We start from the raw sequence: 144,179 nt of genomic DNA on the forward strand, positions 1-144,179 counted from the left end.
TTTTGTACTATTTTCAAACCATGTGTGGGCTCTGAATCATCGTCCCGATAATTTTTGCACCATGACAGTTGTTGTTTAGTGGATTGGAAAGGTTATAAAATTTTGGTCGGCTAATGATAAAATCTGTGCATGTATTGTGTATCTGAGGATAATATTGGGTGACCTAAAATGCATTTCTGGGACATCAATGTCGTACAATTGTTGTCTGCCAATTAAATTATTTTCAGAACATCCTACAATTTCAATCTGAATGTTAGTTTTAGATCGTTGCATTTAAACGTTTGATTGTTATCTAAACGTTCATTGGCAGAAGACTTTATTCTGAATGTGTATGGTCACCTTATGTATTATATCATCAAATTATTTGACACATATATTATCAGTAAGAGCGCAAATTTAATCAGGGATGCAGGAAATCCAGTCTTAATTTTGGAATTTGGCGGTTCACCAGCAAATTTTGGATGAATCTTTAGTTTTACCTAAACTGAGCAGGTATAAAATCTTAAATCAAACAGCTGAATTTCATAAAGGATTCCAAGAGGCCTATTAAAATTTTTGAGTTGTTCATTTTTTTTTTTCAAATTTGAATCAACTCTTAAACTTACCAAACTGGAATCTGTCCTTATACATTAAAAAACTAAGCTAAATCAAAATAAACCATGAAGAAAAACTTGAATGCAGCAAATTCATTTTCAATGACTTTGCAAACTCTCAAAAAACTCGAACTAAAAAAAAAAAAAAATCACTTAAACTTTGGAGTTTTAGAAACCTTAATTTGAATTTGTGAGTTTTACTGCAAAAAAAATAAAACTCAATCATGGCAAAAAGAAACAAAAGGAGCACTCCCAACAAACAATCAACTGCCCCAGGTGCTGGCCAGAAGTTTATGTAAATGAAGAACACAAGAACAGTTATATTTAAAGATGTATAAATATATATATTTAATAGCCAAAAATAATATATATATATATATATATATACAGTGGAGGAAATAATTATTTGACCCCTCACTGATTTTGTAAGTTTGTCCAATGACAAAGAAATGAAAAGTCTCAGAACAGTATCATTTCAATGGTAGGTTTATTTTAACAGTGGCAGATAGCACATCAAAAGGAAAATCGAAAAAATAACTTTAAATAAAAGATAGCAACTGATTTGCATTTCATTGAGTGAAATAAGTTTTTGAACCCTCTAACAAAAAAAGACTTAATACTTAGTGGAAAAACCCTTGTTTGCAAGCACAGAGGTCAAACGTTTCTTGTAATTGATGACCAAGTTTGCGCACATTTTAGGAGGAATGTTGGTCCACTCCTCTTTGCAGATCATCTCTAAATCCCTAAGGTTTCGAGGCTGTCTCTGTGCAACTTTGAGCTTGAGCTCCCTCCATAGGTTTTCTATTGGATTAAGGTCCGGAGACTGACTAGGCCACTCCATGACCTTAATGTGCTTCTTCTTGAGCCACTCCTTTGTTGCCTTTGCTGTATGTTTTGGGTCATTGTCGTGCTGGAACACCCATCCACGACCCATTTTCAGTTTCCTGGCAGAGGGAAGGAGGTTGTCGTTCAGGATTTCACGATACATGGCTCCGTCCATTTTCCCGTTAATGCGAATAAGTTGTCCTGTGCCCTTAGCAGAAAAACACCCCCAAAGCAAAATGTTTCCACCCCCATGCTTGATGGTGGGGACGGTGTTTTGGGGGTCATAGGCAGCATTTTTCTTCCTCCAAACACAGCGAGTTGAGTTAATGCCAAAAAACTCTATTTTAGTCTCATCAGACCACAGCACCTTCTCCCAGTCACTCACAGAATCATTCAGGTGTTCATTGGCAAACTTCAGACGGGCCTGCACATGTGCCTTCTTGAGCAGGGGGACCTTGCGAGCCCTGCAGGATTTTAATCCATTGCGGTGTAATGTGTTTCCAATGGTTTTCTTGGTGACTGTGGTCCCTGCTAATTTGAGGTCATTAACTAACTCCTCCCGTGTAGTTCTAGGATGCTTTTTCACCTTTCTCAGAATCATTGACACCCCACGAGGTGAGATCTTGCGTGGAGCCCCAGAGCGAGGTCGATTGATGGTCATTTTGTGCTCCTTCCATTTTCGAACAATCGCACCAACAGTTGTCACCTTCTCTCCCAGCTTCTTGCTAATGGTTTTGTAGCCCATTCCAGCCTTGTGCAGGTCTACAATTTTGTCTCTGACATCCTTGGACAGCTCTTTGGTCTTTCCCATGTTGGAGAGTTTGGAGTCTGCTTGATTGATTGATTCTGTGGACAGGTGTCTTTTATACAGGTGACTAGTTAAGACAGGTGTCCTTAATGAGGTTGACTAATTGAGTAGAAGTGTCTAACCACTCTGTGGGAGCCAGAACTCTTAATGGTTGGTAGGGGTTCAAAAACTTATTTCACTCAATGAAATGCAAATCAGTTGCTATCTTTTATTTAAAGTTATTTTTTCGATTTTCCTTTTGATGTGCTATCTGCCACTGTTAAAATAAACCTACCATTGAAATGATACTGTTCTGAGACTTTTCATTTCTTTGTCATTGGACAAACTTACAAAATCAGTGAGGGGTCAAATAATTATTTCCTCCACTATATATATATATATATATATATATATATATATATATATATATATATATATATATATATATATATATATATATATATATATACAGGTCCTTTTCAAAAAATTAGCATATTGTGATAAAGTTCATTATTTTCTGTAATGTACTGATAAACATTAGACTTTCATATATTTTAGATTCATTACACACAACTGAAGTAGTTCAAGCCTTTTCTTGTTTTAATATTGATGATTGTGGCATACAGCTCATGAAAACCCAAAATTCCTATCTCAAAAAATTAGCATATTTTATCCGACCAATAAAAGAAAAGTGTTTTTAATACAAAAAAAGTCAACCTTCAAATAATTATGTTCAGTTATGCACTCAATACTTGGTCGGGAATCCTTTTGCAGAAATGGCTGCTTCAATGTGGCGTGGCATGGAGGCAATCAGCCTGTGGCACTGCTCAGGTGTTATGGAGGCCCAGGATGCTTCAATAGCGGCCTTAAGCTCATCCAGAGTGTTGGGTCTTGTGTCTCTCAACTTCCTCTTCACAATATCCCACAGATTCTCTATGGGGTTTAGGTCAGGAGAGTTGGCAGGCCAATTGAGCACAGTAATACCATGGTCAGTAAACCATTTACCAGTGGTTTTGGCACTGTGAGCAGGTGCCAGGTTGTGCTGAAAAATGAAATCTTCATCTCCATAAAGCTTTTCAGCAGATGGAAGCATGAAGTGCTCCAAAATCTCCTGATAGCTAGCTGCATTGACCCTGCCCTTGATAAAACACAGTGGACCAACACCAGCAGCTGACATGGCACCCCAGACCATCACTGACTGTGGGTACTTGACACTGGACTTCAGGCATTTTGGTATTTCCCTCTCCCCAGTCTTCCTCCAGACTCTGGCACCTTGATTTCCGAATGACATACTTTGGACCACTGAGCAACAGTCCAGTGCTGCTTCTCTGTAGCCCAGGTCAGGCGCTTCTGCTGCTGTTTCTGGTTCAAAAGTGGCTTGACCTGGGGAATGCGGCACCTGTAGCCCATTTCCTGCACACGCCTGTACACGGTGGCTCTGGATGTTTCTACTCCAGACTCAGTCCACTGCTTCCGCAGGTCCCCCAAGGTCAGGAATCGGTCCTTCTCCACAATCTTCCTCAGGGCCCGGTCACCTCTTCTTGTTGTGCAGCATTTTCTGCCACACTTTTTCCTTCCCACAGACTTCCCACTGAGGTGCCTTGATACAGCACTCTGGGAACAGCCTATTCGTTCAGAAATTTCTTTCTGTGTCTTACCCTCTTGCTTGAGGGTGTCAATGATGGCCTTCTGGACAGCAGTCAGGTCGGCAGTCTTACCCATGATTGCAGTTTTGAGTAATGAACCAGGCTGGGAGTTTCTAAAAGCCTCAGGAATCTTTTTAAGGTTTTTAGAGTTAATTAGTTGATTCAGATGATTAGGTTAATAGCTCGTTTAGAGAACCTTTTCATGATATGCTAATTTTTTGAGATAGGAATTTTGGGTTTTCATGAGCTGTATGCCACAATCATCAATATTAAAACAAGAAAAGGCTTGAACTACTTCAGTTGTGTGTAATGAATCTAAAATATATGAAAGTCTAAGGTTTATCAGTACATTACAGAAAATAATGAACTTTATCACAATATGCTAATTTTTTGAAAAGGACCTGTATATATATATGTATATGAAGAACAGAGTGCTGCACACTCAGGGACTGAAAAAAAGACAAAAAATCTTTATTAATCCAACGTTTCGAACACTAAGGGGGAGATTTATTGAGCCACGAATGCTCCTAGCGTATTTTCGGCGATTTTTTCGTACACCCACACGACTTTTTCGTACCCTTACGCAAAAAATTTGGAAAGTTTTTGCCACTATTCACAATCGTTCGGTGCGAAAATTTTGTGACTTTCGGATCACCAATACGATATTGTCGTGACTGATACAATTTTTTCGTAAGCATTTTCGTGATTTGCGATCTTCTTATCGTATCCAATCTGGATTTTTCCCATTCGGGATTCGAACTTTTAATGAATTGGCCCCTAAATGTGTTCTTCTTCAGGGATAAACCATGTTTGTCCCTGAAGAAGAACACATTTAGTTTTTGAGATATATATATATATATATATATATATATACACATATATTTATACATCTTTAAATATAACTGTTCTTCTGAAAGTGTTATTTCCTTTTTAACCAATGATCAATACATATTATTTCCTGTTAATATACTTTACACTATTAGTTTCTGTTTTTGAATCAAAAATATCCATTGTAATCTGAGTTGATATAAGATGAAAAAGTAAAGAACCAGCTGTGCAGAGAATTTATACAGAAAGACAAAATAATGCTTTTTCTTGTTCCTTTGCAAAAAACTTTAAAACTACATAAATATAATTAATGAGTATTGAAAAGTTGCTTAGAATTATATTTTCTCAATTGCGCAAAGATCATTTTTAGACTGGAGATCCCCTTTATTTATAAATGTTCTATGAATGCCTTATGTATTTTTAAGTATAACTCACTCAATTATTAAATAATGATTAGCCATATGCTGAATCCATGTACAACCTTAGTTATAAACTTGTACAAAATGTTTCAAAAAGTTTAAATCACTAAAATATTTTTTTTTTCCTGAGCAGTATGTAATACTTATTTCATTATTAGAGCAAAGTAAAATGATAAAATGTATAATTTTAGTTACAGGTATGGGATCCATTATCTAGAAACCAGTTACCCAGAAAGTTCTGAATTACGGGAAGGTCATCTTCCATTGACTCCATTATAAGCAAATAATCCCAATTTTTTTTTCTCTGTAATAATAAAACAGTACCTGTACTTGATCCCAACTAACATATAATTACCCCTTATTGGGGACAGAACAGCCCTATTGGGTTTATTTAATGGTTAAATGATTTCCTTTTCTCTGTAATAATAAAACAGTACCTGTACTTGATCCCAACTAAGATATAATTACCCCTTATTGGGGGCAGAACAGCCCTATTGGGTTTATTTAATGGTTAAATGATTCCCTTTTCTCTGTAATAATAAAACAGTACCTGTACTTGATCCCAACTAAGATATAATTACCCCTTATTGGGGGCAGAACAGTCCTATTGGGTTTATTTAATAAATGATTCCCTTTTCTCTGTAATAATAAAACAGTACCTGTACTTGATCCCAACTAAGATATAATTAATCCTTATTGGGGGCAGAACAGCCCTATTGGGTTTATTTAATAAATGATTCCCTTTTCTCTGTAATAATAAAACAGTACCTGTACTTGATCCCAACTAAGATATAATTACCCCTTATTGGGGCAGAACAGCCCTATTGGGTTTATTTCATGGTTAAATGATTCCCTTTTCTCTGTAATAATAAAACAGTACCTGTACTTGATCCCAACTAAGATATAATTACCCCTTATTGGGGCAGAACAGCCCTATTGGGTTTATTAAATGGTTAAATGATTCCCTTTTCTCTGTAATAATAAAACAGTACCTGTACTTGATCCCAACTAAGATTAATTAATCCTTATTGGAAGCAAACCAAGCATTCTGGATAATGGGTTCCATACCTGTATAAATATCAAGACCTAAGGACCATGGCCTATGGTGGTTGTGGTAAGATTGATTTTAATGGATATGATGAAAAGTCAAATTTATATTAAAATGTTATTATTAATTAATAATGGATATTAACATGTAATGCTCTGCTCTACAAATAGAAATAGAAATAAAGAATTTCATATATATATATATATATATATATATATATATAAAATCTTCAGAACACAAATTGAAATGATAGCTTCTGCAAATATTGGTGGATGTTCAAAAGACAATGATGTGTAAATTTTTGCAAGTGAATACGTTCAAAGTATTAACTAGCTATAAAATGTATCAAAAACAATTCCAATCAATGTAAATGGCAAGAGCCGAAATCTTCCTTCATCAATTTACAACAACTATCGTACAGTTTAAATGATCATCATTTAATTATATAGAGATAGCATGTAAATATAAATACTAAATGGAATTTAAAACCATGGGCTAGGTTGTCCAATATGTCCTTAACGTTGGTAAAATTACCTTATTTGCTGATTTGTGTATAAGAATTAAAGTTTTTATAGATATGCATTTTCGTTATTAAAATATTGTAGCAAATTATATTTCTTATCCCTTATCCAGTCTGGTTTACTATCTTGAAACCCCCAAAAATATGTTAATATTCCCAAGAAAAGTAACAGTATTGAAGAACATTCAAAGTCATCAACCTTATGAATTTAAATTAAAATTCTGTATTGAAAAAAAAAAACATTTTCAACCCATAACATATAATATATCAATATTTTGGGGGTTGACGGCCTTATTTTATCACTACAATGTAGAATCATGACATAAATAGAGTTTGGGTTCAGTAAAATTAACCTTCAACTTAATAATTTGTTAAAATCATCGCTATTCGGTGGTTCATGTTAATTAATGTTGCAGCTGAGGAAGACAAGAAGGGCAATAGAACATAAAGTAAAAGCTTTGAACGATGGTCAAAGATCAGCAGCCCAAGACCCTCAGCACAAAGAGGCAATGGCTTGATGTTGTGTGTCAACATTATCAATTTAGATTAAAATCTAACAAAATACACTTGTAGTTCATAAAAATATTTCCATTACTTTAGACAAAATGGATAAATTCCAGAAAACATGGGAACCACAGATGAAATAAACACAAATAGGGTGGAACCAGCCCTCTTCTCAATATAACATGCTGTATAGAAGATCTAAAATTTAGCTGACCCACATTGAGCTAAATAAAAAGACAAATTAAGCAGGAACTAAATTAAGTATGATATAATTAAAATTTTTAATGTTTCCTTATTACATTCACTGTATAGTTAATAGCTTAGTCACCATTAATACGCAAGATTGTTTAACTCATAATGGCATGTTCTGTTACAAAACTGAGCTTTTCATATTCGATAACCTATTATTATGATGTAGAGTAAGGGGCTGATTCATCAAGTTTTTGAATCCCGAAATGGGTAAAATTCTGATTAGATACGATAATTTCTGATGACCGGAAAGATCACTAAAATGCTTACAAATAAATTGCAATGCGATCGTATTGGCGATCCAAAAATCATGAAATTTTTGTATCCGAACGATTGTAAACGGCATTAAAACCTTTCTGACTTTGATCCTTCAGTGCATGATTTTGGAAGCCTCCCATAGGACTCAATGGCACTCTGCAGCTCTAACCTGGCCCAAGGAAAGTCTCCCATAGGGCTCAATGGCACTCTGCAGCTTCAACCTGGCCCAAGGAAAGCCTCCCATAGGGCTCAATGGCACTCTGCAGCTCCAACCCGGCCGAAGGAAAGTCTCCCATAGGGCTCAATGGCACTCTGCAGCTCCAACCCGGCCCAAGGAAAGTCTCCCATAGGGCTCAATGGCACTCTGCAGCTCCAACCCTGCCCAAGGAAAGTTTCCCATAGGGCTCAATGGCGCTCTGCAGCTCCAACCCGGCCCAAGGAAAGTCTCCCATAGGGCTCAATAGCACTCTGCAGCTCCAACCCGGCCCAAGGAAAGTCTCCCATAGGGCTCAATGGCACTCTGCAGCTCCAACCCGGCCCAAGGAAAGTCACGGTACCGAAGCTTGAATGAATCCAAACTTTCGTACTCGGCGTGACAAATACGATTTTGTCACACAAATTATCGTGCTTTTTGTCAAAGTACGAAAAAGTTTCGCAAATTAACAAAAATATGCACAGTATGAAAACTTAGAAAAAATGCTGATTTTTTTGTATTCGGAAGCGATCGTACTTTGATAAATGGGCCCCATAGTATCTAAAAAAAATAATTAGATATTTATCCATGAAAATTGTTATAGTTGAGAATTCACCGACATGATTCAAACCGAGAATATATCTTCTAGTAACAATAATCATATATTAATATCCTATCTCAACATTTTCTACTATAAAAATATTATTACTTTGACTTATTTTATTGAATTGATAATCGATTTCATTGGTTTGATAAAAATGCAATACTTGATGACCAACTTTAAAGGTCAAAATTAGTAGGTTGGATTAAAACCTATAAAATATTATCAATATATAAAATAATATCATTTCCACTCATCAGGTATGAGCTTACACCCATTTTTCACCATCGGAACCTGAAAGAATGGAAAATTCTCCATACAAATATCAACGTCAGTCAACATTGTTTCTAAAACTCAACTTATTTCTTTAAAAATTAGCTCAAAATCTGTTGAAAAAAAAATCCAGTGCATAAAAACATAATTTTCCCAGTTTATATCCAACATTCTTCATTAGAAACTAAAAAGAAAGCTCAAATCAATCAAGGTTCTATCTCAGTATTATTCATGATGCAATTTATGCCAACAGTATCAAGTTGGACTAGAAAATATATTAAAAACAAATTCCAGTCCATAAAAGCAACATATCTCCAGTTAGAATAGTGTTGGCATCCTCCTTGCATGAAAAGAGCCAAGACATATGGATCAATTCCATTGGAAGAAACAATATCCAATGAGATTCAAGAGAGCCCTAGGCTTGGCCAAGTGTATCCTCCATTACAGGGCAACAGGAGAAGCGCACACAAAATGGCCGCCAAGCCCTTGCCTGTCCCTACTTCCTGTTGGGGGAAGCCCTCACTACTACTAACGGCACGGTACGCGGTTGCCGGCAATACCCAAGCGTCTCTGCTCAAGGACGCCCAATAGTTTCCCCTTCACATAATAGTCATGCTCAACCAAGCCATTTGCCTTTGTTCCACCCTTCGCTAAACCATGAAACAAGATGGCAGCAGAAGAGAAATCGGAAGCCTCGTTCTGGTACGGACAAATAGGAGCGCACGATAAGCCCAGCCCATCGCCAGCTGCCTCCCTGCCCAACCCCCAACTGTAGAATCTTCCCCCCGCTGCGGACGCTTAGAGCTGCACGTATACCACAAATCCCATCACGGCTACAGATTCTTCCGCGTCCCTGGGACTATTTCCTAATCGCCCCAAAATCTGACGCGGTGACCGACTGGAGACTCTATTACAAACTCGGTTGCGGTTAGGAAAAGCAGAGCCGTCCCTTACATACACATATGCGTAATAGATATAACACGGGTTGGGACTATATTTTCTATGAAGCATGTCGACCAATGGTAGTTTAATGAAGGCGCGGAGGAATACTAATCGCCTGTCTTTCTAATGTGAGGATGCGTCACTGGATTCCCCAGCGCAGGAGGAGCGGAAGCGGTTTGGTAGGAGGCGCCTAGGGGCGCTTGGCAACTAGCTTCTGATTGACAACCCTATGGGCCGGCCAATTGCAAAGAGGACCGTGCCTGTGCTCCCCGCCCACCGTGCCGCGGCCAACCAATAACGAGTGGAGGGGCGGGACTGGGGCTGTGAGCGTGTAGTGTTTGTCCGCTGGGTCAGGGAATAGTAGTGGCTGGCGGAGAGGGAGATTGCCCGTGTGAGTGACAATAGAAGGATAGTCTTCATTTCTTGCGCTATTTCCCGGAGTGTACAAACTCGCCAAGGGCCTGGTAGATGGTTTCGTCGACGATATAGCAGGTAAGAGTCGCTGACAGGGATCGACATGCACAGTATCTGTTGGAGGGGTTGTATGTGTGTGGGGAAATCGGAGTTTAAATAGAGCTAGCAATGGCTGTAGAGTTGTATGTAGAAGGCGTGGGGGAGGGTAATAAGAACATGGAGGGGAACAAACTGTGTCAGGTGGCTGGAGGGAAGAGCCCATATAAGCTTGCAATCTACTTACACCCCATTCGGGCAGTGCCTTGTTTCCCATAAGCCCCTTTCGTCTGATACATTGCATGCTGTCTCAGCATCGAATAAATGACTGATAAAGGGCTACTCCGCCATAAATCTCACAGTCATTCTCCTCAACTTCCCAATACACACAAGTTCAGCATTTTCCCTTAGTGAAAAGTTATTTAGAAATGTCATTTCTGTTGAGGGTAATGCTTGTTTATATCTTTCTCTTATTCTGACTCTTGAGACAGGGTAGCAGCCAGCCATTTCTTCTGTTTATTAGCAGGCTTCTTGCTACGTTGGTTAGGCAGGGAGAACCGGCAGTGCAGGGAATACAGCCAGGCAAATTACGCTTTTAGTAGTAATAGCATTCAATAAAAAAAACTTCAAAACCATTGAGTCTTATTAAATATAGTATGTTGGAAAGTTGCTTAGAGTTACATTTTCTTTCAGGTTTGGGTGGAGATCCCCTTTAGTTTAATGGCAGGAGTGGTGCTGGTTTGGTTGGGGTTACTGGTCATTGAGGAGGAGGAAAAGTCATAAGCTGGTTGCCATGTTTATTAGAGGGATATCACTTCAGTAGTTCTAAACACTGGCCAACTTACGCCCAGTTGTTGAAGTTCAAGTGCCATCATGATGATTGCACTAATGATTGGGAGCTGAAGAGGCCACATGATCAACATCATTGGTTACAAATTAAGAATGTCCCTTTTGGTCAAGGGTCCCAGTGGCTCAACACTGCATATGCTTTGGTAGTGGGAGAAAGCGCTTTTATTTCTATTTGGCAGTCATGGTATGATGGGAGTTGGCAGTTTAGCAGTCTCTCATTGCCGTGGAGCCATAGTTGGTAGCACACATGTGCGCCTCCGACAGCTGGGTACTTAGTTATCAGAGTCATGTTAGAAAGTGCTACTTTGAGTGGCATTCATCTGTGGCTTGTAGAGTTATCGTTCTCCTAGTCCCTCAGCATCTCTTTGGATATGGAATAAGCCCTCCCGCTATTCTCCTATTTGGGCAAGTAATTAAGAAGTGCGTTAGCCAAAGTTGGAAGCAAATCCGCACTTAACGGTTTTAATTTGACTCTTGTGTCTGCTCTTTCCAAGTGTAGGTGCCAGCAAAGATGGTGCTCACGCAGCAGGAGAACTTGAGCATCCTCGTGGGGCAGCGCTTCGTCTGTCTCCTAGGAAAGGATTTGCAGCTGGACGTGGATACTGTTTCTCAATGGCCTTGGAAAAGCGGGATTGTCAGAGCCGCTTCCCATAAAGATCTCAACTGCCCTGAGATTAAGGTAAGTTTGTGCTCTCTCTCTGTGCTCTTTGCACTGAAATACCAGTAGCGTTAGCAGTTGGAGTCGGTTAGTGCTTCACGTAGGAATCTACTTTGTGACTGTGAGAATGTGGTTTATATTATGGTCTGTTATGTTAGGAGCTTGGTTGTTGGTGCATGTATGTAATCTTAGTCTGGTCAAACCGTTGTGCATTAACAGCACTACTCTGATGCTTTTAGATGTAATTATGTAGCATGAGCGAGTGGACAGTTTGCCTAGTGTAGACTTGGACCTGACCTGCCATTGTTACATTGCAGCCTATGAAATCTGTGAAAATTAATCTTTACTAGAGCCCCATCTCCACGTTCCGTGTTTACATCTGCCGTTCCACCCACTCTCTCTCCACATGTACCTGAGGGGAGGGGAAACTCTCATAGTCCCGCCCCTAAGTCATAGTGGAGGCAAATGCACGGCCTGGCTGTAGCTGAGGATCCATGTGCATGAAATGGTTTTGGCCTTTCACAGATCATCTTGGTCTCCTTCCTTGACCACTGCACTATGGACTCCTTTCCATACTGTGCTGCACGCAGCTGCCAATGCTTCTATCGCTCGCAGTCTGCCACCCCCACATTTGCTACTTGCAGCACTTATAGATTGCTGTGTGGGAACATCAGTGCAAGAACTGGAAATATTTATCTGTCTATGACAAATGAGACCTCCTTATTGGTTTTACACCCCCCCTTTTTCCAAAAAAGATGAAGTAACTTGACTTAAGCCATTAACCGTTATACCTCCTCTGAACATTGCTGATACCAGCAGTTTGCTTTTTGATGTTCTTCTCCAGTTTTATGTCATAAACATATCTACCAGACAGTTTCAATGTTAAATGTTTAAAAAAATCTCCATTCTTTAAATCCCCCCCCCCCCCCGTTTTTTTTTTTTTGGATTTGTTCTTAAACCTACCCTTTCTACACTCACATTTATGGAAGCGTAAGCCCAGCAATTTAACATTTTAACTCGGAGCTGCATGAGTAAGCCTGATCAATGAAAGAAAAGTGAAATAAATACCTTTTTTGAAATTTTATGTTTCATTTGGCACCAATCTTGGTTGGTTTCTCATCCATCCGGCCAACTAACTATATACTTAGGGGAAAGGCCTGGGTTGACCTTAGGCAATAGAGGGATGACACACATGAATGCAGTGCTAAGGACGAACATAGCCCTTTATATTTTATAACAGCAGATAGTGCCGCATCTGTTCAAACTCAAGTAAACGAGGTCTTGGGATGTATGAGATGATGTGTAGGTTTGTTGTCCTGCTATTGGAGTACAGGACGCAGTTGTATGAGGTTGTAGTGAAAAGCATCTGGCACGAGGGAAAGGAATGACCTGATCTTCAAAGGAATTTATTGTTTTTCATATATAGCTCAGTATTCCACATAGCACTTTGAACCACAACAGTGTTTCACATGACTAATTCGGTCGAGTGTACTCTACAGTAGCATTCCTAGTGGCTTACAAAAAGGATACACAGTAATAGTTGTTTTTGGGGGTTTTATTGCAAGTGGTCAATGATTTATGAATTAAGATAAGACATTTTGAAGTCATCAGTGTATACCAGACTTAAATATTAGACATGTGTTTAGTAAGCCACTTTCCAAATATTAAGCACTTTGGAAAACCTTATTCTGGGGCCCAGATCGCTTCTGAGGGTTAAATGGTGTCATATGATCTTACAGAGTTTTATGAAATTAATCATGCAAGATTTTCCAGTCTACTGCACCAATTGGCAATTATGTTTGAAAGGTTTGGCGGTGTTTGTTCATTTATGTACAAATGATAGTAGTTTGGTTGCTTGGGAGACGTTGAATGTGTAGAATTGAGCGTGCAGGTTGTGCCTTTAACAGCTGAGCTTGAGTTGGTTTCCCAGTCCTGGCTATCTGATACCGTTTAACATGCTTGAATAGAGATGCAGGAATGCCAGTGACTTTGCATTTTTAATTGATATTTGATGTGTGATTTTTACATTGTGATTCAGTGTCAACTACTGGCAAAATCCTGGGTTTCCTAGAGTAGGAAGAAGTGCTTGTGACATACTCTTGGTTTTCCCCTTGTTGCGCAAGTATTTCTTGGCATGAATGTGACATCAATACGTATAATATACTATTATACTTATAACTACTATTTTTGTCCTCCATGTGCCCCCTCAAAGTTTGAATAATTATTACTAAAGAAGCATATAGATCAGAGATCCCCAACCTTTACTCATGAGGCACATTGTTGGGGAGCCACACAAACATGAAATAAGTTCTTTGAAGATGCCAAATAAGGGCTGTGATAGGCTATTTGATAGCCCCATGTGACTGCTAGCCTCCAGGAGGCTCTGATTGGAGTAAAACTGTGTCTCTGGGTTTACAAAACTTGCTCCAAGGCAGAGATTTTAAAATGGGCATCTAGTTTGAGGTCCACTGGGAGCAACATCACTGTTGGGGGTCACTGGGGTAGCTCGTCTTTCCAGGCATTGAGGGAGATCATTTTTCAGCCTTGCAGTTGACTCCAACCTATGGAAATAACCTGGTAAAGTGTAAAGCCATGGTCATGGGCGCTTATAGTTTTATATATTTGGGTCCTTGAAAAGGCAATTGTATGTTGCAATGGCAGCGTTCACTGGTTCCAAGTAATATTCATTTAAATGTAAACTTTGAAAAATGTTATGTGTTTGTTTTATTTTTTTTTACCCTGGTGCAGTTTGTATATTTTCATCGTGTGCTTGTGCCTGGGTTGTCAAGGCAAGCAAATTACCAACCAGTAAGTCTGCTCTTGAATTTGCCTTATGTGCTCTGGGTGAGACAGGTTTCATTTTGGAATGTATCCTTTTTTTATTTAATTTGATTTTTGGAACTTAAACGTTTTTTGTACCACTGTACTTCATAGCTGATCCAGTGCTGACTTGTATCCTTTTGCATTGCCTTTATATAGGCTGGGGGCCATAGAGACTCTTTGTGCGGGGTGGTTTCCCTGGGCACATCCTTAGCTAGCAGTGTGCGGCTCCTTTATTTCCCATCCCCCAGCCCAGTTCCATTTGGAAGGCTCTGTTTATCTCCCTGCGCTGCTGCTGCCACTGCTGTGTACGTGCAGTCGGCCCTGACAAAGGGAGGGGAGGGCGTTGCTGTATCATGTGCTATTGTAAGGCTGCTGCTTGCATTCTGCTGGGTGTGTAACATACAAATAAACGTCAACTTTACTGTTCTCTGGCCGATCATTTACATTTCCACACGCCCGTCGTGTTTGTTAGCTTTGGTTTTCCAAGGCGGTGATTTGTCAAAGTCCAGCCTTAGAGATTGTTTTCTTTTGGCTCGCTGACACTTTCCCGATGTGTGCAAAGGACACAATGTTGTTGCAGCAAATTGTGTATATAATGCTTGAGCAAATGTAGCACACGGGGGGGGGGGTTATAAGGAGGTACTAGAGCATTATTGAACTTTCTCCAGAACACAAGTCTTGGTCTTAAGTTTCTGCTACAGAGGCCTTCCTGCATTCTTGCCCCAAGTTAGACTGGAGGGGTTTAGTTGGGGTATCAGGGTTAAGCCTTCTTCTGAATACTTTATTAAGGGAGAGATGCAGTAACAGGATCATTGGGCGGTTTGGCCTCCCATTTGGACAGTGTAGCCCAATGATGAATGTTGACATGCATTGATAGCCATTGGGTTTACTTTTTAGAGGTTAAGTAGAGACATGTTTGGGCTCCCCTAGATCCTAAAGTTCAGGAACCAATGCCATCGTGGCAAAGGAAACACAACACACACCCTGGTCTCCATGTTGGCACATCTTTATAACAACATTGAGATGTTTGGGGAACATGAGGGAGACTCCTTAATAGATAGATAGAGATAAATACAAGTGAGTAGAGGACACGTGCTTGGAAACAACCTTGGTGCTATGGTTCTGTGTATAAGCACCTTGAGTCTCTGTCTTTTATCTCCGATAATGTGGTTATTGCTTATTAATATGAACTTAACAACTCAAAGTCTTAGGCTCGGAACTCGCAGTGTTTGGCTGCATGTAAATGTGTGCTGGCTCCTCCCCTCTGTAAGTGCTGCAGCCACTCAGTGCTTTGCTTTCACTTCTGCTCTGTGCTGGTTGGCTGAGAGGCTGAAGAGGAGATGATGCCAGCTACATACACATAAATAACTTCATTCACACACTCCTGCTTACTCTTGTTGAACTATAGGTTAGATGCACTCCTCCACTATAAGTTGGATGCTTATCATTTTTGTTTATGTATTACAGAAAGGCCATCTCTCATAGACTCCATTTTAGTCTAATTACAATTTTTAAAAATGATTTAATTTTTCATGTACTAAAACTGTACCCTGTATTTGATCCTAACTTATTAGAGGCAGAAGGATCTTATTGAGTTTAATTCATGTTTAAATTATTTTGGTAGATTTAAGGATTGGGGATCCAGATTACAAAAGGTCCCAAGCATTCTGGATAACAGGTCCCATTCCTGTAGTATATTGACCTTCTTTGGGTTGCTTGGCTTTCTGCTGTCCATTGCTCAGGGGCCATAATACCATTTTTCATTCCAAATTGTGTTTTGTACAGTTGTGCTATATAAGTAAATATCTACATGCCGGTTACGCTGGTGTGGCCCTGGCTCAGCCTGTCTCTTGGTGCAACTGCTGGAATGAGCAAGGAGTGCAGGAGAAGCCCGCATTATTGCAAATGGCATGCTATAAAAGCAATGGGAGGCAAGGCATTGTGCCGATGGCAGAAAGGAGGCCAGCTTCGGTGCCTGAGAGGATTAGACGGGCGGCTGAGCACTTCAATAGGGCTGAGTGTGGAGGAGGGATTATGGAAATTGCACTGTACATCTGCAAGTTAATAGAAACACTAGGGGGGCTAGTAACATGCCAAGCATATTGAAGGCTGCTATTTGTAGGTATGCATAATGGGCTGCATGAATCCGCAGCGCTGTGCAATTACAGTGTAGAACAGTACCCATGGGTGCACCGTAGCTCCCCGCCCCCTAGAACTTACATAGAGTGTATAATCAGCAGCAGGATTTGTTTACGTCAACTGTTGTGTGTGTCTTTCCTGTAATTACACTCCGGGAAACTTAGACCCTATTATATCACCATTCATCACCATTCATTCCTCTAGTAGATTTAAAACATGATGTCCGTTCTTGGTTCGATTTCAGGCCTCCGTGCTTTGTTAGTGCCCCAGTACAAGTCAGGCTTTGGCGCTGCTCTGTTTCTGCCCTTTGGGAACAACTGGCTGAACAGGTGGCTCTGCAACTAGGATTTATAACCAGTAACTGAAAGGGGTTGTTTAACCTTTTAGTTATTTTTTGCTTTATAAAGTGCTATTTTGAGACAATTGCTGTTGGTCTTTATTTTTTACTATTTGTGTGTTTTTGTTTTTATTTTCACTTCTTGTTCAGCAACTCTCCATTTTGGAATTTCAGCAGCTATCTGGTTGCCAGAGTTCAAATTACCTTAGCAACCAGAGAGTGGTTTGAGCGAGAGACTAATATATTTATAGGAGAGGACCTGAATTAATACAATTAAAAATAACAATAAATAACACACTAAAAGTTCACTTAATAGTGAAACCGCACCTTTAACAGCTTTGCATTCCATGCATACCTTATTGCAGCAGGAGAACATAGTGTAATATAATAAAAAGGACTACTTGTCCTCCTAGGTGAATATGACGTGATGCCACTCAGGTATCGGCAACTGCCAGCCGCCCCAGTCACTGCATTTAGTTTTCATCTACTGTTTTGACTAAATTTTAACAAGGTAAATTTCTTATTTGTGATTTTCCCTTTTTTTATTTTAGATATATGTGGAATTTGACAATGAACCCTGGCAAAACAGAACATGGATAGAACTGTACGGTTCTACAGTGAAGATGTTTCTAGTGGAGCACAACTTGGTGTTGGCAGAGCGTTTGTGCCCAAGTAACCCTACTGTCTCTGTTCAGTGCCCTGCGATGGTGAGTACAATATGGTGTGACTTTGCCTGGAAGGGAGCTGATTCTTTTACTAATGGAGCTCCAAAAGTTTGTTCTGGCTGTCTACTTAAAGGAAAAAGAAAGGTAAAGTCACTTGGGGGTGCCAAAATGTTAGGCACCCCCAAGTGACTTTAACCGCCTACCTTTTACCCCGGGCTGGTGCCGCTGTCAGGAGAAAATAGCACCAGCCCGGGGTAGCTGCCGGCGCTTCCTCCTTCCGGCTTCGCTGCGCGCGCATGCGCAGTAGAGTGAAAAGCCGAACTTAAACATTTAAGTCGGCTTTTTCGCTCTACTGTGCATGCCCGGCCACCGGCAGTTTAGGAAGTGGAAGGCGGAAGGAGGAAGCGCTGCGCTCCAGGTGCCCCGGGCTGGTGCTATTTTCTCCTAACAGGGGCACCAGCCCGGGGTACAAGGTAAGCGGTTAAAGTCACTTGGGGGTGCTTAAAATTTTGGCACCCCCAAGTGACTTTGCCTTTCCTTCCCCTTTAATAGAAATTTTTTAATAGAACTGACCGTTCTTTTGGTCAGTAGGTTGACTAGTGTTGATATTTTTTGAAAATGGAGGTCTGTTATGCATCCCCTAGTTGTCCCTTAAAGAAAAAACTATACCACCAAAACTTAACCAACAGATAACTTGTCATATTATGTGACCTATTAAAGAAACTGGAATATATATATCAGTAAATATTGCCCTTTTACATCCTTTCCCTTGAGCCGCCATTTAGTGATGGGCTGTGTGTTCCCTCAGAGATCAGCTGACAGGAAATAATGCAGCTCTAACTGTAACAGGAAGTAGTGTGGGAGCAAAAGGCTGAACTCTGTCCATTCATTGGCTGATGGGGCCTAGCATGTATGTGTGCCTTGTACTTAAAATGGCAATTTCCTATTTAGGATTACCCAATGGCACATACTACTAAAAAGTATATTTATGAAAATGGTTTATTTAGATGAAGCAGGGTTTTACTGTTTTTTTATGCAATATATATATTTTTTTTATTATATATTTTTTGTTTGTTTTTTTACTTGAAACTTTCATTGCCCAGAAGGGCTGGGAACCTTTATTAACTGTTTCCCCTCCTTCCTATAAACAGGTTTATAAAGTCCTGGTGGGAAAATTCTCTCTGCCACTGACAATCTGCTTACAATTTCTTGGAGACAAAGAAAAAGTGTTCATTTCCAAAGAGCTAGTGCAACCTGTTCGGGTAAATATCATTGTATTATTTCATCATCTTGTCTGTTTACCCACAGTTTATGTATAGATTAAATAGTACTGGGTACCCTTTCCCTTTTATGCTGTCTTCATGTTGTATCCTGTAGTCACCGATCCTTTAAATACTTCTGTAATTCTAAAGTTATGAAAAGTAGGTATTTTGTATAAATGACAAAAAATTGACCGCTCTGACACTTAAGGTCCCCATACACGGGCCGATAGTAGCTGCCGATATGGGCCCTTGGGCCGATTCAGTAGCTAATTGGCCTGTGTATGGGTTCTACCGACTGGCCTGCCCGACTGATATCTGGCCTGAAATCGTCCACATCTCGATCGGGCAGGTTAGAAAATCTAGTCGTATCGAGTCGATGCGGTCCCTGGACCGACTTTGCCTATGCCCATCATTATGGGGCCAAACGATCGAATTACCCTGTATTCTCCCAATTTTGCCCACCCATAGGGTGCCCGTGTATGGGGACCTTTAGGGTGAAGACACACAGAGCAACTAGAAGCAGCTACTTGTCACGGCTACAGAAATAGACAATGCTGATCATTTACTGATATTGTCTCTACGTGTGTTTTAGCAGAGGCAATTCTCAGTATTGTCTATGGCAGAATATTTTCTGGTGTTTAGTAGCTGTGACAAGTAGCTGGTACTATGTAGCTCCCTTGACCCTTAAAAAAAAAAAAAAAAAAAAAAAAAAAAAAATAATTTAAAAAAAATTTGAATGAGTGTTACGCCTTTGTGATGATTGTCAACCCCACCCCCCAAAATATAAAGAAGTGATTACACACAAGAGATGACTGTTCTGTTCTCAGCTTTATACTATACAATAAGCACTTCTGTTATCTTAGGATCGCGAGACCTTGAAGCAGTTTATGCAAGAGAACAAGACTTTTAACAAAGCTTTTCAAGAACTGATAAGAAAAAATGTGGATGAAAGCCGCTTGCTCCAAGGTGCGTAATTGTTTATTTTGGATGTAGTGTTTCTGAGAGCCTTACCACTGGTAAGGCTAATGGAATACGGAGAGATCTGTTGTCTGCAAATAAACCTGGGCTACCATTTTGTAAAAAATAAATTGAAATTAAAAAAATGTCTTTGTAGGGGTTATACAAAGTTAAGGAAGATGTGGGAAGTCTCTCTCAAATGAGACTGGCATTATTGCATTTGATGATAGCCATGTAAGATACGAGGTATGGATGCAATATGGAGGCATGCCTGCCATAATCATGTTTGTTCTATTTCAGCTGCGAGAAATACTATTGGGATGCCTATAAATGTCTATAGCATGGATCCCTCGATGCAGTGGTTCAGTGGAACCATCACTAATGTACGAACTGCTTCCCGGGCACTGGAAATAAACTGTGAACAGGTAATGTTTCTCTCCTTTACCCCATATTATATGATAGAAGGAACACTGTCGCAAACTGTTTTATTTTGCCTTACTGCTGCAAGTTGTATCTTTTTGTATTCAAGAAAAATTCTGCTTTTATTTTCATGTAGACGTTAAAGCCTATTCTATTTCTTTTTTCAGTTACCATCGTTAAAGATTATTGACCCTGCCCTGTTACATGTTGTCCTTGTGCATAATTACGGAGATATAAACGGTAAGGTTCTTTTTATTGAAACATAAAATAAATCTATATTATATTTGTAGCTTTACTAATACTTGCACTGCAAATCTGTTCAGAAAAATCAAAGAAACCTCGGGCCCCTAAAAGAAAAACTCAGGATGCAGAGGCTGAGGATCAGACTGAAGTAAAACAAACTCGCAATGAAGAGGTAAGTAGTATGGAGTATGTATTTCTGGAAGTCTTGATTATATCCTCATCTACATTGCAAAACATAGGATATAGGAGATGTTGCTGCTTTATAAATGAAGTATATTAAGTGTCTCTGAAAACTAAAGATAAATGAGCCTCTAGATTTAGTTCCTGATGTCTGCATGCTAAAAAATACCCCTTTACATACACCCTGGCGTGCTGGGTGCTTCTGTTCCATTTAAGCATAAAAATGCTGAAGTTCTCTGTTTACTTGAGAAAAGCAATGCCATTTAGCCGATATATACCCACTGCAATGTACCTTTGTTTTAAATAGTTTATACAGTGCTATCCAACTTATTACATATAGTGGGCCAAATATATTGTATATAGCATGCTGGGGGGGCGGGGTTAAATTAAAATTATGTCTTATAGTAAAGTCTGTGGAGCCTATGAGTAGACTGATTGATTGTCATTAAAAATCCTATGGAGGGCCACAGAAAGAATGTGACCCGTCTAAGAAAGAACTTAAAATTAAGGCTTCAATTATCAGACAAAATTTGCAGGAATTTTGCAGACCATATGTCTGCAAGACCCTTGCCTGGTATTTATGCCCAGGGATCATTTGATATTGTAAGGCTGTATCTCAGTGGCAAATGAATATTAAATGTTAGGATTATAGAAATAAAAAGTTATTCAAGTTCTACTGTTTTTGTTTGATGTGTAGGTTCCCGGTAAGGATGTTACACAGAAAACAAGCTTTCTTACATACCGTAGAGATGATGGAAAAACATTAGTTGTGGTTGACAACCCAAAAGCTACAGCAACCAATTTGTTCAACTACCTAAATCCAACAACTGAAGAACAGCAAAAGGTGAGTGAGCTAGGCTGAAGTGAGTGGTTAGTGTTACTTAAAGCAAACTAAAGGTTTTACAGAGACTAAAGTGTGATTAATTGTAGGATTTGTTTGTGAGCTAAACATCTCATACTTTGCAGGTGCAACAGAGTCTGTCTTCCAAGCAGTCTGTCCCAGTTGGATTTGGAGAAGCATTGTTGGGATGTGCCGCTACAACTCCAGGCATCCAAAATGCAGCAACACCTCCTCAGGCTAATTCTCCTCCAAGCTTTGGTGCAGCAACACCTCAGGGGTAAATATAGCTAACTGAATACATTTAACATCATTTTTTTAAGGAATCTGTGGGGAAAGACTACAGAGAAGATGGCCTTACATGTTGTGAGTGTGTTTTGCTATTTGCAGCAAAAAATTACACGGTTTGATTTCATATGGCCTAATCCAAAGCATTTTGAGCAGAATGAAACCCAATTAGCCAGTAACTGCTGGCAAACATTTTGCATTCATCTGGTTTATCTGAGTAGTTAACCTCAGACAGATCAGATTGGGTGCATATACATTTTGTTTGAGAAGGGACACAATTTGTAACATTAAAGCTATAAAGCAGATTTTTTTTTTTTTAATGTAGTTTTTGTACTTTCAGGAAAGGAACCCAGAATTTGCCAGGAGATACTACAGTGCTGAATGGCGATTCAAAGAGAGAAGAGACCAATTTGTTTCTGAGCGCTGCAGCCTCCCAGGGAAATAAGAGGAGCTTGGGTTTTGGGATGATGGAAAGTCCCAGTACTTTTTCATCAGTATCTGCGATGCCTTCCTGGTCTGGGTCTGGCCAAGCAAAGAGTGATAATGGGCCCAAATCTGAGAACCTCTTTACTGCATTTACAAAATCAACAGTCTTTCCAAAGGGATTTGAGTTTTCAGTGAAGAGTTTCCCTGAGCAAAAGATGCTCTCTGTGACCGATTCCCCTAAAACTTCCCCCCCAAAGGTCTGCGTGCAGCAGCAGCAAGAGCAAAAAGTCGTAAAGAAACCAGAGAACAATCATACAAGTGTGAAAGCTGTTCAATCTCAAGAACCACCTTATCCAAAGAGCCCAAACAAAAATGATGGTGGTAGGTACCAAGAATGCATCTTTTGTTGAACAGGAGATTTTCTTTGTATTTACCGCATTGCACAGTAACAAACTTTTATTAAAAAGCTAATAATTTCACTCAATTTAGCAATTTAACCTGTGACTGTACATATGTTGTTGTTCTAGTCTAGCAATATCTAGAGGGCAGTAGGTTGCCTATCCCTGTGGTATAGCTTTGATCACTAGGAGGCAAAGCACAGAAAAAATATATCTATATTTTTTGTATCCTTCTATTTAATCCAAGAATCTCATCTATTTGTAGCATCCTTGTTCATGAGTCAGGCCTACTACGGAGACCTGTATTGTTTGGTAAACCACAAAATAAAGTTGCTTGTTTTCTTTTACCAGTAACCTACCCCAGATCCATCCTGCTGGATCCACAGAAGCTGAAAAGGTTGCAGCAGAGCGGGGACTGCTTTGTGCAGGATGGCTCTTGCAATGACATTGCACCTCATCTTCATAAGTGCAGGGAATGCCGCCTGGACCGGTTTGGCCGAAGCAGGGAGCAGCGGGATTCTGCTGTGTTCTGCAGGTTCTTCCATTTCCGAAGGTATGCTATAATCATTGGCTCTTAGCTTTACAGAGTACAATGCAGATCTAACAGGGCTAACAAGAATGTGTTCTTAAAGGTTGCACTTCAACAAACACGGCATGCTAAAGGAAGGAGGCTTCCTGACTCCCAATAAGTATGATGCAGAAGCAATAAATCTGTGGCTCCCTCTGGCAAGCAGCGTTGTGGACCTTGACCTTGATACGGCAAAGTACATCCTGGCTAATATTGGAGACCATTTCTGCAAACTGGTCATGTCCGAAAAGGAAGTGATGTCTGCCATTGATCCATCAAGTAAGATCTCGTTGCATCTTCCAAATAATGTGCTGAAAACTGTGGCTTTTGGCTTTGCCAATAACACATTTCTTTCTGTTTGATAGTGCGTAGGAAAACATGTTCTTGTATAACCTTTCCGCAGAAGCTATATTTGAGTTTTGCCTTAGCTGTAGTGTAAAAGTGAAATGAAAACAGAGTAATAAATGGGTTTTTCTCCTTGAACTGTTATTTTCGCTATGATCTCTCTTGCTGCATTTAGAATATTGTATGCCCCTTAGATAGTTCTGACTGCTTCTTATTCTTGTAGAACAAGTGGCCTGGAAGAGAGCAGTACGTGGGGTCCGTGAAATGTGTGATGTATGTGACACAACCATATTTAATCTGCACTGGGTATGCCCCAAGTGTGGCTTTGGTGTCTGTGTAGACTGCTACAGGATGAAAAAGAAAAGTTTAAGCAGTGGTAAGTGTCTTGTATAGCCACTAGATCAGTGACTTTATTGCCACGCAAACTGAGCTTGTGTTTTCTTCTGAAATCTGTCAGTGCTTTTAGCAGCTAGAAATCTTACTATAAACCTTTTTTTTTTGTTGTTTTTTGTTTTTTTCTCTCCAGGTGAGGATGGAAATGAGTCATTCTCATGGTTGAAATGTGTAAAGGGCCAGTTGCATGAACCAGAAAATCTTATGCCAACTCAGATCGTTCCAGGCAGAGGTAATCTAGCTGCTCTTTCTGCTACTAGCTCAGTCTCTATTACTGTCAAGAATCCAACCTCTAATTGACAATGTACTTTTGCAGCTCTTTCTGATGTAGGCGATATTGTCCATTCTGTGAGGGGAAGATGGGGAATAAAGTCCAATTGTCTGTGTTCAAACAAGCACGTACGGCCGGTACCTAAGCCAGTTGTAAAGGAAGAAGTGAAAATGGTAAACCTTTGTTTTTGCATCTGTTTTCGAATGACCCAAGAAGGGGGTCTTAATTGCCTCTATAAAAATGTTTTTTCTTACAGAGCACTCCTGAACCAGAGCCCCCAAAGGCACCCCTTGCACAGCCCAATGTATGCACTGCACCGGATCCACCAGTGATTACGAATAAACCCATCACACTTGCCAGCTCAAGCCCATTAAGTTGGCTGACAAACCTTTCTCAGACAACTGTAAACAAAGAAAATAAGGGTAAGCTTTGGGTTGCCTATCGGTGTCATTCCTTTGTGGATATTTTCATAAAATGTGTCTGTTTACAGAACTTGCCAACTGCCTTCTACATGTCTGTCTATTGTTCTATGGCTCAGCCCACACCAAACCCCTAACATTTTCTTGGGGGGAAAATAAAAACAAATAAGGGAATGTTTGTTATAGTTGTTGTATGTGTACAGACTACAAGCAGAGGTAGTGTCTCTTTATTTTGGCTGTGACATTACTGTTCTCTTAGGCTAGTGCCACACAGGACTGATTCTGGGCCTGCGTTTATCCACAGAGAATCTGCCCTGTGTGGCGCTAGCCTAAGTAACCATACTGTGGTTTCTATGTCACACCCCCAGGATACACATGGCTTAAGAGAAAGGCTTTGGGATAAAAAGGATTTGGGGACCATGAAACAGTGCTTCTGTTTGACTGTTAACAGACAGTAGATGTGTAAAGCGTATTCCTTCCGTTTCTTCTGCAGATAATTTATTTGCTTCCGTTTCTAAATCCGAACACAAACCACTACCATCATTTGCCAGCTTCGGAAAGCCCGTATCTGCACTTCAAACATTTGGCTCCTCCATCCTGACGCCCACAACCAGCAATAACTCAGGCTTCTTACGGAATCTTCTCAATTCCTCCACTATAAAGGTAGGGAGATTAATTGATAAACTAGGCCTATTTGGCTTCCAGTGGGTTCTTTCAGCTTACCGGTTATATTTATGTTTTGCATTTATGTATATCAATGAGATGAAAATGCAATACATATTTTTTTTTCTCCCTGTTTAGCAAGGAACAAATGAGAAGAGCACCCCTAAATTACTCGATGACATATTTGCTTCACTGGTACAATCAAGGCCATTGTCTGATTTTGCTAGAAAACCACAGGGACTTCCAATCCAGCCCAGCCTGATGGGATTTAATACCCCGCACTACTGGCTGTGCGATAACAGATTGCTGTGCCTGCAAGATCCCAACAACAAGAGCAACTGGAATGTGTTTAGGGAGTGCTGGAAGCAGGGCCAGGTACTTTCTGATGTACTGAATGTATTGATGACTGAGAATGAATGTTCAGTCTGATTTTGTTAGACAATGACTTGAGTATTGATTCACTAAATCCTTTTTTTTTTTTTCCCCCCCTAGCCTGTAATGGTGTCTGGGGTTCACAATACCTTGAATTCAGAACTGTGGAGGCCAGAATCCTTTAGAAGGGAATTTGGTGATCAGGAAGCTGACCTGGTGAATTGCCGGACCAATGACATAATCACCGGGGCAACTGTTGGAGATTTCTGGGATGGCTTTGAAGACATTTCAAGTAAGCAAATGGATACAGCGATCGCCTCCATTACCAGACAGAGTTTGTCTTAAAGGAACACCCTGTGGCCTCTAGAGCTATGTAACAACAGTTCTACATGTAAAAGTAATGAGTTCAAATATCTGAAGACTGACTCAAGTCTGCTCAGATACTGCATTTCACACTGAAAGGAGCAGTATCTGTCGCCCCCTAGAGGTGACCAAAGGCTGCACAGAATACATTTATTGCAAAGTAGGAAGCTATGGTATTGATCACTTTATTTCATACCACTTTAAGTTGGCATCAGTCCACCGGGCAATTTAAAGCTTTTTTTTTCCTATATTAAGATACTGTTGTATTTACCATAGACATGAAGCCTTTATAAGCTGCCATTAGATTTGTGTAACAAGCAATTCATTTTCTGATTCCAGGTCGTCTGAAAAATGATACAGGGGATGCAATGGTGCTGAAACTGAAAGACTGGCCTCCCGGGGAGGATTTCAGGGACATGATGTTCTCCCGGTATGAAGCATTTCCTTCTTTTAAATAACCTCTTTTGTAATTTTTTCAATGGGACTCTTCTAATTGAGCATTAAGCTAGAGCAGGGCCGGAACTAGGGGTAGGCAGAAGAGGCATATGCCTAGGCTGCAACCATGGCGGGCGGCGGGATAGGCACGTACTTACTCCTTCACCTATGTTTACAGGGTAACCCTTTTGAAATAAAAAAATAATAAAAGTGACATAAAGGTGATACCTTTATTGGCTAACTAAGATAACCATAGCAAGCTTTCAGAACTATTTAGTTCTTTTTTCAAGCTGAGGTAAGCAGAACTAAAATGTTCTGAAAGCTTGCTATTATTATCTAAGTTAGCCAATAAAGGTATCACCTTTATACCACTTTTGTTGTTTTTTATTTCAAATGGGTCACCCTGTAAATATTTTGACTGGCTAGCACGGTACATCACCTTCTCCTGTTCCTTCACCTACCACTAGGCTGGGCCCTCGTTCTCCGCTGCCACTTGTCAGTGTTTCTCCAGTGCGTTGCGGGGGGTGGGGGAGTCAGCACTGCATTGGTTGCCTAGGGTGCCCAGCCGGCTTGGCCCAATCAGAGGCTGGTCGGTGCCAGTATTATTTCTTTGCTTGCACATATGGTCTACTTGTACCTTACATGTACCTTTGTGACCCTAGCTTTGAAGACTTGATGAATAACATCCCGCTGCCTGAATACACCAGGAGGGAGGGCAAACTGAACCTCGCAGCAAGACTTCCAACCTATTTTGTGCGACCAGACCTTGGGCCCAAAATGTACAATGCATATGGTGAGTGGATTACATTCTCTAGCACCAGTTTTCTGTTCTAGTAGTTGTTGCCAATGCAGTATATAGAAATGTTTTATGCTGTGCTTTATTTAGCTGACCACTGACATTCTGTCACAAGAGTCAGAGATAAAGAAGTTGTTCCTGTATGTAGAACTAGCCCTTGCAAGGCTGGGGGAATATGTTGCACCTTAAATTATGCTTTTATTCTGGATATCAGGATTTCTAACATAGAGTTTTAATTTAAAGGCTTAATTACACCAGAGGACAGGAAGTACGGTACAACTAACCTCCACCTGGATGTGTCTGACGCTGCCAACGTCATGGTATATGTGGGAATTCCCAAGGGGGAGCATGACCAGGAGCAAGGTAAATCTCAACTTATTCTTTTCATTAGTGATATGTGTTACCCTGTTCAGCCATTAGTAAATGTAATTTGCTTTACCATACAACAGAAGTGCTCAGGACAATACAAGATGGTGACGCCGATGAGCTGACCATCAAGCGATTTATTGAGTTCAAGGAGAAACCTGGGGCTTTATGGCACATATTTGCTGCAAAGGACACAGAGAAAATCCGACAGTTTCTGAAAAAGGTATGTGACTGTTCTTAGCATAAAACTACAATGGGATTTTTATTTTAACTATCTTGGCATAGGCACGGCGCCACCTATTGGTTGTACATACCGACCTCTAGCCCCAATAGAAATAAAGTGATAAGCGAAATTTTCGGCACAAAAAAACGCCCATAGTCTTCAGTAGAAAAAGTCACTGCAAAACAAACAACCATTGGCGAAACGAGACAGATTTCACCCCTTACTAGAAAGGAGCATTCCAGCTGATAAAAGAGCGCAGCTTGGCTGACCCATCCGTTCTATCACTGCTACCAGTAGCAGACATCAGTTTGTAGCACATATACAGTGGCTTGCAAAAGTATTCGGCCCCCTTGAACTTTTCCACATTTTGTCACATTACAGCCACAAACATGAATCAATTTTATTGGAATTCCATGTGAAAGACCAATACAAAGTGGTGTACACGTGAGAAGTGGAAGGAAAATCATACATGATTCCAAACATTTTTTACAAATAAATAACTGCAAAGTGGGGTGTGCGTAATTTTTCAGCCCCCTTTGGTCTGAGTGCAGTCAGTTGTCCATAGACATTGCCTGATGAGTGCTAATGACTAAATAGAGTGCACCTGTGTGTAATCTAATGTCAGTACAAATACAGCTGCTCTGTGACGGCCTCAGAGGTTGTCTAAGAGAATATTGGGAGCAACAACACCATGAAGTCCAAAGAACACACCAGACAGGTCAGGGATAAAGTTATTGAGAAATTTAAAGCAGGCTTCGGCTACAAAAAGATTTCCAAAGTCTTGAACATCCCACGGAGCACTGTTCCACCGATCATTCAGAAATGGAAGGAGTATGGCACAACTGTAACCCTACCAAGACAAGGCCGTCCCCCTAAACTCACAGGCCGAACAAGGAGAGCGCTGATCAGAAATGCAGCCAAGAGGCCCATGGTGACTCTGGACGAGCTGCAGAGATCTACAGCTCAGGTGGGGGAATCTGTCCATAAGCAACTATTAGTCGTGCACTGCACAAAGTTGGCCTTTATGGAAGAGTGGCAAGAAGAAAGCCATTGTTAACAGAAAACCATAAGAAGTCCCATTTGCAGTTTGCCACAAGCCATGTGGGGGACACAGCAAACATGTGGAAGAAGGTGCTCTGGTCAGATGAGACCAAAATGGAACTTTTTGGCCAAAATGCAAAACGCTATGTGTGGTGGAAAACTAACACTGCACATAACTCTGAACACACCATCCCCACTGTCACATATGGTGGTGGCAGCATCACGCTCTGGGGGTGCTTCTCTTCAGCAGGGACAGGGAAGCTGGTCAGAGTTGATGGGAAGATGGATGGAGCCAAATACAGGGCAATCTTGGAAGAAAACCTCTTGGAGTCTGCAAAAGACTTGAGACTGGGGCAGAGGTTCACCTTCCAGCAGGACAACGACCCTAAACATAAAGCCAGGGCAACAATGGAATGGTTTAAACCAAAACATATCCATGTGTTAGAATGGCCCAGTCACAGTCCAGATCTAAATCCAATGGAGAATCAGTGGCAAGATCTGAAAACTGCTGTTCCCAAACGCTGTCCATCTAATCTGACTGAGCTGGAGCTGTTTTGCAAAGAAGAATGGCCAAGGATTTCAGTCTGTAGATGTGCAAAGCTGGTAGAGACATACCCTAAAAGCCTGGCAGCTGGAATTGCAGCAAAAGGGGGTTCTACAAAGTATTGACTCAGGGGGCTGAATAATTACGCACACCCCACTTTGCAGTTATTTATTTGTAAAAAATGTTTGGAATCATGTATGATTTTCCTTCCACTTCTCACGTGTACACCACTTTGTATTGGTCTTTCACGTGGAATTCCAATAAAATTGATTCATGTTTGTGGCTGTAATGTGACAAAATGTGGAAAAGTTCAAGGGGGCCAAATACTTTTGCAAGCCACTGTAGATCTGCCCAAGTGACATGCACTGGCTGATTTGGCCCAATTGAATTGGATTATAATAACGGGCCAAGGTTTTTATATGCCAATGAGAACATTTGGTTCTGAGTAACAAGTCTTTCTTACTCTTTTAAGGTGGCAGAGGAGCAAGGCCATGAAAACCCACCGGATCACGATCCCATTCATGATCAGAGCTGGTACCTGGACAACGCACTTAGGAAGCGCCTGTTACAGGAGCACGGGGTTCAGGGATGGGCTATTGTACAGTTCTTAGGGGATGCGGTCTTCATCCCTGCTGGAGCACCACACCAGGTAAAGATCAGTGTTTGCTTGTGCTTTTTAGGTGATTGCAGAAGCGTATTATATGCACATAACTTCTCTGTATATTTGCCCTGTACATATGAGACAGGCTTCTTTATTTCTTACTTTGCCTTAAGCAGTTGTCTTGTCTAAATATTGATACCCCTCCCAAGAAATATTTGACTGTTGCACCCACAAATGTAACAATAACCTCTGTTCTCTTTAGGTTCACAATTTGTACAGTTGCATTAAAGTAGCGGAAGATTTTGTATCCCCGGAGCATGTGAAGCACTGCTTCTCGCTGACTCAGGAATTCCGCTACCTTTCCCATACACACACAAACCACGAGGACAAGTTGCAGGTAATGTCACTGACCTTCTCTCCATGTTTAGTAAGAACCCAACCACTGCCCCCCCTTTATTTCTGTTAGCTATTGGGCTTTAGGAGAAAGGACAACCCAACCGCCCCCTCAGTGATACTTTTGATATTGCGTTATCGGAGCCTTCATGTCTTGCTTCTTTATCTTAATATCTGTTCAGCTGTAATAGGGGCTGTGCTTTGGGCCTCATCCCAGCATGAGATGCTGTGCATTGGGCCCCAAAAGTAAATTATATAAATGGATAGGGCCCAATGTGTGGGGGACAGAATCAGGCATTTGGTACCTTGCCAAACACAGATCTCTCTAGGTGTTTGCCTTTTCTTGCTACAAAGTCCTATGGCCAAGGGACATTAAAAGTCCTACAATTATATGTCATGGATGGATTATACAGCCTGCAGCGGAACTTCCCTCCTGGTAAAGAATGGGATATTTAGTTTGCATAGTGCCGCCCGGGGCCGCAGCTGTACAGCCGGCCGGGGCCATTTTTTTTGTTTTGTTTTTTTCCCCCATGAATTGCAATGTCTCTATCAACCAAAGGTGCAGTTCTTAATTTGATTGCATTGCACTGACCTTTCTGTGTATTTCTGCAGGTAAAGAATGTAATCTACCATGCAGTGAAGGATTCCATCGCAATACTGAAAGCTAATGAAGCCAGTCTGGGGAAACTTTAACATTGGAACCCCCATGGAGCAATGTGGATGAACTTCCTCTGGCAGCTGGGCTAACACTCATTGCTCCTCCCACCCAGATGACAAGTCGGTGAACATAACCTCAATTATCACAACCAAACCCAATTTGTAACTGTCCCTTGGCCCGACTGGGAGTTTATTAAATGTTTACAGTCACTGGGGGGTCACTTGGAAATGACAAAACGAAGGTGAAGGAACCCGGATCAGAAGGGTTCCGGCTTTCATCGGAGCGACTCCTATAGAACTTACTACTGCTTCACCTCCGTCACTAAGCAGCGGTGCCACGGCTGCGGAACTACTCGTCGCAAACCAAAACACTTTTTTTAAAAAAAGACTGTACAAATAGATACCTCTGGTTTTTGGATGCTTTCCAAAACTCTATGCTGTAAATCTGTTCATTTAAATGCCATTTTTGTTGCTTTTTGATTAATGATTTCGGGGGGGGGGGGGGTCACGGAGGGAAACAACATAAAAAGGAAAACTTTCTTTTTATAGAAAAAACAAATTCTATTGTAGCCATGAAAGCTTTGTTAGACTGGGCGCTCTACGTGCGGGTGTAAATACGCAGGCTCTTATCTTTTTACATGGAGTTATGAGTAGCACTGAGGTGCCTGGCGCTTTCTGTAATTAATTTCTCTGATTTAGATGCGTCTGTTGAATTGTTATTAATTTAATTAACATTGCTTTGGAATATCGTTCTGTTTGGCTGGATTGCAGAATTGCGGGAGGGGAACGCCCGAATGATTTGCGGGTCAGGGACTACACCTGTGATGTTTTGGTTTTTTTTTTAACTTTTTTTTTTTTTTAATTTCAGTACTTAAATAAATTTGTGTTTATGCCATTTATTTGAGTTATTGTTTCTTTGTGCTCCTATGCGTACATATACCTGTGCTTAGTACAGGGGAATCCCTATGTGCCATAGTTTTATGGTGTCTCTCTGTACAGGCTATGAGCAAACTTAGGGGGCTGTTCCTGCTGAATTGTGCTTAGTACAGGGGAATCCCTATGTGCCATAGTTTTATGGTATCTCTCTGTACAAGCTATGAGCCATTTTAGGGGCTGTTCCTGCTGAATTGTGCTTAGTACAGGGGAATCCCTATGCTGCTGCCATAGTTTTATGGTATCTCTCTGTACAAGCTATGAGCCATTTTAGGGGCTGTTCCTGCTGAATTGTGCTTAGTACAGGGGAATCCCTATGTGCCATAGTTTTATGGTATCTCTCTGTACAGGCTATGAGCCATTTTAGGGGCTAAATTTTACTGATATCACTATAGAGGCTGTAAAGAAACTTGGGCTCCTCCTGCTGCTTTGCATAGATCTGTAGCCACTACCCCAGTGATATTCAGCATTATATATAATGACCAATGGATTACAGCAGCAGTGTCAGGCAGTTCTTCACCCCAAAAATGTGTATTACAACATTGTAAGGCCAAAACTTACTTGTACTAGTGCTGGGTCATTCCTGTGTTTGAGATCAATTGATTGTTGTGCAAAGCCGAATCCTTACAGGTAACACCTTTCCAGAACTTGGATAAAACAAAGGCTACAGGAATAAAAGGGGATTTAGCTTCCCTTCAACTCAGGGGTCTTTAGGAGGGGAGGGGGTTACATACTGGGAATCTACCCAGAAAGGACCAAACAAGGAGTACAGGTATGGGATCCCTTATCCGGAAACCCATTATCCAGAAAGCGCTGCATTCCGGAAAGCCTGTCTCCCATTGACTCCATTTTAATCAAATAATTCAGAAATGTAAAACTGATTTCCCTTTTTCTCTGTAATAATAAAACCGTACCTGTACTTGATCCCAACTAAGATATAATTACCCCTTATTGGGGGCAGAACAGCCCTATTGGGTTTATTTAATGGTTAAATGATTCCCTTTTCTCTGTAATAATAAAACAGTACCTGTACTTGATCCCAACTAAGATATAATTACCCCTTATTGGGGGCAGAACAGCCTTATTGGGGTTTATTTCATGGTTAAATGATTCCCTTTTCTCTGTAATAATAAAACAGTACCTGTACTTGATCCCAACTAAGATATAATTACCCCTTATTGGGGGCAGAACAGCCCTATTGGGTTTATTTAATGGTTAAATGATTCCCTTTTCTCTGTAATAATAAAACAGTACCTGTACTTGATCCCAACTAAGATATAATTACCCCTTATTGGGGGCAGAACAGCCTTATTGGGGTTTATTTCATGGTTAAATGATTCCCTTTTCTCTGTAATAATAAAACAGTACCTGTACTTGATCCCAACTAAGATATAATTACCCCTTATTGGGGGCAGAACAGCCCTATTGGGTTTATTTCATGGTTAAATGATTCCCTTTTCTCTGTAATAATAAAACAGTACCTGTACTTGATCCCAACTAAGATATAATTACCCCTTATTGGGGCAGAACAGCCCTATTGGGTTTATTTCATGGTTAAATTATTCTTTAGTAGACTTAAGGTATGGAGATCCAAATTACAGAAAGACCCCTTATCCGGAATACCCTTGGTCCCTTGCATTCTGGATAAAGGGTCCTCTACCTGTAGTTATACGTTTCCTTATTTAGCTCAAGAAATACCGGTAACAAAAAACCATGACCCGCAATATGAAGGTCAAACTTGATATTTTGGGAGAATCTTTGATTAAGGAAATGTAAAACCTCATATGAAATTGTTGAGGGAAGAGGCATGGGTTACGTTCTCGGCAGAGCAGCTTCTCTGGACTTTCCTTTTCTCAGGAACTTTATTTCCTGGTGCTGAGTTGACTTGGGCACTTTCCATAATATTTGCCATCCTTTGGGCAAGTAGCAAGGGCACCTAAGGCCCCCCTCAGGGAGGTGACTCCAGCTGGAGTTATACAAAGCTGAACTAGGCAGGCAGAAAGGGAAGGTGCCTAGCACCCAGCACCCAGCACCCCTAGTTCAGGGGATAGTTTGCCACTAAATATAAGAAGATGAATGAGAGTAAAAGATCACCAGTGAAATCAAATGAGAACCAATGGCCATCAAACCTTTTAGCAGTGCCTCCTCCCACCCACAAATGGAACATTCTGGTGCTGTCGATGGAACAAAGCGCCCTCTGGTGTCATTAGAGTGTTATTACATTTACTAACCAGGACTTGTGATTAAATATTTTTATATGAGACACGGCTAGGCCCCTATCTGCGGGATCATTGGGTTATATTTGTAGCCAATACTTATTCATGTGTGTTGATTCGAGTACTCACCTTCCCAATACTGACAAAAAGGAATCAATTGCATTGCAAGGTACATATTAGAAACTCCTAGATTATGGCTACGTGTCTGGGGAAACACTCATTGGCCAAAGGGACTTTGGAAGCAGGGAGATTTTTCAATAAATTCACTTAGGTAATTTAAAAGGGGGTTCACCTTTAACTTTCCTATTACCTGAAATTGGGCAGGGGCGGCAAAAAGCCATTCTTAGCAACTTAAAGAGCTGAAATTCCGATTTTTAAATCAGTGCACTAGTGATGCGCCCCCTGCTGGCCCCCCAGTCCGACCCTGAATAAAGCTGCCTGCAACCTCCCCCAATGCCAAATTTATAAACAGAAATTATCTACAAAATATTGGTCTCTCTAACTGTGAGCCCCGTGACCCTATGGCTGCCATAGATTGAAAATAAACTGTACTATATCAGATACATGGAATTAGTAAGGTAGCACTGTATTGTATTGTATTGCCTGTAGTCAATAGTGCTTCTATCAATCTATCTACTGTCAGATAGATAGATAGATAGATAGATAGATAGATAGATAGATGATAGATAGATAGATAGATAATAGATAGATAGATAGATAGATAGATAGATAGATAGATAGATAGATAGACAGTAGATTGAGAGACAGACAGTAGATAGATAAAGATGATAGATAGACAGACAGTAGATAGACAGACAGACAGTAGATAGATAGATAGATAGACAATCTACTGTCTGTCTGTCTGTCTGTCTATCTACTGTCTGTCTATCTACTGTCTATCTATCTATCATCTTTATCTATCTACTGTCTGTCTCTCAATCTACTGTCTATCTATCAATCTATTATCTATCTATCTATCTATCTACTTTCTGTCTGTCTGTCTGTCTATCTACTGTCTATCTATCAATCTATTATCTATCTGTCTATCTATCTACTGTCTGTCTGTCTATCTATCTATCCATTTAGTTCAGTGGTTGGTGCAGCAGATAAATACAAATATGGAGTTCTTCTATGGATACATCCAGCCTGACAAATGGTACAACTGCCCTGTGCTCTGTAACAGCCATTTAAGGACAACATTGTCTAGGGCTTTACTTTCCCTTTAAACAAAGTCCCTCCCACATCACATGTCAGGGTTACAGGGAATTCTGCAGTTTGTATTTGGTAAATGAGCCTTTCTGCGTCTGGCTTAGATGGCTTCTGTATTATTGGCTTAGATACACCCAGCATGGCGGCACTAACATCTGTGGGGTCTGCAGCCGCCCCCTAAATTAGTCAGGCAGAATATCCCCTAAATATGTATTTCATTTCCAAGAATAAAAACCCCCATTCCGTAGCTATGGAGCCGAGCTGGACTCTGCACCCCTGACCATGTGGGACCCCTAATCCACAGGCATAAGCACAGCACCCACCCCTTCATGTAATTAAATGCAAGTTTGCCCAGGAGCAGTAACCCATAGCAACCAATAAGGTGTTTGCTTTAAACAGGTGACCAGTAAATGCTGCCTGCTGATTGGTTGGTACGGGTTACTGCACCTTGGAAAACCACATGTCTTTTATTACATACCCCATTAGAGTTCTGGGGGGGCAGTGATTGTGCACGTGGGGCCTGGGGTATAAACCATATCTTTTCTGGCTAACGGGCCCACTCAGTGCCCCCCTGAACTGGGGCTGATTTGGGGGAGAGATACTCGGCATTACTGTAGCAAGTAGAGGAGAATGCTGGGGAGTGAGACATTAATGGAACAAGGGAATAAAGCTGCTCACACAGCGGTGCATTACTTGGGTTAGTTTAGTGCCAAGAGAGACTCACAGAGATTTAACCTCATTGGTCTGTGGCACTGTCAGGGTTTGGTGGCCAATACTGAGCTGGGGTTACTGGGGTAGCGCCACCTACAGCTGTGCCTGGGGAGTCTTTCTCCCATCATCCCCCACCTTTACCCATCATCCCCCACCTTTACCCATCATCCCCACCTTAACCCATCATCCCCACCTTTACCCATCATCCCCCACCTTTACCCATCATCCCCACCTTTACCCACCATCACCCACCTTTACCCATCATCCCCACCTTTTCCCATCATCCCCCACCTTTACCCACCATCACCCACCTTTACCCATCATCCCCACCTTTACCCATCATCCCCACCTTTACCCACCATCACCCACGTTTACCCATCATCCCCACCTTTACCCATCATCCCCACCTTTACCCACCATCCCCCACCTTTACCCACCATCGCCACCTTTACCCATCATCCCCACCTTTACTCATCATCCCCCACCTTTACCCATCATTCCCCACCTTTTCCCATCATCCCCCACCTTTACCCACCATCCCCCACCTTTACCCACCATCCCCCACCTTTTCCCATCATCCCCCACCTTTACCCACCATCCCCCACCTTTACCCACCATCCCCCACCTTTTCCCATCATCCCCCACCTTTACCCATCATCCCCCACCTTTTCCCATCATCGAGGGAAAGAGGGGAGGGGAGAGGAGTTGCAGCTTCGTGCCACTAATTCAGACGCAGTATTGGGTGGCTCTGCATGTCGGGCAGTTGCCTGTATAACCGCCATCTTGGCGTATGTATGTGACATATGTATGTATGGGCACCTTCTGTTTGGGGCAATAAAGTACAAGAGAGGAGCCCCCCCCCCCCCCCCCTCTGTTGACACCAGGTTTCCTGGTCAGTATTTTACTGCCCGCTATTACAAATTTAGCCACAATGTCGCTGCCAGTAACTGTGTAATAACTTGTTTATAGTTGTGCTTCCCTGCGTGTGTGCTACTATACATTAGCGTGTGTGCGGCCATTTTGTGTGTCTTGGTGAGTGAGCCCAATACATTGGCCCATAGTCATTAGCTCCGCCTTTGCTACACTGCACTCACTAGGGCTACTTTCCCTCAGATATTCTTATAGGGTGCTGGGAAGTTTAGGGGAACCTATATTGTATTGTTAAAGGGAAACTCCACCCAAACACAACTTGAGCTTTTCAAAAAGTAAAAGTAAATTCAAGCAACCTTGCAATTTCTATTAATATATGTAATAATCTGGTTTGGAACAGTTCCCTAAGCCCCGCCCCCTGTTCCCCTGCTGATCTGGCTGACTACTTTGTGACTCAAATAAAATGTAACAGTAGTCGCCTGTCCTCAGCCTGCCTTCAGCCTGCATCCTCCCAATCCCACAATTCCCTGCTGCACACGTGATGTCAATAAGGAAAGGAACATCACGGTGCAATGCATTGTGGGTTATGTAGTTCCTGCATGCTGCCTGTAAGCTATTGAGAAGTTATTACAATTTGTAAGATCAATGTTTTAGTCCCTCCTCCCCTGCCAGGATTTTAAATGATGCAGAAAGAGAAGAACTGTTTTGCAGCTGGATTTCAGCATATAAAATGGTATTTATTCATTCTTTTCGAAGGAACAGATTACAGTGATAGGGATATTGGGGGTTTCTGTGTTGTGGGGGGCTCTTTAATGAATTGGTTTGGATGCCGGAGTTCTCAGATACACGTATAATATTTTCGTATGTTTAGAGAATCCAAGACATAGGATATTGCACGCACAGCAGTCAGTGCAAGTGAATGAGCCCTGGCCTTTGCGCTCATTCCTTCCTCCTCAGGAGGTCAGGGCTCATGGTGTACCCAGCATTTACCTGCACTGCCTGCTACTGCCTGCTGATGGGATGTGCACCATTACTATTTCTGTGGCTGTTCTGCTGCTGTGTACTCCCCCCTAGTGGCAGAATAAGTATTACAGTTCTACATTACAGATAAACATAAATAAAACTGCGAAGTGCACCTTAAATATTGACAAATATTCAAATCTTTTTCTATTGTTCTTCTTTAATTAAATGCAATTTTCATTTCTGCAGATGTAAAGTAACGTAATGTAATTTCTATTGCGTCTCAAGCAGCAGCCAATACCTGAACCTGTACTGTGTGTGTGTGCGGCCGGCGGAAGCACTGAAGGAAACGCACAACAGCCGTGGAGTAAAAACAGCCTTTAATAAATGTACAGGGTCGCGCTGTTTCCATTCCATAGAAAAATACAGTCATTCTTACACATTTACAGACTCTCACCCATGGCCCTACGGTCAGGTTCAGCACAGTTACTACCTGATACAGAGCTCAGCTGGCTGCTACCTCACTAAGGCTATCTTGCCCAGAAATTCACCTCAACAAACCCGGAATATGACAATACGATATTTTATCTCATACAGGAAATTCATAGTGTTCTGTAATGCTTCAAGTGCATTGAGACAGAGATAAAGGAAACGATAGCAGCGTTGCTCTGCTGCACTTAAAGTGGAAACTTGGCACCGGTGGGGGGGGGGGGGGCATTGCCTGCAGCCGGAGGTTCCTGGGCAACTGCCATTAGCGTTGGTTCCCCAACACAAAATATGTAACATTGTTTTCTGCTAAATAAAGCATAGAGAAAACAGAGCAGGCGCAAACTTTCCCTCAGGGGTTTACTCTGAGCCAATTCAGATCCAAACAAAGGAAAAATCATAAATATTGTTTTGGAAAAGGGAAGACTAACCTGTTGCTGAACTGTACCTCCCAGCATTCTCGGATAGACAAAAGGTGTGTAGTTCTCTTCCGGTTCTAAACAGGCTGCTATACTACAACTTGGCTGTCAGAGAATGCTGGGAGTTGTGGCTGAAGATAACAGATGGGGATTTGCCTGGTTTATAAAGTGCTGCTGGGGCTTAAAGTAGCAAAGAGGAGCACAGTGCAAAAACATGCCATACCCAATAGGAATAGCAGATGGGCCCAGGGACATTGGTTGTAAAGCAGAGAGAGATCAATATGGTTGGAGGAAAGGTTAGGCCACAGCTGTATAGAGATATATATATATATAAACCAAAATATTTTCACAAAAGAAAGTTTACATTTCAAAAACCAGGGAAGTCTCCTAGAATAAGAATATGTACAGTACGTCCTTAACTCCTGAGGGCTGCCAGCCGGGACTGCATGGCCTCCAGGTCCTCCTCCTCCTCTTCATCGGATGCAGCCATGGCCCCCGTAATCTCAGGCTCCGGTAAGGCATCTGTGACTTTGCTGGGAGCTTTCCCCAAGGCCCCTGAAAATGACAGTGATGTTTACTGGCCCAGCAGCTGCCACATTATAACTAAATTACAATTCAACTAACAGAGTGGATAAGTAGCTAAAGGGCCAAACCATCAGATCTGCCCAATATAGCCCAGCATCATGGACAAAGATCCACTCGTTTGGCAGCCTCGCATCCACTGGAATGCTGCAAGATTAAAGGAAAACTATACCCACTGAATGAATACTTAACCAACAATAATATAAACTATGTTAAGTGGCCTATTAAAGAATCTCCCCAAACTGGAATATATATATCAGTAAATATTGCCCATTACATCCTTTCCCTTGAGCCGCCATTTAGTGATGGGCTGTGTGCCCCCTCAGAGATCAGCTGACAGGAAATAATGCAGCTCTAACTGTAACAGGAAGTAGTGTGGGAGTAAAAGGCAGAACTCTGCCCATTCATTGGCTGATGGGGCCTAGCATGTATGTGTGCCTTGACTTGTTTGTGTGCACTGTGAATCCTAGGAAATACAGATACAATAAAAGCCTAAGCCTTTCTTACCTGCCGTGATTTCAAACAAGATCCTATCGATTTCCATCTCTGCCTGTTCCTCCATCTCATCCTGGTCTTCCATGCCTTCAAATGTGTCCTCCAGCATTTCTTCTATTATACCTGCCTGAGGAAACAGATCACAGCATGTAACTAATGGTTCCCCACTCACCTCAATGATTATCATCAAGTTTCCCTAGCAACCAGGTAGTGGTTTAAACGAGAGACTGTAGTAGTAAAGGGCCTGCATAGAAAGATAAGTAATAAAAAGTAGGAATAACAATAACATTGTAGCCTCACAGAGAAAAGAGTTTTAAGCTGCTGACCCCCATTTGAAAGCTGGAAAGTGGCAGAGGAAGGGGGCAAATCCTTTCAAAACTATAAAAAAAAAAAAAAAAAAAATACATAATGAAAACCAAATGTGAGTTAAAAGATGTGGCTCTGTGTACAAAACATTTGTGTAGACGTAAAGCCGGATAGAGGTGCGCCGTTATCAAACTACTATGTAACTATAAAGCTTGACACTATGTGCCCCCTTCCAGCTGTCGCACAGTATAAAGGGCGAAGACACACGGGGTGACTAGTCGCTGTGGCTTTTTGAAATGTGGTGAAAACTAATCTGTGCAGTGAAAATGCACAATCGATTAGTCACAGCAACGTCGATTATACTCCATGAGAGAAAAGTCACCGCGATTAGTCGCCATGACTGGCTTAATTAAAAGTCGCAGCAACTGATCACCCCGTGTGTCTTCGTCCAAAGGCATCACAAGGAGAGAGAAAGACAGAGAGACACCCACTGCCAGAGACTCTCCCATCACATCCCAGACTTCCCCTCTATAGAAGAAGAGAGAAAACTCTGCATCAGACTGTCATAGACTGCAAGAGACAGGATTTTCCCCTGTCACCATATACTGACCCCATATCCCCACCCCCTTAAACCCCCCCTATTCCCATATACTGACCCCCTAACCCCACCCATTACACCCTTTACCTGCTTTGGCAATGCTAAATGTATTTGGTCCTGCCAATAAAGTTCATTCAATTTGATTTGACAGAGAAAGAGACAGAGAGAGACAGAGACAGAGAGAGCTGCCTACGTTCTACTATAGCCATATGTCAGGAGATTCATTTATGTACAGACATTCGCTGTGGGTCCCCAAACTGTCTCACCTTCATCATTTCTTTGGACAGGTCTCTCATGGTAGCCTGGATCTCGGGTATTTTCACTAGGTTTTGCATGGCCTTCATGACTTCTGTGCTCTTCTGCAATGACCCAGAGACTCTAAGAACAGCTAAAATACACACGGAGAAAGAATGACTTATATTATGAATAGTTTTTTAATTGTTCCTAGCTTTCAAATGGGGGTCACTGACCCCGGCAGTTAAAAATGATTGCTCTGCGAGGCTACCAATTTATTACTTGTGTTACTTTTTTATTCCTTATATTTCTATTCAGGCCCTCTTCCATTCATATACCTGTATCTCATTCAAACCACTGCCTGGTTGTTAAGGCTAAATTTCATAAGTCAAAATCAATTGCAATGTCTGTCGTATTAAAAGTTAATTAAAAAGTGAAAAACCCCTTTAAAGGAACTGTAATAGTAATATAAAAAGCTGGGGGGGGGGGGTCAATTTCCTCTTTACAGAAGGTTTTATTGATTTGAACCCAACACAGTAAAGCAAATGGCAATGTCAGAAAGACTGGCTCTGTGACAACTTGGGGCCAGTGTGGCCTTACCCAGTTGGTTCTTCATGCTCATTAGCACGGAGTTCATGTGAGCCTTGGATGCATACAGCTTGTTGACGGCTTTCTTTGAATGCACCACCTCTTTGGCTAATATCACACAGGCCTCCCTGTTGCCTTTTTTTGCCGATTCTTTGATTGACCGCTTGACTTTCTCCTGTTCCCTCTGTATATCTGCAGCAAACACAGGTATGAGAAACAATGACTCCTAGGCAAAGCTACAGTCTGTAACTCCGTATGGCTGCCACTTTGTACTCACACTCACACTCATTACCTGCCAGGAGTCAGTAGCCTGAATGTAAAAAATGATTAACTAAACAATATCACTTATCTTTAGTTATGGCAAGTCATTTGTACTGACGTAGGTGTGATACAGCAGCTCTGCCAATCCCATCTCATCTTGTGACTGAGCTATTCATGCTGGGCTATAGATTTATACATACTATATACACATATGGGGGTGCAATGAGGCTGTGACCACAAAATTCACACAAACAGCAACAAAAGCCCCTCTGCACTCACCCATTACCAATATATATAGGGCATTAAGCCATTCTGTGCATTAAGCTACCAACGATGTCCTCCCCTTCAAGCAAAACAGGGATTGTTTGTCCATATTTTATTGCAATATACTCCCAAGCTGCCCTACTACGTCAGTCCCTTTCCCTCCGTTCTGGCCAGCCCTACACTCACTCACCCCCGGTCTGGCCAGCCCTACACTCACTCACCCCCGGTCTGGCCAGTCCTACACTCACTCACCCCCGGTCTGGCCAGTCCTACACTCACTCACCCCTGGTCTGGCCAGTCCTACACTCACTCACCCCCGGTCTGGCCAGTCCTACACTCACTCACCCCCGGTCTGGCCAGTCCTACACTCACTCACCCCCGGTCTGGCCAGTCCTACACTCACCCCCGGTCTGGCCAGTCCTACACTCACTCATCCCCGGTCTGGCCAGTCCTACACTCACCCCCGGTCTGGCCTGTCCTACACTCACTCACCCCTGGTCTGGACAGTCCTACCAAATAATTTCGAATTTTTAAAAATGACTTCTTTTGTAGTTGATCCCAACTAAGATATAATTACCCCTTATTGGGGGCAGAACAGCCCTATTGGGTTTATTTAATGGTTAAATAATTCCCTTTTCTCTGTAATAATAAAACAGTACCTGTACTTGATCCCAACTAAGATATAATTACCCCTTATTGGGGCAGAACAGCCCTATTGGGTTTATTTAATGGTTAAATGATTCCCTTTTCTCTGTAATAATAAAACAGTACCTGTACTTGATCCCAACTAAGATATAATTACCCCTTATTGGGGGCAGAACAGCCCTATTGGGTTTATTTAATGGTTAAATGATTCCCTTTTCTCTGTAATAATAAAACAGTACCTGTACTTGATCCCAACTAAGATATAATTGCCCCTTATTGGGGGCAGAACAGCCCTATTGGGTTTATTTAATGGTTAAATGATTCCCTTTTCTCTGTAATAATAAAACAGTACCTGTACTTGATCCCAACTAAGATATAATTACCCCTTATTGGGGGCAGAACAGCCCTATTGGGTTTATTTAATGGTTAAATGATTCCCTTTTCTCTGTAATAATAAAACAGTACCTGTACTTGATCCCAACTAAGATATAATTACCCCTTATTGGGGCAGAACAGCCCTATTGGGTTTATTTAATGGTTAAATGATTCCCTTTTCTCTGTAATAATAAAACAGTACCTGTACTTGATCCCAACTAAGATATAATTACCCCTTATTGGGGGCAGAACAGCCCTATTGGGTTTATTTAATGGTTAAATGATTCCCTTTTCTCTGTAATAATAAAACAGTACCTGTACTTGATCCCAACTAAGATATAATTGCCCCTTATTGGGGGCAGAACAGCCCTATTGGGTTTATTTAATGGTTAAATGATTCCCTTTTCTCTGTAATAATAAAACAGTACCTGTACTTGATCCCAACTAAGATATAATTACCCCTTATTGGGGGCAGAACAGCCCTATTGGGTTTATTTAATGGTTAAATTATTCCCTTTTCTCTGTAATAATAAAACAGTACCTGTACTTGATCCCAACTAAGATATAATTACCCCTTATTGGGGGCAGAACGGCCCTATTGGGTTTATTTAATGGTTAAATGATTCCCTTTTCTCTGTAATAATAAAACAGTACCTGTACTTGATCCCAACTAAGATATAATTGCCCCTTATTGGGGGCAGAACAGCCCTATTGGGTTTATTTAATGGTTAACTGATTCCCCTTTCTCTGTAATAATAAAACAGTACCTGTACTTGATCCCAACTAAGATATAATTACCCCTTATTGGGGGCAGAACAGTCCTATTGGGTTTAATTAATGTTTTGTTGATTCTTTAGTAGACGTAAAGATCCAAATTACTGAAAGACCCCTTATCCAGAGCAGGTTTCAAGCATTCTAGATACCAGGTCCCATACCTGTATAAGATATATACACTTTCAAAGTCCACTTGCAATAGAATAAAACATACGTTCCATTGTACTGAACTCACCTCTTATTTGTCTGTCAATCACTCGCATTTCTTTCCGGATTTTGAGTGACCATTCATTGACCTAACAATGGATAGAAATAAAAGCTTATAATATACATTATCTATAACGCCTGCATGGATATTGGCACGGCCACTAATACCGTAATGTGAGGCAATCCTAGAAAGATATTAGAACAGCAAATTTGGATTCAGTTCAGTATTCAGCCAAATCTTTTGCCAAGGATTCGGGGAGGGGTTCAGCTGAACCCAAAAATAGTGGATTCGGTGCATCCCTAGTTGAAGGGAAGGGATATTCATTTTGTAGCTGTTTCATAGCTGAGAACCTGTGCGACTAAAGAATTGCTTCTAGGGCTAACGCAATGGAGAAATAGAGGGGGGAGGAAATCAAAGGGTTAAAGTCACATGACAGCAGCTCCTGTCGCCAGTGTGAAGAGCGCCATAGGAAACAATGCAGCCTAAAATACAGGTGGCAGTGCCCAGGGCTCTACTACAAAGAGAGCAGGGCAGTATGGGTCTTTTAGTGGTTTAGGCCAGCTGCCCAACCTGCAGGAGAACTTGTGCTACATTGATTCTGGAGTCAGAACCAGAGAAAGGGATAAACAAACTGCTCCCAGCACCAACTGCTTTCCCAAATAACTTTAAAGCCGTTGCGAATTTTTAGTTGCTGTATACGGGACAAGTAGCTTTGAATGACACAGGACAAAGCAGTGTTTGGGTGGAGTTCCCCTTTAATCACTGGGCTATGGCCCGGAGGCACCTGTATGTATGGGCACTGGGCCCACTCCCATATCTCCCAGCACTCTAACAACGGAGCTTCCCGGCCACTCACCAGGTCCTTGGGCGGCCTCTCCTGCGTCTTGCCGAACAGCCCCATTATCCACTCAGTGACAACAACCTAAACAGCTTCCCTGAAACTTCCCCACCACTTCCTGTGCCAGGACTTCCTTAACTTCCGCCAGCCCGTTGACGTCACAGAAACCCAGAGCGTCTTTGCGAGAGAGTCGCTTCCGCCCATACTTTAAATACAATGTTTACTTCCTGAAACAGAGTTTGTTCACGGTTCTTCATTCTCTTTTTCCTTTTTTTTTTAACTGATGTAAGAAAATGAGCAGGATCTAGTAGGTTTATAGCCAGCAATACTCAGATTCCTACTCCTTAGATTCCTACTACTTAGATACGCATAGCAACGCTGAGGCAACTAATGTTGGAATAGCTCATACAGCCGTGTGGAGAGGGGGAAAGCTGATACAATCCGGAAGTACTTAGAGACTAATGATCTCCTACTGTAAAATTAAAGGAAAACTTAAACCATGGAGTAGTTCTGTGACCATATGAAAGCGTGAGGCGACCCTTCCCTGCTGCCACCTCACCTGTACTTTACTGCTTGGCCAGTAAATATTAAACTTGATGCCAGCCCTCTTACAACACTGGAGCCCAAATATATCACCTCCGGTATAGAAACAGTACTAAAGGCGGCCATAGATGGGCCGATTGTAGCTGCCGATATCGGTCCATTAAGCTCCCCATACACGTTAAGATTCGATTGTTTGGCGATATCAGGGAGCATGTAGGCTAATTCGATCGTTTGGCCCCAGGCCAAATTATATTGGCGGCAATGGGGTAGTCGGTTTGGGGACCGCATCAACGAGCCAATCCAGTCCCTGATCCGACTGAATCTTTTAACCTGGCCAATCAATATCTGGGAGATTTAAGGCTAGATATCGGTTGGGCAGGCCCCTCATTTCTGCCCCTACACGGGCCGATAAGCTGTCGAATTGGTCCAAGGGACTGATATCGGCAGCTACAATCGGCCCGTGTATGGGAACTTTTAGACCGATTCGGCAGCTTATCGGCCCGTGTAGGGGCACTAACAACAGGCCTGCCCGACTAACATCTGGCCTGAAATTGGTCAGGTATTGATCAGGCAAGTTAAAAGATTTAGTCAGATCAGGGATTGCATTGGCTCCTTGATGCGGTCCCCAAACCGTCTGCCCCCATTGCCGCCGTTATAATAGTTTTTTAGTCCCAGGGCCAAACAACCGAATTAGCCTAAATTCACCTGATATCACCCACCCGTAGGTGGGGATATCGGGAGAAGATCCACTCGCTTGGCAAGGTTGAGATCTTAACGTGTATGGCCACCTTAACAGATCCCCAGACAGGCAAATTGATCTCCAGGGTATATAGAGTTTTATTAGCCTCCATACCACCACCCTTTACCACTGCGCACCATAAATGTCTATAAATACTTTCAAATATGACTAGGGAACAGTGGGATGAGACTCTAGGTACTGTACAGTGACCTGATATAGACTAATACAGCTACAAGTTCATCTACCAATTATACATAACTCCCCTCAGACTCCAAAGGATGGGTCGTAATGCTGAGGCAAAATGCTCTAGATGTCAGAATATAGGGACCTCCTTCCTGCACCTAGCATGGGGCTGCCCACCAATCCAATGTTTCTGGTCCAAGGTAATTAAATACATGGCTGACAATTTGGGGTTCCCCAATGTATGTATGCTAGAAGTTTGTCTGTTGGTTCAGATAGAAGAATTGGTGCCACTTGATCGCTGGTCAGGACCCTACTATACTATGCAAAGAAAGCGGTAATACTAAACTGGATGAGAAATAACGCTCCCTCAGTCAAACTATGGCTGACCCTTATCAATTCAACCCAAACCACTGGAAATGTGACCCTAGTACAAAATACAAACTACGGCATTCATTACAAATTTTTATTACTATTCAAAACCACTGTATGTAAACTTGATATGTGATACTACAGGTATAGGACCCATTATCCAGAATGCTCGGGACCAAGGGTATTCCGGATAAGGGGTCTTTCCGTAATTTGGATCTCAATACCTTAAGTCTACTAAAAAATCAATAAAACATTAATTAAACCCAATAGGTTTGTTTTGCATCCAATAAGGATTAATTATATCTTAGTTGGAATCAATTACAAGGTTCTGTTTTATTTCTACATAGAAAAAGGAAATCAGTTTTAAAATTCGGAATTATTTGATTAAAATGGAGTCTATGGGAGACGGGCATTCCGTAATTCGGAGCTTTCTGGATAACGGGTTTCCGGATAAGGGGTCCGATACCTGTACTACTATGTACTTCCGTTGTTTTCCCCCCTCTTCTTTCCCCGTTTCCTCCCATTTTTGTTTTTCTTCCTCAGTTATATTAAAACAATAAAAATACTTTAAAAAAAAAATTAAAAAAATGAAACTTGATGCTAGTTGTTATTAATGTGGAACAAACATATGAGGCCAATATCTTTTCACAGGAAAGGTGGCGAAATCAGTGTATGGGGGGGGGGGGGGGAACATACATTGGGTTGGTATTTTACTGGCCTGTACAGTAAAAATAATTCTAGATGTCTATGATATTAATAGGGAACATGAATAAAAATATGGAAAATCCAGTATTTTTGTTCAGAAAAGTTTGCAACCCTAGACTCAGCTTAGCTGACTATTGGAGACACAATGAATGTTTAAAAGGGTAAACAAACCCAATAACAACCACTGTTCCTCTTCAGTTACAGTCCGTTTGTCCATTAAGCAGAAGATGAACCAGAGGTGTCTGTAAATCACTGTTCAAGTTTTTTAATTGGCTTTTTTAATATTGCGCTGTGTGATAGACCTGGACTGGGATACAAAATAGTCCCTGGCCAAGTACCCAGAGGCAATCCAAAAACAATAATAAGGGGATGATCACAAGTTATTATATGTACAAATATCTCTTACCCACAGTTACGGTGGGTCCAGGTGCTCATGCCCCAGACCTTTCAGCATAGGGAGCCATCATGGGAAAATCAAGATTGAAACAGGCAGGCACTCCGGATTTTTTCAAAAAGTAGAAAGAAGCAGCCAAAAAAATGAATAGTTTACATTAAAAAAATATAAATTTTATTTGATCCATATGTGAAAACAGGAAGCCTTACACGTTTCGTACCATGGCGTACTTAATCAAGTACCCAGAGGCCCAAACAGCCCCCCCTGCCCAATAAATAGTAAGTGTCTATGGCATCTTACAGCCAGGGTCTGACTGGACCCGGCAGCCCAGACCCGACACTTGCCGGCGCTCCCCCTCCTGACCTCCCCTCCTCTGACGCATCAAATTTACATGCTTGGGGGAGGACGTCGGGTGGGGGTCCTGAGAGGGGGGGTTAGGGTGGCCCCTGTGGGGGGGTGGGGTTAGGGGATGCGCCTGGCTGAGGGCACCTGGGACAGGAGCCCCGGTGGGCCCTTCACCCCCCAGTCCAACCCTGCTTACAGCAGCCCCTCTGGCAATTGCCTGACCCACAGATTGCCAGTCCGGGCCTGCTGTGTGAATGTCTTGAAGCCGTGTGCAAGCACTGTGTAAGGTGGGTGGATCCAGGCAGCTCCTGACTATGACATCTTATACTAGACATTTTATGCAGTTTTAGCTGACATGCAAAGCACTCTGGTAGCCCAGGCCATAACAATAGAGCCAGCAAGTCCAAAGGTTTAGGCCGGTAGCAGCCCTAACTAATGTTATGGTGAGGGATTTTGCTGTGGGGCAGTTACAGTTACTGCACATAGTATTCACTATTAGTAAGTTACATAAATAGCAATACCAAAGCACCTGAAATATACCTACTGTGATGCCCGGCACAGGACAGTGAGGGAATGCACTGCACTTATGATATAGTTTATATAAAATGGAGTGATGTCTGAGGTATTTGCCGGAATCCAAAAAGGATGTGTTTAGTACATTGCTAAACAAGATGTTTTCTAATTCTCCCCATTTTGTTGTTCTACTCTTTCACATTTTATTCCATCTTCATTTCTTGCCTCTCCCTAAAAAGCTAAATTGTTCAAAAACCATAAAAAATAAAAACAAAATGCAAATAGTCTTGAAATATGAAATGTCTACAAACTATTCCCCCAAACAAAGTAGGTCCCTTTAAAAATATATTGCATAAAGCAGATTATATGTAAAACCCTGCTTCATCTAAATAAACCATTTTCATAAAAATATACTTTTTTAGTAGTATGTGCCATTGGGTAATCCTAAATGGGAAACTGCCATCGTAAGTACTAAGGGCCGCCTCCTGGGATCATAGTAGTTATGCACGGGTCGAGAAATACTTGACTGCACCCGACCCTAACCCACCCGCTCCCAACCCGACCCTAACCCACCCGCTCCCAACCCGACCCGGCTTCTCCTCTTTATTTATAGACCCGCACCTGCCCTGCAATGACATCACAAAAGGGGTGGGGCGTGATGGGTGCGCGTCTATAAAGTGCCAAGCTGGAACTGCAAAGCCGGCAGCGTTAGGTCTCAGGCGGGGAGGGTGAGTGTAAGCGATCAACCCAAACCCGCCCGCGACCCGCAGGTGATGTGCTGAGGTCGGCTCAAACCCGCCTGACCCACGGGTCCCGGACTGGCCCTCACATCACTAGATCATAGGATTCACAGTGCACACAAACAAGCCAAGGCACTCACACATGCTAGGTCACACCAGCCAATGAATGGACAAAGTTCTGCCTTTTACTCCCACATCACTTCCTGTCAGCTGATCTCTGAGGGAACACACAGCCCATGACTAAATGGCGGCTCTAGGGCAAGGATGTAAAAGGGCAATATTTACTGATATATATATTCCAGTTTGGGGAGATTCTTTAATAGGCCACTTAATATGATATAAACAATCTGTTGGGTTAAGTATTCATTCTGAGGGTATAGTTTTCCTTTAAAGCAAAGGATGGGCTGTGTAGTTGGGTTTGTGCCTCTGTCGGATAACTGTAAATGTTACAATCCACACTACATGAAATAACGACTCTACGGCAGTAAATTATACAGCAGATCTTTTCTTTTTTTTATTTGATTCCATTTCACAATGCAAAAAACTCGTGGATTGGTAGAAAGAAACAAAAGTCAAAGACCCCCAACACGAGGGGGCAGGTCGAGACGTTACCTAAACGCAGTACTGGTGGTAAGTGCCAATTTCTAAGTGTCGTTTGTTAAAAAATAAACTGTAGTAAAAAGTCTGTCAAAAATCTAAATTCCGTTTACATCAAATCGCTTTAAATTAAAAATGATTTCACACAAATCTGCAGGTAGAAAGGCAATAAGGATATCTCAACCAATGGTTTGTAGGCACTGCTGCCACAAGGTTAATGAGGAACACCGGGGATTCATTCAGGTTAAAGGGGTGGTTCACCTTCTAGAGCGGCTAATTCTAAGCAACTTTTCAATTGGTCTTCATTATTTATTTATTGATTTTTTAGTTATTTGCCTTCCTCTTCTGACCCTTTCCGTCTTTCATATGGGGGTCACTGACCCTGGCAGCCAGAAACTATTGCTCTGTGAGGCTACAGTTTTCTTTTCTAATCAGTCCCTCTCCTATTTATATACCAGTCTCTCGGCCAAACCCTTTTCTGGTTGCTAAGGTAAGTTGCACCCTAGCAACCAAATAGCTGCAGAAATTCCAAACTGGAGGGTTTCTAAACTGAAAAATAACTACAAATAATATCAAATGAAGACCAATTGCAAATTGTCTTGGAATATTACTCTCTACATCATACTAAAAGCTAACTCATAGGTGAACATCCCCTCTGAAGGTTAATGAGGTTTCTCGTTACTGGGATGGGGGGTTATGGCTTGTACAGAGTGATGCATTCAGTTAGAAAATAGAGATTGGGGGTAGATGTTCAGTGTTCTATCCTTTGTCGGATGGAAATGTGAAGGTGTCCGTGTATAGTTGCCCCTCGTTGCTATGATGGCATTAGAACTGTAGCAATCAGAATACCATTAAAGGAACAGCTCAGTGTAAAAATGAAACTGGGTAAAATAGACCAACTAACTGAGCAGTTATGTCCCTTGTGCTCCACCCTAAAGTCACTGACTAACAGCTTATAGAGCTGAAAGCAGGAAGTAGTGTTCTGGTTATTATGTTAGACATCTGCTCACTCCAGCCTTTATAGATTACATTTTTGCCTTTACCCAGTTTCATTTTTACACTAAACTGTTCCCTTTAATGCACTGCCGCCGCCTCCCATAATGAAGCAGAGGAAAAACAGGTACTGTGCTGTACTGTACTATAGGCAGAGTATACCTCATGCCCCTCTATGGGAAGCGGCGCAGCATATAAAGCACAGGGTAAGCCTCAAATAGACACAGGTATTTGTATATAAGGGAGCCCTGTGGGACCCCAGTTGCTATTAAGCTATGTGCATAGAGTCTGTCGGCGATGCTGCATATATCTGTTTGGAAGTAACATTTAGTGGGACACGGGTACAATTGTGACAAACAGCCAAGTGGGACAAGATGAAACACCCACCCAAGCCCATATTATACACTGCTTAGAATGGAGTCTGAGCAGCTGATAATAGGGGGAAATAGTGCATTCTCTTGATTCTGTTCCTGCGCCACTGTCAGTGATGGATGCCTTACTCTGGGGCAGTGCAACCTCAATGTCACAATAGCATTCGTTTCATTTGACTGCACTTTTATAATGCGCCCCCCACCTTTTTTTGTTATAAAAATGTCTCTGGGGAAGGTAGGTGTGGGAATGTAATGAGGGAGAAAGGGTTTGCAGATAAGGGTAATATTGGCCTGACTGCCCAACCTTTGGTGCATGTGTGGGACACCCCAGAAGGCTGCAATCATAGTGCAACAGTCAGACTGACTGTGTCCTCAGGGCTGTTATTGCCCTCATGGGGTGAGAAACTCTTGTGGGAGGGGGGAATTATCCTCCCAAATGCAGTCCTACAGAGCAAACCTTCCCCTCTGGTGTAGGAGAGCTCAGCCACAATCTCAGTCATGGGTTGGGGGGAAGTAGGGGTGTTCAAGCTCTGCACCTCAGGTGGCACAATGCTCCGAAATTACCCCGGTTGTGCCAAGGAGGCATGGGTAGATTTGGAAATGAAAGGGACACGGTTGCGAATGTGCAAAACCTTCCAGGGATATTATCATAACACAATATTACAGAAACAGCCCAAGGGAAAATATTTAACCTTTGGATTCCGCCCTAGAAACACACACACGGGAAAGAAAATACATATTCAGACAAGTCCTTCTTTAGTATAATGTCCATTTAGCATGTATAACAATCCAGTTAACTTGAGCTCGTCTATTTTGGAGCAAAACTCTGCTTCGTTTCCAGGATTGCCGCCATTTTATATACAAACGATTTGCGGCCGTCCCAATACAAATGTGCTCTTCCTATCAGAGCAGGCCTCTTTCATTAGATTGTGCCAAAGGCAGGTGTGATAGGTTACAGGCCGACACTTTTATACTCAATTTTAAACAGGGCATTGTGTGACAATATCTGCATTAAAGGGCAACTAAATCCTTAAGTTGACATTACAGCACATTATCATACTGGTGTGCAGGGCTGCTGTACACTTTCACATGTACGGAATGTCTTTCTATAAGATCGGGCCCCCTGATCTTCTCAGACCCTGTTCTGGTCAGTCCCAGGTCCCCATTAACTAGCGACTAATACATGGGGGGCAGTTGAAGAGTGTTTTTTTTCCATTACAAGGTTTGCACATTTAGGAGAGGTCCCCTTAGAACATTTAAAAAACTGGGCTACCAAGTAGTATTTATATGAATTCCTTCATTCAGCCAAATGGCACCCACGTACCTTCCCACTCAGAATACTGTAAGGCGTACAGTATATATAGCAGGTGTGACAAAATAATGTCACTTGCAGTTTTTTTTTTGTAATTTGAAATAGATTATTATTAAAAGTAACCAATCTGAAAAATATACACTCGAGTAGCAATAGACTCTGTGGAAACCAAAAAAATATGTTTCTGTTTACATAGACACGTAACACACAAGGCAACAATATGGATTCCCAACACAGACGTAATGTGAATATGCCCGACTTTACTAAGACGCCGATTTGATGACGTTTCCGAGATACGGAAACAGCTACAGCCAATGAAAGCGCACAGGCGGTCACATACGGTGCTAGGAAGGGGGGTGACTGGTAGAAGACTGAGGACGTGCAAAATGTTTCTTTTTATAGGATGCCCAGCGACAAACGGGGCAGCAGTGTCTCCCTCCGGCCAGCCACATCACAATGCAATTTTGGTGAAATACATGACCGCAGGGCAAACCCATCAGCAAAGAGCCATTTTCAAAATTCTCTAAGCAAACAACGCATTCTGTACAGTGCAACATGTTCCCAGGCCACGAGGCCCAGTTAGGCTCCATGTCGTTCTTAGTGCATTTGGATCCATATGGCGACCTGGTTTTCCTTTCAGTTGGGCTGCATTTCTGTGTTCTACAGGGACACGAGCATCCCTGGCCGGGGCAATCTAATGCTGGCTCTGCTTGGTGGGACGCGGCAGGAATATCCTGTTCAGAAAAGTGTTTACCGCTATTGTTTTCCAATTCCGAGTCGCAGTCGCTCTCCTGGGATCCTTCTAAGGATTCTTCATCCGAATGAGCACACTGACACTGAAACTGCCATGTTGGTAAATTTTTAATGTAATCTGTGGGGATTAGAGGATGAAGCCATAAATCAGGAAACGCTAACCTCTCAAGAAACAGGTCTGGGTCTTCATCCCAGTCGGAGTCCATGGGAAAATGGTTGAGAGAAGCAATCGGGTGAAACAGGTAGCTGGTGTACCAGTCCCAAAGGCTGGACAACCACTCCAGATTGTTGGCATTCACTTCGTCGGCATTGCCGTTACGTCGCCTTTTCTTCTCAAAGTAATCGATGAGCAGTCCATGGCCGAGGTAAGTGCCAAGAAACAGCGCAGGGTGCGAGGAGTAGAACATCCAATCTGCCCGCACCCACGAGGCCAGGGTGGTTGTGTTCGAGTAGCGAAGGAGCTTTAAACTATACTCATAGAAACTGTCAAGGTAAGGAAGTTGCAGGAATCCCAGCACAGGTAACCAAGAGATGATCAGCAGAGAGTTGTACGTCCCTAAAGTGCTTATTAGGACAACAAATCGTTTGATGGTGGCTCCTTGGGTGATAAACAAGTCCATCCACGCCATGAGATTGACCAATACTAAGCTTAGCACAAACAAGTCATTCACTTCCGGTTGAAGGGACCGTAAAAACGCATCCATGGCGCGCAGGGATATGTATTCCCCCGTGTTATTCCCATACTTGTAAATTCCCTCCGGTGTTTTAAGAACATAAGAAGGGGTCCTGAAGATGCCAATTTCCTCCATGCAACTTGTGTTATCCCAGTCGCCAACATTAACAAATATGAACTCTACTCTCCCTGTAAACTTAACGCTGAGTGCAGAGAAAAAAGCTGGAGGCTGGTCAAGGTTAGCGAAAAGGTACAACTTGACCCCGTATTGGTCGCTCTTGTTCCATTCATCTTTCAGGTGCTCAGAACTGTAAATGGTTTTAATCCGTGATGCAGCGTGTGCCGTTATCCACTTAAATATGTGCTCGGTTTCTATCTTGCGCCCACTGTACTCCTTCAGCATCACTTTGCCTTTAGACGTGTTGGTCTGGGGCACGGATATGATGAGGGTTGATCTCATCCACCCTCTCTTTCTGCAGTACCTGGGGGCAAAGAAACACAGCAAATTAGAGGGATGAGAACACATTGGCTTCCGATATACAAGACCCACAGCCTTTGGCTTCCGATATACAAGACCCACAGCCTTTGGCTTCCGATATACAAGACCCACAGCCTTTGGCTTCCGATATACAAGACCCACAGCCTTTGGCTTCTGCTATATTGTGCAAGATATAAGTTTCCATGAGTTTGAGCTGATTGTTTGGCAATCAACCCCTTAGGGCGAAGACACACAGAGAGCTACTTGTCACAGCTACTAAATGGCAGAAAATAGCCTGCCATAGATAATACTGAGAGTTGCCTCTGCTAAAACACACCTAGAGACAGTTATCAGTAAATGATTCGCATTGTCTATTTTAGTAGCTGTGACAAGTAGCTGCTACTAGTAGCTCTAAGTGTCTTCACCCATAGGGCTCATTAACAAACCTCAGGGGCAGGTACCACATGCCTGCAGTCAATGCTATTAGTGAAGGGATATTTACACATACCCTACACAGTGTGCAAAGTGCAAATACTGCCTTTTTTTTTTTTTTTGCACTTTGCCCACTACTTGGGTCACTGAAACTGAGACCTCTTTTGTAAAAGGTCCTGCCATCACCAGAAGGGGACAATGGCAAACACTAGAGGGCACCAAAGAACATCAGTTCCAGTAACACATTGCACTTTTGGTGGCACATCTGTCGGAGTAACCAGTGCAGGGAGCAGAGTAACGTGCTCTGTAAGGGGCCCTGTAAGTCACACTGCCCTGAGCTGGCACTGCCGCCTTTCTCCCGCAGCTGCTTTATCTAGTGCCCAAACAATAGCTCACTACTGAAAGGCCTACTCCATCAACAAAATTATATGTATTTTCAAATAAAAACTTTTGACACATTTTAAAAAGTTCACACTTACTAACTGTAAAAAATACTTTTAGTAGAGAGTAGCTTCTCCAGCAGAATCCTGCATTGAAATCTGTTTTTGAAAAACACAAACAGATTTTTTATATGTAATTTTGAAATCTGATGGGGCTAGCCATATTATTAATTTCCCAGGGTGCCACAGCCATGTGCTGATAAACTTCAGTCACACTTTACTGCTGCGCTGCAAGTTGGAGTGATATCCCCCCCCCCCAGCAGCCGATCAGCAGAACAATGGGAAGGGAGCAAGATAGCAGCTCCCAGTAGGTATCAGAATAGCACTCAATAGTAAGAAATCCAAGTCCGGCTTGGGACTCCTCCAGTTACATGGGAGTAGGAGAAACAATAGGTTAGCTGAAAGCAGTTCTAATGTGTAGCGCTGGCTCCTTCTGAAAGCTCAGACTCAGGCACACTTTACTGCTGCGCTGCAAGTTGGAGTGATATCCCCCCCTTCCTCCCAGCAGCCGATCAGCAGAACAATGGGAAGGGAGCAAGATAGCAGCTCCCAGTAGGTATCAGAATAGCACTCAATAGTAAGAAATCCAAGTCCAGCGTGGGACTCCTCCAGTTACATGGGAGTAGGAGAAACAATAGGTTAGCTGAAAGCAGTTCTAATGTGTAGCGCTGGCTGAAAGCTCAGACTCAGGCACAATGCACTGAGATGGCACCTACACACCAATATTACAGCTACAAATACATTTGTTGGTTCAAGAATAAAATGTTAAATGGCAGAGGGAATTATTTGCTGTGTAACAGTGTCATTTAGAAATAAAAAGTACCCCATAAAATCATGGCAGTATCCCTAAATGAACATGCAGCTGCCTCTAGGATAAAACCCTCAGCCATACCTGCAGGCACAATTACTGGTGCCAGGTAACCTCTTACTGAACTGCATACAAAATTAAACCATAGAAAGTCAGGGGTGAGCATAGAAGAGTCAAGTCTATTCTCATTGGCCCAAGCACTAATCATTTTATAGTGAGTTCTGTTTCAGACTGAGAACGTGCCTTTGTGCTGCCAGAACTCTGGTCTTACCCACCGTGGATCACTGGAGCAGTTAAAGGTCCCGGTGCGAATGCCGAATTTGGTTACTTTTTTCACCATCTTTTCCCAGTGGGTCCTACTTACAAGGGGACTTCTGTCATTTGCAATGACCTGTGAGAGGAAACACATTATTTCATTATATTAGCTTTATATTTAATTCATAAACAGATATAAGTGATGGGAACTCCGGCTTCTGAACCAAAATTCCCCACGCAACACAGAAACCCCTGATATCCCTATCCCTGTAATCTGTTCCTTCAAAATGTATGAATAAATACTATTTTTATATGCTGAAATCCAGCTGCAAAACAGCTCTTTCTGCATTATTTGAAATCCTGGCAGGGGAGGAGGGACTAAAACATTGATGTTGACAAATTGTAACAACTTCTCCACAGCTTACAGCAGGGGTCCCCAACCTTTCTTACTCGTGAGCCACAGTCAAATGTAAAAAGACTTGGAGAGCAACACAAGCATCATAAAAGTTCATGGAGGTGCCAAATAAGGGCTGTGATTGGCTATTAGGGGCCTCTATGCACCCTATCAGCTTACAGGGGCTTTATTTGGTAGGGAATCTTGTTTTTATTCAACCAAAACTTGCCCCCAAGTCAGGAATTCAAAAATAACTCCCTGGTTTGGGGGCACTGAGAGCAACACCCAAGGGGTTGGGGAGCAACATGTTGCCCCTGAGTCACTGGTTGGGGATCAATGGCTTACAGACAGCATGCAGGAACTACATAACCCACAATGCATTGCATTGTGATGTTCCTTTCCTTATTGATATCACATCTGCAGGGAATTGTGGGATTGGGAGGAGGCAGGCTGAGGGCTGGCGACTGCTGTTACATTTTATTTAAGTCACAAAGTAGTCAGTCACATCAGCAGGGGAACAGGGGGCGGGGCTTAGGGAACTGTTCCAAACAAAATTATTAAAAATCATGAAAAGGCAGCATATTTTTTAATTGATGTACAGGTATAGGACCTATTATCCAGAATGCTCAGGACCAAGGGAATTCCAGATAAGGGGTCTTTAATAATAAACAGCCCTATTGGGTTTATTTAATGGTTAAATGATTCCCTTGTCTCTGTAATAATAAAACAGTACCTGTACTTGATCCCAACTAAGATTGTTTTGCATCCAATAAGGATTATATATATCTTAGTTGGGATCAAGTACAGGTACTGTTTTATTATTACAGAGAAAAGGGAATCATTTAACCATTAAATAAACCCAATAGGGCTGTTCTGCCCCCAATAAGGGGTAATTATATCTTAGTTGGGATCAAGTACAGGTACTGTTTTATTATTACAGAGAAAAGGGAATTATTTAACCATGAAATAAACCCAATAGGGCTGTTCTGCCCCAATAAGGGGTAATTATATCTTAGTTGGGATCAAGTACAGGTACTGTTTTATTATTACAGAGAAACGGGAATCATTTAACCATTAAATAAACCCAATAGGGCTGTTCTGCCCCCAATAAGGGGTAATTATAACTTAGTTGGGATCAAGTACAGGTACTGTTTTATTATTACAGAGAAAAGGGAATCATTTAACCATTAAATAAACCCAATAGGGCTGTTCTGCCCCCAATAAGGGGTAATTATAACTTAGTTGGGATCAAGTACAGGTACTGTTTTATTATTACAGAGAAAAGGGAATCATTTAACCATGAAATAAACCCAATAGGGTTGTTCTGCCCCAATAAGGGGTAATTATATCTTAGTTGGGATCAAGTACAGGAACTGTTTTATTATTACAGAGAAAAGGGAATCATTTAACCATGAAATAAACCCAATAGGGCTGTTCTGCCCCCAATAAGGGGTAATTATATCTTAGTTGGGATCAAGTACAGGTACTGTTTTATTATTACAGAGAAAAGGGAATCATTTAACCATTAAATAAACCCAATAGGGCTGTTCTGCCCCCAATAAGGGGTAATTATATCTTAGTTGGGATCAAGTACAGGTACTGTTTTATTATTACAGAGAAAAGTGAATCATTTAACCATGAAATAAACCCAATAGGGCTGTTCTGCCCCCAATAAAGGGTAATTATATCTTAGTTGGGATCAAGTACAGGTACTGTTTTATTATTACAGAGAAAAGGGAATCATTTAACCATTAAATAAACCCAATAGGGCTGTTCTGCCCCCAATAAGGGGTAATTATATCTTAGTTGGGATCAAGTACAGGTACTGTTTTATTATTACAGAGAAAAAGGAAATCAGTTTTGAAATTCTAAATTATTTGATTAAAATGGAGTCTATGGGAGACAGGCATTCCATAATTCGGAGCTTTCTGGATAACGGGGTTTCCGGATAAGGGATCCCATCCCTGTATATTAAAAAGTTGTTTGAAATTCTGTTTACTTTTTAAGTTGTGTTTGGGTAGAATTCCCCTTTAAACTGACGTGTGTGTTTGTAGATAAAAGTTTAGGACAACCCTTGCACTTGGGGCCCGAGCTCCTGTTGCTAAGGCTGCACGTAGGCACAAATAGCCGTCACTGTGTGGGAGCTGAACGGACCGGTTCTGGGTAAATAAGCTGTAACTGCTGCAGGCCATACTGCTCTCTAAAGCTGACAAGTTTGCTCCTTATTATCCCAGTCCCCAGACTCAGGAATAGGCTCAATATTATTTAGACATGTGGGTGTGTGTCCTTAAACAATTCTCTATTGTGTTCTAATTTAATACATCCAGAATTTAGTAGATCCCATACACAGCTAACACAGATTTGGCCTAGGAACCGGATTTGAATTCTTAAAAGAAAAGCTAGTAAAGGTATGGGACCTGTTATCCAGAATACTCAGGACCTGGGGGTTTCTAGATAAGGGATCTTTACGTAATTTGGATCTCCATAACTTAATTCTGCTAAAAATAATTTAAATATGGAATAAACCCAATTGGATTGTTCTGCCCCCAATAAGGGGTAATTATATCTTAGTTGGGATCAAGTACAGGTACTGTTTTATTATTACAGAGAAAAGGGAATCATTTAACCATTAAATAAACCCAATAGGACTGTTCTGCCCCCAATAAGGGGTAATTATATCTTAGTTGGGATCAAGTACAGGTACTGTTTTATTATTACAGAGAAAAGGGAATCATTTAACCATTAAATAAACCCAATAGGGCTGTTCTGCCCCCAATAAGGGGTAATTATATCTTAGTTGGGATCAAGTACAGGTACTGGTTTATTATTACAGAGAAAAGGGAATCATTTAACCATTAAATAAACCCAATAGGGCTGTTCTGCCCCCAATAAGGGGTAATTATATCTTAGTTGGGATCAAGTACAGGTACTGTTTTATTATTACAGAAAAAAGGGAATCATTTAACCATTAAATAAACCCAATAGGACTGTTCTGCCCCCAATAAGGGGTAATTATATCTTAGTTGAGATCAAGTACAGGTACTGTTTTATCATTACAGAGAAAAGGGAATCATTTAACCATTAAATAAACCCAATAGGGCTGTTCTGCCCCAATAAGGGGTAATTATATCTTAGTTGGGATCAAGTACAGGTACTGTTTTATTATTACAGAGAAAAGGGAATAATTTAACCATGAAATAAACCCAATAGGGCTGTTCTGCCCCCAATAAGGGGTAATTATATCTTAGTTGGGATCAAGTACAGGTACTGTTTTATTATTACAGAGAAAAGGGAATCATTTAACCATTAAATAAACCCAACAGGGCTGTTCTGTCCCCAATAAGGGGTAATTATATCTTAGTTGGGATCAAGTACAAGGTACGGTTTTATTATTACAGAGAAAAGGGAATCATTTTTAAAAATTAGAATTATATGTTTATAATGGAGTCTATGGGAGATGGCCTTTCCGTAATTCAGAACTTTCTGGATAACAGGTTTCCGGATAAGGGATCCCATACCTCTAATATAAATGGTACAAGAAAGGGGAAAGAGAAATAGCACCCTTGGAAAACTCACTCACACGGAGTAAAATGCGACCTCACTGCCCTCACCGTGAAAAACGTTAAATCACTTCAAATGAAAGCTCCGTTCCTCTTATCTTGATAAAAGATTATATAGTGAATTGCAATTGTAGGTGCCAAACGGCAGCAAACATGATCGACTGGAAAGGTGAAAGCCTGGAGGTTCAGCTATGACATGACAATAAATAATGATCATAATAACAAGATAAAAGCAGGATGCTAATGACTTTAAATGGGAGGAACTCAAGCAATTTGGAGATGTTAGAGAGACCAGATTCAGGGCTAAAAACTAACCTGAATGGTGGCCATCCTCTATACGAGCTGCTCATTTGGTGAGGTCGCCAAACAAATGGAACTTTCCACCGATATGCCCACCTAAGGTCGGTAACATTGGAGTAATCCGATTGTTTGGTTCTCAGGCCAAAAGATTAATTTCCAACAATGGGAGTAGGACCCGTCGGAGCAAGGACCGCATCAATACGTAGTCCCCGACATCAAACCTGCCCATCGACATATGCCTAATATTAGGCCAGATATCGGCTGGGTAGGCCAGTTGGGGGTCCCCATACATGGGCAGATAGGCCAGCTAGGGCAGTAGTCCTTTGATCCAGATAGGATAAACTGCATACTCTGGCAAGGAATAGGTACAGGGTGTATAAGGCACAGGGTACAGGAACGTCACCAAGACCTGTACACCATTCTGTAACCAAAGGGAATCTCGTTTAATAATGGGGCAACATGCAAAATAAATCTATGAGTGTGCTGCTGGCACAAGCAATGCTGAAGTACAGGCACACATATTGTTTCTGTCTGTAAATAGGTGCAAAATGCATTATGGGTATAATGTGGGTAGGGGACAGCTGCTCTTTTGCATCGTGTTTGTGTGACTTTGCAGGCAAAGGGAAGCCTGCCCTGCTAGAGGTATCAATTGACTAAAGCTGCCCATACACGGGCAGATCCGCTCACTTGGCGATGTCGCCAAGCGAGAGGATCTTCACCCGATATCCCCACCTACAGGTGGGTGATATCGGGGAACCTGTAGGTGAATTTGATTCAAGAATCGAATTCTAACGGCGGCAATGGGGCAGTCGGTATTTTCTAACCTGGCCGAACGATATCTGGCCAATTTCAGGCCAGATATCGGTCGGCCAGGCCCCTCGTTTCTGCCCCTACACGGGCCGATAAGCTGCTGAATCGGTCCAAGGGACCGATATCGGCAGCTACAATCGGCCCGTGTATGGGGATCTTAAGTATTGTAACTAAGGAGGGGTAACTGGGAGAAAGGTAAAGGTAGTATTAAATGGCAACTGTGTGTACAATGCAACCCAGCTTACTATGTACAGAGGCAAACATTCCCCAGGCCACTACCCAATCAGAAGTTAGCTGGTTAAAATAATGGAAGGATTTGTTACCAATTAACTATGGCTTACTGAACCAGGATCAAGGTTGCACAATGCACATTACCCACAAGCCTGTTACTGTGCTAGTTCTGTATGGATACATTGTTAGGACACTCTGTGTCCCGTTGTTTAATCCTGTAACAGTACATTCCCTTATAGGAGGTTTTAATTTGTGGCAGTAATGGCTCAGATGCAGCCAGCCATTGTGCACTGTGTGTCCCGACAACTGAAACCTCAAAACAACCACCTGTAACCCGTGGCGATGAGTGTTTGGGAGCTGGAATTAAAGGGGAAGTTTCACTTGAATATAACCTTTAAAATGCTATAATGAACAAGATGTAAAATGTGCTTTACAGTTGCTAAGGTGAGGGACCCTAGCATCCAGAATGCAGTTTTAATTTTAGGCTTGAGGTGAATTTTCCAGTGAATCGGCTATGAGAGAGAGAGGGGCTAAATACATGCCTTGCCATGAAGGAAACGCAAATCAGGCGGTGCCTACCTGCACCAACCAGATGCCATCTTTTGTGTCTTCCACCAGCTCGTAAAAGTGCATTTCCCCACTGAAGTTGGTGCTGGACACAGTCTCTGAGGCTTCTTCTTCCTTCATGGCAGAATACAACTCCCCTTCCATCAGGTCTCCTGTACAGTGGGATGATAAAGACATTAGGCATCTCCATTTTAGGAATACGTTTGGCAAAAAGGCAGTCTCACTAACCAAAATAAAAGCATCAACTGCTGATCAACAGATGTCACAGAAATTCATATACAAAAAAATATGCAAGTAGTTCGAGCATTGGCTGCCAGCTGTTATTAACGTGACTGGCAACTACCTGTCACCTGTTATAATGCAAATATTAAATGGGTGTTTCACCTTCAGGTTAAATTTTAGTATGTTATAGAACGGTCTGTTCTTTTCAATTGGTCTAAACATGAAATAAACCTAATAGGACTGTTCTGCCCCCAATAAGGGGTAATTATATCTTAGTTGGGATCAAGTACAGGTACTGTTTTATTATTACAGAGAAAAGGGAATCATTTAACCATGAAATAAACCCAATAGGATTGTTCTGCCCCCAATAAGGGGTAATTATATCTTAGTTGGGATCAAGTACAGGTACTGTTTTATTATTACAGAGAAAAGGGAATCATTTAACCATTAAATAAACCCAATAGGGCTGTTCTGCCCCCAATAAGGGGTAATTATATCTTAGTTGGGATCAAGTACAGGTACTGTTTTATTATTACAGAGAAAAGGGAATCATTTAACCATGAAATAAACCCAATAGGGCTGTTCTGCCCCCAATAAGGGGTAATTATATCTTAGTTGGGATCCAGTACAGGTACTATTTTATTATTACAGGGGGAAGGGAAATTATGTTTAAAAATTAGAAATATTTGGTTATAATGGAGTCTATGGAAGATGGCCTTTCTGTAATTCGGAACTTTCTTCATAACAGGATTTTGGATAAGGGATCCTATATCTGTATTGTTACATTTTATAACTACTCTTTCTATTTAAGCCCTCCTCTATTCATATGTCTTGCTTTCAAACCACCGCCTGGTTGCTAGGTTAAATTGGACCCTAACAACTGGATAGCTGCTAAAATTCCAAACTGGAGAGCTAATGAACAAAGAGTTAAAATAATTGAAAAACTGCAAATAAGAAAAAAATAAAGACTGATTGCAAACTGTCTTAAGATAGCATTATCTACGTATATCATACTAAAGGTTCATTTAAAGGTGAACAACCCCTTTAAAATAAGGCCTAGAGAATTAGCTGTGTATGTGCCACCTTGTTCCTTTAAGTGCCACACACAAGCACTTGGGCAGCCACACTGGACACCTTTAGCAGTGCCTGGAGGAGGGGGAACGGCAGCATCCAGGAGAAGCATAAGGTAGCCCTACACTAGCCAACCCTTCAATGTATTCAGGCCCTTACACCTCTTATTCAGGCTGCCCTGTTATAGGCTACACCAGAGGTGAGATTTACCAGTAGGGGGTAACCTGTAGACCATACAGCATTGTCCAGAAACAGCTCCATTACATTATCCTCCAGGGTGCCAGGACCCCGCATAGTTTGGCCACCCCTGGGCTACCCAATCCTGTGCTAGCAGTGTAAACCATAAGGTGGGGCAAATATCCAGTGGTTACATTGATTTCACACGAGCCCATATACCGTACATATAATCCTATCCCATCCATTGTAACCTCACACAATGATTTAGAAGAGTGACAATGTGCGAGGCCAAAGGGTTAGCACAGTAAAACAAACAAACACAAAGGACCTTGCCCTGACAAGAGGCAAACATGGCCAGCACAAGGGACAGGCAGCCGTGCTCTATTCAGCAATGTCCAGACAAGCAAATACAGGCTAAGAAAAGCCGGACATACACAGAAGGACCTGCTTGCTTGGTGAGGTCTCCAAATGAATAGATCTTTCATGGCTATGCCCACCTCAATCTCATCATTCGGCCCCTGGTCAAATGATCAGATCACATTGATGAGATGCAGGCCATCAAGGCAATCAATGAACCGATGCGCTCATTGCCTGATTGGCATCTGGCTGATTTTTGGGCAGATATGGGTCAGACAGGCCTGTTTAAAGGTCCCCATAAACGGGCCGATCCGCTCGCTTGGCGATGTCGCCAAGCGAGCGGATCTTCTCCCAATATCCCCCACCTACGGGTGGGCGATATTGGGAGAATCAAGAATAATTCGATCGTTTGGCCCTGGGGCCAAACGATCGAATTATAACGACAGGTATAGGAAAAGTCGATCCGGGGACCGCATCAACAAGCCGGCCCGATGGAGATCTGGCCCATTTCAGGCCAGATATCAGTCGGGCAGGCCCGTCGGTAGTGCCCATACACGGGCCGATTAGCTGCCGAATCGGTCTAAGGGACTGATATTGGCAGCTAGAATCGGCCTGTGTATGGGGACCTTAAGGGTAAAGACACACTGGGCTACTAGTAGCAGCTACTTTTTCAAGAATACTAAACTCCAGAAAATCCCCCGCCATAGACAATACTGAGAATCGCCTCTGCTAAAACAATTATGAGTAACTGCACAGCATTGTCTTTTTAAGTAGCCACAGCAAGTAGCTGCTACTAGTAGCTCTGTGTGTCACCCTAAGTGACCTATACACAGGCCGATAAGGTGTCTGGAAACAATTTCACATAAACACATGTCCACTGCATGATTAGAAAATGACCAGTGCAGCCCACCAAGTAAACAAGTACAGAAAGCTGACTGGCCATGTTTACTTGGAGGGAACAGATTGTTACCTGGGATAAGTCCTTTGCTCCTACCTACTATTATTTTCCCATAGGTTTAGGATTCTCCTAGGGTACACTAAGTGAGCTTAGGGTAGCCCCAATAAATAGTGAGTGTCTATGGCATCTTACAGCAGCCCCTCTAGTATTTGCCAGAACCCACAGATTGCCAGTCCAGGCCTGTGCGCCACACTACACAGATCCAGTAAGGGACCAGCCAAAGTGTAAGTCTTTATGTGCCCCATGTTTTCCTGGACAGTATCTAGGAGGAATTCATGGCACCCAATACTGTTAGAACTTTATGGTCTGTGATTGTTCACTTAGAACCGTAAAGTCGTAAAATAAGTAGCATTCGTGGCCAGCGAACAGAAGGGGTTTCCCTTCTAGAGACTGGGGAGTATTTCATGGAGGGTACTGGCAATTTAATCACTGCAGAACACAATACTGTATGTCCCATAGAGCACTAACTCCTTTCCTGCAAGTCTATGGGAGAAGCTGCTCACAAACAAATAACTAAAAACACAATGTTAATGCCAAATTTAGTTTATTTGTATTAAAAATAAATTCTGGTTTCAGCACGTGTGTATTTATGTTATGCCTGTTTATTACAACGTGGTCCCTCAGTGAGACCTGGGGTCAATGAGCAGTTCCTAAGCCAGACAGGCTGTATGTCAGCTCTAACAGCAATCTCCCCCCAGCAGAACAACTGCCTTATCTCTATAAGTGCTGACTACTAACCCTAACCCAACAATTACCCTAATGCTTATGGCATAGAGGGTGTTTGGAGTGTCACTGCCATGTCAGCACTAATGTTATTCAAAGGAAAGTGCTATGTGTGAAACACAAGGAGCGGTGACAGAAAAAAAAATGTTCGCTTTGGGCATGTTAGAGGCATCCGCTTGTAACTACATGCTAATATATAAGTACAATTAATCATAGTAAAGTACATTTATTTAGATACAAATATTCCTAGGGCAGTAACAGACAGACACTTATTGCCCTCTGCTGCATCAAAACTGAAGCATAAAAGTCAAACATTAGACTTTAGGGTGGAACAACTTAAATGTAAACCATCTGGCCAACCTGTGCTAACTGACTCACAGTCCTAAAGACCATAATTCATAAGCCCCTATATGTAATAAAAGGCACTGAGTTTGCCCAGGCGCAGAAAAGGTGGCCATACACCCTACCATTGGCCGTAGGAAAGATCGTTCCTCCACTATATTAACGTTACGAGTGGAAACATCAGATATTAAGGTAAAAACAAAGGAATTCCTTACCCCTATCTGACAATTCAGCATTAACGTTACGATGTTTGTGCACCTTCAAAGGCAACTGATCAAAAAGTCCTGCCCAATCGACGAGGCAATCGATATCCAATATTCACCATGCGAGCACCAATTATTGCACAAAACTTTCATACAATAATATCGGTGTGTGTATGGCTACCTTAACTCATAGCAACCAGTAAGATATTTGCTCTTAAACAGGTGACCAGTAAATGCTACTTGCTGACTGGTTGCTAAGGGTTACTGCTCCTGGGCAAACTTAGTGCCTTTTATTACATAACCCACTATGTGTATGGTATATATATTTTCCACCTGCCTGTGTTAAATATTAAACATATTTATACAATCCAAGCTTTCTCCCCCAAATCTTTCTTAATACCTATTCACTCCTGTACTGCACTGTAGTAAAGATAGAAATATATATTCAGGCATTACCTGATTTTTCCACCAGTTCTCTGACATCCTTCTTCTCCGGCAATCCCGAGTATCCCAAACCCCTGCACTCCAGTATGGTCTTCAGCTGGTGAAAGCTCAGAGTCACAGGGTCCACCAGTTGGCTGGCAAAGATGCCCGTTTCGTACCACACAATAGTCTCAAAGAACCTCGCCAGCACAAACAGGATTAGGAAGTACAGCAGGAGGAAAAACAGCTTCAGCCACATCTTCCCCGCTGTGTGGATGAGATGGTGCTTTTCAATGCTTCCCCTGCCAAGGCAGAGATGGGTGTAACCGCAAGCAGGATTCCTGAATAAGATGAATGGACGCTCCCTTTACAAACAGTGCTTGGGGGCTTTAAATATTTGTTTGCTTGTGTTTCTCTCAGTCCTTCATGTTTCCAGAGGTGTCTGACATTTTGACACTTATCCTATCAATGCAACTGTCATTAAGCTGATGGTTTCACATGAAGGAAAGCTATGGAGAACATGGCGACCACACACAAGTGCATTTAGGCAACTGATTATGTACAGCCCTGAGCGCACAAGTACATCCTTTATGGGCAGGTATGAGAGAGACGTGTTGGCCTCAAACTATTGTGTGCCAAAACTGCTGATAAGCAAGGGATCCAACAAATAACTTATTAGAATCTATAAGGTGGGATAACTGGGTGCAGAAACTTGGAAGTATGAATCAATACATAATGTTCTGGAACAACTGGGTGCCTGATAGAGATATATAGGGAAAGAACTGGTTTTCAGTAGAGATCAAGAAGAAAGTACCATGTAAATAGGTTTTTATTAGTTACACTGGGTAAGGTGCTGAGATGGGCGAGTGTTTAACACAGGAAGTAAAGGGTGTTCTATAGTAATGTATATGTATTGGCTGCCCTGCAGTAATGTATAGGGAAAGTGCTGGGGAGGGGCACTGGCTGTCCTACAGTAATGTATGGGGAAAGTGCTGGGGGGGGGGGTCACTGGCTGTTCTAATGTATAGGGAAAGTGCTGGGGGTCACTAGCTGTTCTAATGTATAGGGAAAGTGCTGGGGATCACTAGCTGTTCTTATAGGGAAAGTGCTGTTGGATACTAATATATAGGCAAAGTGCTGGGGGCACTGGCTGTTCTATAGTAATGTATAGGGAAAGTGCAGGGGGGCACTGGCTGTTCTATAGTAATGTATAGGGAAAGTGCAGGGGGCACTGGCTGTTCTATAGTAATGTATAGGGAAAATGCAGGGGGGCACTGGCTGTTCTATAGTAATGTATAGGGAAAGTGCAGGGGGGCACTGGCTGTTCTATAGTAATGTATAGGGAAAGTGCAGGGGGCACTGGCTGTTCTATAGTAATGTATAGGGAAAGTGCAGGGGGGCACTGGCTGTTCTATAGTAATGTATAGGGAAAGTGCAGGGGGCACTGGCTGTTCTATAGTAATGTATAGGGAAAGTGCTGGGGGGCACTGGCTGTTCTATAGTAATGTATAGGGAAAGTGCTGGGGGGCACTGGCTGCTCTATAGTAATGTATAGGGAAAGTGCTGGGGGGCACTGGCTGCTCTATAGTAATGTATAGGGAAAGTGCTGGGGGGGCACTGGCTGGTTTATAGTAATGTATAGGGAAAGTGCTGGGGGGCACTGGCTGCTCTATAGTAATGTATAGGGAAAGTGCTGGGGGGCACTGGCTGCTCTATAGTAATGTATAGGGAAAGTGCTGGGGGGCACTGGCTGCTCTATAGTAATGTATAGGGAAAGTGCTGGGGGGCACTGGCTGCTCTATAGTAATGTATAGGGAAAGTGCTGGGGGGGCACTGGCTGGTTTATAGTAATGTATAGGGAAAGTGCTGGGGGGCACTAAGTGCTGCTGACACCAGGGAGTCCTATGTGGTTGCCCAGGGAAACACTCCTATATTGCTGAATAAGGAAAAGGATGTCATACGCTATTGAGTGACAACAGGCCAGGCCCCTAACACAGGAGGGACCCCTTTAACACCTTGGGTGCTCCCCCCAACCTGCCTTCTTCGGGTAACAGAGACAGGGGAGTCCCAGCAGGGCCTGCGATGTTCCGGCTTTACCCAGGCGACTTGGGGCTGTCTCCATTCCCGGCCCTGCTGTATCTCGGATGCGCGGAGCGGCCCGGTCCTGGGACTGATTATCGGGGAGCGATCAGCTGTGCAACAGGGCGGCAGTGACGTCACCCGAGCTCTGCTCCCAGCTGTGTGTATGTGTGAGGGGCTGGGGGTGTGACCATAGAGAGGGGAGTGGTAAAGACAGGCTAACGCGGAGGACTGAGAAATAAATAGGTCATAGAGAGTGGGAGGGGGATAGAAAGCACTAGGAAAAATCATAGAGATGCCTATATATGGTGTCTGTAAGCCCAAGGAGAGTGGGATAGAGTGGAAGGGGGTGGGGGTTTATTTACTAACAGTGAGCAAATATTTTTATAGTGCAGTATGCTACAGGAAACAAATATGGTTTTTACTTTACTGTTCTTCTGTCTAAGCAAAGCTAACCCCTGCTATGGCTTACATCCCAGTGCAGATTTATCCAGTGTTACTAAATAAGCCTGATTGCCCCTCACAACTGATAAATGTCAGTTTTTTTACATTTTATTTTTATTGGGGCTTAACAAAGGGTTCAACTTTCATATTGTCATTGGTTACACATTCACAAACACAATTATACAAGATCATATATGAAGCTCCTTTTTATTTGTTCCCAGCGATACAAGAGCTCCTTAGGGCATACATGGAGAATTTTAGATATTGTGCCTTGTTGCCAATTAGAAAAAGATGCTATTTGGGGGGAAATCAGGATTGTGTATTAAAGGTGTGAGTAGCAATTTAGCAGACATCAAACCTGAAAGAAAAATAAACGTTTAGTAAACGTTTTAATAAATGTTTAGTATATAGTTTATTAATAGGTGTTTGTCTGATGGACAACGTCGATTTCTCGAGTGTAGCCTAGGGAGAAGCCTTAAAGGTTGTGTAACACATGACTGTTCAGTGGTTATCCAGGCTTTGAAGTGTTCATGATAAGGCCAATCTAGAATACGTTGTAAGACACATGCTTAATGATATAAACTTGGCAGTCCTATTCCGCCATTTCTTTTGGAGTGATAGAGAGAGTAGAATTCCAGATTCAGGGTTGTTTATTGTTCCATACAAATTTGTTAACCAACTTATTTAATATGGAGAAGAAGTCAGATGGAGGTTTCATAGGAAGAGCCTGAAATATATACAACAACCTTAGAAGGACATTCATTTTAAAGGAGAAGGAAAGGCTAATAAAGAGTTAATCTCAAGCTGCAGGCATACCTTCAGTTCTCTCAATAGTGCCCTTAAGTCTCCCCATATTTCTCCTGTTCAGATGATCAGAAGCCAAACAGTTTGTAAGACTATGAGGAAGCTTCCTGCTGATTGGCTCATATCCATATTCCTAAGGGGGGGAGGGAGTTCTTAGCATTCTTGAGGAAGGGGGGAGCAGGAGAGAGCTGCATGTCTCTGGCACAGGAAAACAAACAGACAAGAAATCCTGTATCTTTTGAGTGTGAGTGCTTATGGCTGTATTTACATATACCTTTCTGATAAAGCTTACTGAGTTTTTACCTTTGTTTCTCCTTTAAGAGTGTTTACTCTGCCAAACCATGATAACGAGTATATAAATGCAGTGACGTAGCATGCTGCCACTGATGGGTTATGAGCAAGGAAGGAAGATTTCACAGGGCACCATCACAGCATTGTGTCAGGGAATAGGGAAAAAAACACTTTAGGGGTCATTTAATTTCCCAGCAGTAAGTTGCACATAAATCCTAATTCATGTGCAGAATGTGCTAATTGCACTTCCAAATGCACTTTTGTTACTTGCACTTTTTGGGTCTGTGATGTGGGACCATCGGGAGGTAGACCTTCACTACCATACGCCCATTTATGTTTGGCCATGTCCTTTGCTCTGCCTCCACCAGGAGTATAAATAAATTTTTCGGGGAAATCGCGCAGCTGTGTATGCCATCCCACCGGCGAGAATTCTCGCCGGTGGGATGGCATTTCGGGGAGATTATCTCCCTTGTCACGGGCGACTAATCTCTACGTGTCCCACAGCCCTTGAGCCCTGTCAACTCCAGTAGACTCTTGAGATATTTAAAGGGATTCTGCCATGATTTTTATGGGGTACATTTTATTTCTAAATTACACTGTTTACATAGCAAATAATTCACTCTAACATTTAAAATTTTGTTCTTAAAACAACAAATGTATTTTTAGCTGTAATATTGGTGTGTAGGCGCCATCTCAGTGCATTGTGCCTGAGTCTGAGCTTTCAGAAGGAGCCAGCGCTACACATTAGAACTGCTTTCAGTTATACCGTCCCACAGTAGCAGAGATATATGGCGGGCCACTAAGCAATCTGAAATGCCTTTCTGCCGGCAAAAATAGGAGTCACCAGTGGAAAGGCCTACGCATCGCTTCGGCTTTCCGCAGTCACGCGAAGTTGCCTGCACAAGGAACTAATGTGTAGGCCTTTCCACCAACCACTCCCATTTCAGAGCGGTTAGCTGCCCGTTGTAGCGGAGAACTATTGCGGGTGACTAACTCGCTTCATGGGACATTAGCCTTGATGTTTCTCCTACTCCATGTAACTGGAGGAGTCATGACCCAGACTTTTTTATTATTAAGTGCTATTCTGATATCTACCACATTTAGCAATACGGGTGTCACGGGGCTGCTTGGGGGCTATTATCACTTCAAATTGCAGCTCAGCAGTAAAGTTTGACTGAAGTTTATCAGAGCACAAGTCATATGCTAGCCCCATTCAAAATTGAATATAAAAAAATCTGCGCTTTTATAAAACAGATTACAATGCAGGATTCTGCTGGAGAAGCTCTATAAACAGATGCCTTTTGAAAAAACATATTTTCCCATAACAGTATTCTTTTAATATAAAAATACTAAACATTGTCACACATTAATGAAATTTACATGCAAGTCAGTTATTTTGCATCAGTTTGATTATTGTTATGCATTTGGGTCCCCTATACCAAACAATTTGGCCAGCCAAACCCTTTCCAAGGGAAACCCATGCTACTTTATATATTCCAATTTGGAGATGATCAAAATCTTTAATAAAAACATAAAAAGGCCAGCTAAGCTTCTGTAAATCAGTAAAATACATCAATGTGTACAGTACTTCTTGATTATTCTCAGATACGCATCTACTGCAGATTGTTTTGGTCTGTAGTCACAAGGTCACAAGGTTTATATAGAAACCAGAATGAGCAGTTATACGTGTTAAATAAACAAAACAAGTTATTCCACTTGAAATATATTTTCAACACAGATACATAAGGGTAGAAAAATGTGGTATTGATCTCCTCGTGGATGCCTAAATACTGGCTAATGAACAGGCAATCTGTGGATTCTGGCAAATGCCAGAGGGGCTGCTGTAAGATGCCATAGTCACTCACTATTTATTGGGCTGCTGGGGGGCTGTTTGGGCCTTTGGGTACTTGGAATGCCAGGGTTTATTTTGACTCCCAGTCTGGATCTACTTATGAAGACAACCCTGAAAGCTAGTTAGGGTGAGATTTCTACTGAGTGCTACTTTGTTGCGCTAGATACCCCTGGAACTAAGTGGTGCAATAACATTTTGAGCTATACATGAAACATTGTTATATATACAATTATGGGATCCGTTATCCGGAAACCCGTTATTCAGAAAGTTCCAAATTACGGGAAGGCCATCTCCCATAGACTCTATTATAAGCAAATAATTCAATTTTTTTAAAATGATTTCCCTTTTCTCTGTTATAATGAAATAATACCTGCTGCTTGACCCTAACTAAGATACAATTAATCCTTAATGGATGCACAAGCCCCTACTGGGTTTAATTTTAAAAAGATTTTTTAGTAGACTTAAGGCAGTGATCCCCAACCAGTGGCTCGGGGGCAACATGTTGCTCCCCAACCCCTTGGATGTTGCTCTCAGTGCCCCCAAACCAGGGAGTTATTTTTGAATTCCTGACTTGGGGGCAAGTTTTGGTTGAATAAAAACAAGATTTCCTACCAAATAAAGCCCCTGTAAGCTGATAGGGTGCATAGAGGCTGCCTAATAGCCAATCACAGCCCTTATTTGGCTCCTCCATGAACTTTTATGGTGCTTGTGTTGGTCTCCAAGACTTTTTAAATTTGACTGTGGCTCACGAGTAAAAAAGGTTGGGGACCCCTGACTTAAGGTATGGAGGTCCAAATTAGAGAAAGATCCCTTATCCGGAAAACCCCAGGTCCTGAGCATTCTGGATAATGTGTTCCATACCTGTAAATGTATAGTCTTTATTTTATATAGTGCTACTTATATATCTATACTTTCAAAGAATACATTAATAGGACAGAGGGGGAGGGAGGGGGACAAAAAAATTTAAATAAAATGAAGAAAAAAAAAATAGAAATGAAAATAAATAATATACATGGCTATGTCCAACAATCAGTGTTAACAGGATAGAAGTCTCAGTGCCACAGAGCTTACAATTAATGTGGTTTAGGTAAGTTATTGGACATATTATTATGAAGTCAGTGCCCTGTTCCACAGCACTTTGCATAGACGTTCATCTCTTAGCCACTGGGTCATCCCTTCCTATGGGTTGGGACATTTGCTTGGAGTAGCAGAGCACTGCTGTACTGTGTCTGGGTATGTTTCACTTTATAAATACTATATTATTATTATTATTTAGGTATACTTGGACTTTACATTACAGCACTAAACATATTTTCCATACCCCATCACTATAATGGGTATAATCACTGTATAAAGTAAATTATCACTTCAAAGAGGAGTAGGCACAGCACCCATTCCTCCTCCTTAGTGACGTGACCGGACTATTTTCCTAGGCCACGCCCAGCAACAACAGCAAAGGACCCGGATGTGAAAAAACCAGACGCGCAATCATCACTGCAAGCAAGAGAGACGCTGTTGTGATGTCACAAGTTGGAGCATACCATTACACAAACTGATGGGGGGGGTAGCCGTGTCAGAAAATGTTTAATATTTATCGTGGTAAATTATAAATGCCGACATTTACTTAGAGGCGAAGGCTTATAATTAACGTGACACCTGGTCCGTGAGGCGCTCTAACGGGGCAGCGAGGCTTGTGGCGATTTGTAGATGATAGTATTCTGCTCTCCCTCTTGCTGTACAATGTGGTACGGTCTGCCTAGAGCTAGTCAACATTGAACTCCGTTAATACGAAAAAAAGAAGAAAACAACAACTAGCGGCGGTGAGCGGGAGTTCGGAGAGTGTATGCGGCTGCACCGAACCGGCGACGAGAGCCTCCGCCCGAGAGGAGGAAAGCGAAGAGCGGCCGGTCCCGGAGGCGCAGAGAGCGAGTAAAAGACGGGGCCGTGAGGCCCGGGGCCGGGGAGCTGTTACTGTTACTGTCCGAGGAAGAGGAGGCTGCGGAGCTCCCCCGCCCCGTTACACCGGGCCCCGCTCCCTCCTCCTCCTACCCTTCCTCCTTCTCCTCAGGGGCCATGGATCAGTGCGGCACGGTGGAGAGGGAGCTGGAGAAGGTGCTGCACAAGTTCGGGGGGTACGGGCAGCACTGTGAGCGCAGCCTAGAGGAGCTCATGGAATATGCCGGGGGCCTGAGGAGAGAGATACTGCAGGCTGCCGGTAAGGCCGGGGCACAAGGGCCATACATATCCTGTCAAATATATCCTCATAAATGGAGCTGAGTAATGTCATTCCTGTCACATGACTCCCTGAAAGTCATATTATAAATAATATACCCCCTGTGGCAGAAATGACATCACTAGGCACCAATTATAACTGATTGCATCATTCAGATCCATTTATACTGTGAATAATATGAGGATATCAGACCGACTCTGCAGCTAATCGGCCCGTGTATGGGCACTACCAACATTACATTTACATTACATTAAAGGAGAAGGAAAGGCTAAGTCACTTGGGGGTGCCAAAATGTTAGGCACCCCCAAGTGACTTTAATCACTTACCTTTAACCCCGGGCTGGTGCCCCTGTACGGAGAGAACAGCACCAGCCCGGGGTAGCTGCCGGCGCTACCTGCTTCCTCCTCGCTTGCGCGCGCATGCGCAGTAGAGTGAAAAGCCGAACTTAAACATTAAAGTCGGCTTTTCACTCTACTGCGCATGCGCCGGCCGGCGGATTTCGCCGGCAGCGCGCAAAGGAAGGAGGAAGCGGTGTCTACAGGTGCCCCGGGCTGGTGCTGTTCTCTCCGTACAGGGGCACCAGCCCGGGGTTAAAGTAAGTGATTAAAGTCACTTGGGGGTGCCTAACATTTTGGCACCCCCAAGTGACTTAGCCTTTCCTTCTCCTTTAACATTTATTTATAAAGCGCCAACATATCCCGCAGCGCTGTACAATAAGTGGGTTTCATACATTGGACATACAGAGTAACATATAAAGCAATCAATAACCGATACAAGAGGTGAAGAGGGCCCTGCCCAAAAGAGCTTACAATCTACCAACGGGCCTGCCCGACTGATATCTGGCCTGAAATCGGGCAGGCTAAAAAATCTAGTTGGATCGGGGACCACATCGGCTCGTTGATGTGGTCCCCGCACCGCTTTTTCCTGTACCCGTCGTTATAATTCCATCGTTTGGCCCCAGGGTCAAAAGATCGAATTAGCCTGGATTCTCCCGATAGCCCCCACCCGTAGGTGGAGATATCGAGAGAAGATCTGCTCGCTTGGCAACATTGCCAAGCTAACAGATCGGCCCGTGTATGGGGACCATAAGACTCTCCCTATATTATGACCATACTAAAGCACCAGGCCGAAGGTGATTTCTAATATCCTTATATTTTACAACAAGGGGTACGTTAGTCACGGTATAAACAGATCTCGGTGCTTAGTGATGTCATTTCTGCCACATGACTTACCAAACTGGTGTATTAATAATAAATAATGTAACAGATAGCGGTCATTGCTATACTATGCTAAGAAAGATAATGTGACGCACTGGATGGGAGCTACCTTCCCTAGTGTCCCGTCATGGCAGCAGCTAGTCAGCAAGGCAATACCACTTATAAAACTTACCTCAGAGGTTAGGGGTACCCAGAACAAATTTGAATGTATCTGGTCACCGTGGTTGGACTCGGGATACTAACTATGCAATACTATTCTTCTCTGTACCACTTTGTACTTGTTATAATCTGTGCTTAACAAACTATTCTTCCAGTGACTCTGATGTACATTTTATAGACCTGGAAACTATACATAAATCAATGTTTTGTTTTTTTGTATTATAAAACAATTAAAAAGTAAATAAGGAAAATAAATAATGTACCCCCTTTTGTAATATATGAGGATATTAGAAGTCGCCTTGGAGTTCCATGATCCGTATAAAAGCACTCGGCCTTGTCATGGTCATGAAACTCCTCAGTGACTTATAATATCCCTATAGTTTACAACAGGGGGTACGTTATTGACCAATTTATGCTTCTTTTCTAACACTGCCTTCACTGCTGTCATAAGAGCAGGAGTGTCAAACCCAAGCTACATGGAAGGCCAAGTGAGTGGGTAAAATGAAGCGAGGGCCCAGTTATCTTGGTGTTGTGTAAGTAATATGTAGGGGCATAAAGTCGTAGAGAGACAGGCCTGTTAAAAGGCAAGTTTAATATGTGCTTTTAACAGAAGAGTAAGGGCCTTTCAGTAGGATGAGTTGCTGATATAGCAGAGGACGATGGGAACACTGTATATTAAATTGTAGTTTAACTTGAGATGTGGGGCCCCTGGCTAAACACAATGGGGGATTCTGAAAGTCATGCCTATAGCACATATATGTAGTTATTGGAATATAGCTAAACTGCACAATGTTACATTATTCCAATAACATTTCCAAGGTTTTGACACTTATCATTTGTTCTTCTCTAATTTTGCCCATTCCGGGAGACAAATTTTCTTGACATTTTGGTCAAAGTTCTTTATAAACAGGGTGAAAAAGCAGTTGAAGCTGAAGTGCCGTCGGAGTTGCTCTGAAGTTTTATCAGTAGGCAAAGTTGAAATATTTTCAAAGCTCAACCAATTTTTGGAATTGTAAACACCTTTTTTCATGTGTACAAAACCTCCCTGTAACAAAAGAAGCCCCATTTGATTTCTTGCCCCATTCTTTCCCTGGAATGGCAGCACTTTGCATTTGCACAGAAAGGCAGGTGTACCCAAATACTGGGGCATATAGCTTGGCTCCATCTTGCTGGCCTATACCATTGCTGTCCAACTGTTTCTGTATAATGGGCCGGTATCAGCTTTACTATTTACACATGTTTTGTGACCAGATTATAATTAAGTGATGCGATCAGAGGAGCTTTACAGCAGCCTGAGAGCCACAATAATCCCTTTGGGCCACATCTGGCCCCCTAAGCCTAAGGTTGGATAGCCTTGACATATAACATAAAGCACAACTGTAGCCCGTGTAGTTTTAGGTGTGAGTACAGTATAATGTTTTGAGTTAGATTTTTATGCTTAGCAACTTATAGCAGCCATTTGTGTGGAGAGATTGAGTGAAGTTTTTTGTTTTTTTTAAAGTTTTTATTTTTGCATTTTTCAACTTAACATAAAAGTACAAAAAAGAACAATAATCAGAGGAGAAGCAGGGTGGAAGAGTAAGGAAGAGGAAAGAGAGGCAGAGTGTAGAGCTGGGGAGATTGGAACCAGTTTGTCTTCATTATTGTGGTATATTGTCTGTGGAGTTTTCTGGGGTTTCATGGAAGGTCAACCAGGGGCCCTATATTGCATGAAATTTTTTTGGACAACCCCGTGCAAGGTAGGTCAGCTTCTGGTTGGTAAGGGTGTTGTTGACTAGAGTTCTCCAGAACGGTAGGGTTGGGGGGGGGGCAAGGATTTCCATTGTAAAAGAAAGGCTTTTTTGGCATAGTATAGAAGCTGGAGGTGGCAAAGTCTGGAGTGGTGTGTAAGACCTAAGTCCTCTCCACTCCCAGTAGGCAAATAATTGGTGACAGAATTCGGGGAAAGCTTAGGGCATTAGAGATATAGATAACGATTTCTCTCCAAAAGTTCTGCACAGCTGGACAGCTCCAGAACACATGCATATATGAGCCAGGGTCACATTTTATACAGGTATCTGGGCTGTGGGGGAACACCTTGGAAAGCCTGTATGGCGTAAGGCAGTGCTGTCCAACTTCTGTTGTACCGAGGGCCGGAATTTTTCCGACCTACGTGGTGGAGGGCCGATAATGGAAGCCAGTTTTGACCACTCCCCTTTTTGAAACCGCACCCACTTGAAACCACACCCATGTTATCACATGACCATACCCATATTAATGGTTGTAGTACAGCAAAAACCTGCCATACTCTGCCTTCCCTACCCTGCCTGTGTGTGCCATACTCTGCCTTCCCTACCCTGCCTGTGTGCCATACTTGGCTAGTTTGTGCCATACTTGGCCTGTGTGTGCCATACTCTGCCTTCCCTACCCTACCCTGCCTGTGTGTGCCATACTCTGCCTGCCCTACCCTGCCTGTGTGTGCCATACTCTGCCTGCCCTACCCTGCCTGTGTGTGCCATACTCTGCCTTCCCTACCCTGCCTGCATGTGCCATACTTTCACTGTGTTTGCCATTCTTGGCTGGTTTGTGCCATACTTGGCCTGTGTGTGCCATACTTGGCCTGTGTGTGCCATACTTGGCCTGTGTGTGCCATACTTGGCCTGTGTGTGCCATACTTGGCCTGTGTGTGCCATACTTGGCCTGTGTGTGCCATACTTGGCCTGTGTGTGCCATACTTGGCCTGTGTGTGCCATACTTGGCCTGTGTGTGCCATACTTGGCCTGTGTGTGCCATACTTGGCCTGTGTGTGCCATACTTGGCCTGTGTGTGCCATACTTGGCCTGTGTGTGCCATACTTGGCCTGTGTGTGCCATACTTGGCCTGTGTGTGCCATACTTGGCCTGTGTGTGCCATACTTGGCCTGTGTGTGCCATACTTGGCCTGTGTGTGCCATACTTGGCCTGTGTGTGCCATACTTGGCCTGTGTGTGCCATACTTGGCCTGTGTGTGCCATACTTGGCCTGTGTGTGCCATACTTGGCCTGTGTGTGCCATACTTGGCCTGTGTGTGCCATACTTGGCCTGTGTGTGCCATACTTGGCCTGTGTGTGCCATACTTGGCCTGTGTGTGCCATACTTGGCCTGTGTGTGCCATACTCGGCCTGTGTGTGCCATACTTGGCCTGTGTGTGCCATACTCGGCCTGTGTGTGCCATACTCGGCCTGTGTGTGCCATACTCTGCCTGTGTGTGCCATACTCTGCCTTCTCTACCCTGCCTGTGTGTGCCATACTCTGCTTGCCCTATGATGCCTGTGTGTATGGCACACACAGGCAGCCTACAGTGACACAATGCTGGCACTGCTCCTACAGTCTGCACAATAACTATATATTAGAAAACTTTTTAATTGCAGTACCACCTCAGTATATGTTCTTTTTGTAGTGTGCAGGGATTATTTGTGGGTTTCTACTGCTCCTGAGGTGTGAACAGGGGAACAATGTGGGTGATTACAGCCTGAGCCTGAGGTGTGAACACTGCAGGGGGTGAACAATGCAGAGATTAAAAGGTGTGAACAACACAGGGGAATACATATTTAAACAATACAGCCTGATTACAGCCTGAATCTGAGGTGAGAACCATGCAGGGGGCCAGTTAATCACAGTACTGATACCATTTAAAGCTTACACAAGAGTAAGCCATCAAAGCAGCCAGACAGGTGGGGGGCCACACAGAGGGGGGTCGCCAGTTGGACAGCACTGGCGTAAGGTATACCTGGTTAAGGAACTTCATTTGGATATACCTGTCCGCTATAGATATTGTCAAGTCTGGAATTTGCTTTAAAGCAGATTGAGTGATGTTTGCTGCAGTAACAGACTTGCACGTATAACCAATAGTGTGTGCACTGGGCATCTCTGTATATGAAGAGATGGGGGACAACCCTGTCCAAAAGGGAACCGTAACACCAAAAAATTAGAATGTACTGCTGCCCTGCACTGGCTCACTGGCCTACGACCCTGGACTTTGCTGTTTGTACCAGGGCTAACCCTCACCGCTCGTAGCTCTTGGAGCTTGAATAATATTTTATCATGCCCTCACAATTTTGTTCTGCTTATTAAAAAAAACAGGCTTTATTTTTTATATTCTACCTAAAAAATAGATGCATTGAAAGTTGGGAAACGTTTTACATAAAGCAAGTATTCCTCCTACAACATAAAACTGTCATTAAAATGTGATATTTAAACCAGTTTTTGTGGTTCTCTATACACTTATTACACATTTTATTTTACACATAAAGCAATTCCCATTATTGCTGCTGCGGTGGCTCCTAACTTTGGTGGGGCCTATTTGTAGGAGAGCCCGGCTGCTCTGTTTCTAGATCCATTCCTGTGTGCTAAAATTAGAATATCCTATTGTTGTATTCTTACCGGTTAAGGGCCTTGGGTAAATATCTTGGCAGCTGTTGTTCTGTAGTGTGTGGGTTGTAAGCCATAACAGTATTTACATATGTGAAGCATATGGCAAGAGTTTCGGTCAGTTCATAAGACTTCTATTTACCCTACATGGTGTTTTTGTAGCAGAGATTTGAAAACGATAACATTTTGGCAAACACATGATAGAAAAATCAAATGTAATAAAAGTGTTATTATTCCACTATTGTGCTAAATCTCCCGCAGTGCGAGCCACAAATCGCTTGAAAATAAATAGATGATTTTTTTTTTTGTAGAACAAGATGGCGAGTTATCTGGGACGTTATCTCTCGTGCTGACGCAGTGCTGCAAACGGATAAAAGATACTGTTCAGAAACTGGCATCTGATCATAAAGACATTCACAGCAGCGTGTCGAGAGTGGGGAAAGCCATTGATAAGGTATGTGCATGGTGCATAAAATATATCATTGTATTGGTGTGCATTCCCAGAATGCCGTGGGCTCCGATGAGACCTGTGGCTTATGGGAACATCACAAGGTGAATTTTGGAGCACTAACTCCCAATACTCTCCCTAAGTGGCCTTTAGCTATGAGCCCTCCAGTGATTGCTCTGGGCTTCCATAGAAGGTCTGACCCCACAGTTTGGGATTGTTTGCTACAAATGCATGTTTTTCTTCTGTTTTGGTTATTACTTCACATATTATGTCTTTCAGAATTTTGATGCTGACATTAGCAGTGTGGGGATAGATGGCTGTTGGCAAAATGACAGCCAGCGAATTCTCAGTGAGGTGATGGTGGAGCATTTCTTCAGACAAGGAATGCTGGACGTGGCCGAGGAACTTTGTCAGGTACATATAGCAAAGTTTACTGCCTGTTTTTCCTTCTTAATGGTCCAGTAACATCAGCAAATACAAATGGGGGGGATTTATATAAAAGGGGGTGCAAGTGTATTGTGAGCTCTGCAGAGCTGCCATATTATTCTGGGATGCTGCAGTCTCTCACACATCTGAGCAAGCATTGTTAGCGCAGTGCTGTGAGAGAGAGAGTTTAGATATACATAGACTTTAAACAAATGCAACACTGACTCTTGTTTCTTTTCTGCAGGAAGCCGGCCTTTCTATAGATGCAAGCCAAAAAGAGCCCTTTGTTGAATTAAACAGAATATTAGAGGCTTTAAAGGTCCGAGTACTTCGGCCAGCTCTAGAGTGAGTTTTGATTTGCGTTTTACGGTACAATGGACCAATCTTGTCAATCTTCCTATCCAAATAGGTCTTTGTTTCCCATGAAACAAAAAGGAATGGTTAAATGGTTAAAGGAACAGTAACAACAAAAAATGTGTATAAAGTAATTACAATATAATGGGGGCCTTTTCCCCTTTTTTCCAGCTTAAATGGCTGCCCCCCCCCCTCCCCTGGGGCTACAAAGCAGATTATTTATATAAACTATAGTTTTTCTGTACGGGGCAACAGTAAATTATATTTGTATTACTTCAGAGCTCTTACATTTTTTGGTGTTACTGTTTCTTTAAACCAAAACCAACGCTGCCACTGGACTTTTGAAAAGCTAATATATCTGAATCTGTAAGGCGACCCAAAAACACACCACTATGGTAAAACATCTGTAAAGAAAAATGTAATGGGCATTATAAATAAAGCTGACTGCGTGACATTGGTATTTCCTTTTCTGATTTCAATGTCATTTTTGCTCTTTTCTTTTAGGTGGGCTGTATCCAACAGAGAGATGCTCATGGCTCAGAACAGCTCTTTGGAATTCAAACTGCACAGGTTATATTTTATTAGCTTATTGATGGGAGGAACAGTCAACCAGCGGGAAGCACTGCAGTATGCCAAAAACTTTCAGCCTTTTGCAGAAAACCATCAGAAAGGTACAGAAAGTTGCCAAGTGCTGTAACCATAGTAACCAATAAGATATTTGCTTTTAAACAGGTGGTGGGTAAATGCAACATGCTATACACCTGGTGCCATATTTTATTGCATAACCCCCTTAAATTACACATGACTGAGCTTTGGTGGTTCCTGATTCACTAACATGGAATAGCAAAAAAAAAAATACTGATTGTCACCCCACACTTTCCATTTCTGAGAAGAGAAAGTACATCAGGTGGTGGAGAATTTGCAAATATACATAGGTGCGGCTGCAGTAATTAGGGGAACATACATTTTGGTAATAGGAAGGATTTTCTAGCAGTGAGACAGTAGCTATGCTTTGATGTGTGGCTTCAGGCTGGGCTATAACCAGTTACAGTTATTCGGTTTCTAATGCTTCTCTATGATGTTTTTGTTTTAGATATTCAGGTCCTTATGGGAAGTCTTGTGTACCTACGGCAGGGCATCGAGAACTCTCCGTATGTTCATCTTCTAGATGCAAACCAGTGGGCAGACATTTGTGACATCTTTACTCGTGATGCTTGTGCCCTGCTTGGTCTCTCTGTGGAATCACCTCTCAGTGTTAGGTAAATAGCATTTTCCTTCTCTGCACTTTAGCTTTATGCTTAAACTTAATTAGTGATGGAACACAGATCCCGAATGTACTGATTGTATATCATTTTTCCCTGCAGCTTTTCCGCAGGATGTGTTGCACTCCCTGCCCTCATTAACATCAAGGCAGTAATAGAACAAAGGCAGTGCACAGGGGTGTGGAACCAGAAAGACGAATTACCTGTAAGTTTTTTATTTGTTATGCTTCAGAGGCTTTTCTTACACAGATTGCATTGTAAGAGAGTAACCACCAACGTATTAAATGTATTTCTTTCCATAGCCGGATGTGTTATCCGAGAAGCCATTGCATTTTTTCTGACACTACCCCCTCCCATATCAGGCTTGTACCGTACAAGTTAATTTCCGGTTAGCAGTTGGAGGTGACACTTGAGAAGCCAGCCAAACCTGTGCCTAACTTAAATAGGGCTAATGTAGGTGTGGACAAGGATTCTGTGGATAAACAGAATCATTTGACAAATCTACCCCTTAGACCTCTAGCAGGGCATGCCTGCTGTTAGTAATATATATCAAGTGGGCCCACTATAGTCTGAATGCTCTGTTATAAAAGTAGGAATCTCCACCATAAAGCAGGGCAGGACTGCTGCTTACAATGGGGGGGATCAGATAGGATCTGTGCCACTGTGACAGAATGCTCTGTTATACAGATAGCTAGAATCTCAGCCATAAAGCAGGGCAGGACTGTTGCTTACAATGGGGGATCAGATAGGATCTGTGCCAGTGTGACAGAATGCTCTATCTGATCCCCCATTGTAAGCAACAGTCCTGCCCTGCTTTATGGCTGAGATTCTAGCTATCTGTATAACAGAGCATTCTGTCACAGTGGCACAGATCCTATCTGATCCCCCCCATTGTAAGCAGCAGTCCTGCCCTGCTTTATGGCTGAGTTTCTAGCTATCTGTATAACAGAGCATTCTGTCACACTGGCACAGATCCTGTTATACAGATAGCTAGAAACTCAGCCATAAAGCAGGGCAGGACTGCTGCTTACAATGGGGGATCAGATGGGATCTGTGCCACTGTGGCAGAATGCTCTGTTAAACAGATAGCTAGAATCTCAGCCATAAAGCAGGGCAGGACTGCTGCTTACAATGGGGGATCAGATAGGATCTGTGCCACTGTGACCGAATGCTCTGTTATACAGATAGCTAGAATCTCAGCCATAAAGCAGGGCAGGACTGCTGCTTACAATGGGGGGGGGGGATCAGATAGGATCTGTGCCACTGTGACAGAATGCTCTGTTATACAGATAGCTAGAATCTCAGCCATAAAGCAGGGCAGGACTGCTGCTTACAATGGGGGGGATCAGATAGGGTCTGTGCCACTGTGATAGAATGCTCTGGTATACAGATAGAATCTTCGCCATAATGCAGGACTGCTGTGTTTTTGTTTTTTTTTTTAGTTTTTTAAAGCAGTGAAGTAGATGAAGCCACAATTATACAAAAGTGACTTTTACTTTACCTAGTATAGTTTACTAAATATTAAATATAGTTTGTCTTGATAAGTGAAGCTGGTAATCTTATTCCATTTATATGAAAGCTGATTTTGCCTGCAAATGACCAGTGTTAATGTTGTTCATCCCCAGATTGAAGTGGACCTTGGGAAGAAATGCTGGTACCATTCGATATTTGCTTGCCCTATCCTTCGCCAGCAAACCACAGATAACAATCCTCCTATGAAACTTGTTTGTGGGCACATTATATCCAGAGATGCGCTGAATAAAATGTTCAATGGCAGCAAGTAAGTCTGTTGTACTATCGTGTGATCCAGTGGGATTAGCTACATTCCATTAGTGACTGTGAATTGAGGCAGATTGTCTAGCAGAATATAAATTATAATTGCTATAATCTTAGTAGTTAGGCCTGTAAGATGCTTACTCATTGAGTTCAACAGTCTGAGTGATTTTAAAGGGACAGTATACACCCCTTCAACATGAGCCCAATAAATAGGATTTGTGCCGAACATACAGTTTGCCTGTTGATCCAGCTATGGTTTCTGTTATTTCTGCAACTAAACCAGAATATTTATAGCCAGTTTCACTTCTGTCCCTTCCTAAAGCCAAATAAATATAAAGAAGCTGATAAAACTAATTACCAATCCACTGAGAAGCCCTGAATAATGAGTTTCTCTAGGAAGATAGGGACTTCTGAACAAAGTGAGTTTTTAGCAAAGGTGTTTTTAGATGTATACTGTCCCATTATTCCAACCTAACTTCTAGCTGATTTGGAGGAGGGCAAAAAAGCATCCAGATTGATGTCTGATAACCTTCAGAAGGGGCAAAATATTCCTTACTGACTCCAAAAGGACACATTCTTAGATCATTCGTAGTAAATGCTGTAGGAAAATGTTAAATTCCCATTATTTTTAATCACAACTGAAGGTGTTGCCATGTATCTTGGTACAGTTAATACATATTTTGAGTGCTGGCGATAATCTATAGATATGCCATAATAGATTCACCACACACACATTAGCCGAGACTGCTGACTGGGTCACCTCAATGGATCTGTGGCTAAATTTTTGAAGCGCCATTTTGTTCGTCATCTGACTTTCTAAGGGGCTTGTGTTGTGCCCCTGGCAGCTGTTCCATAAGATTTGGGGCCCTTGGGAGGATATATACCCTATAGGAAAAACAATACACAATGAAGCTGATATTGATGATAGTCAATATTAGTTGCTTTGTTTATACATTTTGGTATGTGGTATACAATCTGAATTATTTTGATTATGTGAAATGTCTTTTTGTCTTGCCAAACATTGTTACTGACATTGGGAACAATATTTTGTAATTTTGTAACTGAATTTAAAAATAGAGTTTGACCGTGGCACCCGCAAGGCGCCATTGAGTAGATATGTTTTCTGCAAGTGGGAATTGCATTCTTTTCCAATATTCAGCTAGAAAAGCTTTTAAAGCATAAATAAGAATATTATTTGCGTGAAAGGGTTTTGTGTACCTTTAACCAGGCCATCACAAACCAATGTTACTCTTATGGCAGTGTTCCTTGTCTCCATGTATAACTGTATAGTCACTTTGTGTCTTTGTGCCCACAGATTAAAATGTCCATATTGTCCTATGGAGCAAAGTCCGGGAGACGCCAAGCAGATCTTTTTCTAAAGAATTTGATTCGTTCTGGAATTTGATGGACTTGTGTTTAGTATGATATCCCTGGCGTGCTTGAAGAATCCCCGGGGAATGCTCCTTATTCTCTCTGTACAGAAGGCCAACATCACTATTTAACTGTTCTAGGTGGTTTCAAGGAGATCCCATCAGCGCTGGGGGAAACTCACAGCTTTGCCCTATTCCAAGGCTGCGACTTTTCTTCTCATTCTGTAATCTCTCTCTGTGAATCTGACCCGGGCGCAGCACCAGCAGTGGTCAAAATGCAGGTTTCTTTTGTAAAAGATGTGACTTTTTATTGCTGAATCCTAGAAACGACCCTTTCCTGTACTTATTCCTCTCTTTCCCTCGTTATCTAATTGAGAATTGTCAATATAGAGAGATGTTGTGAGTAATATTCCCCTGTATGTTGTATATAACTATAAAACAAATACTACAGAAAGTATCATAAAGATAATAGTGGCTATAGAAGAGAAGTGACTTGTATTTTTTTGCCTAAGACAAATGGCTGAATTATCCGGAGTTTTCATTCAGAGGTTTCTTTTTTTCTTGCTGTAATTGACACAAAAAAATAAATGTAAATAAATAAACCTACTGACAAATGTAAAGGAGCGAAAGGGACTGTTTGCTGAAAATATGTTTTAAATATTAAGAAATGTTTGTGTGACCAGAATATTCAATAAAAAAAAATTCTACCATATATCCATTCCCTCGTGGACAAGGTGTGTTTGAGCTCCCCGTCTCTAAGGAGGATATTCCTTTGTCAGTTGGTAGGGTCTCCGGGGGTAACCAAATGGGGCACTCACTTCTTACATAGACTTTAGCTGCCCACAAACCTATAGATCTCATTTGGTGAGCTCACCAGTCGAGCGAATCTTGAGCTTGATTTGGCCACCATTGAAGATGCATTTTATCACTTAATGAGAAAAGACACTTAATGAGTCAAACTTCCCATTATTTGCCTACCTAGGAGACTGACTGGTGGTCCTTTCTGGGGTCACATAGTAACTAAGGTTAAAAAAAAGACCCCTTTATCGTGTTTTTATATTTTATATCTAAATATGAAGTGCCTAACTGCTAGTTGATCCGGAGGATTTGATGGTGGTGGTATAGGCCATTGGAGTGAGGACTGTATTCATCGCTCAGAGGAGAGTTTTTAAAACTGTCCGATTATCTGGCCAATTTTCAGCCTGATGTAGGTTTGGTAGGCCCATCTGAGTGCCCCATACAGGGGCAGATAAGCTACTGGTTCAGATTGAAGCAGCTGTATAGGGGTTATAGGGGTTGTTCACCTTTGAGTTAATAGTATGATGTAGAGAGTGTTTGCAATTGGCCTTCATTTTTTATCACGGTTAGTTTTAATTATTTGACTTTGTTCTGCAGCTCTCCAGTTTAGAGTTTGAGTGATTATCTGGTTGTTAGGGTGCAATTTACCTTAGTAACCAGCAAGTGGTTTTAGAGAGTGACTGATATATGAATAGGAGAGGGGCTGAATAGCTAAGTAATAAAAAGTAACAATAACAATAAAACTGTAGCCTCACAAAGCAATAGTTTTTTTGGCTGCCGGGGTCAGTGACCCCCCATTTGAAAGCTGAAAAGAGGCTGAAGAGGAAAGCAAGTAATTCCAAAACTATAAATTGTCCATTCTATACAATATTAAAAGTTAACTTAAAGGTGAAGTGCCCCACTGTGCGATATTATAGAGCAGGGGTCCCCAACTTTTTTTTTTTTCTGCTCATGAGCCTCAGTCAAATGTAAAAAGACTTGGGGAGCAACACAAGCACCATAAAAGTTCATGGAGGAGCCAAATAAGGGCTGTGATTGGCTATTAGGGGCCTCTATGCACCCTATCAGCTTACAGGGGGCTTTATTTGGTAGGAAATCTTGTTTTAATTCAACCAAAACTTGCCCCCCAAGTCAGGAATTGAAAAATAACTCCCTGGTTTGGGGGCACTGAGAGCAACACCCAAGGGGTTGGGGAGCAACATGTTGCCCCTGAGCTACTGGTTGGGGATCACTGTTGCCTTTCCTTATTCCACCACCAGATGTCACTGTAGAGTGCATAGTTGCAGACTATCACATTCTGTACTTGCCTGAGTTGGGGAGCATATTATTCTCCTTTTCCATTATATTCTGAAGTACTTAGCGGTAATTATATTATATTCGCGTCAGTCTCTGCCCCGGTGGAGCTCACCATCTAAATCCTTATCACACACACACAGAAGCTTTGGTTTTGGTGTGTGAGAGGGAACCTCATGCAGGCACAGGGAGAACATACAGATACTGCCCTGGTCAGACTTCAGGCATTGCATCAGTGAAACAAGTGATTACAGTTAACTATAGCCATTAATAATAATATATCCGAGGGGGCATTTAGAGCAGTTACACTCCTTCACTTTCCCCCACAGTTGCACATTAAATCCCATTTATTAAAGGTACTTGTGTCAAAATACATTCTTTGCACTTCCAAACAGTTGTGCTTGCCACTGCTTAGTCCTTTCTGCCTTCCATTCTGAATCGGGTGCTGCTGGGGCCCAAGCCCAATGTCTGCCCTATTCTGAAAGCAGCCATTGCCAGAGCTGCCACCCTGCTGCACCAACTCATAACTGCTAATGGCACAACTCTGTGGCACATCACAAACCCATAGCAAACTGTTACACAAACCCGGCCACATCTTTATTTTTCCAACCGCAACTGTAAAAGTTTCACTCTATCTCATATTGTACAGCCCCCCTCTCCCATACTGTATATTTAGATACAGAGACCTGTGTTGGTAACGTGGTGCCTTTCTTCTCAAGCAGATCGTTGGCCTCTTTTACTCTGTCTATTCTGAGTTTTATCAAACGCTTCACATACTCCTTCCCCTGTCATGTTCCAGCTGCTGGGGGCAGGAAGGGGGGCCGGTAACCTCAATATCTTGCAAATATGGCAGCCTCAGTGCAACCCCAAAATACCGTGGGAGATCTCATCCCTGAACTGAAGTAGCTGTAAGGGACAAAGCCAGCAGGGAGCTAATGACAGGCGAAGCCGGAACTGTATCCAGGGCCCAGTGGCACCATGACTGATGGGCATTATACTGTATTATATGTTTGTGCAAGGGGGCATCTACACAGAGGTTTGCAGCAGGTCCCTAGTACATTTGGATAAAGAAACATTAAAACCAGGGACTTATCCGTCAGTCTTGCCCAATGAGAGGCTGGTTTCTTGCCAGGGTTTGGGGGAAGAAGTATTGAGGCTAATGTGCCCTGTGGTAACATAGTAACATAGTAAGTTAGGTTGAAAAAAGACACACGTCCATCACATTCAACCATAATGCCTATATATAACCTGCCTAACTGCTAGCTGATCCAGAGGAAGGCAAAAAAGCCATCCGAAGCCTCTCTACTTTGCTGCAGAGGGGAAAAAATTCCTTCCTGACTCCAAGTAGAGATACTGGTAAATACTGATTATCATGGGCTGAATAGATATAACCATACTGGGGCTTGTGTTTGAGCTTGGGATATGTATTCAGAAATAAAACCTACCTTAAATACATGATATAAGATCATTTTAAAGGCATTGGGCACATTTAATTTTAAGCCATGGAAATAATGAAAAAAATCTTCAGACAGAATTCTTAATTAAAAAGTACGTTTATTGGAGTACCGCCTTACGCGTTTCGTGTTCACAGACACTTAACCATAGGCAAAGATGTAACAGCAATCACAAGATATTTAAAGGTGGTCCCACTAATCAAAGCACACAAGTTAATCGTTTCACCAATCATAAAAAGGCTTTAATTTGAAATGCATATGAAGGTACAGCCAGTCCACCATATATTACTCTCATGACTGAAGCCTGTTCTAAGCATAGAAAACTTTACAAAACATAAAAACAAGCACTCCAAATCCACCATATTGCCTGTTTTTATGTTTTGTCTCATATTCTGATCATATTCTGATCAGACTTGCGCAAAGGCACTAGGAGGAGAATCAGACACACAGAGAGGCACTAGGAGAAGAGACAGACACACATAGAGGCACTAGGAGAAGAGACAGACACACAGAGAGGCACTAGGAGAAGAGACAGACACACACAGAGGCACTAGGAGGAGAATCAGACACACAGAGAGGCACTAGGAGAAGAGACAGACACACATAGAGGCACTAGGAGAAGAGACAGACACACATAGAGGCACTAGGAGAAGAATCAGACACACAGAGAGGCACTAGGAGAAGAGACAGACACACAGAGAGGCACTAGGAGAAGAGACAGACACACAGAGAGGCACTAGGAGAAGAATCAGACACACAGAGAGGCACTAGGAGAAGAGACAGACACACATAGAGGCACTAGGAGAAGAGACAGACACACAGAGAGGCACTAGGAGAAGAGACAGACACACAGAGAGGCACTAGGAGAAGAGACAGACACGCAGAGAGGCACTAGGAGGAGAATCAGACACGCAGAGAGGCACTAGGAGAAGAGACAGACACACATAGAGGCACTAGGAGAAGAGACAGACACACACAGAGGCACTAGGAGGAGAATCAGACACACAGAGAGGCACTAGGAGAAGAGACAGACACACATAGAGGCACTAGGAGAAGAGACAGACACACATAGAGGCACTATGAGAGGAGACAGGCACACAGAGAGGCACTAGGAGAAGAATCAGACACACAGAGAGGCACTAGGAGAAGAGACAGACACACAGAGAGGCACTAGGAGAAGAGACAGACACACAGAGAGGCACTAGGAGAAGAGACAGACACACATAGAGGCACTAGGAGAGGAGACAGGCACACAGAGAGGCACTAGGAGAAGAGACAGACACACATAGAGGCACTAGGAGAGGAGACAGACACACAGAGAGGCACTAGGAGAAGAGACAGACAAACAGAGAGGCACTAGGAGAAGAGACAGACACACAGAGAGGCACTAGGAGAAGAGACAGACACACATAGAGGCACTAGGAGAGGAGACAGGCACACAGAGAGGCACTAGGAGAAGAGACAGACACACATAGAGGCACTAGGAGAGGAGACAGACACACAGAGAGGCACTAGGAGAAGAGACAGACAAACAGAGAGGCACTAGGAGAAGAGACAGACACACATAGAGGCATTAGGAGAGGAGACAGACACACAGAAAGGCACTAGGAGAAGAGACAGACACACAGAGAGGCATTAGGAGAGGAGACAGACACACAGAAAGGCACTAGGAGAAGAGACAGACACACAGAGAGGACAGAGAGGCACTAGGAGAAGAGACAGACACACATAGAGGCACTGGGAGAAACCAGCACACATCCAGTTTTATAAAATGGAAAAAGTCACCATTATTAAAGCTACTTTTACAGCATATACAATATATATATATAGGTACATGATATACAGTGCACAATGCCTTACACTACTGTATTTACAACTTCTTCAAGTGCTAAGTGCTAAGAAAGATTTTGAAAGCTCTGTATTCTAAGTGATCTTATGTTAAATTATGTTAGAAAAAAAGTTATCATTATGTATTATACTGGTTTTTACAAGTGCTTTATGGGCATGTTTGTATACACGTTCAACATGCAGGCTTTATAATGGAATATATATCTTTTTTCTGCTCTGTAAGTGATTGACTAGGTGGTTCCCAAAGGATCAATTCCAACAACATAAGTGTGGTTACTATGCCAGAGTGGAGGGGATGTAGCTGTAGTAAAAGGATGAAGATATTAAAGGGGAGATATAGAGTATTTGCTAAAATCACCCTCATTGTGTAGGCACTGATAAATAATTCTATATATACCTCCACCGTTATTTACAGCTCTCTATAGATATCAGTGGGGGCTCATTCTCCAGTAGCTCAGTAGGAAGTGTGGATAGGAAATCACAGTTCTGCCCTACTGTCCCTTATCAGATCTACCAAGCGGATGCCCACCCACAAAATGGAGGTTGGTTGGAATCCTACAATGCAAGACCTAGTCTGGGGATAGGCAGCAGATGCATATCCTTGGGGTGCGAATGTGGGGAAGCCTTAGATACATGCCTTTGCTCCCTACTGTGACTCTGGCCCTGTGAGTACTGCACAGCCAGCGCTGTATTGAGCAGAGTGGGTAAGCGAACATGGCTGGGGGTCGCAGGATTTGGTGGCAAGTGAGAGGGGGCTGGGGTTGGGCAAGTGGGCCCCTTTGCCTTGGCCGCCTGTACCTTCTGGCCTGAGCAACCTGAGAAAGCAGACAGATCTTTTTTTGTTGTGTTTTAGGGAAATTTAAATTAAAACAGAGTAAGGCACATTATTGGCACACATATCCTTATATTCCTTTTTTTTAAACATATAATGCAGTGGCATAATACAGTATATGGCAGTAGTAACTATAGAGCAGCGTAACTTGGTCGCGCCAGGCCCCCCTGCAGAAAAATCTTTTGAGAGGGCCCGACATGACCAGTCCCTCCTCCCCCACTAATGTACAGCAGACCCTGCGGTCTGGTGGTGTGGTCTGATATATATATATATATATATATATATAGTTATGATGTGAGTGGCCAGCAGTGGAAGAGGGTGGGGAGAGTTTGCTGATGTGCTGGGCCCATCTAAATATTTTCTTGTGGGGGGGCTGCTGCCTTATTGTTACACCACTGGTATAATGAGATGGCAAATGCTTGTTCTTCACACTATCCATGTCTGTTGGAAAAGGAGAGCAAACATAAGGCAGCCGTGATACCCGGGCCCTTACATTGGCGTCACATTCAGAGTCTGAGCCCAATGCACAAAGCTGGTACACACACAGGCTGGTTTATTATGGGCCTGATATCACTCTCAGCAGCAGCAGGCCGGCTCCTTGGCTTGTATTAGTATCGGGCAGGTGGCTTTGGCTTGTTGTTCCTCTCGGCCACGGGCCTGGAAACAAACATGAGAAGTCTGACTGAGCCATAATAAGCGAGTATAGGGCAGGTACAAGGAATTTCTTCCTTACAGAATAAACATACAATAACATTATATAACAGTTGTCTCCAGGCTGAATTAACCTGTAGCATCATCAGAACGTCATTACCATCATAATGTTCATTAAAAAATCCACAACCAGCTTTTTAATTGTGAAAGCTCTTGACTACAGGTTGGATCAGGCTGACCTACCCACAGCATTGTCTGCCATATTCCTAAAGGTCGTTTGAACATACAGAGCAGTGGTGTAACTATGGAGGACCCTACAGGGGCCTGAAACGTGGGTCTGGGGGTGGTGTTACAAATTTTTCGGCAATGTTGTCGGTAAATTTGTAAACTTGGTCCCAGGCCCACCCCTGATCTGCCCCAATGTGACAATAACTTTATTTCCTCCTGGATTTGCTCCTTATCCCTCCCTCAGGCCGTCGGCACGTTATTACTCCGCCCAATTGATGTCATTAGTCTGCCCCTTTGTGCCCACCCCCTAGCTGCCAGTAAAATTTAGTCAGAAAGGTGGCAAACTTAGGGGCGTGTTTACTAAGATGTAAATATCTCCGGTGATGTTGCCCATAGCAACCAATCAGCAACAAGATTTGAACAGTCACCTACATGCAACAGCATTGTGATATTTACCTCTATACAAAGCTGTGGGTAGGGTGTAGTAAACATACCCCTTAGTCCCTTATTTAATATAGCCTGTTCATACGGCTAGGGCCTAGGCTTCTGCAGGTTCTCTATGCTGTAGCTGGGCTCTACAGGAAGCCAGGTTGTATTACCCTTACCATTTTAACATTATTATTATTATTAGTAGAAGTATTAGTAACATTTATTACCCTAAGCATCATTACCGTTTAACTTTAAGTAATATATATTGTTTGTTCAGTCCATATTATTGTGCTTGTTTTGGAAAATATACTTTTTGTTAAATCCATACCAGGAATTAGTTTACTTGGCATTGGCACTAAATGTATACTGTATTGTGTGACATTCAGGCTGGCACCGTGTTTATTTTTGTATTTGAATTTTGTGCTGTTTGACTGTGAACAAAGGAAGAGACCAGGGGAATTCACAGCAGTGGATAAAGCCCTTTTTGGAGTAAAATCTGTGGTAAAACTGGTATAAAACACTTTCTCCATATTCACAAACAGAAATCCACCTACATTTCTGATTTAACCGACACTTTTTAGTTTTTGGTGAAAGAGAAGCAGTTTACAGACACTTTTGTGAATTTGTCTTTAAAACGACATTCAAACAACATTTTCCCCCCATCTGTTTTGCTTTGTTTCACCCAGTCTTCAGTTCACACCTCGTATAGGGGCACTGTGGGCTTATTAACGTATTAATGGGGATTAGCCGCCTATTGTTCAGTCATAAAATATATGTAGGGGGGAGCATGAGACAAACTGCAAAATTGCTTCAAAAAAGTGCTTTTATTTTTATGCCATACACAACATGTTTCGGACCCCTTTCATGCCCAAGTAATAAAGGCCATGAAAGGGGCCCGAAACATGTTGTGTATGGCATAAAAATAAAAGCACTTTTTTGAAGCAATTTTGCACTTTGTCTCGTGCTCCCCCCTACATATATTTTTTGACTGAACATTGGCTGAGAGTGCGGCTCTATCGCTGGGGGTTTGATGCATGAGGTCTGGAAGGCTGAGCGCAGAGTACCTATCTAGTTGATTAGCTGCGTATTGTCAGGGGACAAGTTCCTGTCTCACCCTAGAACAATGGGTGCAAAAAGCCTCATTAACATTTTATAAACAAGTAAAACACTGATTAAACTAGGGATGCACCAAATCCAGGATTCGGTCAGGGATTTGGGGTTTTTCAACAGGATTCGGATTCAGCTGAATCCATGCCTCTGGCCGAACCAAATCCGAATCCTAAAAATCACGTGACTTTTTGTCACATAAACACAGAACTTTTACCCATTTTCCCCAAATTTAACCCTTCCAAAATCTAATTAGCACATTTAAATTAGGATTTAGATTCGGTTCGGTATTCGGACGAATCCTTTTCAAAAGGTTCGGGGGTTCAGCCAAATCCAAAAAAGTGGATTCGGTGCATCCCTAGTTGAAACAAAAAGTGTAATTTATACAATCTTGTATATAAACGTTTTTAGCTCACATTTACGTTATGATGCTAGTTCTAGCTTAATGTATGAGGCAATGATAATGTTTTGAGTGAATATATTGTATAGATCTTTATTTAATGAAGAGTAAAACCTCCCAGGCAAATTCTTAGTTTTAGCAGCAATGCCCCCTCTTTACTGACACTTGGCCCAACTTATCTATTCCCCATACTATGTCCATGCAGCATTGACCATCGCCTTTAGCTGTGTCGCTTGTGTTCCCAGCCGCCATCTTGGTGATCAGCAAGCAGCACATACATACTGGCAACCTAAATGGGATATTGGGCTACTGTGAATTCAAAGTTGGACTGACCCAACAGGGCACTTGGGAAAAATCTGGTGGTCCCTGGTCTTGTTAGGCCTCTATTCATCTGCTGTCGACCAGTATTCAGTGGGGGGATAAAGAAGTAGTGCGGTGGCAGAGCAGTACAGGGGGTTGGCCCTTGATTCACTTCCTCCCATGAATAAGATATTTAGACCCTGAAATCTTGTAGCAGAAGTGGAACTTTACAAAAATTTTGAAACAAATACAAAGCTCAGCTTGTCCTGAGAAAAAAATGATGTATCCTTTTCCTCGGCAAACTAAAATTTACCATCAGGAAATGCCCCTAAAGCCGATGCGGCCCCCGATCCAACTAGTTTTTTTAACCTGCCCGATTGAGATCTGCCCGATTTCAGGCCAGATATCAGTCAGGCAGGCCTGTCGGTAGTGCCCATACATGGGCCGATTAGCCGGCAAATCGGTCTAAGGGACCCATATCGGCAGCTAGAATCAGCCCGTGTATGGGCACCTTCAGTTGTGTATCCCAGGCTGGTTTGCATTCTGTGGCCCTGCTGGGCTACTCTTTCCATTTCCTGACCCTCTTGCTATTCATATCCTGTGTGATAAGCTGGTATAGCTATGAGTAATTTATGGCTTATTCATATTACTTCTAGGGGCGGGGGCAACATGGACTTTTTTATATATTTACAGTTTTTGTTCTCAGAACTTTTGCAGTTAAGTTTAGCAGGTACAACAAGTATTAGTGATTAGTGAATCAGTGAATATGTGTGAATGACCCTAATACATTGGGCTGTAGTGGGGCTGAATATGTGGGTACTTACGCATGCTTACACCGGCAGCGTCTTGGCCTTCCTCCTGAAATACATATGAGCCACATTTAGTGCAGACATATATCCATAATAACAAATATCACAATACTATTAGATTATTATATGGGTAAGTTAAACTAAAGAAACACTACTGGGTCGGCCTCAGACCCTGTTGTAATGGCTGGATTGATCTGTGGCCACTTTCAAATCTTGATGGAGTTTATGGTGACTTGAAAGAGTCAGTTTCAAAAACATTAATAACTTCTTGGCACATATAAAAGCAATGTTTGCAAATTCTTTTCTATCATGTTTTTACTTACGCTATATAAATTTCAATTGCTTTTCCTTTTTTTTCCAGTGTTAGAATTAATAATCATAGCAGGCAGGCAAAATTGTGTATGCGCCAGAATGGGGGACCTGATGCCCAGGTACAGGCTACACAGTTATACACTATGATGGGAGGAGGAATGGAAGGAGTGCAGTAGCGTCTAGGAAGTGCTAAATGGGAAGCGAAAGTAATTGCCTGCCCCACCTCTATGCCTGAGGCATTAAGGCAGGGCAGGCAATAAATGATTGAAAGCTCATATTTTTGATCTGAATAATTCTGCCTCTGTTTGTTTCAGCACCAGAAATAAAGTGCTACACCATTTAGATCAATGGAAAAAAGAAAGAAAATAAATAAATATATATACGGTATATACTGTACAAATGTGCAGGTTCATTCAGTAAAGGTGGTACAGTGGGATTGAATGTAGACACACAGATGGATATATACTGTATACAGTATATACACCTTGGCATGTATGTTATAAAAAAGCCTGTGTCACAGTTGGATAAATCATCTTACAAGAATATTGGAGTTTGTTAACATTACAACCCCTGAGCTATATGTGCCATTGCATATTCTGGGGCTAGAGATCTAACTGCACATAGATAAGAATCTTCTTGTGCGAAACCTCAGATATTATCTACTCATATGTATACGCATTGGAGAAAGGATATCATCAAAGAACTTCACCGCAGCCAAGAATTGCTTCAGTTCTGTAACATTATATCAGGGTGTAACGGAGCTCTCCCTGAAAACCCCCAAGAACATGATCGTAAAGGGCAAGTTTAACCTACATAAGGTTTGGCTTTTCTTTGTTAAACAGGTATTAGGGTAGGTTTAACAAGATCACTGACTACCTAGAGAACTGACAAGCATGAAAACACTTAGGAACCAATCAGAAGTTCCCTGATAGGGAGCCGAAGCCTGTCTTTGCTTGTGTGACTGCAGGGCTGTGATTGGCTATTCCCCTCATTTAAAAACACAGGGACCAGAGAGGATCTATAGGAAGCTCCAATAAAGGGGCCTTTTTTAAAGATAATGATAATTATCCAGCACAATATATTATTCATAATTCCCTATAATATTGGGGGAGGGTAATTGATGCTATACATCTCCTATAAGAATGGGGGTACTTTACTTGGAAGAACCCCAAGGGGCCCTACAGATGCTGTTGCTAAGGACAAATGCCCTTGTAAATGACTAACATCAGTTTCATATGAAAAATCCCAATTCAGAATCACAGAGGCCTAGACTGGGCCCGTGTAGGGAACCATATTGACTTACACCATTCACGGCATTCTCATGATTTAACAAGGTGGGATTTATAAAGACGGACATGTATGTACAGTATATTCTACATTATAATGTGGAATAGAGGCATAGAGGCGGAGCAATCAATATATGATTGACAGCTCAGATTTTTAAATACATTTATAACAGGTATGGATGATTTTATTAAAAACAGAATTTGGATTTAATGTTGACAGCTTTTTATGTCTGGGTAACAGATACCCTTTAAAAAAAATGTTCTTTTTTTGTTGCACAAATTAAAGAGTCAAAAAAACAGAAAAACTTCTAAAACCACAAAGCAAAGAAAGATCAGCCAATTAAAAAGGACGGCTGCCATTGACTTCTACCTGACCTCAACAGCTTTTAGATAGCGTATTTTTACTTTTGAATCTGTCACAGAATAAACAGCGAAAAAATTGTTTTTTTAACATGAAAAACCATCAGAAGTGCAGTGCCTATTGCTTGCGTAATTTATAGCGCACTATATTGATTTATACTGTATTACAGTTATGGGATCTGTTATCCATAATGCTTGGGACCTGGGGTTTTCCATATAAGAGATCTTTCCATAATTTGGATCTCCATACCTTAAGTCTACTAAAAATCATTTAAACAGGAAATAAACCCAATAGGATTGTTCTGCCCCCCAATAAGGGGTAATTATATCTTAGTTGGGATCAAGTACAGGTACTGTTTTATTATTACAGAGAAAAAGGGAATCATTTAACCATGAAATAAACCCAATAGGGCTATTCTGCCCCCAATAAGGGGTAATTATATCTTAGTTGGGATCAAGTACAGGTACTGTTTTATTATTACAGAGAAAAGGGAATCATTTAACCATTAAATAAACCCAATAGGGCTGTTCTGCCCCCAATAAGGGGTAATTATATCTTAGTTGGGATCAAGTACAGGTACTGTTTTATTATTACAGAGAAAAGGGAATCATTTAACCATTAAATAAACCCAATAGGGCTGTTCTGCCCCAATAAGGGGTAATTATATCTTAGTTGGGATCAAGTACAGGTACTGTTTTATTATTACAGAGAAAAGGGAATCATTTAACCATTAAATAAACCCAATAGGGCTGTTCTGCCCCAATAAGGGGTAATTATATCTTAGTTGGGATCAAGTACAGGTACTGTTTTATTATTACAGAGAAAAGGGAATCATTTAACCATGAAATAAACCCAATAGGGCTGTTCTGCCCCAATAAGGGGTAATTATATCTTAGTTGGGATCAAGTACAGGTACTGTTTTATTATTACAGAGAAAAGGGAATCATTTAACCATTAAATAAACCCAATAGGGCTGTTCTGCCCCCAATAAGGGGTAATTATATCTTAGTTGGGATCAAGTACAATGTTCTGTTTTATTATTACAGAGAAAAAGGAATGGAAGAATTATTCCTAAAAATTAGAATTATTTGGTTATATGGGAGATGGCCTTTCCGTAATTCTGAACCACAGAAATGAGTCAATAGCTGTGACTTTAACAAATTGAGGGTATCTACAGTATAAACACAATTAACTTTTCCGAAAAGAGAATAAAGTGATAATTACAGAATTTCTTACAGATTATTTGAAAAAATAAATAGTGTAGAACCCCATTTTTATGTTTTTCAGGGGACCAGGAAAAAATTGTGTGAAATCCGGGGACAATGTAAAATCAGAGAAATGTGTTAAAGCAAGTTATTCTTTAGGTACTCAAAGGGTATAAGCACAGGGGTCAGTATTAAAAAACAATATTTCTGTGTCAATGACAAGGATTAAGCAGGGCAGCATTAATGTTACAATATGGGGGGGGGGGGGGGGGGGCTAGACCTCTCTGACGCACAACCTTAAGCAATTAGTGATTAGTGACTTTATTGGGTGCTGACTAATTGGAATTTACTTTACAGACACAACCATGACAAAAGCTTCACTTGGTTAGTATTTTAAACCTCTTTATTTCAATAATAATAATAACATTCACACAGAACAGACATTCTTTGTGAACATCAGGACAAATTTTGGTGTAAAATCTAGGAAAACATTATGTAAAATCAGAAAAAGGACCCATTGAAATACGTTATAAACTGGTGGGACCAAAAAAAAAAGGAAAATATAAAATCAGAGGATGTAAAATTGTGGTTTTACTTCAGATTTGCCTGAATCACTTTTAACCTGACATTGGCACTGCCAGTACTAGCAATGTACCAATGTACCTTCGAAGGGTCCCCATTTAAAGTCTATGACATTGTGCCATCCCTGTTATCAGCAGTGCCGTAAATATCTGTCCCTTTTGCTACACAGCCTTCTTATTATTAGTGTTGATGCACTCATGGTGTCACATTGCCTGCTCACAAACATGTATGTATGTATAACTTTATTTATAAAGTGCCACAAGGGTACGCAGCACTGTACAATCTTACAATATACACAATTACACACAGGGAGGACAAGTGATATAATAAATAAATACAATAAATATATATAAATGCACAGGGAATAAGTGCCATGTGGTATGAGACACAGTAGGAAGGAGGTCCCTGCCCCGTAGAGCTTACAATCTAAGTGGTTGGGTAACATACAGGCACAAACTGGAAGGTAAGGGTGCACCAGGTATGGGCATTTGCCCTTAAGCGCAGGACTAGGCAAAATAATGTTTTAGTGCCCCAGAAGGTAACAGCTGAGCTTTTTCTTAAAGAGAGTGGGGGAGTTTTCCCTACGGAGGGATTCAGGAATAGTGCCATTAGAGGCACATAGGTCGGACAGGTTCATAAGCAAGAGCCCCTTATTAGAAATAAAAATTACAGGAGTTGACTGTCGTCATTATTATAAGGGCAGAAAAAAATCATAAATGTTATAAAAAAAATAAAATAATAAATTGTAAAACCTTCCTCACCTGCATTACAATAATAATCAAATATCGGTATAAAGATAAAGAGCAGGATTAGTACAGTAGAATGGCAGCTGGTCACTTACTTTTACAGAGCAATATGGACGTTGTCAGTAGGGCGATTAGCAGAAGAGAGCACAGTGCTGCCAGAGAGCCCCAGATATATATGTTACACTGGATTCCCAAGTCGATTGGCACAGAATCTGCACCGGGAAAAATGTGGACAAGTGTCAGTAGCGGATATGGAATTACCCTCCACAAAGTATTAGGCACCCTTTAAACACACATTATTGCTTTATTTATATATATATTTTTTATTATTATATTTATTAAATTCTGCAATCTTAAGGTTTCATTCTGACCTAAGGAAAACAATGGCACTATGGACTGTATCCATGCCTTAAAGAGAAAATGTGCTCAGGGTTGGACTGGGCCGGCAGGACACCGGGAAAAAACCCAGTGGGCCCTGGCAGCCTAGCCCTGAGCCTTGCCGGCACTCCCCCGGCCGACCGTTCCTCCCCTGACGTGTAAAACTTATGCCCACTCAGGGGAGGACGTCGGGTGATGGACCATGTGGAGGGTTAGGGAGGCTCTGCGGGGGGTAAGGGAGGCTCAGTGGGGGTGCGGGAGACACAGCCGGTGGGGGCACCTGAAGGACCCCTGAGGCGACAGCCCCGGTGAGTCCTGCACCTGCCAGTCCGACCCTAAATTTGCCCCCTTTTTTTTACATGAGCTCATTTAGTTGGACTTATGCAGAAAAGGTGCAAACACATTATCTGAACTTCTAGATATACATGTATATATGCATATAAATGTGTTTTTACACAGATATAACTTATTCAACAGATTGAAAGGAAACAACAATAGTCTGTCTGTAACAGGGACCAGTCCCCACCCCCTTAGGCTCACAGTGTAATGCAACCTCTCCCTCACCTTGTTCCATTATGAACTCACTCTGCCTTCCATAGAGGATGGTGCACAGATTCTCTGAAAGGCTTTGGGACTTCAATCCCAGAATCCCATTGCAGGCTTTCTTAGCCTTAGCCAAGTTCTTTAGAGCAATTCCAACTATAGACAAGGATAACTGTACCACATAGATGGGAGTTTTGGTACAGTGGTGTTATATATCAGGAGTAAACCATTGGGGGGGGGGGGGGTTCATGTACTGAGGAAATGAGCAGTTGCACTTTGCAAGACAAAGGGGCTTCAATTCAGGTGGTCGGCTGGTTCTTAGGAAAGTTAGATACAATCAGACAAACATATTCATTTTCAAGTAACTACTATGCTACGAGAGTCCTGACAAAATCTCATTTGTGGTTTTTTAATCTCGATCAAGGGCTTTTCTCTGTAAATTTCTTTAAGAAAAATATATCTCGACACCTAAATCCTTCTGAGATCGTGAAAAAAAAAAATGTTAACAAGTAAAATGCAATCAAGTTTTTACTGGAATTTCCATGAAGTTTGCCCCAGTATGTTCCTTGATAACAAAATACCTTAGCCTACTGCAGTATTAATATAAGCCAACCAATCAGGTCTTAAACATTTGCAGATGAAAGGGCAATTCCATTGTGGGCTGGAATAAAGAGCCATCATTCAGCCAATCAGCATGTGAGGGGCAGATACAGCTAGATTCTGACCCTACCACTACCCCCAAACCACAGGAGCTTAAATAATAAATGATTGCAAAAATTATAATTGTGTTTAAATGTTACATAAAAAATGTAAAATAAAAATATGCATGTATGGGGCTCTACCGGGTCCCAGTGCAGCCACATAGAGGCTGTATATTCATTTATATCCCATATATTCCAGTGATGTAGTATAAACCAGCCAGGTTATACATAAAATAGCAGCAAATATGAAACTGCTGTAATATTCTGTTATACCAACAGCCTTTATATTATGTCGGGCTGAGTGGAATCTAACCACGCAGCCTTTAAGGCACACCATGAAGCATGAAATATAAATATAGAATCAAAGAGCGGAGAACACCAAGATGTGAGATAACAGACTGTGTGTGACCCACAGCGCCTAATATTACTCTATAAACCATCACACCCAGCGAGAAAGCACCCGGCGCCACAGTTGATTTCCTGTGAGGTTTAACATCCTCAGCATCAGAACAAGGTGCTTTTTTGTTGGCTATTAAACTACAAAGTGATCCAATACATAAGAATAAAAGCGAACATATATATAATTGTTACCTTATAGGGATGCTATTGTGTGAAAAATCCCCCTTTAAAGTTGTTTACCTTAAATTAACTTGTAGCATGATGTAGATACTGATATTTTGAGACAATTTGCAACTGATCTTGATTTTGTTATTATTTGTGTTTTTTTCAATCATTTTTTTAATCATTTAGCTTTTTGTTCAGAAGCTCTCCGGTTTGGAATTTCCGCAGCTATCTGGCTAACAACCAGTGGTTTGAGTGAGAGTCTGGAATATGAATAGGAGAGGCCTGAACAGAAAGATAAGTGATATAAAGTAACAATAACATTACATTTTTTCAGTACTGCAGTGAGTTTATCTTTTCCATAAAATGGCTGAATCAGGGCACACTCATGCGCACTTAATGGCTAAGGATCCCTGGGCATGGGCAATAATACCCCTTAGGGCTCTGGCACACGGGGAGATTAGTTGCCCGCAACAAATCTCCCTGTTCGCGAGCGACTAATCTCCCCGAAATGCCATCCCGCCGGCGAAAATGTAAATCGCCCGTGGGATGGCATACGCGGCGGCACAGTTTCAGTGAAATCACGGAAGTTTCCTCTCAAGGCAATTCGATTCACATTTTCGCCAGCGGGATGGCATTTCGGGGAGATTTGTCGTGGGTGACTAATCTCCCTGTGTGCCAGAGCCCTTAGTGTTCCTGTCTACTCATCTAGTTTATGAAGTCTGGAGTCAGACGGAGGCAAATGCGCTGCAGAAGGGGAAACAATGGGAGTAAAGGACAAGGTGGCGCCAAAGTCTTTTTAAAACAGTTTGGCCAAAGGGTAATACATTCAAAATTTGTTTCAGGAGGGGGGGAATAAGGAAGCGTTTAATACTGTTTCATTCTCAAGCTTTCATTCTCCTCTAACCCCCCTGATTTTCTTGGTCTTTGTTTGTTTGTTTTTTCTTGACATAAATTATATTGTTTGTCCCACCTTTATCCTCTCAGCTTCTGTCTCTCTTTGCCTCTGTTCTCTCCTTCCTCACCTTGTCACCTTGCTCCCCCATTCCCAGTGTGTCTCTTCCTTTCCCTTGTCAGCCATCTACTGTACCTTTAGTGTTATTTCCTGTGTGTCTGTATCCCATTGGATGTAGGGCTGGTATTGATTAGTTTGATAAAGTTTTCAGCTTTATGGTTTTAGAGTGGAAATGCTGACCTAAGCAGTAGGGAACCTCCAGAGAAGGAAACGGTGAGGTGAATAATAGCGTGGGGAGGTGGGTACTGAGGTATTGCAGGTATTTCATTGGTAGGGAGCGGGGGTTCCTGTAATGGGTGGTTATCAGCAATTACTTACTCCATGTAGCTTGCTAAATTTAATTGGATGTTTGCTTTGGTAATTATATACTATAAGTTAGCAATCATCCTCTTAATTAAACCCACAACCCAACAAAGTTTTAGTCCCACTAGAGCTCAAACCTTATACACACACTATGGGCAGTTTCAGCAATAACCAGTGTCCTTACTAGTAGGTTTTGGGACAGTGATTAGAAACTGGAGTCCTGAGGGGAACCCCCCTGGCAAATAAGGATGTGACCTCACTCTGTACTGAATGGAACTGAACCCAGGACACCAGCCCTACAGGGCAGCAGGGCAATAGCTTAACCTGAATGTTTCTGTGCATAGTATTGAGCAGAACAATACAGGCAACAACATACCTGGCTTGGACTTATTGCAGCCACATGGATCTTTGTTGTCCAGGTTGGGCGCTTTGGTGGTCGTCGTAGGTGGCGTTGTGGTCACTGGCTTTGGGGTTGTTACTTGAAAAGAGAACAGAGAACATGGGGATGATTTCAGTTACAAATGAGCCCCAAACATTTCATATAGGGTAACCCTATTGTACTGGGGACACATACAGGTCAATACAAGTCAATCTGGTTTATTTCTCCAGCCATGATACTGGCCAACTGGCTGCGCTCAGCATTTATGACATGACTCTATGTATATTGGGGTATTCTTTTGTCTAGTTAACTCTGTAACTCCCTTGCGTGGGAGTAACTACAATAACCCTTTCCATGCCACCTCTTTGATCTGACTGAGCTGGGTGTTCTCTGTACACACTCTGCATATATCAGAGAGCAGCCCGGAGCCATAAAATCTTTGTTCTTTTTATGTTGGCACCGTACATACATTCTACCTACCTCTACAAACATTGTTTCCTTAAGCAGTTCCTTGATTTGGGCAATTAATCAAACATGACATTACGATGCAATACCCTGTGCCACACCTGTCACAACTCTGGTCATGCCCATTCCCACACCTTGTGTCTCAACCCCTTCTCCTTGTAGATTGTAAGCTCTTTTGGGCAGGGCTCTCTTCACCTTTGTAATGGTTATTGATTACTTTATATGTTACTCTGTATGTCCAACATATGAAACCCACTTATTGTACAGCGCTGCGGGATATGTTGGCGCTTTATAAATAAATGTTAATAATAATAATAATAATAATTATATTTTATATTATCCCTTTATATTCTCTTATCTTCTCAGACTTTATGGCAAAAGGGGAAAGATACCACTCACCAGGCCTGGTTTGCAGTTATACACCAGAAATAAGTACACTCCTTTACCCAACTAGAAAAAGTACCTTGTTCTGTACGTCTGATTAAATATTACAAATTTATTTTAGGTAGAAATGCTCTGTAATTTGTTATTTGTAGATGATTGGGACCTGTGAGAATGTCTGCTTCTGACTATGGCTGTGACTGTGGCCGTGATTTACATTAATGACTTAAATGAACCTTTTTTGAGAAAGAGAGGCGTTAAAGGCCTATGTGTCAGACACCCTCTCCGTTAATGAAAGATTCAGCAATGAGTGAGGTCCAGGGATATAGGAGCTTTGGTAAATCAGAAGCTTGTTACATGGAGAGGTCTCTATGCCGCCGCTGTCAGTTTACTGAATGCAGTAATCGTGTTAGAGCTGCCACACACTCCAAAACACCCCCATGACCCAGTATCATTTCTTTGCCGGTGATCAGAAAAAAATCATAATATTGGCAGCAAAATGGAAAAAAAGTCTAATTAAAGAAAAGTTTTCCTGGTAGCACTTTTTCCACATTTACTATCATTTCTGGGAGGATATATTTCCCCCTTTTCAGTTCTCCAAAAAAGCAAAAAAGCCTCTGAAAGGGTTATTCCCTGCAGGTTCCCCCGTGGCTGCACTGAGGTACAACTTCTAATAACCTATAGAGCAGTGATCCCCAACCATTTGCTCGTGAGCAACATGTTGCTCCCCAACCCATTGGATGTTGCTCTCAGTGGCCTCAAAGCAGGTGCTTATTTTTGAATTTCTAGTAAGGAGGCAAGTTTTGATTGCATAAAAACCCAGTGTAAAGCCAAACAGAGCCTTCTGTAGGCTGCCAGTCCACATAGAGGTTATTAAGTAGCCAATTATAGCTCTTATTTGCACCCCCAGGAACCTTTTTCATGCTTGTGTTGCTCCCCAACACTTTTTCCATTTAATTGTGGCTCACGGGTATGAAAGGTTGGGGATCCCTAATATAGAACCTATTCCTAACCTGCCCTGATTAATATATCCTCCTAGCTGAATATTAAGTTTAATTCTACGCTGTATTAAATTTCCTGTCCCGATGTCTACAGGCCCCGCGCAATGTTATTTTGCTAAAGATAATCTAGTGATGAGCGAATCTGTCCCGCCTAAAAAGTCGCGAAACAGCGAAAAATTAGCTAACCGCCCCCTGTTTTGACGCGTGACATATTTTTCGCCGGAGAATTTTCTCGGAAGATCCGCAAAACAATTCGCCAATGGCGAAATGCAAAAATTCGCTGGGAATCCCTCATCACTAGTGATCACGAGACCCTGGACATGAGTGCAAGAGCACTAGGTGCCCCTAATGGCTCATTTAAGCAGCACTTGTATTATATTGTAATGTCACCCACTGTGACCTACAGAACTTATATTTGCCTATTTGTGTCTGTAAGTTACCCTCCCATATAGATTGTAAGCTCTACGGGGCAGGGACCTCCATCCTATTGTGTCTTTGACTCTTAACTTTTTGCAACTGTATCTTGTATTTATTTGTGCTTATTGTAATACTTTGTATTTATCTATTTTAATACCCCTGTTTGTATTAATGTATTCTACTGTACAGTGCTGTGAACATATGTAGCGCTTTATAAATAAAGTTATACATACATACATACTTGTGCCCGGGGCCTGGCTGTTCCTTATAGAGCACATAAGGCAGCTCTGTCCTTATCAACTGTCTTTGGGCCGCGGCACTTTCTATCTGAATGTCTGAATGCCGCACCAGTTAAAGGACAGGAGGGGGTTGCCTATGTGCTTCCCCCCCCGACAGCCCCCTATGAATACAGTGCTGTTGATTGCAGGCAGTGCTGTATTTATGGGGTAAATGTAGGTCTTCTTGTAGTACAGGGGCCTGCGGCAATTCTAATCACGGAGCAGGGCGCAAAGTGCAAAAACATGATGGATTACGCCATTGTGTTCACTTTGCACCCTTCCCTACACATTAAATGACCCCTAATAAACCCTGCTCCTGAAACTGGTCTTAGTTGTTGGTAGCTGGGGTTTATGTACAATAACAACAGATTATTTTAATTTCCAGAACTATAAGAAGGAAACAAAAGATATATTTTTGCAGTTATTCTTCTTGTAAGCAGCATCTCCCCATTGCCCTTTTTACTTCATAATATATACAGTTCTTATTATACCATTCATCCTGCTGTAGTTACAAGACAAGGGCAGCTTTCTGATTCTGTGTATCATAGTAGAAATGTAAGTGATTATCTGTGCCGGGTAAGTCTCACTGTCTCATCTCCAGCAATTGTTTAGCTATAAATTCCAAGAACTCACACTCAGCCCCTGGAGGTGCATTATTACTCACAAGAACCCCCAGCCAGCCAATGGTGGGACATTTTATACCACAAAAAAACTAATGAGACACACAGCTGACAATCAGAGCTGTCTATATTTTCTATATACATTCAGGGCCCTGCAGAGCAGTAGTTAAGGTGTGGGCAACAGTAGGTGGCTTAGGGCAAGATGGTGACATTGGGGCAAGATGGTGACGGTATAGCAAGATTTTTTACACAAAAACCACAGGGAGACAGATGAGCAAGATGGTAAAAGTAGGACAACATGGTGGAAGCAGGATAAGATTGTTACAGTTGGACAAGATGTGACATATGACAAGATGGGGGTACAAAAGCAACGGAAGTTAAAGCATTGGGGGCACCACCAGGGCAAGATGGCACCCGCAGAATAGTGCAACAATTAAACAAGATGGCGACATTAGTGCAAGATGGGGATAGAAGATGGGTAGTTACTGGGCATAAAACATTTGGGGCTTTCCAACCTGCATCCCTACTGTTGTAGTTAAAATGAAAGAGGGCCATTGCTCATAAACCTTACATTATATAGGTAATAGTCTGCCACAAAATCTGCTTTATTCCAAGCCTGTAGCAGCTGCAAACCCTGCTGTTTGTCACTTTTTGGTATATAAACCAAGTAACATGTGGGAAATATTCTTTAATGTGTATTATATCAACATATAGCCCTAGGAATTCATACAGTCCAGAACTCACTAGGCCCAAGGGTTATCATACTTTTTTTATTTCAAGCCCAAATTTCACAGTGATTGATCTTCCTGTCCGATCGACTAAACGACCAATTACCATGGTATAAAAATTGTCGGGATGATGATTCGAGCCCACATATATATATAAAAGGGCTGAGGCACACACATATAAGGGTGACAACCTGGGTACAAATCAGAAAGATAATATGAATACGTAAAAAAATGCTGATGCACATCAGGAAATGTTATGAAAAAAAATTACTCATTTTATTTGGATCAACATTTCGGTCCTCACCCAGGATCTTCATCAAGATCAAGATCAGCATTTTTTTTTACACACACATACAGTCTTCTGTTTCCTGCAATTTCCAATTTTCTACCTGGCACACAGGCATTTTACAACTTTGTGGAGAGTGCCCTCCCTTTACTATGTTATATATATATATATATATATATACTGTATATATACATTTTCATGAGACTGGCACACCCTATAAAAATTCACAACTTTATTGTGAACACATTGCACAAACTTGTCCGACGTTTCAGTCCTCAGAAAGGTCCTATTGAGGACCGAAACGTCGGACAAGTTTGTGCAATGTGTTCACAATAAAGTTGCGATTAATTTTTATAGGGTGTGCCAGTCTCACGAAAATGTTACATTATACAATTATATACAATATATTTGGCTGTGTACCCTGCTATCTAAGAATTTTTGCATCAGCGTGCAGACACGGCAAAGACTGAGATATATATATATACAGCAAGAAAGTAAGCTGCACACACAAGGACTTGACAAAAAATAACAAATTTATTTAAGGAAAGAGATCCAATATATATACAGTATATATATATATATATATATATATACACACACATATATATATTGGTGCATCTATGGCCAGCTTTAGGCTAAAGTTTAAAAGAAATGTTTATTTGTTTATGAAAGAGGGCATCTTGTATTAAGGCCCTAAAATGATTTGTAATAAAACGCGTGTATGGACCAGCTGTATGTTAGATGAGCCACTGGTTCTATTCATGTTGTGAATAAACCTTGCAGCACAGCATCTGCTGTTTTTCTAAAATAATTTGCTATAGAGCCCAGCAGTTATGTCACTGTCTACTTGATCAGGTTAATAACCCTTTGAAATGTTCATTTCCGTCATGTTAATAATTTCCCGGCTGATGACTTGACTATTTTCACACACAGATCAGGCTGAGAGTGCAATTCTATTGGACGGGAACCATGAATTATCCTGCTTTCCACTTTGGTGACCAAATTGGGCTACGATCTGCCTGTTTTGGCAACCTGGCTATATCAGTAAATTGTGCCATATTCAGGAATAGTTTTAATAACATTTTAATAACAGAACCCAGTTTATTTTTTCATGAGTATAACTTGTATATTTGTATATATGGTTTAGCTATAAACTAAATGGAAAACATTCTGGAAGTGGATCTGAACGGATAATATAATCAGTATTTAGGAACCCCGCTGGTACCTAGTTGTGGAGGTTACAGATATTGTATTTTAACATGACCTAAAAGTGTAAGAACTTTACGTGACATTTCTACAGGCGTGAAGTGTGACCCAGTTTTTTAAAACAGCCGTTACTCTGCTATTTGCCCTAAAAAATAAGAGCCGCAGCTTTAAAACGGCGCTTTCACTATTTCCTTCTCATTTGGCCCTTTAGAAACTGTCGCAAACCCTAACGCCTGCCTAACTAGTAAACAATACCAAAAAATATCAATGTGTGTGCCCTTAAAAAATATATTAATGCATTGCAGATAGCAGCATGGTTCTTTCATGGTTCTAGAATGAAATGCTATGAGAAGGGGGAGAATGAATAGTAGAGACAAGCACCTCAGGAATTAGGACAGATTGAAATGGAAATAAGAGAAAAAAAATCAATTACTACTACAGGTATGGGACCTGTTATCCAGAATGCTCGGGACCTGAGGTTTTCCAGATAAGGGATCTTTCTGTAATTTGGATCTCCATAATTTAAATCTACTAAAAATCATTTAAATATTAAATTAAACCCAATAGGGCTGTTCTGCCCCCAATAAGGGGTAATTATATCTTAGTTGGGATCAAGTACAGGTACTGTTTTATTATTACAGAGAAAAGGGGATCATTTAACCATTAAATAAACCCAATAGGGCTGTTCTGCCCCCAATAAGGGGTAATTATATCTTAGTTGGGATCAAGTACAGGTACTGTTTTATTATTACAGAGAAAAGGGAATCATTTTCTGGATAATGGGTTTCTGGATAAGGGATCCCATACCTGTATACAGTAGCCCATCTATCATAGTGGATCTTCATCCAAAAACTGTATAATGAAAGTAAATATATTTCTGACCAGTACACATTAATAATACATGTACAGTGCTTTTTAATATAAGTTGTAAATGTAACTGAAAGCAGGTATCTGTTATATTCTCTGCCCTGCTGGTTCCTAATCCTGTAGCAGAAGCTGATGAACAGAGGCAGAACCGGTATTAGCTACATTCGTTACTAGAGTCGGAAAACAGAAATCAAATACTGCTTTCTTTTTTTTTCACTGTGTAAAAACAGTGTTGGGCTGTAGATCCGCATTGATTGCCATTTGTAAAAATAAAAAATGAGTTTATTGTCCAAAAATCTAGTTTCCAAAATAAAATTCTGCAAAATAGAATTTCCCCCCCTGTTATCACAGCAAAAAGAATCCTGTGTATTTCTAAATACGTTTCCCCCCAACCAGCCCGCTGGAGCTTTATGGTGCCAGGGCTAATACAGGTATGGGATCCGTTATCCGGAAACCCGTTATCCAGAAATCTCCGAATTACAGAAAAAGCCTGTCTCCCATAGACTCCATTTTAATCAAATAATTCAGATTTTTAAAATGTATTTCCTTTTTTCTCTGTAATGATAAAACAGAACATTGTATTTGATTCCAGCTAAGATATAATTAATACTTATTGGATGTAAATCAGTCCTACTGGGTTTAATTAATGTTTTATTGTTTTTTTAGTAGACTTAAGGTATGGAGACCCAAATTACGGAAAGACCCCTTATCTGGAATATCCTTGGTCCCGAGCATTCTGGATAATGGGTCCTATACCTGTACCCTCTCTACTGCACCCTAATACTGTCCCTGCTTCCACCTATAGAATGTGTTCCCCTTACTTTTAACATGCAGATACCTGCCCCCCCCGGGGCACAATACAAACCAACAGCGCTATAATCACGCCACTCACGCCATGTTATATATATATATATATATATATATAGAAAAGTAGAGATCAGTACTGTACCAGCAGGGTAGAAAAGCTGTAACCCAGGGCTGATGGAAAGGACCGAGTTCACGTTAATCATACAGTAATAGGTTCCTTCATCCTTCTCCTGGAATGGGTTAATATCTAGGGTGTATGCAAAGGCCCCTTTCTTTGCTGCAAAGTGCTTAAAGGCATTTTCATCGCTGAGCTTCTGCTTGGACACCGAACTGAGATACAAAATAGACTCTGGAGTTTTTGTGTCTTTCCTTTGGCGGAACCAGAACACGGCATTGTCCAGTGACTCAGTGGGCCCAGGCTTGCAGTCTAGCTTTACTGGCTCCTGCTTTCCCCTTGTCAGGGAACCTGCGGTCTTTGTGAGCGCCAGCGGGTTTGTACCTAAAACAGAGGCACATATTATGGCAAAGGAGTTTTTCTTCCTGCATTTTAGTTTTCCAAACACAGAAACACTCAAGAACATTATTGACTACTGTATCCCAACGAGAGAAACTTAAGGTTTCCACATTATTAGATAATGAAGAGGCACTTTTGCAGTTTTAAAAGGAGCAGAAGTGTCTGACGTTAAAGTGTCATTCATTTGTTGCCACATATAAAGAATGTCGAATGTTTGTATCTCAGAAAATAGGATCGTAGAGATATATAGCTACGGAAAAAGAGGTTTAGAGATACATAGCTACAGAAAAAGAGGAGAAGTGTGGCAAGGCTATGGAGAAAGAGGGGCAGAGATACATAGCTATGGAGAAAGAGGGGCAGAGATACATTGCTATGGAGAAAGAAGGGAAGAGATACATTGCTATGGAGAAAGAAGGGAAGAGATACATTGCTATGGAGAAAGAAGGGAAGAGATACATTGCTATGGAGAAAGAAGGGAAGAGATACATTGCTATGGAGAAAGAAGGGAAGAGATACATAGCTATGGAGAAAGAAGGGAAGAGATACATTGCTATGGAGAAAGAAGGGAAGAGATACATTGCTATGGAGAAAGAAGGGAAGAGATACATAGCTATGGAGAAAGAAGGGAAGAGATACATTGCTATGGAGAAAGAAGGGAAGAGATACATTGCTATGGAGAAAGAAGGGAAGAGATACATTGCTATGGAGAAAGAAGGGAAGAGATACATTGCTATGGAGAAAGAGGGGCAGAGATACATAGCTATGGGGAATAAGGGCAGAGTTACATAGCTATGGGGAATAAGGGCAGAGATACATAGCTATGGGGAATAAGGGCAGAGTTACATAGTGTTGGTAAATTATGGTCAGAGATTACAAAGCTTTGGTGAATGAGGGACAAAAACGCATAGCTATGTAAAAAGAGGGGTAGAGGGGCATAGCTATTGGGAATGAGGCTCAGAGATACAAATGAAGAATGACAGGTAGCGATAAATAACTGTGGAGAAAGAGGGAAGAACATTTAGCTATAGAGAAAGAAGGGATAGGAGATTTAGCTATGGAGAAAGAAGGGAAGGGAGATATAGCTATGGAGAAAGAAGGGAAGGGAGATATAGCTATGGAGAAAGAAGGGAAGGGAGATATAGCTATGGAGAAAGAAGGGAAGGGAGATATAGCTATGGAGAAAGAAGGGAAGGGAGATATAGCTATGGAGAAAGAAGGGAAGGGAGATATAGCTATGGAGAAAGAAGGGAAGGGAGATATAGCTATGGAGAAAGAAGGGAAGGGAGATATAGCTATGGAGAAAGAAGGGCAGAGACACAATGTTATGGAGAGCAATGGCAGACATTGCTATGGAGAAGGAAGAAGGCAGATAGACATGCATGAGGCTGGCCTAATTAATGACCCCATATGATAAGAAATCACTTACCTGTGATCCAAATACAGAGAGATAGGGCAGCGAGTAAGCGTCCCATTGTGTAAGTCAGTATCAGGCTGTAACCCCTCAGTAGTGCAGCCACAGAAGGTGTTGGTGGCTTCTGGGGGGGCTGAGGGTCTGTGATGTTTGCAAAGGAAGTGATGTCACTGATTTACTTGGAGTTAATCATAACGATGTGGCTCAGCAGCTACATTGCAGCAGGGGGGCTTGTGTATAGGTGTAACATCATACATCCAACTGATACCAGTAACCGCCATGCTATAGAGTTAGATAGCTAAATGTGTTATCTCTTGGAAAAATATTAAATGTAAATAAAGTGGAAAGTAGAAGGTTTAATCATGAGTTTGGAGCTTCTGAATGTCATCCTTTTAACTTCCTGACTTCCTCTCACCCTTAACCCCTGAGTAGTGATCAAGTGCCCCTACAACTGCCCCTACAGTGTAAATGCTGCTCCCTTTATTCCCACTGTCTGGTGTAGGATAAGCAGAGACCCTACAGAGGAGCCTCCAGTTACACTGTATGTACCTTTCCCTCATGTGTCCCCTGGAATAACAACCCCCCCCCCCAAAAACCACAAATGTACTAATAGCATTACTATGCTTTTATTTTTGATCCGATGGTGTTTTATTTGAGGTTCACACCAGACAGTAGAACTTGCCTGAGTGAAGGCTAGGGATGGCAGAACCAGGGCAACCGGCCCATTCTTGAGTGTGTGTGTGAATAGTTGGCCCATCGTTGCATTCCCGTGGCAGTGCCCTGGATGAGATTCAGTGGGGATTGCTTACTGTATGACTCTGAGTATCTGTCAGGCTTCAGAGCCCCAGATGAAGTAAGTTACAGAGATGCTCTTCATCCATCTGACTTATCGTTCCTTCCCAGTTCCTTGGGTCCCACCATGGACTATGCTATGCTTTAGTACCGGCAGAGGCCTATACCCCCTAAAGAATACTGTAGATTAAAAGCTCTACAGTAAACGTGTAACGTGAAAGCCTTCCCCTGCTGCAATAATGATAGATCGTCCCAACTCGTTAGCTATGGTAGAAACATCTGCATTGCCCTCTGCTGCCAAGTATTATGTGGCAAATTTCCTTGGGAAACTTAAGTGCTCTTGTGTTAGGAACCTGGGATCTGTTTTTCAGTAAACAAACAGTTAAATTCATCTCCTTGTGTACCAGCCAATCCTCTCTAGCTCCTGATCACATTTGCCCATTTGTGTCTGTTAGTTACCCCTCCCATATAGATTGTAAGCTCTACGGGGCAGGGACCTCCATCCTCTTGTGTCTCTGACTCTTAACTTATTGCAACTGTATCTTGTATTTATTTGTATTTATTGTTATACTGTGTATTTATCCATTATCTTTAACCCCCTGTTTGTATTAATGTATTCTACTGTACAGCGCTGCGTACATAAGTAGCGCTTTATAAATAAAGATATACATACATACATACATACATGACCTCACTGTCTGAGCTAAGATTTTGGCAAGCTTAATGTTCTGGCCCTGGTGGGCCCCAGTGGCCCAGACCCGACCCTATTGCTGCTTCATCTGGCCTCCAATGTCCTCCCCGACGCGTTTCACATACACACGTTCAGGGGAAGACGTCGGACAGGGGCTCCTGCGGGAGGGGGGTTAGGTGTACATGTCGGCAGAGGTCCCTGCGGGAGACGCGGCCGGAGGAGGCACCTTGGGGGGTGCGGGGGGCAGCCCCGGTGGGGCCTCCATGGTTATATGCCAAATTAGAAAAATACATATTTGAAGCATCTCATATTAACTTCTTAGGGTTCTCCATCTCCCCAGAAGGTATTCACATGGATTTTGATAAGGTAAAAGCCATACTTGATTGGCCAAATCCTACCAATATTAAAGAAATCCAAAACATTTTTTTAACAGCTCCTATTACCCCACTGACACTACCCTTTGTTTGGTCTCCAGCTGCCCAATCATCCTTTGAAAGACAGAAAAAAATAATTTACCTCTGCACCCATTTTGCTTCATCCAGACCCTACCTTGCACTTTATTATTGAAGTTGATGCTTTGGATGTGGCATTTGGAGCCATTCTTTCCCAACGTCATGGGCCTAAGGTTTTACTACATCCTAGAGCAGGCAGAGTATCGCACACACAAGCAGCATAGGGCAGGCAGAGCATGGCACACACAAGCAGCATAGGGCAGGCAGAGTATGGCACACACAGGCAGCATAGGGCAGGGAGGGTATGGCACACACAGGCAGCATAGGGCAGGGAGGGTATGGCACACACAGGCAGCATAGGGCAGGGAGGGTATGGCACACACAGGCAGCATAGGGCAGGCAGAGTATGGCACACACAAGCAGCATAGGGCAGGCAGAGTATGGCACACACAAGCAGCATAGGGCAGGCAGAGTATGGCACACACAAGCAGCATAGGGCAGGCAGAGTATGGCACACACAGGCAGCATAGGGCAGGGAGGGTATGGCACACACAGGCAGCATAGGGCAGGGAGGGTATGGCACACACAGGCAGCATAGGGCAGGGAGGGTATGGCACACACAGGCAGCATAGGGCAAGCAGAGTATGGCACACACAGGCAGCATAGGGCAAGCAGAGTATGGCACACACAGGCAGCATAGGGCAGGCAGAGTATGGCACACACAGGCAGCATAGGGCAGGCAGAGTATGGCACACACAGGCAGCATAGGGCAGACAGAGTATGGCACACACAGGCAGCATAGGGCAGGCAGAGTATGGCAGAATCTGAGGTGTGAACCACACAAATGTAAGCAGTCACAGCAGTACAGGCTGGAAGGGATATATCTTGTATGGCAGGTTATATGCGGCACAAATTGTCACAAAGTTCAAAAAAGTTGTGCAAATTAGTGAAAAAAATCACAAAAAATACGCACAGTACAAAAACTTAGAAAAAATATTTGGAAACAATCATACTTTGATAAATATGCCCCTTAGAGTACACTGCCATATAATGAAGCCACAATAATACAATACAGCCCATATGTATCAGCAAGATGGCTGACATAGTGCTGGTAGGCAGCGTTCTGATTGGTAAACTCTCTTGCATGTGTAATTAGTTTTATTCTTATCAATGTTAGAGGAGTAAAAGGTGGAGAGTTTACAAACAATCAAACCCCTAGGCCTGCATGCTGTACGAAGCAAAGCTAGCCCTCACGTTTATCTGGGTCACCATAAACAAATAATATGTACATGGTCCTGTCATAAGGGATGTGGGTTCTGTACTGTACTGCGTCATTAGCCCAGAGTCGCCGCCCCGCTGGGCGTGAGTTAATATTTCCTCACAGCATAAACAGGTTTCATTTCTATAGAAAACCACTGTGTTTCACTTTGCTGTACATTTTGCTGCCCAGTCCGGTGCAAGTGCTCGATTGCTTCGAGTTTATTTATTCAGGTCAATGGGAATAGGTAAATGCCTTAAAGGAGAATGCCTACGTGCTTGTAGCTAATGGTGCTCATGTTTGTGTGTACGTGTATAAGCATGTTTGTGTGTACGTGTATAAGCATGTTTGTGTGTACGTGTATAAGCATGTTTGTGTGTACGTGTATAAGCATGTTTGTGTGTACGTGTATAAGCATGTTTGTGTGTACGTGTATAAGCATGTTTGTGTGTTAATGTACACGCATGAGTCCTTGTGAATCATGTGATAGATACATGCTACAGCCATGCTACTGCTCAGGAGACATTTATCCCAAGAACTGCAACTATGCAGGAAGATGCCAGCCTATGAGGAATATGAGGCAAATAGTTGGAAGCACCATATGGCTTTGCCTTGATGTGGTTAATGGCTTGCCAATTTTATGATCATAACCTTGTAACTAAAGACCCCTGCTTATAAAGGATGGGGAAGAGACGGGGCCATGATGGCACAGGGGCGGGGAAGAGACGGGGCTATGATGGCACAGGGGCGGGGAAGAGACGGGGCCATGATGGCACGGGGGTGGGGAAGAGACGGGGCCGTGATGGCACGGGGGCGGGGAAGAGACGGGGCCGTGATGGCACGGGGGCGGGGAAGAGACGGGGCCGTGATGGCACGGGGGCGGGGAAGAGACGGGGCCGTGATGGCACGGGGGCGGGGAAGAGACGGGGCCGTGATGGCACGGGGGCGGGGAAGAGACGGGGCCGTGATGGCACGGGGGTGGGGAAGGGACAGGGCCGTGATGGCACGGGGGTGGGGAAGAGACAGGGCCGTGATGGCACGGGGGTGGGGAAGGGACAGGGCCGTGATGGCACGGGGGTGGGGAAGAGACGGGGCCGTGATGGCACGGGGGTGGGGAAGAGACGGGGCCGTGATGGCACGGGGGTGGGGAAGAGACAGGGCCGTGATGGCACGGGGGTGGGGAAGAGACGGGGCCGTGATGGCACGGGGGCGGGGAAGAGACGGGGCCGTGATGGCACGGGGGCGGGGAAGAGACAAGGCCGTGATGGCACGGGGGCGGGGAAGAGACAAGGCCGTGATGGCACGGGGGTGGGGAAGAGACAAGGCCGTGATGGCACGGGGGTGGGGAAGAGACGGGGCCGTGATGGCACGGGGGTGGGGAAGAGACGGGGCCGTGATGGCACGGGGGCGGGGAAGAGACGGGGCCGTGATGGCACGGGGGCGGGGAAGAGACGGGGCCGTGATGGCACGGGGGCGGGGAAGAGACGGGGCCGTGATGGCACGGGGGTAGGGAAGAGACGGGGCCGTGATGGCACGGGGGCGGGGAAGAGACGGGGCCGTGATGGCACGGGGGCGGGGAAGAGACGGGGCCGTGATGGCACGGGGGTAGGGAAGAGACGGGGCCGTGATGGCACGGGGGCGGGGAAGAGACGGGGCCGTGATGGCACGGGGGTAGGGAAGAGACGGGGCCGTGATGGCACGGGGGTGGGGAAGAGACGGGGCCGTGATGGCACGGGGGTGGGGAAGAGACGGGGCCGTGATGGCACGGGGGCGGGGAAGAGACGGGGCCGTGATGGCACGGGGGTAGGGAAGAGACGGGGCCGTGATGGCACGGGGGTGGGGAAGAGACGGGGCCGTGATGGCACGGGGGTGGGGAAGAGACGGGGCCGTGATGGCACGGGGGCGGGGAAGAGACGGGGCCGTGATGGCACGGGGGCGGGGAAGAGACGGGGCCGTGATGGCACAGGGGTGGGGAAGAGACGGGGCCGTGATGGCACGGGGGTAGGGAAGAGACGGGGCCGTGATGGCACGGGGGTAGGGAAGAGACAGGGCCGTGATGGCACAGGGGTGGGGAAGAGACGGGGCCGTGATGGCACGGGGGTAGGGAAGAGACAGGGCCGTGATGGCCCTGTGTACATATACCCTAATATGTAGTGTACATATACCCTAATGCCATCTGTAATGTTCTGCAGGTATCATGGATGACTAGTGTTTTAGGAAAACTTCTTGCAAGAGTGGATTTACAGTTAGTTCCACCTTGGTTCCACCTTTGTCATCTAAATATTTCCCCAACTGTTCTAGCTCTGTCGATGTCTCCTGTTCTACCATAATATGGGTATTATAAAACAATAAGAAATTGTGCTGGAACATACATTATTCCTAGTGCCAAACCCTGCTGCTGCTGCTGCCCTGGGCTTCTTTGGCCTCTATGGTAACCATAAACTCATAAGTAACAGCCAGGCCGGCACACTGTTGCATCCTTATTGGAGACTGATCTCAGCCTTTATCCTCAGCAGGGGACTGGCAAGGCTGCCGGCTACACACCTTGGCCACCTGGTGGCACAGGAAGGGACACCTTTGCATTTCAGCGCTCACTTGTCTCTCAACTACACAAAGGATGTCGGAGAAAACAAAGATCTCTTAGATGTTCCCAGAGCGCAGGGAAGGCAGCGTCTTACAGTCAGGTGTTGAGTTCTTTTTACCACTTTCCTACAGAGGATGTAGGGTGCAGTCTTTGAGGGTCTTTTAAGAAACCCACCAGTCGGGTCCTGTGGTCCAAATGTTTGGTATCTCTGTGCATTTCACACTCTGAACTTAACCACGTTCAACTTCCACCCTCCAGATTGTTTGTTGATGAGCAGACAGGGTGCACTTGCAGGTACATCGGGGAGGTGTTTCAGGCACAACAACAAAGACCGTAGGAAGCGCTGAATGAAAGGTTAGAAATTACGGGATGCCAAGTGCAACTTTCTGCACAAACCATGAGCTGTCTAGTAACTCACCCTCACTGGGAAGTGATTGTGCAGAACTGGAGAGGATATTACCTCTTCTGACCCGGTGCCTTCATCTGCAGTATGAGCGAGTGTGTATTTATATAACCTCATTATATCTTCCCATGTCTGTTGGACCTGTACCCACAAGCAAAAGCTCAGGCTTCCAAATGGAGGGGAATCTCTAATTTTGGACATAAATAATAAAACCTTACCAACAGAGTAACAAAGGCACATGTTTCTTGTAATTCTCTACATTCATTTCACTTTCCTTTTACATTTGTACAATGTATTAATGTATTAGCAGCTGAATCTCATTCGTTCTGCCACACAATCTATGCAGTGCTGTCCAACTGCCGGCCCACAACCCCCCTCTGTGTGGCCCCCCACCTGTCTGGCTGCTTTGATGGCTTACTCTTGTGTAAGCTTTAAATGGTATCAGTACTGAGATTAACTGCCCCCCCTGCAGGGTTCTCACCTCAGATTCAGGCTGTAATCAGGCTGTATTGTTTAAATATGTAATCCTCTGTGTTGTTCACACCTTTTAATCTCTGCATTGTTCACCCCCTGCAGTGTTCACACCTCAGGCTCAGGCTGTAATCACCCACATTGTTCCCCTGTTCACACCTCAGGAGCAGTAGAAACCCACAAATAATCCCTGCACACTACAAAATGAACATATACTGAGGTGGTACTGCAATTAAAAAGTTTTTTAATATATAGTTATTGTGCAGACTGTTGGAGCAGTGCCAGCATTGTGTCACTGTAGGCTGCCTGTGTGTGCCATATACACAGGCAGCATAGGGCAAGCAGAGTATGGCACACACAGGCAGGGTAGGGAAGGCAGAGTATGGCACACACAGGCAGAGTATGGCACACACAGGCCAAGTATGGCACAAACCAGCCAAGAATGGCAAACACAGTGAAAGTATGGCACATGCAGGCAGGGTAGGGAAGGCAGAGTATGGCACACACAGGCAGGGTAGGGCAGGCAGAGTATGGCACACACAGGCCAAGTATGGCACAAACCAGCCAAGTATGGCACACAGGCAGGGTAGGGAAGGCAGAGTATGGCACACACAGGCAGGGTAGGGAAGGCAGAGTATGGCACACACACACAGGCATGGTAGGGCAGGCAGAGTATGGCAGGTTTTTGCTGTACTACAACCATTAATATGGGTATGGTCATGTGATAACATGGGTGTGGTTTCAAGTGGGTGTGGTTTCAAAAAGGGGAGTGGTCAAAACTGGCTTCCATTATCGGCCCTCCACCACGTAGGTCGGAAAAATTCCGGCCCTCGGTACAACAGAAGTTGGACAGCACTGATCTATGCCTATTCTCTGTGTCTCATAGCTCCCTGTGGCTAAAGTAATTTATGGCATAGCTCTCTGTGCCACAATGTGCACTCAGTAGCTGTCTGTGCCACAATGTGCACTCAGTAGCTGTCTGTGCCACAATGTGCACTCAGTAGCCGTCTGTGCCACAATGTGCACTCAGTAGCCGTCTGTGCCACAATGTGCACTCAGTAGCCGTCTGTGCCACAATGTGCACTCAGTAGCCGTCTGTGCCACAATGTGCACTCAGTAGCCGTCTGTGCCACAATGTGCACTCAGTAGCCGTCTGTGCCACAATGTGCACTCAGTAGCCGTCTGTGCCACAATGTGCACTCAGTAGCCGTCTGTGCCACAATGTGCACTCAGTAGCCGTCTGTGCCACAATGAGCACTCAGTAGCTGTCTGTGCCACAGTGTGCACTCAGTAGCTGTCTGTGCCACAGTGTGCACTCAGCAGCTGTCTGTGCCACAATGAGCACTCAGTAGCCGTCTGTACCACAGTGTGCACTCAGTAGCTGTCTGTGCCACAATGTGCACTCAGTAGCCGTCTGTGCCACAATGAGCACTCAGTAGCCGTCTGTGCCACAGTGTGCACTCAGTAGCCGTCTGTGCCACAATGTGCACTCAGTAGCTGTCTGTGCCACAATGAGCACTCAGTAGCCGTCTGTGCCACAGTGTGCACTCAGTAGCCATCTGTGCCACAGTGTGCACTCAGTAGCTGTCTGTGCCACAATGTGCACTCAGCAGCTGTCTGTGCCACAATGTGCACTCAGTAGCTGTCTGTGCCACAATGAGCACTCAGTAGCTGTCTGTGCCACAATGAGCACTCAGCAGCCGTCTGTGCCACAGTGTGCACTCAGCAGCCGTCTGTGACACAATGTGCACTCAGCAGCTGTCTGTGCCACAATGTGCACTCAGTAGCTGTCTGTGCCACAATGAGCACTCAGTAGCTGTCTGTGCCACAATGAGCACTCAGTAGCTGTCTGTGCCACAGTGTGCACTTAGTAGCTGTCTGTGCCACAGTGTGCACTCAGTAGCTGTCTGTGCCACAGTGTGCACTCAGTAGCTGTCTGTGCCACAGTGTGCACTCAGTAGCTGTCTGTGCCACAATGAGCACTCAGTAGCTGTCTGTGCCACAGTGTGCACTTAGTAGCTGTCTGTGCCACAGTGTGCACTCAGTAGCTGTCTGTGCCACAGTGTGCACTCAGTAGCTGTCTGTGCCACAGTGTGCACTCAGTAGCTGTCTGTGCCACAGTGTGCACTCAGTAGCTGTCTGTGCCACAGTGTGCACTTAGTAGCTGTCTGTGCCACAGTGTGCACTCAGTAGCTGTCTGTGCCACAGTGTGCACTCAGTAGCTGTCTGTGCCACAGTGTGCACTCAGTAGCTGTCTGTGCCACAATGAGCACTCAGTAGCTGTCTGTGCCACAGTGTGCACTCAGTAGCTGTCTGTGCCACAGTGTGCACTCAGTAGCTGTCTGTGCCACAGTGTGCACTCAGTAGCTGTCTGTGCCACAGTGTGCACTCAGTAGCTGTCTGTGCCACAGTGTGCACTCAGTAGCTGTCTGTGCCACAGTGTGCACTCAGTAGCTGCCTGTGCCACAATGAGCACTCAGTAGCTCTCTGTGCCACAGTGTGCACTCAGTAGCTGTCCGTGCCACAATGAGCACTCAGTAGCCGTCTGTGACACAATGAGCACTCAGTAGCTGTCTGTGCCACAATGTAGTACAGATATAGGGCCTGTTATCCAGAATGTTCAGAACCTGGGGTTTTCCAGATAAGGGATCTTTCCTTAATTTGGATCCTTTGTCTACTTAAAAATCAATTATGCATTAAAGTCAATTGGAGTGTTTTGCCTCCACTATTGATTCATTAGATCTTAGTTCAAGGTGCTACTTTAATGTTTACAGAGAAAAAATAAATCATATCTACATACATACATACATACATACATGCATACATACAAGCACAGTGTACTTTTTGTAGGTGGAGGGTCATTTTTGTGTTTGGGTTCCTAGTGTAAGACATTTTCGACACAGATCCCTCCATAGTATTCCAGGTCTGAATTCCATGCATGTGGGAGGATAAACACAGGACCAGTTTCATATACAGTATCCCAGCCTACACGGCAGGAGAAATACAGTGAGAATGTAATGTTTAATAGGTAACAAAACATACAACATAATGAAAGTGCTTTCAGTTTTATGTATATTATACCCCAGAACAGGGATACATCTCATTTATAGTACCTCCTAGAGAACACAGCTGGATAATCACAGTGTCTGTTCCGTGTGTAAGGCCCCAAAACACATGGTATGATAACTACCTCTCATTGTCATACATAATACCCCAGAATCCATATCACATGACTTGTCTAATGCAACAATAATTTCACATATAATGCCCCCGGCACACACGGCTGGATAAATACAGTGCCAGGTTCATCCATAATAACCCCAAACATTACACCAATGAAGGAAATGAAGCTTATCTCCTAAAGCTCAGCAACAGCCCTCTAGTTGCAATTGAACTACAATTCCCAGCATTCCCTAAATACCACATGATCAAGCAGAGCTTAGGGTGCTGGTAGGGCAGCCCTCATCTAAAGAACCAAGAAGATTTTATGCTCAAGCAATTATTTAGCATGTAATAAACCGAACAAGATTATAATAATGGATAAGGATATCTTATGTCCTCTAAAATACTATATACAGTATATATAGATTACTAGCTCACTGCCACAATGAGGCCCCAATATAAAAGGAAATGGTTGCCTAAATAGACCACGCCCACCACTTTCCAGATGCAGCCAGGACCTCTTATGCCAAAGCATACCCCAGATACTAAATCCCGCCCATTATTCAGCAAGCCCTGCCCTTTTTCCCTCACCCCTAAACGTTGACCTTCAGCTTGTATGCAATGCATCTGTCTATAGGAATCAATTCTGCCCCCAGTGTTGGACCGGCATGCCAAGGGTCCCCCAGAAATCCTTAGACTGGAAGCCCACTCCTTCTCTTCACTCACCTTCTTTATTTTTTGAACCACACGTCTTTACATACTATCATCTATTCCTTCCTGAATTTCCCCTCTTTGTTCCCAAATAGAAATGGGGAATGGCCATGGTATAGACACGCAAGGCATGAGCAGGAGGGCCCACTGACACCTTGGTCCACTGGGCATTTTCCTTGTATCCCATTGGGCAAGTCGGACACTGCTGCCCCCCTGACAGCCTGACAGCTTTTCACTGCCACTAGTCAATCCCACACGGAATAAACCCACTTGATGGAATGCATTGGAAATAACTATCCATTTTATGGCAACCATATAGAACAGTGATTCCCCAACCAGTGGCTCAGGGGCAACATGTTGCTCCCCAACCCCTTGGGTGTTGCTCTCAGTGCCCCCAAACCAGGGAGTTATTTTTGAATTCCTGACTTGGGGGCAAGTTTTGGTTGAATAAAAACAAGATTTCCTACCAAATAAAGCCCCTGTAAGCTGATAGGGTGCATAGAGGCTGCCTAATAGCCAATCACAGCCCTTATTTGGCTCCTCCATGAACTTTTATGGTACTTGTGTTGCTCTCCAAGTCTTTTTACATTTGACTGTGGCTCCGGAGTAAGAAAGGTTGGGGATCCCTGATATAGAACATATCTGTAAGAACAAACTTTACTTACGTATTTCACCCATTATGAGAGGCGCTGGCCAGCTGGCCATGCAAGAATCAAAGTATGTTACAGCATGTTGGATACACTCGCCATGACAATTTATCCAAATATCAACTGCTATACAATGGGATAGGCAAATATGGTGCCGTCTCCTAACTGAACAAAATATACTCAGAAATAGGTGTTAGATTTTTCAAAATTGTATATTAAATCAGTGTCCCACTGGGATTCCTCTTGGACCCTGCAGGGCCTGTTTCCTCTATAGTTACACTGGTCAGAAAGTTTCCCTAAACATTAAAGGGTATAATTGATTCTATAAAGACTTTGCTTTTAAGTGTTATTGATATTTTCTATTTTGCCACTAGGGGCTGCCCTTGAGTCTCACAACAGCCTCTGGTGTCCCTGTCGAAGATCATTATTTAGATTTTACAAAAACATCGCTCACAGGAGATCCGTGGGGATCACTGAAAGAACAAAACAATATTTTAAAAATTCATACATGTTCTCTATTACTTAGAAAGCTACTTTACCTTAAAATCAACTTTTTATTCAGCAGCTCTCCAGTTTGGCATTTGCACAGCTATCTGGTTGCTTGGGTCCTAATAACGCTAACAACCTGGCAGTGGAGTGAGAGACTGGAAAAGGAATACGTGAGGCCTAAATAGAAAGATAATGAATAAAAAGTAACGAAAATTGTAAAATCTTTTGTGCTGCAGGGGTCTGTGGGCCCCATTTTAGCCCCTAATATTAGGGTTACCTATTGTCTCTTTGTGCTATTCATCATGGCAGGCTGGATGGGTGAGTGTGTGAATACTCACTCCTAGTAACGTGTGGCCAAATACCTTTTATTTATAGTTTCATTGCTCACTCATATTTATGTCTAGACTAGCTCTATGCACCCACATGTGTAAATACAACAGCCTACCTTTAGGAGAATAAACATACAGAATAAAAATACAGGGTTTGTATATGTGTGTATATCTTTATTTATAAAGCGCTACTTATGTACGCAGCCCTGTACAGTAGAATACATTAATACAAACAGGGGGTTATTAAGATAATAATAGATAAATACACAGTATAACAATAAATACAAATAAATACAGTTGCAAAAAGTTAAGAGTCAAAGACACAAGAATATGGAAGTCCCTGCCCCATAGAGCTTACAATCTAGATGGGTTTGCATTTACAGCGCTGCAGCCAGACGGGCCTATAATACATTTAAGCAGAAGAGATAAAACAGAAAGCAGAATCACTAAATGTTATAATATAGGTGCATGAAAATAGTGTATCTGTTGAACAGATGAATTATTATTGAAATAGGGCAATGATAACATTGCCTTATCCCTTTAAAAGGGGTGGTTCGCCTTTACAAGAACTATTCGTATGACATAGACATTGATATTCTGAGACTATTTGCAATTGGTTTTCATGTTTTATTTCTTGTGGGTTTTCAGTTATCTAGCTTTTTGTTCAGCAGCTCTCAAGTTTGGAATTTCAACAGCTGTGTTGTTGCTAGGGTCTCGTTTACCTAAGCAACCAGGCAGCGGTTTAAATGTGACACTGGAATATAAATAGGAGAGATACTGAATAAAAACATTAGGAATGAAATGTAACAACAAAATATAATCGTAAGTGCACAGAACAATAGTTTTGGGGCTGCCGGGGTCAGTGACCCCCCATTTGGAAGCTGGAAAGATGTAGAAGAAGAAGGCAAATAATTTCAAACCCATAGAAAATAAGTAATGACTATAATAAGAGTAATTGCAAACTTGCTAGGAACAGGACATATTAACAGTTAAAACATCAGTAAAACACTAATGGGCAGCTCTGGCAACTTATTTGTGGTAAAATGAAAAGGATATGCGTCGCTTTCTCTGCCAATTCTTTGAAACTGGATCAGCCCCATTCGTCTTGTGGTTTCCTGCAGTGAGAGAAGGTATTCAGCGAACTTTCCTCGCTCCTATTTCCTCCTTACAGAGAGGCAACGTGTAATTACTACTACGTGTATATTAATGGCACCCTGTTACATACATATCAGTTTCTAAAAAGGGTCAGTCTCTATAAAAATGATCTACTTTGGCTGTAGGGGGTAGGTGGGAATGTGGGGTTACTGCCATCAAGTAATGCTAATACTGTTGGGGAAAGTGGGATCTACATTCCCCCCGCCCTGTAGAATCTACTACCAGGCCCGGACTGGCAATCTGTGGGTTCTGGCAAATGCCAGAGGGGCTGCTGTAAGGTGCCATAGACACTCACTATTTATTGGGCTGCTGGGGGGCTGTTTGGGCCTTTGGGTACTGGGAATGCCAGAGGGGCTGCTGTAAGGTGCCACAGACAGTCACTATTTATTGGGCTGGGGGGGCTGTTTGGGCCTCTGTGTACTTGAAATGCCAGGGCCTATTTTGACTCCCAGTCTGACACCCACTCTACTTTCTGGAGCACACAGACCAGCACAAAATTGTGGCCGAGAGGGGCTGCTGTAAGATGCCATAGACACTCACTATTTATTGGGCTGGGGGGGGGGGCTGTTTGTGCCTCTGTGTACTTGGAATGCCAGGGCCTATTTTGTATCCCAGTCTGGCTTCCACACTACTTCCTGTCATGTGATGCCTGAGGGAGCACACAGACCAGCACAAAATGGTGGCCCAGAGGGGCTGCTGTAAGATGCCACAGACACTCACTATTTATTGGGCTACTGGGGGGCTGTTTGGGCCTCTCTTTTTTAGAAAATCTAACCACATAAAATCTGCCTCAATAGTCATATATAATACAGGTATGGGACCTGTTATCCAGAATGCTCGTGACCTGGGTTTTTTTGGATAAGGAGTCTCCATACCTTGTCTGCTAAAAATCATTTAAACATTAAATAAACCCAATAGGACAGTTCTGCCCCCAATAAGGGGTAATTATATCTTAGTTGGGATCAAGTACAGGTACTGTTTTATTATTACAGAGAAAAGGGAATCATTTAACCATTAAATAAACCCAATAGGACTGTTCTGCCCCCAATAAGGGGTAATTATATCTTAGTTGGGATCAATTACAGGTACTGTTTTATTATTACAGAGAAAAGGGAATCATTTAACCATGAAATAAACCCAATAGGGCTGTTCTGCCCCCAATAAGGGGTAATTATATCTTAGTTGGGATCAAGTACAGGTACTGTTTTATTATTACAGAGAAAAGGGAATCATTTAACCATGAAATAAACCCAATAGGGCTGTTCTGCCCCCAATAAGGGGTAATTATATCTTAGTTGGGATCAAGTACAGGTACTGTTTTATTATTACAGAGAAAAGGGAATCATTTAACCATTAAATAAACCCAATAGGACTGTTCTGCCCCCAATAAGGGGTAATTATATCTTAGTTGGGATCAAGTACAGGTACTGTGTTATTATTACAGAGAAAAGGGAATCATTTATCCATGAAATAAACCCAATAGGGCTGTTCTGCCCCCAATAAGGGGTAATTATATCTTAGTTGGGATCAAGTACAGGTACTGTTTTATTATTACAGAGAAAAGGGAATCATTTAACCATTAAATAAACCCAATAGGGCTGTTCTGCCCCCAATAAGGGGTAATTATATCTTAGTTGGGATCAAGTACAGGTACTGTTTTATTATTACAGAGAAAAGGGAGATCTATCAGCGGTTGAGTTTGATATATTCTTTTTTTACCATTTCTGTTTTTTTGTGATAAAAAAACCGTCAAATTTGAATTATGGTTGGAAAGCGTGAATGTCTGGTATATATTAGGCGCAGAAAACTCGAATGTAAAAATTTGCCATCCAAAAGCTATAAGTTTCTATAGAAATGAATAGGAGATGCCTAGGCAAAGTCAAGCCATATTTTTAATTTAAGATATTCAAGTTTTTTTTATTCACACAAGTTTTCCTTATTAATAAATACGTTAGCATTTGATATGTGAGTTTATTCAATTTAGCACCTTTTCTTGTAGATGGCTCACACACCCGATTGTTATTAATAATCCTTTATTCACTATCAAAGCATTACAAACAGCCCAACGCGTTTCATCCGCAATGGGCATAATCACAGGCTGTATAGGGAGAGATACAATCTCCCTATTATTAGCTACATTATTCAATTTAGAACAAACTCAAATTCACAAACTCGAAAATTGATAAATAAGCCCATTCATGTGATCATTTTGATTGTGGTTCAGTACATTGACATCCCATTATGTTACAAATGTACAACAAGTTGCTGGAAGCATCTCAGTTGCGCTACAGATGCGCCAAAAGATAGCAAAGAATCTCAGATGCTTTTTAACTGAGACATTTGTGTAATAAAAGAGTTAATGTTCCTTGCTGAGCAAACAGTTGCCAGCTGCAGACCCCACAGGCCCCTGTAAGAATGGCTCGGCGGCTCGGCGGCACGGCGGCCTACATACAGCTCGTGCCACATCAATCCTTCCACAAAGTGCAGGTGTGCGGCTCGGCTTATCGTGGGTTCACTCTGCTCCGATCGTCAAGATGTTTTTGTCTCGTGAAAAAGGGGGTTTTGCTGTGTACTGTCATTATAAAGGGCAAGGCAACCCATTTAAATACATTTATATAATACAGGATCAGAAATTTCATAAATCAAAAAATCTTGCAGTGCAACCAAACTAATTTTGATACAATATTATGTTGGTTTAATATTTATATTCCTTTGCATTTCCACAATTCCCCATGATTTAATGTTATTAAATAAGATGGGTTCTATTAAAATGCCCTGATAAAAATGTCGCTATAGTAAACAACAAAACAGTAACATTTTCACCATTTTTGAATGCAAATTGTGCAATATGTTGCCCTATAAAAATAAGGGGTAATAATAATAATAATAATAATAAATGCACTTTAAAACACAAATTAAATAAATAATGTATTATGTTTTACAGTGTGTTGTACAGGTATGGGACCTGTTATCCAGAATGCTCAGGAACTGGGGTTTTCGGACAAGGGGTCTTTCCGCAGTTGGGATCTCCTTAAGTACCTTAAGTCTACTAAAACATTATTTAAACAGTAATTAAAACCAATAGGATTGTTTGCCCTTGGTTGGGATCAAGTACAGGTACTGTTTTATTATTACAGAGAAAAGGGAATCATTTAACCATTAAATAAACCCAATAGGGCTGTTCTGCCCCCAATAAGGGGTAATTATATCTTAGTTGGGATCAAGTACAGGTACTGTTTTATTATTACAGAGAAAAGGGAATCATTTAACCATTAAATAAACCCAATAGGACTGTTCTGCCCCAATAAGGGGTAATTATATCTTAGTTGGGATCAAGTACAGGTACTGTTTTATTATTACAGAGAAAAGGGAATCATTTAACCATTAAATAAACCCAATAGGGCTGTTCTGCCCCCAATAAGGGGTAATTATATCTTAGTTGGGATCAAGTACAGGTACTGTTTTATTATTACCGAGAAAAGGGAATCATTTAACCATTAAATAAACCCAATAGGGTTGTTCTGCCCCCAATAAGGGGTAATTATATCTTAGTTGGGATCAAGTACAGGTACTGTTTTATTATTACAGAGAAAAGGGAATCATTTAACCATTAAATAAACCCAATAGGGCTGTTCTGCCCCCAATAAGGGGTAATTATATCTTAGTTGGGATCAAGTACAGGTACTGTTTTATTATTACAGAGAAAAGGGAATCATTTAACCATTAAATAAACCCAATAGGGCTGTTCTGCCCCCAATAAGGGGTAATTATATCTTAGTTGGGATCAAGTACAGGTACTGTTTTATTATTACAGAGAAAAGGGAATCATTTAACCATGAAATAAACCCAATAGGGCTGTTCTGCCCCCAATAAGGGGTAATTATATCTTAGTTGGGATCAAGTACAGGTACTGTTTTATTATTACAGAGAAAAGGGAATCATTTAACCATTAAATAAACCCAATAGGGCTGTTCTGCCCCAATAAGGGGTAATTATATCTTAGTTGGGATCAAGTACAGGTACTGTTTTATTATTACAGAGAAAAGGGAATCATTTAACCATTAAATAAACCCAATAGGGCTGTTCTGCCCCAATAAGGGGTAATTATATCTTAGTTGGGATCAAGTACAGGTACTGTTTTATTATTACAGAGAAAAGGGAATCATTTAACCATTAAATAAACCTAATATGGCTGTTCTGCTGCAATAAGGGGTAATTATATCTTAGTTGGGATCAAGTACAGGTACTGTTTTATTATTACAGAGAAAAGGGAATCATTTAACCATTAAATAAACCCAATAGGGCTGTTCTGCCCCCAATAAGGGGTAATTATATCTTAGTTGGGATCAAGTACAGGTACTGTTTTATTATCAGGGGGAGCAGATGAATGTAGGCGTAATAGGGAACTGCTGGGGATATAAAACAGCTGCTAGGAAGGGCAGGCCTTTTGGCACTACAACACAATTTTGCTCTATTGAATGTTTTAAACACTCTGTTTAGATAAATTTGACACCCCCACCCCCCAATTTGTTTTTTTCCATAAAAGGCAAAATATTCTTTAAGTTAAACCTTTGTTTTCTGTGCCATAGCAATCAATACAAGGGGGTATCCTCCCAGCCAGCCTTTGTGCATGGATATAGACCACCATCATCATCCTAACATAGTGCAGAGAAGAGCCTAGAACAGTGATTCCGATACAAAGGGAACCACCTCTCTGACTTAACATGGGAAAAGGAGCAGCCCAGAGCCTGATATAGGGGAGTGCCATGATACTGCCATAGCTTACTTTTCAAGCATGATAAAATCTGATGCAGACAGAAACCCCTCAACCAGCCATTCATTATCCCTTAGCACTGGGGCAGCTTTTATTTTCTTACTATTTAGTAAATAAAGTCAAGAAAAAATGTACTGATTATTATAACATTCTGAACAGCATTATTTTTTGCTATTATTGCCTTCACTCCACTTAAAGAGCAACAACCACAAATATGCAGAATTACCTAAAGTGTATTTCCCATTAAATAAAAATCAGCATTATTTATTTTTTCTTGTATCTTTAAAAAGATACATAGGCTCCATAGGCTCCCATAGGATTTCAGCCAATGCTGGGAGGCCACAGGCAGTAGGTGCCGGTTATACCTACCTGGCTGATATTCACTGGCACGACTGCATAGGGGTTGGTAGTTGCACTTCTCTTGCTTGTGAGGAGATGGTTATCACCAGAAGGGTTGCAGCAATATTAGAAATTTCATTCCCCCAGTGAGGCAAGAGCTTCATTGGCTGCAGTGGAAATATTTAGCAGGTGCAACCAAATTCAGTTCAACGTCCCCCTTTCTCATATTATATTTGTTTGCAAAGAACAGAACCGAAGCCAGGGCTTGCCCTGCGGGGCTTCTTTCATAATATGAATCATATATGTCTAATAAACAGAACTTGTGCCTCACCACAGGGAGGAAACACGTAGAGACTACATGGGTGAGTAGTGTTTGTCTCTTCTAGAGAAGCTGAAGAATCCCCAGAAGGTATCGGCAGGTACTATGGTGTAAGCTGGAAGGAGACCTCTATAGTAGACTGTTTTTATTCTGTTTTCTAAAGGAAAGTAGACATTAACCATAGATCCCCTTCCCAGTCCCCAACTGCCCAGAATGCTCCATGGGCTCTTGAATGAGAGGGGCCCATTGAGAAAATGTCAATAATAGAATTACATATAATATTGCGGCTCGCTTCACGGCCTTTTGGCTAAGATCAAGTGTCGAAATGAGAAACACTTGGTCTTCTGGCCTTTAGGTTGCCAGCGGAGGAGCTGTGTTCCCGTAACGCACATGCTCCTTCTGCCTAATCATGCTTCACTTCCTTTGCCCCAGCCATTAGTTGGGCGGGAAGTATTTTACCCTTTTTCTTTCTGGTCGCCAGCTGGAGCCTTACCAAGGCAATACATGGCATTGCACCGCACACTTCAGCACACTTTTTGTGTTTGATTTGTGCACCCTGGATGGGTGTCATAGTCCTGTGGGCTTGACCCCAGGCCAGGCCCCCTTTAAAGACCGAGGATCGTCCGGGCCCGGGACAACTGTCCCCCCTGTTGGCAGCCTTGCCTGTGGGAGCATAGCATCCCTACTGCCACCACCATGCTTGACTGTTGGTAGAAGGTTCTTACTGTCAGATTTTGCCAAATTGTTTACTTTTGATTGATTGGTCCACAGGACATTCTTATAGAAGTCTTTAGGTGCAACCATTTACTTCATTTTGATCTGTGGTCAAGCTTTTTGTTTCATATAGACAGAAACAAGAGCCCCTCTGCTCTCACCCATTACCAATATATATAGGGCATTAAGCCATTCTGTGCATTAAGCTGCCAAGCAAAACAGGGATTGTTTGGACAGGGGAATAAGATTATTTTCCAAATTCAGATTTGTCGATGGATTTTAATATTTTAGACTGAACTCACTAAAAAGTGAAGATGTCAGCACAGGGCGCACCCCAAGGGGCTCCTTTATAATAATGAAACGTATGTGTTAAAACAAACAGTGTGAAACTGGCCACAGAAAGGAAAAATCAGACAGAAGCCCCCTGTTATGAGGATAATGAGTCAAACCAAGAGAAATACACATTACATTTTCTCGTTTAATGTGAAACTGCACCCTCCCACCTGCTCATTTTCACATTTATTTTCCCGATAATTCAGCTCTATAGCCTATAACAGTGGAGGGGAAACTTAGTGTTTCCTTTCTGTGGCCAAGTAAAATTAGCTTGCAGACATTTATATTGTCCCATTTCTATGTTGGTCTGGGACACTATATGGAAATCATGGGATTTGGGATTCATGGTACCCAAAGCAGGGGTGCCAGGGGCACTGGGTATAATGCAGTTCATCTTCACCTGTCAGTGCCGTTCTCTGTGCCAAACGCTGGATTTTTAACCCTGCATAATACACTTAACAAAAACAACAACTGCCCCAGTAGCTTTTATAGGCGGTTGTGATCTCCACACTAATGATTCTGCTCTCCTATCACCCTGGTTCGAGTGCTCAAGGCAAGCGAGGAGCTTACACCTAATTGTCCCCTACGAGTAGAGGATCACAACCTTGTGCAGAATGACTGACTGGGTGGTTGTAAGGTCAGAAATGGATTATTGGGCACCCATATCCAACAGCCCAAGGAATGAACAGACTGGGCAACTATATTGTGTCCTGTATGACCAGCCTCCTTAAGGTTTGACATTCCTAGAAGTTTCCCCTGAAATTACAGAGCCCAGGGCAAACTCCGTAAAAGTTTCCACAAAAACCTCGGAAAATCTTGCACAACTGCAAATTTTCACCAAAATGCATTGGAGTCAATGAGAAAGAGAAAATACATTGTAATTGAGGCGTCTTTGGCTATAGCAGCGGTTCTCAACCTGGGGGTCGCGACCCCTTTGGGGGTCGAATGACCCTTTCACAGGGGTCGCGACAGTCCCGGTTTTTACAGCGCGTCCCGCTGTCCCGGATTGTTCAATGAATGTCCCGCATTACAGAAATGCAGAACATTCATTAAACTATCCAGGCCAGCGGGATGCACTGACTGCAGCGGAGCGCTCCGGCTCCTTCTTCTTGGGCTCCTGCTCCTTATTCGGCTCCTCGTACGGCGGCGACAGGTCCTTTTATAAGGTTGCGCCCGTGCGTACGTGTGATGTCACACGTACGCATGGGCGCAACCTTATAAAAGGTCCTGTCGCCGCCGTACGAGGAGCCGAATAAGAAGCAGGAGCCCAAGAAGTCTATGGGGGAATTTTCTATTGTAGGTACTCTCTATGGGGGCAATTGGGGGGCTCTGTGTATGGGGGGGTACTGTGTATGGGGGGCACTGTATGGGGGGACACTGTAAGGAGGGCTACTGTGTATGGGGGGGCTCGGTGTATGGGGGGGCTCTGTGTATGGGGGGGCTCTGTGTATGGAGGGCTACTGTGTATGGGGGCACTGTGTATGGGAGCATTGTGTATGGAGGGTACTTTCTATGGGGGCTACTGTCTGTGGGGCAATTGAGGGCATGGTCTATGGGGGGGTACTGTTTATGTGGGCAAATGAGGCTCTGTGTATGGGGGGCACTGTATGGGGGTGCTGTCTATTGGGCCATCGTGGGTACTATTTTAAAAATGGGGTGTGGCAATTGGGGCGTGGCCACAAAGTGGGTGTGGTCAGGTCTTTTTGTTGGTGTCACCACAACATGAGGAAATGTATTAAAGGGTCGCGGCATTAGGAAGGTTGAGAACCACTGGGCTATAGAATATATATTGATTAACAATGAGTTGGTGCTCTTAACAAACCAAAGACTTAAGTTACTTAAAAAATTAAAAAGTGAATTTTATTTCTATTTAACACATTTATGACAGAAATGAGACATAAAAATTCAATATATAATAACCATAGTATCTTTCCTAGAATAGATCTAAGGGGCTGGAGATCTCGAAGGAACTCATTAATATCAATCTAAAAATGTAATATACAAATCATCCCCAAATATAAAATTCATTACACAATATAAATATACATTACATGATTGTTTCAAAATAACCAATAAAACAGTCCTAATAATAGCCACCAATTCGTATAACCTAGATCAGTTTCTGCATTTAGAGCGTATAGAGGCTTTCTATTTGATGTTCCGTGTAGCTTAATAATTAACACTTCCCAATCACAAATTCATTAAATTGTAAGTAGACCTTGGAACACTAGAGAGATGTTAAATGAAAGATACTATGGTTATTATATATTGAATTTTTATGTCTCATTTTTGTCATAAATGTGTTAAATAGAGATAAAATTCACTTTTTTAAGTAACTTAAGTCTTTGGTTTGTTAAGAGCGCCAACTCATTGTTAATTAATTAATCTTTAATTGGTAAGAGGATTAGGTGGAGGAAGGCGGTTCACTGTTTAATCACGTTCACGTGTTCTTTGTTTTCTTTTTTTTTCACAATAGTTAGTTTATCACTTAAGTTTGCAGCGCGGACAGAGTTAAACACATAGAATATATGTTGCCCTATATTGATAGAGAAGCTTCTTTGCCCTATTCTACATCGGCTCTTCATAGACAAACACACAAACACACACACTGCAATGAATTACAGGCAAAGAATAACACAATTTATTTACAGCAGAAAAGCTAAAATGACAGGAAAATAAATAATTGACTCTTTACAAGCTGGATTCAATGTGGGGAACAGTTTGAACAGAATGTGCTACCGGCCACAAACAAGTTTCTGTATTTAATCCTTTTTGCTATATAGCGGCGTAACCTGGTTCCTTCCTCCTTCCCCGGCCCCCCCGGCCCCCCTCCCGGCTCTGACTGTGCCCGTATATTTAAGGTAGGAGAGGGGCCAGGAAGGGGGGGGACTAAAGTACAGCAGTGAGGGCCCCCCCGCAACCACAGGTACTGCTGTATATATATATATATATAGTTACACCACTGCAAACAATCAATGATCTCCATTAAACAAGAGAATTTTCTTATTTACATGTGAAAAGGTAATAAAACGTAACAAAATAAAAACAAAAATAACAACAACAAAAAAAAAAGCCAACATAGGAACAAGATCCCAGTGAAGCAAATCAGGTCTTGCAAGTCTAACCCACTATAGGATCCTTTTAAGGTGGATGGATGCTGGTTAGTTGTAAAGGTATGGGACCTGTTATACAGAATGCTCGGGACCTGGGGTTTTCTGGATAAGGGATCTTTCCGTAATTTGGATCTCCATAACTTAAGCTGCTAAACATCATTTAAATATTGAATAAACCCAATTGGCTTGTTTTGCTTCCAATAAGGATTAATTATATCTTAGTTGGGATCAAGTACAGGTACTGTTTTATTATTACAGAGAAAAGGGAATCATTTAACCATGAAATAAACCCAATAGGGCTGTTCTGCCCCCAATAAGGGGTAATTATATCTTAGTTGGGATCAAGTACAGGTACTGTTTTATTATTACAGAGAAAAGGGAATCATTTAACCATGAAATAAACCCAATAGGGCTGTTCTGCCCCCAATAAGGGGTAATTATATCTTAGTTGGGATCAAGTACAGGTACTGTTTTATTATTACAGAGAAAAGGGAATCATTTAACCATGAAATAAACCCAATAGGGCTGTTCTGCCCCAATAAGGGGTAATTATATCTTAGTTGGGATCAAGTACAGGTACTGTTTTATTATTACAGAGAAAAGGGAATCATTTAACCATGAAATAAACCCAATAGGGCTGTTCTGCCCCCAATAAGGGGCAATTATATCTTAGTTGGGATCAAGTACAGGTACTGTTTTATTATTACAGAGAAAAGGGAATCATTTAACCATTAAATAAACCCAATAGGGCTGTTCTGCCCCAATTAGGGGTAATTATATCTTAGTTGGGATCAAGTACAGGTACTGTTTTATTATTACAGAGAAAAGGGAATCATTTAACCATTAAATAAACCCAATAGGGCTGTTCTGCCCCCAATAAGGGGTAATTATATCTTAGTTGGGATCAAGTACAGGTACTGTTTTATTATTACAGAGAAAAGGGAATCATTTTTAAAAATTAGATTTGCTTATAATGGAGTCTATGGGAGATGGACTTTCTGTAATTTGGAACTTTCTGGATAATGGGTTTCCGGATAAGGGATCCCATACCTGTATTGTCCACTGTCCTGGCAATTAAGAGGGGCGGTATAACCCTTTACAACATAAGTGCAATGAATAGGGCTTGTGCTAAACATACTTTTGCTTATTGTTTTATTTAGGAAACATTTAGGTTTTTTTTTGTTATTTCTTGAGTTATTAGTCTGAGAACTAATAATTAAAAAAAAATCACAAAAAAATGAATAAAAACCAACTTAAAAGTTGCTTTTGAATATGTGATCTATAACATTGTAAAGGTTAATTTTACGGTAAACTCCTTTAATGCCTTAATTGCTTTGTCAACAAAAAGAGATATATTATGAAACATTGCACACTCCATTGGCATCAGCCGCCGTCAGCTTTGTATGAAGGATACAGCAGTAACTGGCAGGGCTCATGTAGGAATTCTTCCTAATTCAGTGGGCTGGGGAATAAAAACAGAAATAAAAGGTCATTATAATTTCAGTTCATGGCAAACTCCTACTAACAAAACAGTCACAACAAAGGGTGTAAGGGAGGGGGTTATATACTGGTAATATTATTATCTACCTTCAGACTGGATTTAAAGCTCCTTAGGCTGCTCCCCCCCCCACCTCCTGCGCTTGCACAACATTAACCCTTTTGATTATTACACTAAATACTGTGGATTTTAAGCTTGTGCGACTTCTTAGAAATCATAAAGACACACGTGGCGGCTGTTGCTCCATATTGTGCCCCCACATGTGTGCTCCCCTTTCTACTGCGAGCTCAGAAATCTGTATTGTGGCCGAGTCTGTTTGTTTGGTTCTTGTTGTGGGTTATAGGGAGGCACCTCCCAAGGGGAGTCGTATATGTGCTTACACTTCTGCCTCGTCTGGGTGAGAAAAAAGCATCTTGGGGTGGATAGAGGGCACCGTTCTTGGTAATATAGAACTTTCACTATATGGAATAATAATGCACAGGTTCCTGTCCTCTCCTAGTAAAACAATATACAGGTATGGGACCCATTATCCAGAATGCTCAGGACCTGGGGTATTCCAGATAAGGGGTCTTTCTGTAATTTGAATCTCCTACCTTAAGTCTACTAAAAATAATATTTAAACAGCAATTAAATCCAATAGGATTGTTTTGGTTCCAATAAGGGGTAATTATATCTTAGTTGGGATCAAGTACAGGTACTGTTTTATTATTACAGAGAAAAGGGAATCATTTAACCATGAAATAAACCCAATAGGGCTGTTCTGCCCCCAATAAGGGGTAATTATATCTTAGTTGGGATCAAGTACAGGTACTGTTTTATTATTACAGAGAAAAGGGAATCATTTAACCATTAAATAAACCCAATAGGGCTGTTCTGCCCCAATAAGGGGTAATTATATCTTAGTTGGGATCAAGTACAGGTACTGTTTTATTATTACAGAGAAAAGGGAATCATTTAACCATGAAATAAACCCAATAGGGCTGTTCTGCCCCCAATAAGGGGTAATTATATCTTAGTTGGGATCAAGTACAGGTACTGTTTTATTATTACAGAGAAAAGGGAATCATTTAACCATTAAATAAACCCAATAGGGCTGTTCTGCCCCAATAAGGGGTAATTATATCTTAGTTGGGATCAAGTACAGGTACTGTTTTATTATTACAGAGAAAAGGGAATCATTTAACCATTAAATAAACCCAATAGGGCTGTTCTGCCCCAATAAGGGGTAATTATATCTTAGTTGGGATCAAGTACAGGTACTGTTTTATTATTACAAAGGAAAAGGAAATCATTTTTAAAAATGTGAATTATTTCATTAAAATGGAGTCTATGGGAGATGGCCTTTCCGTAATTTGGAACTTTCTGGATAATGGGTTTCCGGATAAGGGGTCCGATACCTGTACCAAGTTAAAATATATACTTATTAGCCAGTTCTCTGACAGGGAACAGCCAGTAGGGATAAGTGCAGTTGTGGGGCAAGTTGTAGGGGAAAATGGGCACCCCCAGTATAATGTAGAAGCACTAAGGAACCCAATGCATTGTAATGCAGCTCATTAGCTACCGATACCCTATATTTAATGGCAGTCAGTGACTAGTGTAATTTAAGGGGTGCTTCACAGATGCCAAGGTGAATAGGGGTATATAGGTTTGGGTTTAGGGCAGGCAAAGGAAACTCATTAAAAACACACACATAAGGGCTTATTTGAAATATAATTGCCATATTTAGTGTATGTGGCAAGCTGCCCCGCATGTCTCACAGCTGCACCTTGCTCTCAATACAGTGCTGTATGGGGTGCAGGGGGTGCGTGGCCAGGGAGCGCCGGGGGCTGCAAGACATCTCCCTCTGCACCTTCTATCAGATGTTTAATCCACCATTAACCCAACAGCCTTCCCAGACTACTGCCCTGGGTGCCAGCTCTATGAATAGGGCCAGTTTTATGCCCCTTTGTGCTCTTGTGCCCAGGGCTATAGTATAGGAACCCTATCATGCAGCAGTTTAGATATTTATATACATATATATATAGGAATGGCCAGCTCAAGCTGTTGGTACCTTGAAATGAAACTGCCGCTATCCTGCCAAGCCCAAAGAAGCTGTTTTCCCAGGTTGGAGGCTGCCGAGGGGCGTTGGGAGTTGTAGCTTAAGAACAATCCCTTATTTATATAATTTGTATTGCTTTTTCCCTTTAGTTTGGGGTAATATAACTTCTGCAGGAAGTGATATTAGCAAGAAAATACAGGCTACAGGGTGTGGACAGTTAACTAAATACCCATAAGAGAAAGCAGCCCTATACAGGAAGTATGAGGGCCCAATTGGGCGCTAATTGAGAAGATAAGGGGGGCCTTTAATGATTTTGCTTTGGGGCCCAGTAACTTCTAGTTATGCCCCTGCTACTCTCCTGTGAGAGCTTTGTTTATCCTGGTTGCTTTGTACACATTGCAATCCCAGGGGGAACGCTTGCAAACAATAATGGGGTGATCCATGAGCTTTGGGGGGAACCCTTTAACATTGATTCTTATCTTTAGAGAAAATGTGGAAAAGCAGCGAAGCTGAGAGCTGATCTGGTTTCTCACATGAAGCTGCACTTGTGCTGAACTGTCAGCGAAGCGCCGGGAGCTGCCGCGCTGCCTGTGATGTGGGTACAGCAGCCATTATCTGATGGGGCCTATTGGTACCACAAACATAAGGAAACATAAACACACTCACTGCTTCCTGTAGAAATGGCGGGTTCTCCTGTAGATACCTGTTAAACACAGCAAAACCTTTTATTCAGGTTCATTCTACTATTGGGACAGATGATATATTCTGAATATTAGGAATTATTCGGCAATGGGTGGAACAAAGATATAAGCAATGGAAATGACACAGTTGTGAGGGCTAAAATACTGCAGGCCAATAGCTGTGCTAGGAGCTCTCTATGCTTTAGGCAGTGTCGGACTGGCCCACCAGGATACCAGGAAAACTCCCGGTGGGCCCAGGTGTTAGTGGGCCCTCCTGCTCCTGACCATTTGGCCTGTTTAATTTTCATCCCCTATTTCTGAATGGGAAGAAAGATAAGAAATAGATGGACGAATAGATGCTAGCATGTAAATAAATGAGATGAGGAAAGGAGGAAAAATAGTTTGGAAAGCGGGCCTAGGGTCTAAAGATTTCTGGTGGGCCCCTGGGGTCCGAGTCCGACACTGGCTTTAGGATTCATTTTATTTACCCACTGTTGCACAAGGTGGGGCAGGATGGAATGAAGCAATGCCGCCATGCAGAGAAGCCTGTGCAGCCCCTGGGTGGGTTCATTAGGAACCCTAAAGGTCTCCGGCTGGACAGCCCTACTGTGGGCAGAGGCTTGCATAGTTCCAATCTGCACCTATTCGGGTGGTACAGTGCTGAATAGCAGTGCAGGAACTAAGGGCTTGTATGGAGTATGTGGTCTGATTGTATGTGGCCCCCAACATACCAGTTTTTAAATAGGGAACATTGGCAGGTATAGAGCTGGTCAATATAATAATTTGCTGCACATATTTCCTACCACTCCTATGTCTGCTGCATATCCAGGGGGGTTCTGATTGGCAGTGAGGTAGTCTGCCTTCTTGTGGGTCCAAGCCGCCTGCCTGTGTCACCCTGTCAGCCCCCCCACTATCCGCAGCACCCCTTCTTTCCTTCTGGCTCCACCACCCACCATTCCCCCTGCTAATGATTTTGCAGGAGACTGGTGAGGGCACATAGCATGGGAGTGCTGAGAAAGCAGAAAACTTGGTGCAATTCTGACAAGAATGGGTGAGGTAATGCTTTCAATCTATCCATTTTCTGCAGTGTCTGGGGTGTTTATTGTCCATTTTTTATTTCTTACTGGTATTTCTGGGGTTAATATGTTCATTGTCCATTTCTTACTTGTATTTCTGGGGTTAATATGCTCATTGTCAATTTCTTAAGAGCATGTTTGGGGATAATATGCTTTCTGTCCATTTCTGTGATCTTACTTACATGTCTGGGTAATTGACAAGTGTTGGCACCGCACTAAACTTAGTCCCTACTCGTTTAGCTGTGGGGGGCAGTGGTGGCAGTGGCTGTGGTGGGCCCTTGGGGTGAGGGTCTCAGGTCGTACCCCTTTCTCCCAAGAATCAGACACTGTATGGAACTGGGGAGAATTTGCAGAGAGGAGATAAAAATAATACTTACGCTTTGTGTAGGAAATGGTGGCGCCCAAGACTATCACAAGAATAAGAGCAAATCCGGCAAGCGGAGCCCAGATCACAGTACTGCACATAACTAAATGGGAATGATATAGGGATAACAATGTCATACGGGTTATTCACTGCTAAACAGGAGATCATCCCTATCTGAGCGTTGCCAATGCTACATAATGGGCCACTAGAGCTTCAGTTTCTATTTCCCCTTTGTATCTGTCTATTACGGATAGTAACAGCCCAATGTATAAGTGTTTCCCTCTTGCTGTGCTTTTCCCTAGCCAATATCATGGGGTTACTGGCAGCTGGCAGTTTGGGCCCTGTGTCAGCCTTATTCTCCATACTGACTGTGTTCAAAGCCTTTGGATAGAATTTGCTGCAAATAATTTTATAATTTAGAAATTGAGAGCACTGGGGCGCTATGCTTTGCTCACCAAAGGGTTTCCCCTCACTCTGTATGCGGGGGGTTGGTTGGCTTTGATCATTCAGAATGTGCAAGGAGCGTCAAGCAAACAAGGCAGTATATAGTGTATATGTGAGCTGGCAATATGGCCGCCTCTCCTGCGGTGCCTGTACCATTGGTAAATTAGCTCTCTTGTATTGCCCAGTTGGAGACTGGATAAGGATAACAGGCCAACAGGATAAGGATAAATAAAACTTACCTGGGCTGGAGATTTTGGGATTCTGTGGCTTCTTACATTTACAAGGTTTTCTCATCGTTGTCGTGGCTGCTGTAGTAGGCAAGGTCTCCACTATGGCAGAGAAAACATAGTAACATAGTAAGTTGGGTTGAAAAAAGACATACGTCCATCACGTTCAACCATAATGCCTATATATAGTAGAATATAACAACAGGAGTAAAGTAGGCTCCAGGTCTACTGACCTGTAGCAGCCAATCAGCAGGCAGCAATCACTGATCTGAAAGCAAACTTGAGACTGGTTGCTATGGGTTTCTGGGCATGGAGCAAGCTTTGAGTCTTTTATTATCTTTCTCTTTGTTACACATCTATACAACTCTTAGTTATCATAAAATTATCTTTTCATAAATTCCCTGCACTACACTAATAAGCTACATCAAGGCTGAAGCAGTGAGTAGTTGGGATCAGCAGTTGCCCAAGCTGTATGCCCAGTGGGTGAGACTGACCTATAGCATAAGGAGCAAAATCAGTCAGTCCAAGTTTGCCCTATCAGTACCACTAAATGCCTTTTTGTAAACTGCCAGTTACGATACAGGAAGGCTCACTTACTGACACTGACACTGGATCCAGCCTAACTGGTTGCTATGGATTACTGCACAGTGCAGCTTGGCTCAGTGCCAATAAATTAGCTATTCATAAGATTTTATGTACCAATAGAGACCCCTCTGTATCTTACCAACTTGCAGGGAGGTTCCATTCCCGAACGCTACTCTTCCCGCATTCTCCACCATGCAGTAATACACTCCACTGTCGGAAAGCTGCAGACTTTTCATCTTCAAGGTAAAGGTGTTTCTAAAGTTTTCTCTGGTAACTGAGACTCGCTCTGAGGAGAAGTTGGGGCCATATGTGACCTTGTTTAGAATAGATGAGAAGATAACAAACTCCAGATCGCCTGTAGTCACGGCTGTCTGTCTGTACCAGTAAACTCCTATCTGGTCCATATTGTGACTTTTCAGGGTGCAGGATATTTCTGTGCTTTCTTTGACCAGTACAAATGGTGACTTTGAGGTTTGTAGTAAGGAAAAGGCCTGAACCCCTACCAAACAAATACAAACAAAAATAATTGTCATTATAGGATGGCCCACATATCTCTTATACTCAATCAGCAGGCATAAAAATTGCTCTTCAGGTCTGAATGAACACAAGGAAGCCCCCCGGACCAGGAAACCTCTGTTTTTACAGTTAAGCCCTTTTACTACCTGTGGATAGAGATGAATTTTCATCTTAACTATAGAAACACCCTTACTTTATTGTTCAGACATTCTCTTGCTTATTGCCCTAAAGGTGGTCACACACATGGCGATCTGCGATCTTTCGCGCGACCGCCACTAACCTTCAGGGCTGAAATGGCAGATAAGGAGGTAGAAACAATAGGATTTCTACCTCCTTCTGCCGATTCAGCCCTGACGGCAGATTTTGCTCAGGCGCCTTCTATGGCGCC

General features: G+C 42.4%; 6 protein-coding genes across 11 annotated transcripts in view; 3 read left to right on the plus strand and 3 right to left on the minus strand.

Moving 5' to 3' along the window:
- Nucleotides 1-9,227: 9,227 nt before the first annotated feature.
- Nucleotides 9,228-31,968, plus strand: kdm3a (lysine (K)-specific demethylase 3A). 2 transcript variants are annotated; one of them, XM_004911279.3, is made up of 27 exons: nt 9,228-10,178; nt 11,480-11,664; nt 17,494-17,649; nt 18,759-18,869; nt 19,733-19,835; nt 20,127-20,251; nt 20,414-20,486; nt 20,570-20,661; nt 21,367-21,513; nt 21,636-21,787; nt 22,136-22,602; nt 22,971-23,172; nt 23,252-23,466; nt 23,756-23,908; nt 24,059-24,157; nt 24,242-24,369; nt 24,453-24,618; nt 25,109-25,278; nt 25,417-25,653; nt 25,771-25,942; nt 26,353-26,443; nt 27,111-27,241; nt 27,488-27,607; nt 27,694-27,833; nt 29,891-30,067; nt 30,282-30,416; nt 31,025-31,968. In XM_004911279.3, the coding sequence occupies exons 2-27, from the start codon at nt 11,497-11,499 to the stop codon at nt 31,103-31,105; spliced, it is 4,011 nt and encodes a 1,336-aa protein (XP_004911336.2). In that variant the 5' UTR covers nt 9,228-10,178; nt 11,480-11,496; the 3' UTR covers nt 31,106-31,968. The 2 variants fall into 2 exon arrangements, with proteins under 2 accessions (XP_004911336.2, XP_002937329.2); XM_002937283.4 differs by having other exon boundaries at nt 11,485-11,664.
- Nucleotides 31,969-38,331: 6,363 nt separating this feature from the next.
- chmp3 (charged multivesicular body protein 3) lies at nt 38,332-68,556 on the minus strand. 5 transcript variants are annotated; one of them, XM_012962101.3, is made up of 7 exons: nt 67,056-68,556; nt 62,559-62,698; nt 44,231-44,291; nt 41,689-41,868; nt 41,121-41,242; nt 39,963-40,077; nt 38,332-39,428 (listed from the first exon to the last, which is right to left on the minus strand). In XM_012962101.3, exons 1-7 carry the CDS (start codon nt 67,279-67,281, stop codon nt 39,289-39,291), a joined length of 984 nt encoding a protein of 327 aa, XP_012817555.1. In that variant the 5' UTR covers nt 67,282-68,556; the 3' UTR covers nt 38,332-39,288.
- A 5,747-nt stretch (nt 68,557-74,303) lies between these two features.
- On the plus strand, nt 74,304-86,837 carry rmnd5a (required for meiotic nuclear division 5 homolog A). The gene is given in 9 exon segments (NM_001008168.1): nt 74,304-74,707; nt 80,801-80,943; nt 81,217-81,351; nt 81,608-81,708; nt 82,222-82,388; nt 82,811-82,976; nt 83,082-83,184; nt 84,605-84,759; nt 86,071-86,837. Coding segments are annotated over 9 exon segments (1,176 nt in total). The 5' UTR covers nt 74,304-74,565; the 3' UTR covers nt 86,135-86,837.
- A 5,817-nt stretch (nt 86,838-92,654) lies between these two features.
- LOC100489117 (T-cell surface glycoprotein CD8 alpha chain) lies at nt 92,655-113,765 on the minus strand. Its single transcript, XM_031895080.1, has 6 exons — nt 113,643-113,765; nt 111,845-112,201; nt 104,644-104,745; nt 100,862-100,978; nt 96,290-96,323; nt 92,655-93,007 (listed from the first exon to the last, which is right to left on the minus strand). Exons 1-6 carry the CDS (start codon nt 113,686-113,688, stop codon nt 92,959-92,961), a joined length of 705 nt encoding a protein of 234 aa, XP_031750940.1. The 5' UTR covers nt 113,689-113,765; the 3' UTR covers nt 92,655-92,958.
- Nucleotides 113,766-117,501: 3,736 nt separating this feature from the next.
- LOC116411690 (fibroin heavy chain-like) lies at nt 117,502-118,974 on the plus strand. Its single transcript, XM_031904473.1, has one exon. It carries the CDS (start codon nt 117,502-117,504, stop codon nt 118,972-118,974), a length of 1,473 nt encoding a protein of 490 aa, XP_031760333.1.
- Nucleotides 118,975-140,485: 21,511 nt separating this feature from the next.
- The window catches only part of cd8b (CD8beta receptor), a 13,673-nt gene continuing 9,979 nt past the window's right edge, over nt 140,486-144,179 (minus strand). The window contains exons 2-5 of the mRNA XM_031895081.1: nt 143,415-143,774; nt 142,703-142,792; nt 142,033-142,122; nt 140,486-140,602 (exon numbers count right to left, since the gene is read on the minus strand). Of these exons, the coding sequence (XP_031750941.1) occupies nt 140,562-140,602; nt 142,033-142,122; nt 142,703-142,792; nt 143,415-143,774 (581 nt within the window). The 3' untranslated portion in view covers nt 140,486-140,561. The remainder of the gene's footprint in view (nt 140,603-142,032; nt 142,123-142,702; nt 142,793-143,414; nt 143,775-144,179) is intronic.

The sequence above is a fragment of the Xenopus tropicalis genome, chromosome 1 (genome assembly GCF_000004195.4).
Source record: "Xenopus tropicalis strain Nigerian chromosome 1, UCB_Xtro_10.0, whole genome shotgun sequence".
NCBI lineage: Eukaryota > Metazoa > Chordata > Amphibia > Anura > Pipidae > Xenopus > Xenopus tropicalis.

Bases quoted from the DNA above. Each gene is read 5' to 3' on its own strand.
- kdm3a (XM_004911279.3), top strand. From the start codon at position 11,497: ATGGTGCTCACGCAGCAGGAGAACTTGAGCATCCTCGTGGGGCAGCGC. The intron at 17,650-18,758 runs GTGAGTACAATA...TCCTATAAACAG, and splicing joins CTGTTCAGTGCCCTGCGATG to GTTTATAAAGTCCTGGTGGG. The intron at 30,068-30,281 runs GTAAAGATCAGT...TGTTCTCTTTAG, and splicing joins CTGCTGGAGCACCACACCAG to GTTCACAATTTGTACAGTTG.
- chmp3 (XM_002937273.5), bottom strand. From the start codon at position 67,281: ATGTGGCTGAAGCTGTTTTTCCTCCTGCTGTACTTCCTAATCCTGTTT. The intron at 62,699-67,055 runs GTAATGCCTGAA...CCCACTGTACAG, and splicing joins AGAACTGGTGGAAAAATCAG to GAGACCTGATGGAAGGGGAG. The intron at 56,821-62,558 runs GTAGGCACCGCC...TTCCTCTCACAG, and splicing joins ATGGCATCTGGTTGGTGCAG to GTCATTGCAAATGACAGAAG.
- LOC100489117 (XM_031895080.1), bottom strand. From the start codon at position 113,688: ATGGGACGCTTACTCGCTGCCCTATCTCTCTGTATTTGGATCACAG. The intron at 104,746-111,844 runs GTACAGTACTGA...TCTCTTTTCAAG, and splicing joins ACAGCTTTTCTACCCTGCTG to TAACAACCCCAAAGCCAGTG. The intron at 96,324-100,861 runs GTAAGTGACCAG...TATGTATTTCAG, and splicing joins GTCCATATTGCTCTGTAAAA to GAGGAAGGCCAAGACGCTGC.
- LOC116411690 (XM_031904473.1), top strand. From the start codon at position 117,502: ATGGGGAAGAGACGGGGCCATGATGGCACAGGGGCGGGGAAGAGACGG.